The following is a 144,179-nucleotide window of genomic DNA, read 5'->3' on the forward strand; positions in this document are numbered from 1 at the left end:
CCAGCAATTGCACAATGCATATCGAGCAAGTACCAGCTGAGTCAATGTCATCACTCAGGTGCTTCACACCCAGCTGTAAACTGCGAAGAAGCATCTTAGTGTCAGGAGCATGTTGAGGAGGAATATGATCCTAATAGTTACCCACTTCTTGTTGGGCCCATGGAAAAGCCAGGATGTTACATGGGGGTGGCACTGTGCATCATTGTGATACCTTCTTTGTACTTTTGAGTCGGCATTTATTGATGAGATATAAAAATCCATTTGCAGTTCTCCTGCCCATGGATTACATTTCCCTGTGCTCAGCATATAGGGGCTGGTTTAGCTCACTCAGCTAAATCGCTGGCTTTTAAAGCAGACCAAGGCAGGCCAGCAGCACGGTTCGATTCCCGTACCAGCCTCCCTGGACAGGTGCCGGAATGTGGCGACTAGGGGCTTTTCACAGTAACTTCATTGAAGCCTACTCGTGACAATAAGCGATTTTCATTTCATTTTTTTTCATTTTCATATAAAGGCAAATCTGAAAATGCTGGAAAACAATCACACAAAAGCATATATTAATGAGAGAGCGGTCATTAAGATGTGTATCATAGAATTTACAGTGCAGAAGGAGGCAATTCGGCCCATCGAGTCTGCACCGGCCCCCGGAAAGGGCACCCTACCCAAGGTCCACACCTCCACCCCATCCCCACAACCCAGCAACCCCACCAAACACTAAGGGCAATTTATCACGGCCAATCCACCTAACCTGCACATCTTTGGACTGTGGGAGGAAGCCGGAGCACCCGGAGGAAACCCACACACACACGGGGAGGATGTGCAGACTCCGCACAGACAGTGACCCAAGCCGGCAATCGAACCTGGGACCCTGGAGCTGTGAAGCAACTGTGCTGACCACAAAGACCTTTAAAAATCTGGAACATTCTCTTGCAAAACACGGTAGCTGCTGGGTCAATTATCAGAACGCATCTTTGTCAGTTCAGTTTATTGAGTAATACAGAGCAAAGGCGTACAAGTGAAGTTAAGGGACTGATGAGCCATGATCTAGTAGAGCTGTGGTACAGGTTTGAGGGCCGGACGGCTTAGTTCAGTTCCTATGTTCCTACCTGTGACATGTGTTCCTCATCTGAAGTCGACACAAGCTAGTCTCTCCAGTTTAAGGTTCTGTTCCATAATAAGGAAACAGATTGGAGAATTTGGGGCAGATTTCCTTGGAGGAAGCTGAGACAGAGGGCTTCGAAATCACGAGCAGCCTGGACAAAGTAGGGCGGGAGAAACTGTTCTCGCCGGCAAAAAAAGGATTGAGAATCAGATGGCAGAGATTTTAAGGCAAATGGTAAAAGAAGCAAAACAAGAGATGAGAGAAAACTTTGTCACGGTGATTGGGGTCGAGAATGAACTGCCTGAGAGTGTGTTGGAGGGGGGTTCAATCCAGGCTTTCAAGAGGGAATTAGTTGATTATTTGAAAAGAAACAATCTGTTGGGTTACGGGGAGAATTATGGAGAAAGGCACTGGGTGAAATCCTCATTCGGAGGGCCGATGCAGACGCAATGGGCCGAATGGCCTCCTTCTACACTGTAACAATTTTGTGACTCATAATTAGAGCACATGACCCTAACAATTAGGAAATTCCCTTTGCCATCACCCCCCCCCCCCAAGGACCCCCCCCCCCCCCCCCCCCCCCCCCCCCCGCCGCCCCCCCCCCCCCCCCCCCCCCCCCCGCCCCAAACCCCTCTAGTGTCTGGTCAAAAACCAGCATGACCCAGGATTGTAATGATAAAAAATAGCATTGTGATGTGAACTAGGTACTGTTATCCTGCACACTTGAATTTTAAGCTTTTCCTTTCTCTCAAAGAAACTCACATCAATCTTCAGACAACATTGATGTCCTTACTTGGCTGGACAGGAAACCAAAAGTTTGCCTTCTGGCCCTCCTCCAGCTCTTCATGCCGAATTGGCCGTCTGATCCGTCAATTGTATCATTCATACTTTGAATAGCTGCAGTTCTAAAGCTACAGAGGCATGCAAAGATTTGCAGCCAGGAGAATTTCTGTTTCAATTTTTGCATGTGGTAACTCAAACGGAGTTTTGTCCTTCATTGCTAGAGGGATGGAGTTTAAGACTAGGGAGGTTATGCTGCAATTGTACAAGGTGTTAGTGAGGCCACACCTGGAGTATTGTGTTCAGTTTTGGTCTCCTTACCTGAGAAAGGACGTACTGGCGCTGGAGGGTGTGCAGAGGAGATTCACTAGGTTAATCCCAGCGCTGAAGGGGTTGGATTACGAGGAGAGGTTGAGTAGACTGGGACTGTACTCGTTGGAATTTAGAAGGATGAGGGGGGATCTTATAGAAACATATAAAATTATGAAGGGAATAGATAGGATAGATGCGGGCAGGTTGTTTCCACTGGCGGGTGAAAGCAGAACTAGGGGGCATAGCCTCAAAATAAGAGAAAGTAGATTTAGGACTGAGTTTATGAGGAACTTCTTCACCCAAAGGGTTGTGAATCTATGAAATTCCTTGCCCAGTGAAGCAGTTGAGGCTCCTTCATTAAATGTTTTTAAGGTAAAGATAGATAGTTTTTTGAAGAAAAAAGGGATTAAGGGTTATGGTGTTCGGGCCGGAAAGTGGAGCTGAGTCCACAAAAGATCAGCCATGATCTCATTGAATGGCGGAGCAGGCTCGAGGGGCCAGATGGCCTACTCCTGCTCCTAGTTCTTATGTTCTTAAGAGGGAAGTCCTATGGTCCTGTGGATCGCATTCCTGCCTGCCGCAGAACCAGGAGCTCAGGGGTTCGAGTCCCACTCCAGGATTGGTGGTCAAGGAAGGCGCGTTCATTTTAAAAAATATATTTTTTATTCTCCTCCTTTTTCACATTTTCTCCCAAATGTACACCTACCAACAATAAACAATAATCAGTAACAAATATGTCAATCCCCATATCAATAACAACGATCCCATCCTCCCACCAAACCCCAAACATTAGTCCGCATGTTCACACAAACAAATGACAAAAAGGAATTAGGGATCACCCATAGTCGTCATTAACAAACACAGCCCCTCTCCCCCCAACCCTCCCACCCACCCGCCCCAACTAATGTTCGATGTTATCCAGTTTTTGAAAGTGCATAATGAATAATGCCCATGAATTGTAGAACCCCTCCATCCTTCCCCTGAGTTCAAACTTAACCTTCTCAAGAGTCAAGAATTCCAACAGGTCCCTCCGCCACACCAGGGTACAGGGTGGAGAGGTTGCTCTCCATCCCAGCAGGATCCGCCTTGGGGCGATCAGCGAGGCGAAGGCTACAACATCTGCCTCCGCATCCGTTTCCAACCCCGGCTGGTCCAACACCCCGGATATGGCCTCCCGGGGGCTCGGGTCCAGTTTCACGTGCACCACTTTAGAAATTACCCTAAAAACCTCCTTCCAGTAATTCTCTAGCTTTGGACAGGACCAAAACATAGGAACATGAATAGCAGCTCCCCCCCCAAGCAACGTTCACACACATCTTCTACTCCTTCAAAGAATCGGCTCATCCTCGCCCTTGTGAGGTGTGCTCTGTATACCACCTTCAGCTGTACCAGCCCCAACCTCGCGCACGAGGTGGAGGCATTCACTCTCCGGAGCACCTCACGCCAGAGCCCCTCCTCCATATCCTCTCCCAACTCTTCCTCCCACTTTGCTTTGATCCCTTCCAGTGGTGCCTTATCCTCTTCCAAAATAGCTCCGTAAACCGCTGACACTACCCCCTTCTCCAGTCCCCCTGTCGTCAGCACCTCCTCCAGCAATGTGGAGGCCGGCTCCACCGGGAAGCTCTGTATCTCCTTTCTGGCAAAATCTCGAACCTGCATGTATCTAAACATTTCCCCCTGCTCCAACCCATACTTTGCTTCCAGTTCGTTCAATCTTGCAAACCGACCCCTAAGAAACAAATCTTTTAGTGTCTTTCTCCCCTTCTCCTCCCATTTCTGAAAATTTCCATCCCACTTCCCTGGCTCAAATCTGTGGTTCCCCCGAATCGGCATTTCCTTTGACCCTGCCGCCAACCCGAAGTGTTGGCGAAACTGCCTCCAAATTCTTAATGAAGTTATTGTTAATTCTCAATGAAGCTATTATTAAGGAAGGCGCGTTCATAACAGGGCGAAATAGGTCGAGTGTCTGGCACACGTCGACGGCCGGTGGTAAGTGCAGCAGAGGCTCCTGGTCAGAAGCTGATGGAAAGTTGACATCTTGACCATCACTCTGCATAGCTCCAGATTACAACATAGAAACACGCCTGTTGCCACAGCAACCTGCGCTCCCTGAGTGATCTGTAACATACCACCGACTTTGAAGAGAACTGTGGGTTCTGAGGTAAGTGGGTAGGACGGGCTTGGGGTGTTTAGATGGTCAGGGGTGTAGTTGTGGGGAGGGTATTCAGCGTGGAGGGGGTTGGGTGTAGTCGGAGGATGGGGAGGGTTGGTGGATGGGGTGGGGGTATCAGTCAGGGGGGTAATGGCAGTCAGGTGTCAAGGAGGGTTGAGCGTGGGGAGGTTGGGTGGTAAAAAAGGGGTCATGGGGTTGTGGGGGGTTCAGAGGGGGACCGTGAGGGGTCAGTACCATAGTTAAAAGTGGTTTTAATTCTTCTAACTTTTCCTGAGTAGCTGTCCTGCTCAGAGAGTCAGAACCATCCAAAGTCACGGACGGATGTTTCCGTTCCCATTTGCACCTGGCGGGGTTGGCAACGGGATCAGAAACTATTGTAAGGAGCCCAAAGTCACATTTTATAACAGTGTAACTGCGTGATGTCATTGCCCCCCCCCCCCCCCCCCCCCCCCCCGCCAGTGACGGGTACGACACCGGGATAATTTAATAAATTAACATCTCTTTTTTTAAATTATAAATTTAGAGTACCCAGCAATTCATTTTTTCCAATTAAAGGGCAATTTAGGGTGGCCAATCCATCTGCCCTGCACATCTTTGGGTTGTGGGGGCGAAACCCATGCAAACACGGGGAGAATGTGCAAACTCCACACGGACAATGACCCAGAGCCGGGATCGAACCTGGGACCTCGGCGCCATGAGGCAGCGGTGCTAACCACTGCGCCACCGTGCTGGCCCTAACATCTCATTTTTGGCCCGTACGCCTGAATCATCATTTCCCCACCACCAGTCAAAAAATCCAACCAATCGTGGCATGACAGCAAAACGGCATGAAACACGGCCGGCCTCTGCACCAGGCGAGCAGATCTCTCCACTGCAATGCTCTGGAGAGTGGGTCATGCCCAGGCACCCTCCTACCTCCCCCCCCCCAACCTCCCAAGGCAACAGCACAGCACAGTCCGGGTACCATTCGGGTACACTCCCCGCGGCACTGCCAGGGGACTGTGCTGGGGAAGGTTCCCCGGGGTGGGGGGCTCACTCTCCGCTGGGGCAGCCTTTAGCAATGGCCCCCCCCGAGCCTCACGCTTCAACGTTGATAATGGGGTCGACGAAGAAGAGGCTGCCCTGCTAGCGATACATCGTGGGACCCCAGCACATCTTTTAGGGTACTCAATTCCCCCCAAGAACGGAATACAACTCTTGCTTCACACGCAAAGGTGTGAAGCAAGAGCAAGTTAATGTTTCAGTTTGAGGAGCTTCGTTAAGAATTGAGGAAGGAATACTTCACAACAAAACAGGACAAAACCAGTGAGGAAAACAATAGGTAATGTTCAGAATATCAAAACTCTGTCCACCATGTTTGCCCAGTAGGCTGGTTGTGCACCCCCCCTCCTCCCAATAGGCTGGTAATCACAATGATAATAATCTCTGGCGCACAGTGGCACAGTGGTTAACACTGCTGCCTCACACGGCCAGGGACCAGAGTTTGATTCGGGCCTTGGATGACTGTCTGTGTGGAGTTTGCACGTTCTCCCCGTGTCTGCGTGGGTTTCCTCCGGGTGCTCCGGTTTCCTCCCACAGTCTAAAGATGTGCTGGTTAGGCGGATTGGCTAAGTTAAATTGCCCCTTAGTGTCCAATGGTGTAATGGTTAGGTGGGGTTACAGGGATAGTGAGAGGGAGTGGGCCTACATAGGGTATTCTTTCAGAGGGTCGGTACAAACTCGATGGGCCGAGTGGCTTCCTTCTGCACTGTAGGGATTCTATGGATTCTATGCTACCTGAGCCGTGAGCGAATTGACGTATATGTGTCACTGGTAAAATGCTGGAATCCATTTTTACATAGATAGCAGCAGGACATTTAGAAAATCATAATACAATCAGGCAGAGTCACCATGGTTTTGTGAAAGGGAAATCATGTTCGACAAATTTATTCGGGTTTTTTGGGAATACAATGAACAAGATGAATAAAAGGCAACCAGTTGATGTAGTGCATTTGGATTTTCAAAAATAATTTGATACAGTGCCACATAAAAGGTTGCTACCCAAGATAAGAGCTAATGTTGGTATGTGGGTCATTTTCAGGTTGGCAAATTGTTACTTGTGGGATCAGTGCTGTGGCCCTCCACTGTTTACAATCCATTTAATGATTACTTCCTCAGACGGTGTGTATTGTGGCCAGATTTGCTGATGACATAAGTGCAGGTAAGGAAGCAAGTTGTGAGAAGGACACCAAGAGCCTCTAACGGTTAGCTAAGCAGCCAAAAACCTGGCAGATGGGGTATAATGTGGGGTAATGTGAGGTTGTCCATTTTGGCGGGTGGAATAGAAAAATTGGACTACCGGAGCGAATGAGGCCCTGGGCTTAAGTGGTATGAATATTATTTGAAGTGGAGAGTAAATTACGGGGTGCAGAGGGAGTGGGTGTCCTAGTGCATGAATCACAAAAAGTTAGCAAGCAAGTACAGCAAGTGATTAGGGAAGGTAAATGGAAGGTTAGCCTTTATTGCAAGAGGGATGGAGTACAAAAGTAGAGATGCCTTGCCACACATGCAAATCGCATTGGTTAGGCCACCCTTAAGAGTATTACACACAGATTTGTTCCCCTCAATTAAGGAGGGAATTGCATTTGAGGCAGCTCAGAGTGGGTTCACTAAATTGATTCCTGGCACAAACGCGTCGCCTTGCAAGAAAAGGAATCTGGAACCAGGGGCACAGTTTAGCAATAAGCAGTCTCCCATTTAAGGTGGAAATTAGGAGGAATGTCAGAGGGTATTTGATGTTCTTTGTGTTCGGAATGGGTTAAGAGACATTCCAATTACATGTCAAATTGATGTTAAGTATCCAATAATTGACACTGATTATGTAAAGGGGTTGCAGGTGGCACCTGTGGCGTGGTGATAGAGTTTTGTATCAAGCGTGTTCAAGGAGAATAAAGGTGTTTGGGAAAGGAGCAGAACACTTGACTCTTTACTCAGCAGCAGCCAGAAGCTAACACCATGTTGTAGCCACAAAAAGAAAGACTCCGAGGTGGCGCACGCTGCGTTTTTATAGCATAGTGCCAGGGGTTTATTTACAAGATGTTGCTCAAACAAGGTACAATGGTGAACGCCACAAAATCCCACGAAACAGTCCACTGACATCACTGCGTAACACATGACATTACACCAGCCAATGGTGTTGCTCTGATACATAACAGTATCACAACCATTGCAATCCTCTACCCCAGGAAGCAGGGGTCATTGAATATAGACATAGAACAGTACAGTACAGAACAGGCCCTTCGGCCCTCGATGTTGTGCCGAGCAATGATCACCCTACTCAAACCCACATATCCACCCTATACCCGTAACCCAACAACCCCCCCTTAACCTTACTTTTTAGGACACTACGGGCAATTTAGCATGGCCAATCCACCTAACCCGCACATCTTTGGACTGTGGGAGAAAACCGGAGCACCTGGAGGAAACCCACGCACACAGGGGGAGGACGTGCAGACTCCACACAGACAGTGACCCAGCCGGGAACCGAACCTGGGACCCTGGAGCTGTGAAGCATTTATGCTAACCACCATGCTACCGTGCTGCCTATACTCAAGACTAATTTAAACAGACTATTGATCGACAAGGGAATCAATGGTATGGGGGGGAGGGGGTGCGGTAGGCAGGAAAGTGGAGTTGAGTCCACAATCATATCAGCCACGATCTGATTGAAGGCAGGGTAGGCTCGAGGGACAAAATGGCCAACTCTTGCTCCTATTTCTTACGAAACAGCGCATTCTCAAAACCAGGATTTTTGTTTTGAAATCATACCACTTAAGCCCAGGGCCTCATTCGCTCCGGTAGTCCAATTTACCTAAAGATGTACAGAGCAAACAATTGTATTGCTGACCATGGAGGGGCCAGTGCACAGAGATGATAACGTTGCCGCAGGAGTTGGAGACATGCTCGTCATGTAGCGGAAATCCTTATTCAAAATGCAATTATTCAAAATAAACAGGATTACTTGTTTCACTTCGAAGGCAGCTAGTTTGCTGTAAAAAAAAATCTTGTGGGAGAGGAAATGATGAAGCCAACTTCAGTCTTTCGAAACAAACATTTTATTACTGTTGGCACAAGTGTTTTCAGGAAGTTACACCCAGACTGCATGGTCCTGTTCCTAAATCCACATTTATTCCCATCCAGAGAAGGTGTTCTGGCACGTCTCCCCCATCGGCAGGAACTTATTCTCTGGTACTGCGATCAGCTAGCCATGGGGAAAACGCATATGCAGAGCATGTTAATCCTAAATAACAATGATGCACATGGAAATGCAGGCCGCAACGGAGAGTTCAAGGACATCTAAACATCCCATCTGAAAACCTAAACTATGCGAATCATGTAAATAAATAATAATGTAGCAAACTAACCATTTTGAATAATTTACATGCTCCGGTAATCCAAACAATTTAAACATGTTGAATAAACTGAAATCTTGCTAATCAGTACTATGAGCAAAGATTACAAGTAGTCCTTCCTAGATTCTGAAGCTCACACTGCAAGATCCATTTTTCACTGTTAATCCTCTTTGAGTTCCACCATGGCTGTGAAAACCTGGTTTAGCTCAGTTGGCTGGACAGCTGGTTCATGATGCACAACAAGGCCAATAGTGTAGGTTCAATTCCCGTACCGGCTGAGGTTATTCATGAAGGTCCCACCTTCTCAACCTTGCCCCTTACCTGAGATGTGGTGATCCTCAGGTTAAATTGCCACCAGTCTGCTCTCCCCCCCTCAAAGGGGAAAGTGTCATCTGGGACTAATAATAATCTTTATTGTCACAAGTAGGTTTCCATTAACACTGCAATGAAGTTACTGTGAAAAGCCCCCCGTCGCCACTCTCCGGTGCCTGTTCAGGTACGCTGAGGGAGAATTCAGAATGTCCAAATTACCTAATAAGCATGTTTTTCAGGACTTGTGGCGGAAACCGGAGCACCCGGAAGAAACCTATGCAGACACGGAGAATGTGCAGACTCCGCACAGACCGGGACCCGAGCCGGGAATCGAAACTGGGACCCCGGCACTGTGAAGCCAGAGTGCTAACCACTATGCTACGTGCTGCCCACATGGCGACTTTACTTTGATAACCTGGCCGAACACACCAGGAGCAGGCCATTCGGCCCTTCGAGCCCACCCTGACATTCAATAAGATATTGGTTTATCTAATTAATCCCACTTTTCTGCCTTTCCCGCCTCCCCCTGATAAGAAAGATCGAGCTGGCTCAGCCTGGCATGTAGTCCATGACCCAGCCTTCACTGCTCCCTGGAGAGGAGAATCCACAGACTAACCTGAGAAAAAAATTCTCCTCAGGATTCCGGGTCCTTTTTTCATTAATCTGGGAGAACTGTCCTCAGACCTTCCTCAGAATCAGCCGGATGGGAGCAAAGAACCATTGAAACTGTCTGCAAGAAAATCGAAGAGTCCCAGCACCTCATGAGCTTTCAGCTGAAGTGAAGAAGTAGAGGTTAAGCCAGTGGAAAAGGAGGGGTTAGCATCTGGTGTTGGGGGCAATATAAGGTGAGACATCAGGAAAGGGCAGGCCAGGATTGGCGGACAATATCAGCAGCTTGTCAGAGGAAGGAATAACAGCAACACGCAGAACTACAGAGGGAGATACCGACGGCCTCTCATGGACTATGGATGATTATGGGTGGATGGGAGAATTATTGATTTTGCAATCTTTCAACAAGGTCATTTTGGATAACGACATAGGGTGGTTAAGAGCAAAGCTTTCCAAAATTCAGGAGAAACTGTTCGTTGCTCCTTCCATGAGGGTGCTGAAGGCTGTCAATCAAACTCCACACAAATAGCCCTCATTCCTCAGCAACCTCCACAAAGTCCAGTTCTGTGACAACAACCACTGACCCATTTGAGACACGGAAGGACATGTTCGCAGCTGTGCTCAAAGCTTTGGTTTTGAGGAGGACCTTAAAGAAGGAGGAGAGACAGAATTATTTATGGGTGGGATTTCAGAGTGAGCGGGTTAAACAGCTGTAGGCACGGCTCCCAGGGGCATGGAGAAAGGAGGGTGGGCATTTAGGACGTCAGAGTCAGGTGAATGGATGGACCAGGGGAAGTGTTGTAGGGCTGGAGAAGGTGGCAGAGATAGGGAGTGGCAAGTCCCAAATGGATTGGCAAGTAGTGAGAATTTTAAGTTTGAGGGTGTGGTGAGACCGTGAGGCATTGTGGATCCACAAGGATAAGAGTGGTTGGTGAGCAGAAGGAGCTGCAGGATGGAATATACGTAATCCAGTTTTACAGCGGCTCAATTTAAGCAGTGTGGCCAGAGAGCATGAGTAACACCTGGAGGATGCAAAGGCATGGCTGAGGGTGTCAGAGGAGACGAGTGCAGAGTAACAGCATTGGAAGTAGGCCGTCTTTGTGATGCAGAGCCAGAAGCTGAGTACATGGTGAAATAAGAACATAAGAACTAGGAGCAGGAGTAGGCCATATGGCCCCTCGAGCCTGCTCCGCCATTCAATGAGATCATGGCTCACAGGGCAGAAGCGATGAGCAGACTGGTTAATACATATATAGATACATAGAAGATAGGAGCAGGAGGATGCCTTTTGGCCCTTCGAGCCTGCTCCGCCATTCATCACGATCATGGCTAATCATCCAACTCAATAGCCTAATCCTGCTTCCTCCTCATAGCCTTTGAACCCATTCTCCCCAAGTGCTATATCCAGCCGCTTCTTGAATATATTCAAAGTTTTAGCATCAACTACTTCCTGTGGCAATGAATTCCACAGGCCCACCACTCTTTGTGTGAGGAAATGTCTCCTGATCTCTGTCCGAAATGGTTTACCCTGAATCCTCAGGCTGTGACCCCTGGTTCTCGACACACCCATCATTGGTAACATCTTCCCTGCATCTACCCTGTCTCGTCCTGTTAGAATTTTATATATCTCTTTGAGATCCCCCCCTCATTCTTCTGAACTCCAGCAAGGACAATCCCAACCTAGACAATCTCTCCTCATATGACAGTCCCACCATCCCTGGAATCAGTCTGGTAAACCTAATAAAAACATAACAGAAGAGCAAAAGAAATGGAAGCAGGACAAGACCAGTCAAACCTACAACCTGATCAGGCTGGTCTTCTGCTTCAACTCCACTTTCCCGCCCATTCTCCTATCTCTTGATTCCCAGAGACACCAAACATCCGTCTACCCCAGTCTGAACTGTATTCACTGATAGAGAATCCACAAAGTCCTTGGCAAGTAGGAGTCAGGTGAATCCCTTTTTATTCATATGTAAAAAGCAAAAGGATGGCCAGGGAAAGGACTGGACCACTTAAGGACAGTGGGGAGAATCTATGTGTTGAGCCAGAGGAAATGGGTGAGGTACTAAATGAGTACTTTGCATCAGTGTTGACTAAAGAAAGGGACTTTGTGAAGATGATTCTTGGGTGGGGTGTGTGGACAATCTGGATCATGTTAACATCGAAAAGGAGGAGGTATTGGGTATTTTTTTAAAAAATTACAGCAGATAAGTCTCCTGGGCCAGATGGGATTTATCCCAGAATATCGAGGGAAGCAAGGGAGAAAATTGCTGTGGCGTTGACTGACATCTTTGCATCCTCATTGGCTACAGGTGAGATCTCGGAGGACTGGATAATAGCTAATGTGGCACCGCTGTTTAAGAAAGTTAGCAGGGATAATCCTGGAAACTATAGGCCGGTGAGCCTCACGTCGGTAGTAGGTAAATTATTGGAGAGAATTCTCAGGGACAGGATTTATACCCATTTGGAAACAACTGTCCTCATAAGTGATAGACAGCATGGATTTGTGAAGGGGAGGTCGTGCCTCACTAACTTAATCGTGTTTTTTGAGGAGGTGACGAAGATGACTGATGACTGATGAGGGGAGGGCGGTGGATGTTGTTTACATGGACTTCAGTAAAGCCTTTGACAAGGTGCCTCATGGCAGACTGGTACAAAAGGTGAAGTCACATGGGATCAGAGATGAGGTGGTAAAATGAATATAGAACTGGCTCGGTCACAGAAGGCAAAGGGTAGCAGTAGAAGGGTGTTTTTCTGAATGGAAGGTTCTGACTAGTGGTGTTCCACAGGGATCTGTGCTTGGGCCTCTGTTATTTGTAGTGTGCATAAATGATTTGGTTGTAAATATAGCCGGTCTGATTAGTAAGTTCGCGGATGACATCAAGGTTGGTGGAGTGGCAGATAGTGTTGAGGAATGTCAGAAGACACAGCAGGGCATCGATAGATTGGAGACTCAGGCAGATAAATGGCAAATGGAGTTTAATCCGGACAAATGTGAGGTAATGCATTTTGGTAGGTCTAACATAGAGGGGAAATATACCGTAAATGGCAAAACTCTTTGGAACATAGAAAGTCAGAGAGATCTGGGCGTGCAGGTCCACAGATCTTTGAAGGTGGCAAAGCAAGTAGACAAGGTAGTAAAGAAAGCATACGGAATCCTTGCCTTCATTGGATGAGGCATCGAGTATAAAAACTGGCAAGTCACGCTACAGTTGTATAAAACCTTGGTAAGGCCGCACTTGGAATATGGAACACAATTCTGGTCGCCACACTACCAGAAGGATATGAAGGCATTGGAGAGGGTGCAGAGGAGGTTTACCAGGATGTTGCCTAGTTGTTGTCCAGTTTTGACAGGCCTCCTTGATGCCAAACTCGGTTGAAAGTTGCCTTTATGTCAAGGGCAGTCACTCTCAACTCACTCTGGAATTCAGCTCCTTGATCCATGTTTGAACCAAGGTTGTAATGAGATCAGAAGCTAAGCGACCTTTGTGGGACCCAAATTGGAATTAGGTGAGCAGGTTATAGCTATGCAGAGAGGCTGAATAGACTCAGACTGTTTTCATTATAAAGATGGAGGTTGAGGGGTGACCTGATAGAGGTCTACAAGATTATGAGGGGCATGGATAGAGTGGATGGGCAGGCACTCTTTCCCAGGGTGGAGGGGTCAGTCACCAGGGGGCTTAGGTTTAAGGTCCATGGGGCAAAGTTTAGAGGAGATGTGCGAGGCAGGTTTTTTACGCAGAGGGTGGTGAGTGCCTGGAACGCGTTGCCAGGGGAGGTTGTGGAAGCAGATACATTAGCAGCGTTCAAAAGGCATCGTGACAAGCACATGGACAGGATGGATAGGTATAGAGGGATACGGCACAAGGAAGAGCTGAGGGTTTTGGCAAAGGTTGGTATCGTAACTGGTACAGGCTTGGAGGGCTGTAGGGCCTGTTCCTGTGCTGTTGTATTCTTTGTTCTTTGACCCTCAGGGTAGAGAATTGTAAAAACACACAACCCTTTGAGTGAAGAAATTTCGCTTCAATGTAGAAGATTATCCAGATATGACCTGCACACAAAAAGCAAGACAAATCCAACCCACCCCATCAGTCTATTCTCCATCATCAGAAAAATTATGGAAGCGGCTCTTACTCAGCAATAACCTGCTCACCTAATTCCAATTTGGGTTCCACAAAGGTCGCTTAGCTTCTGACCTCATTACAACCTTGGTTCAAACATGGACCAAAGAGCTGAATTCCAGAGTGAGATGAGAGTGACTGCCCTTGACATAAAGGCAACTTTCAACCGAGTTTGGCATCAAGGAGGCCTGTCAAAACTGGAGTCGATGGGAATTGTGGGAAAATCTTCCATTGGTGTGACAAAGGAAGACGGTTCTGGTAGTTGGAGGTCAATCATCTCAGCTCCACAACATCACTTGAGCAGTTCCTCAAGGTAGCGTCCTAGGTCCAAACATCTTAAGCAGCTTCATCAATGACTTTCCTTCCATCATAAGGTCAGAAGTGGGGATGTTTGCCGATGACTGCACAATGTTCAGCACCATTCGCGACTCCTCAGATAATGAAGCAGTCCATGTCCAAATGCAGCAAGACCTGGACAATATCCAGGATCGGGCTGGTAAGTAGCAAACAACATTCACACCACACAAACGTCTGGCATTGGCCATTTCAAACAAATTATAATCTGACCATTGCTCCTTGACATTACCATCGCTGAATCCCCCACGATCAACGTCCTGGGGGTTACCATTGACCAGAAACTGGACTGAACTAACCATGTTAATACTGTGGCTGCAAGAGCAGGTCAGAAGATGAAAATTCTGATGTGGTTAACCTCACACAGAAAAGAACAAAGAAAGGTAAAGCACAGGAACAGGCCCTTCGGCCCGACCAGCCTGTGCCACCATGCTGCCTGTCTAACCGAAAACTTTCTACACCTCCGGATCCCTCTATTCCCAGCCGATTCGAGGTATTTGTCAGGACAAATATCATCCCTGCTTCCACCATCTCCTCCAGCGGCGAGTTCCAGGCACCAACTACCCTCTGTAAAAAACCTCCCTCACACATCTCCTCTAAACTTTGCCCCTCGCACCTTAAACCTATGCCCCCTAGTAATTGATTCTTCCACCCTGGGGAAAAGCCTCTGACTATCCACTCTGTCTATGCCCCTCATAATTTTGTAACCTCTATCAGGTCGCCCCTCAACCTCCGTCGTTCCAGTGAGAACAAAGCTAGTTTATCCAACCTCTCCTCATAGCTAATACCCTCCATAGCAGGGAGCATCCTGGTAAATCTCTTCTGTACCTTCTCCAAAACCTCCACATCCTTCTGGTAGTGTGGTGAGCAGAATTGAACACTATATTCCTATATTCCAAATGCTGATGTCATCTCCCCCCCCCCCCCCCCCCCCCCCCCCCGCATGCGCAGGGGAGGGGGTCACTTCCGCCTCCACCATCGTGAAGGCCATGGCGAACGCGGAAGGAAAAGAGTTCCCCCACGGCACAGGCCCGCCTGCTGATCGGTGGGCCCCGACCGTGGGCCAGGCCACCGTGGGGGCACACCCCCCCGGGGCCAGATTGCCCCACGCCCCCCCCCCCCAGGACCCCAGAGCTGGCTGATCCCTGGTACAGGCATAATGCCAGCTTGGCACCTTGGCACTGCCCATCTGACAGCCTGGTGGTGCCACCTGGGAACCCTAGGAGTGCTAGGCTGGCACCCAGGTGGCACTGGCAGGGTGTGCAGGTGGCACTGCCAGGGTGTGCAGGTGGCACTGCCAGGGTGCCAAGGCAGGCAATACCAAGGTGCCCGGGTGTCACCCTGCATGGGGGCCGACCACCAGGGGGTTTCTCAGCAGGCTGTGAGGTTTCTTGTAATTGAATTTTGAGGAAGTTGGTTCTCAGGTGTTCTTGAAGTTGGAACAGGTCCCAGTTCCAGTTGGGACAGATCCCAGTTCCAGTTGGGACAGGTCCCAGTTCCAGTTGGGACAGGTCCCTTCTCTGTTGGGCTCTCCTGTTTTCCAGGTTTTGCTGTTTATTACCTTGGCTGCTTGGTGACTTGCAGCTAGTTCACCGTCTGCCTTTCTAACCACTGAACTGTTGATTCAATGGATTTGGTGGAACTGTCAGCAACCAGCTCCTAGCTGCATTTTAATGGCTGACAAAAAGATGGCTGCCTCACCATGTGACATTGCGCATGTTCTATTATCTTCCAAATAAAGGTGGTGTTTATATTGATTCCATACCCATGTGGTGGGTTAAGATCTCCAACAGCTGCACACTCAGCAGAGGACTGGTTATGCAAGGCTGGCCCCATTTAAAGCTAGCCTATATTCTTAAAGGGGAGGTACATACACTCTGGCTGCAGCAAGTGTTGGAGTGTCTGTGAAACTGCTTCTCACAAGGAAGAGCGAGAAGGAAGTGATGCGACCATCAATTCACACGAGACGGAGAGTTGAAGTCAGCAGTGGCTATAATCAGCTAGAACTGTGCCTGCCTGCGACTGCTCTGCACTGAGAGCCGCCTACAGGACAGCTGCTCTATATACCTCCCCCAAGGGGGTGGAGCCAGGGGCGGAGCCCACAAGGGCACCAACATGATACAGGCGGTGTAATACAATACAATGGTCCATGGGTGGAGCCCACAAGAGCAACAACATAGTACAATGCAATACAGTGGTGAATAGCTGCCATAATAGATTCACCACAGGAAGAGAGAGGAGCAATGGAGCAGCAGGCCAGAGAGAGGGTTTCCACACTCACTGATGTAGCACAGGAGGCCTAAGAGTAGGAGGGAGAAAGGAAGAAAGACAATGAACTGGTTAAAAGCTGGTTTCTCCATCGGCGGGATCCTCCGTTTTGCCGGCAGTGCACTCACGCCCATGGATTTACCAATGGGTGTGGGGGTGCCCACAATGAGAAAACCCATTGGCCGACTGCCTGTACGGAGAATCCCACTGCCAGTGGGGGGCGCCGTACCATAAAATGGGTGCGGCAGGGTGGAGAATCCCATCCAGTATGTTTCTCTAGGGAGCCTGGAAAATATATACACTTTTCAGGGATTGGGAGCAGATGGCTTCACAGTTCAATGTACGGAGGACTGTCCCCGCGGACTTGGCTGCAACACCGGAAGAAGTTCAATGGCCTCCCACAAGTGGTTACAGTCAGTGATAGCACAGCTAAAACTTCCCAAGATTGTGCCTCCTGCCTACTGCACCATCACGCTGGCCCAGTGCGCAAGTGCATCGCACCCCCATCAGCAATTTCAGGACTCACGCCTAATATTCGTTGGTGCTGGAGTGGTCCTTGCGGAGGCAAAGTTACATTTTCACGCTGAGGACGGCCTCCATCGCGTTTTGGGCACGACCACTGTCCTCACGGAACAGGCTCAGAGGTGAGGCAGCTGCTCAAAGCTGGGCATCCACGAGGAGCTGTGGGGCCAGCAGCACCAGGCAGTAACCTCATAGCCCAGCGTACCCCCTCCCTGCCCCGCCACTATTATCACCACACCGGGGGGAGCAACCCTGGTACAATGATGTCAGGGAGAAGAACCAGGTATACCTGGCAGTTAAGTGCATTAATAAAAGACTTAGGTGTGCACTTGAAGTTGGGTGACCCAAAAATTATAGACTGAGAGCGGGATACTGGGATTATGTTTTTCTTCAGCTAGTACAGACACAACAGGCTATTCACAGTTGCCAGTTACCTGTTCCTCTGATATTTCGAAAGTCATCGAAAGGTCTGTGGCGAAAAGTTTGGGATTTGAATTTGTCTCCAACCACTGCCACTGTTAAATGGAAACCACAAATTCTGTGGACAAAGGCTGCTGTGACCTTTGGGGGTTGGGGGGTTGGTGGGGGGGGGGGGGGGGGGGGGGGGGGATAACACAGACTTCCTTTCAGCAAGCTGTGATGTTACTGACAGCGGGAGCTCTTACTCATCAACACCCCTGGGACAGCGCCACACTCTCCCAGGAAAGCATCAAGAGAGGAAGAAGTTTCAAACTATTCTTCCGCAAACCAAACTAAACACTGACCAAAAGGAGTGACCTCTCTTTTGCGTTGGACAAGTTTTGCTATTTTTGTGCACTCGGAGGAGATATTGAACAATACTTCCGGCTATTTTGATTACCTTCATGAACTTCACCCAGACATCTATATTATTCCCTGTCTCCAAGTTCTCTCCGACAAATCTTTACATTTATTTTTATCTTGTCTCCAGGTTTACCTGCTGCAGTTTCTGGACTGAAACTTAATCGAAATTTCGGGTACCTCAGCATACCTCCGAGTGCATGAATAGGAACCTATAATAAGAAAATAAGTGGACATAAAATGCACATGTCTGCACATACAATATGGACATGCAGGCCTCGGCAGATACCCTGGGCAGCACGGTAGCACATGGTTAGCACAGTTGCTTCACAGCTCCAGGGTCCCAGGTTCGATTCCCGGTTTGGGTCACTGTCTGTGCAGAGTCTGCACGTTCTCCCCGTGTCTGTGTGGGTTTCCTCCGGGTGCTCCGGTTTCCTCCCACACGTCCCGAAAGATGTGCTGTTAGGTGAATTGGACATTCTGAATTCTCCCTCAGTGTACCCGAACAGGCGCCGGAATGTGGCGACTAGGGGATTTTCACAGTAACTTCATTGCAGTGTTAATGTAAGCCTACTTGTGACAAAAATTACTTTACTTCATATTGCTTCTCTTCTATACAAACCGAGAAGATGGAAGAAATGTAGAAGGAACAGAAACAACTCCTGTGAAGTTATTTCGAAATAAGTTTGAGTCATCTGTCCAGAGGTGAAGTGAAGCGAGTGTTCTTGATTAAGATACAAAGTCGTATTTTCCTCACTTAAATCATAAGGAGACCGTTTGCATTAACTTAGATTGTAATCCCTGGCGTATAGCAGATTGAGTGGTGATCTAATTCAGATGTTTAAGAATTCGATAGGACAAATCAATTTAAATTATGACCTCGGGTGGGGGAGTCCAAATCCAGGAGGCAGAATCTTAAAATTCAGGAGTGAAATCTCAAAGCACTTCTTCCAGCGAAGTGCAGTAGAAATCTCGAGTTCTCTCCCCCACAAAAAAATGCCATAGATGCTGGGCACTCCCAAGACTGAGATTGATCCGATTTTTGTCAGTTCAGGATATTAACGGATATGGATCAAAAAGGTGCGTCATTGGAGCTGGGGTACATGTGACATTATGTGAAATGTTCAAAATTCAAAGGGTTAATGTAACATCATAATTAACCACTAGATGGAGCTAGATGCAGAACTATATAAAGCACTGACTCACAGGCTTCTGGGAGAAGGCTGGAGAGAAGAGCATAGGAGAGGTTTAGAGAGGGCAGTTTTAGATAGAGTGTAGAGACTGGTGGTTAGTTGAGTGCAGATTGTTGATTACTAGACTATTGCTTGCTATAGGAGTAAGTGGTCAAGCTTTAATAAGTATTGTAATAAACATTGACTTTGTTAATGAACTTAGCTTTTGTGGTCTTTGTGAACACGACGACATCCATTCTGATAATAAGAATCACAAAGAACACCACAGTACAAATCGCTGGTGACCTGATTGAAGGGTGTAACATGCTCAATTGAGACTGAAGGACCAACTCTGTTATTGCTTGAAATATGGAGCCAGACTCTGGTTCAAGGCTTTGGTTTCTGCAAACCGGTTCAATGTTCATTTCAAATAGTATTTATGACATTCGGTTGATGAATTATTGTACCAGAAGCTGGGGTTCAAAGATATTGCAGTACCATCTTGATTGAATAGAAGCAATATACCAATGCAAATATCATAACTAACAGCATGAGTGAGTGAAAGAGGCAGACACACACACAAACACACAAACACTACTGTAGCCACTGATAAATATCGAGATATCTGTAAGTTTACAAAGGTCTCATGTCTGTCAAACTCCATAGTACCGCGCTTTGTTGCAAATAGAACTACTATCTATCATAAAAAAGTGACGGAAAGCCACATACTTCATCCCCCAGTCGGAAATTTACAAGCAATCTGTTTGACCTGAGAAATTTACAAGCAGCTATAACTACTTGGATTACAAGGGAAACTGCTCAAGCATTGGCTGTAAAAGAAAATGACTGACCACATCAGCTGTTAAATCCTGAACTGGCCTCTGAGCACAACTAACAGTCAGCAAACAGCCCAAAGAACAAGCAGAGGGAGCCCTTCTGAAGCAGCTCCGCATTCTGAATTGTTCTTTGGCCTTCCCCATGATTCTCAATAGTTTAGAATTGTTGCTAAATATTAACATTCTCACATTATTCCAGCCAAAATACAAGAATATTCACACAACACAATCATTAAATACATTTATAGTATGCACGTGTGTGTGTATGTGTATGTGTGAGTGTGTGTATGCGTGAGTGTGTGCGCGTGTGAGTGTGTATGTGTGTGAGTGTGTGTGAGTGAGTCCATGTGTGTGTGTGTGTGTGCATGTGCATCTGTGTGTGTGTGTGTGAGTGTGTGTATGCTTGAATGTGTGCGTGTGAGTGTGTATGTGTGTGAGTGTGTTTGTGAGTGTGTGTGAGTATATGTGTGTGAGTGCGTGTGTGTGAGTGTGTGTGAGTATATGTGTGTGTGTGAGTATATGCGTGAGTGTGTGTGAGTATATGTGTGAGTGTGAGTGTGTGTGCGTGTGAGTGTGTGTGTGTGTGTGTATATGTGTGAGTGTGTGTGAGTATATGTGTGAGTGTGAGTGTGTGTGTGTGTGTGTGTATATGTGTGAGTGTGTGTGAGTATATGTGTGAGTGTGAGTGTGTGTGCGTGTGAGTGAGTGTGTGTGTGTGAGTATATGTGTGAGTGTGTGTGAGTATATGTGTGAGTGTGAGTGTGTGTGAGTGTGTGTGTGTGAGTATATGTGTGAGTGTGAGTGTGTGTGTGTGTGAGTGTGTGAGTGTGTGTGTGAGTATATGTGTGAGTGTGAGTGTGTGTGTGAGTATATGTGTGTGCATGTTTGTGTGAGTCTCTGTGTGTGTGTGTGTGAGTGTGAGTGTGTGCGAGTGTGAGTGTGTGCATGTGTGTGTGAGTCTGTGTGTGTGTATGTATGTGTGTGAGTGAGTGTGTGTGAGAGTTTGTGTATGTGTGTGAGTGTGTGTGTGTGAGAGTGTGAGTGTGTGTGTGTGTGTGTTTGTGTGTTAGAAATGGTCTTTGTTCATCGCTCAACGTCACAGAAACAGACTACTTAGGCTTCACCACCTTTGCTGTTTCTGGGAGTTTACTGTGTGAAAATTGGCTGATATTTTTCTACGTGGCAGCAGTGACTGGACCAAAAAGACTCCATTGGCTACACGGTGCTGGGAATGGTGTGCTCTTCAATGGTGTAATATAAATGGAGGTCAGTGAGAAACGCGGTTTTGAACTCTCACAGGGAACTCAATACCCACCACTTGTGAAAACTGGCCATCATCCCCCACTTAGTGCAATTAGTGCTCCACCCACCTGACCCTCCAAGCATCTGATTGGCCCGACCCGGGGCTCAGCTGAGCCCTGCAATCACAGGGGAGCTGTATTTAAACGGTTCCTCGGCGCTCAAGGCCAGACAAGCCTGGGGGGTGGCCACTAGGAGAGCAGCACCACGATCTTTAGAAGGTGACCCAACAGGATGAGAGGCGATCCACCATCCACACGCATGTTGACAGGAGACCACCCCAGGTAGTGTTACCATCCTCACCTGGGGGGCGCTGGCAGCTGCACTCGGTGCCGGCAGTATAATAATAATAATCTTTATTATTGTCACAAGTAGGCTTACATTAACACCACAATGGAGTTACTGTGAAAATCCCCTAGTCGCCACATTCCGGCGCCTGTTCGGGTACACGGAGGGAGAATTCAGAATGTCCAATTCACCTAACAGCACGGGCGCGATTCTCCGCTGCCCACGACGGGTCAGAGAATAGCGGGAGGGCCTTCCCGACAATTTTCACGGCCTCCCGCTATTCTCTCCCCCCCCCCCCCCCCCCGGCCGCCCCCCGACACGAATCGCTGCTCGCCGTTTTTTGGGGGTGTACGACTGTACGTTACGGGAGGCTACCATTAGTGGGTTTGCGAGTTGCCTGGTCGCCGCAAGGCCGAGCGTACCCCTTTCTAATAGGCGCTGGCTGATGTACGCCGACCCCATGCCCGTAACAAAAGCGTCCCTGATTAAAAGCTCTGTATGTTCGACAGCCGAAACTGCCTGGCAGTCACAGTTCCTCGCCAGGATGTGCAGGGCACGCCAGAAATCGTTTAATGATTCACCGGGGAGTTGCTGCCGCGTGGACAGGAGGTGCCTGGCGTAGAGTTTGTTGATCGGCCGGATATAGTGTACTTTCAGAAGCTCCATAGCTTCAGGGTAAGTGGGTGCATCCCGGATAAGGGGAAAAATCTGTGAGCTCACCCGTGAGTACAGGGTCTGGAGCTTCTGTGCGTCCGAAGGTTGTTTGGTCGATGATCCGAGGTAGCTTTCGAAGCAAGCTAGCCAGTGGTCGAAGGCCGATATGGCGTTGGCTGCTTGAGGGTGCAGCTGTAGGCGATCTGGCTTGATGTGAAGAACCATCACTGTAATATCTCTGCTTAATAAATTGATGCACTATCAATTACGACGAGACAAGAATAGAGAGTAATCGAGGTTTTATTCAGCAGAGATGTGTGGCCTCCTGCAGCTGCTACCAGAATGGGAGCAGCTCGGTGTGCACACACATTTATACTCCGCCTATTGGGCGGAGCCAGCAGGCAGAGGTCTACCCCCGTACCAGCCTTACCGTATTACTTCTAATAACCACTATTATACAATCAGTGGTGACTACCACACAGTCCTTCTGAATCCCCCCTTTCTGATACTGGCGCATCACAGGAGCAACTTGCAGAACAGGGTGATGCGGCCGCACCAGTCACACCCAGAAGTCGGTCAGGTCCCTCCAGGTCCAGGCCCTCCAGAGGACGGATGCCAAGGGCATGCAGGCCAGAGGGAGCGGAAGGCAACAGGCCACTTCCACATCTGATTTTTTTTTTAAATGCATTTTATTCAAACTTGCATCAAAGTAGGTTACAGCAAATAAACACCTCGGGAAACATTCTTCCCAACAATCAACTATACAGTTTGTACAAATTTTTCTCCTATTTCACCCCCCCCCCCCCTCCAAACACCAAACCCCCCCCCCCCCCCCCGGTGTGACGAACAGCTCCTCAAACACGGTCACAAACATCCCCCACCTTTTCTCAAACTCCCCTACTGAGCCCCTTAACTCATACTTTATCTTCTCTAACCGCAGGAAGTCATACAGGTCACCCAACCATGCTGCTACCCCCGGTGGCGATGCCGACCGCCACTCCAGCAAAATTTGTCGACGTGCAATCAGAGAGGCGAAGGCCAAGACATCGGCCTTCCTCCCCTCCATGAGCTCCGGCTTCTCTGAAACCCCAAATATCGCCACCAAAGGGTCCAGGTCCACTCCCTCCTCCACTATCCTGGCTAAGACCGCGAACATTCCCGCCCAGAATCTTCCCAATTTTTCACAACCCCAAAACATGTGCACATGATTCGCTGGCCCCCGCCCACACCTCTCACACTCATCTGCTACCCCCTGAAAGAACCCACTCATTCTCGCCCGAGTCACATGCACCCTGTGCACCACCTTAAACTGTATCAAGGCTCAACCTTGCACAAGAGGAGGCTCCGTTTACCCTTCGCAGTGCCTCAATTGATCTCCATTCCCAACTCCGCTTCCCATTTTTCCTTGATCTTCATCACCCGCTCACCTCCCTCCTCCCCCAGCCACTTATATATATCCCCAATTCCTCCTTCCCCTTCCACAGCCGGAAGCAGCAGTCGCTCCAACAGGGTGTATCCCGGCAATATAGGGAACCCCTTCCAGACCGTTCATGCAAAGTCCCTAACCTGTAAACACCTGAACTCACTACCCCTCGGCAGTTCTACCCTCTCCCTTAGCTCCTCCAGACTGGCGAACCCTTCCTCCAAATACAAATCCCTCACCTTGACCGGCCCCACTTTCCTCCACTTCCTGTGTACACTATCCATCCCCCCGGCTGAAACTCATGATTCTCGCACAGCGGCGTTAGCACCGACAACCCTTCCACCCTAAAATGCCTCCTCAGTTGATTCCATATCTTCTCCATGGACTGCACCACTGGGCTCCCTGAATACCTACTCGGAGCCATTGGCAATGCTGCCATCACCATAGCCCTCAAACTAGACCCCTTACAATATTCCTCCTCCAACCTAACCCACTCTACCCCTTCTCCTTCCCACCACCGCACCTTGTCCACATTCGCCGCCCAATAACAATGAAGCAAGTTTGGCAACGCCAACCCCCCCCTGCTGCCTCTGCCTCTGTAGCAGGGCCCTTCCCACCCTCGGCACCTTCCCCGCCCATACAAAGTCAGAGATGATTGTGTCCACTTTCCGAAAAAAGGCCTTTGGTATAAAGATCGGGAGAGCCTGAAAGATAAACAAGAACCTCGGCAGAATATTCATTTTCACCACTTGGACCCTCCCTGCCAACGTTAAGTGCAGTGTATCCCACCTCTGAAGGTCCTCCCTGGCCTCCTCCACCAGCTTCGTTAAGTTCCACTTATGGAGCCCCGTCCATTCCCTTGCTACCTGAATCCCCAAGTATCAAAATCTATCCCTCGCTACCGTAAATGGCATCCCCCCTAAATTAGCCCGCTGTGCCAGCTCATTCACCCGGAATATCTCACTTTTCCTTACATTCAGCTTGTATCCCGAGAACTCTCCAAACCTCCCCAACAGGTCCATAATCCTTCCCATACTCTCCAACGGATCCGAAACATACAGCAAGAGGTCATCGGCATAGAGCGACACCCGATGCTCCCTCTGTCCCCTTATTATCCCCGGCCATTCTGCCGACCCCCTGAGAGCCATCGCCAACGGCTCTATGGCCAGCGTGAACAGCAGCGGCGACCCCGGGCATCCCTGCCCTGTACCCCTGTAAGTCAAAGCTTTGTGAGCTCATATCATCCGTCCTCACCCTCGCTCTTGGCGCCACATACAGCAACCGCACCCATGCCACAAATCTCGGCCCAAACCCAAACCTTCCCAAAACTTCGAACAAGTACCACCACTCCACCCGATCAAATGCTTTCTCTGCGTCCATGGACACCACCACCTCCGGTACCAGAGCTCTAGACGGATTCATCACCACATTCAAAAGCTGTCTTATATTACTCGCGAGCTACCTGCCCTTCACGAAGCCTGTTTGATCTTCTGCAACCACCCCCAGGACACAATCCACCATCCTCCCCACCAACAACTTAGCCAATACTTTCACATCCGTGTTCAATAGTGATATGGGTCTATACGACCCACATTCCCGTACCAGCCTCCCCAAACAGGCGCAGGAATGTGGGACTAGGGGCTTTTCACAGTAACTTCATTGAAGCCTGCTCGTGACAATAAGCGATTTTCATTCATTTCATTCCACCGGATCCTTCCCTTTTTTTGAGATTAGTGTGATTACTGCCTGCTTCACCATCACCGGCAACAGTGAGGTGCCGCACTGTCTCTTTGTTCAGCCAGAGTCTTCGGTAGCACATGGTGTCCGATAGTTCCAGGAACGACATGCAGTTCCTGTAAACCACAGGTCTCCTTCTCCGCGTCTCCTACCTGCCCTGCTCTTCAGACTGATGGACGGCCGGGTCTCAAGCCTGACCAGCGGCCTCCTGTTCCCCTGGCACAGACCCCGCCCTGAGCTGGGCTTCTTGGAGTTGGCATTGTCTGTTCGTCTCCAGCGTTGTAATTATAATTATTGCCAGTTCCATTGGCTCCACACCGAGGCAAATCGGTAATCTGGGAGGAAGAGACAGTCAGTTAGCGACACCCAACCCCCCCAACACCCCAAATGGTCTATCCTACATCGTTTCCGGAAACCAGCGCTACCTCAATTCTCTGCCATCCATCAGACTTCATCGCTTTACTGGCCATGGTCACATCCCACTCTCTTCAGAGTCGCCTCTGGGCTAGTCTCTGGTTGTCCCTCCCTTAATATCAGCAGCAGTGGGGTTCATCGTGTGTTGGGGCAAATGAACGCCCGTGTGAACCTTGAGGACCAGGCGGTCCGCCAGGACATTCGGGTGGTCGCAGTTGTGAGACCCGACACTGACCCTCCCGATGCCCTGCGCCCAACCATCCTCCCTTGACACTTCCGCCTTCAACATCTCGCCCTAACTGTGAGGCTGTGGGCAGCTGACATTGTTAAGGGTCAAATGATGATGGGCAATTAGTTGGATAAGCAAGACTTGTCATAATATACACCAGTATATCATGGTGCAGACACACACTGATGGACACACACAGCGACCAATCAACATGTACAAACACTGCAGCCAATCACCAGTTAGAATACACACACTATAAAGGCAGAGGGCACCACGGTTCCCGCTCATTCTGGGTGCTGCCTCTGAGTGTAATAAGAACTCATCCAGCCCAGTACAGACTCACACCGCGTGCTGAGAGAACCAACTGGTTCGGACAAGGCTTAGGTCTCTAGTTTAAGTTAGCATCATTTAGACCCACAGTCATCGTGTGTTAGTTAGTTAGAAGTTAGTTAATAAAATTGAGTTGAACCTTCATCAGTGTTGGAAGTGTCTGTTCATCTCTCAAGTCTACACTAGCCAACACTTCAAGACTCTCAGGACTTAGTCATCCCGTTTTCTAATTGCTGTCATGCCTTAAAACCTAACACTCCTGGGCAGCCACTGCATTATCTCTGAGTGAATGGGTAGCGGAATGGGGATTCTCGCCGCTGCAAATCCCACTTTTGGCCTTGCGGGATATTTTCCAACCTCTCCGGGATTTTCACCCACGGTTTACAGACCAGCCGTACCAGCCCCCTCGAACAGGTGGCGGAATGTGGCGACTAGGGGGTTTTCACAGTAACTTCATTGAAGCCTACTCGTGACAATAAGGGATTTTTCACAGACCTGCAAAACCACGCCCAGTTTCCCCAGCATGCATTAATGTCACTGTAGAGGATGGACTGTGTGCTAGAGTATGCCACCTCTTACTCACATTTTAAAATGTTTTGTTTGCAATCTACCTCTCTAATCATAAACAGTTGCAATACATGAATAGGAAATAGTAGCAGCAAGTAATGAAAAGAGTACCGGAATCCACATTTCCTTTTCGCCCTATCAAATTCTTAAACGCCTGAATCAGATCAACACTCACTCTGCTGGACTCAAGGAAACACAATCCAAGTTTGTTTTAAATAAATTTAGGGGATCCAAGTATTTTTCTTCCAGCTAAGGGGCAACATAGCGTGGCCAATCCACACACTCTGCACTTCTATTGGGTTGTGGAGGTGAGACCCACGCAGACACCGGGAGAACGTGCAAACTCCACATGGACAATGACCCGGGGCCGGGATCGAACCTGGGAACTCGGCGCCGTGAGGCAGCAGTGCTAACCACTGCACCACCGTGCCGCCCAACACAATCCAAATTAATGCAAACTGACTCCTAATAATTTACGTGAGGGAAATGCTACTTCATATATTTTCCAGGAACCAATCGTAAGCACTCATTTAACTCCTGTCTCTGGATAAGTCCAGGTTTATTTCCAAATCATTTCACAAGAGATGGAAGCTTCTACATTTCTTCCATCTTCTCAGCTTGTAAACAGCAGAAGCAACATCCACACATATCTGCATATCCACTATATGTGTAGACATTGGTATTTTTGTGCGTGCGCGTCCACTTCTTAATATGTGGTTCCTATTCTTGCAAGCTGTGAGCGAAGCTGAGGTATAAGAAATTTAGATCAAGTTTTTCAAAACCTACAGACGACTAAAATAAGATATCTACAAATTTGGGGACAATATAGAAATAAATGTAAAGATTTATGGTTTTGTAACTGTCGGAGAGAACTTGGAGACATGGAATAATATAGATGTCTGGGTGAAGTTCATGAAGGTAATCAAAATAGCCGGAAGTATTGTTCAATATCTCCTGCGAGTGCACAGAAATAGCAAAACCTTGTCCAACGCAAAAGAGCGGTCAGTCTTTTTGGTCAGTGCTTAGTTTTGTTTGCAGAAGAATACTGATGTGTTAGGCAGGCTGGGTCAATGTGGACTGCACTTGATGCAGTGTAGTGAGAGACAGACCTCCAACACTTGATAAGATGCAACACGATTTTATTTAACGTCTTAACTACTATACATGTTCAACTGTGGGTTAACACTATACTGACTTGACTGGAGACCTAGTACTAGCCTGACCAGACTTACTAGCTACCGCATGGTGTTTGCACTTGCTAGCTCGTGGACTCTGACTGTCTCAGTGGCTGGGTCCCGAGAGAGAGGGAAACCTGGTGCCCTCTGGCTTTATAGTGGTCATGCCCTGTCTGGTGATTGGCTGCTGTGTTCTGTGTGCTTACTGGTCATCCTGTGTGTCAATCACTGCCTGTCTGCACTCCATTATATACATAGATGTATATTACGACAAATACTACTTTGAAAACTGAAGATTTAGATTTCTAAATGGTTATTCAACAACTATGAGAATCTTTGGGTGAAGTTAGTTCAATCTTTCACTTTCCCAACCAATACAGCAGTGGTTTTAATTACAAAATAACATCAAGTGTACAAAATATAGAGGAAACAATATAAATAAGACCCCTGATTGGGTAAATACTGCTCTTCGCTGCTTGCAGATCCTGATTAAATCCAGGCACAATTGAACATTATGGTCACAGGTATTAGAGGTGATTTTTATAAACTTCAACATAATGGTATTCAAATAAGGAATATTTTTTAAAATAAATTTAGAATATCCAATTCATTTTTTTCAATTAAGGGGCAATTTAACGTGGACAATCCACCTAACCTGTACATCTTTGGGTTGTGGGGGCGAAACCCACGCAGACACGGGGAGAATGTGCAAGCTCCACACGGACAGTGACCCAGGGCCGGGATTCGAACCCGGGTCCTCAGCGCCATAGGCAGCAATGCTAACCACTGTGCCACCGTGCCGCCCAAATAAGGAATATGTGAATTAATTATCGTTTCTCCATTTCTCGACATTTTTGCGTCTTGTCATTACAATTTCAGGTAGTCCAAAGTATTATTTCTCAGTCACTAATTTGCCGTTGCTGTAGACTATCTCCTCTGATCTAGAAGCCAGGTATTTATCAATAACCTGCTCGATGCAGGTTTCATGACCTTGAAACTTAATGACCGCTATTTGCAGTTACCTTCTTAGTGGATTACCTATGATGTGGCTTTTCAGAATTGGTGAAATATTAATTTTGGACTGGAAATTTCACAGACAATGTTTACATTTAGGATAATAACACATTTGAATTCTGCCACACTGAACAACCTTAGCTACAATAAATAAAAAGCCATTAAAATTACCCAATTTGGTAACTTCTGTAAAAACTTATTTTGATGAAAAGAATCTTATGATGAGAAACTGCTGCCAAATTCATCTTCTTGGATCTTTGCAGTCTTGAAATGAAGTTGGATTTGTATCTAACGCTGCTTCAACTTTATAGGGTCCTTAATTCTCAGAGGTCTCGGAAAGACCAAGGAACTGATCATCGACTTCAGGAAGCGCAGCACGACACACACTCCCGTCTGCATTAATGGCTCCGAAGATCGGAGATGGTCGATAGCTTAAAGTTCCTGGGGGTCACCATCACCAACAGTCTGTCCTGGTCCACTCACGGTGATGCAATAGTTAAGAAAGCCCAACAACGTCTCTACTTCCTACAGAAGCAAGAGAAATTTGGCATGTTTGCATCGACTCTCACAAATTTCTACAAATGTGCGATAGAGAGCATCCTATCCGGCTGCATCACAGCCTGGTATGGCAACTGCTCGGCCCAAGATCGTAAGAAACTGCAGAATGTGGTGAACTCAGCCCAACGCATCACACAAGCTTGCCACCCCCACATTGATTCGTGTAGACCTCCCGCTGCCTCAGGAAGGGAGACAGCATTATCAGAGACCCCTCCCACCCAGGCATTGCCTTCTTCCAGATCCGTCCATCAGGCAGAAGGTACAGAAGTCTGAAGACCCGCACATTCAGACATAGGAACAGCTTTTTCCCCACAGCTACAAGACTCCTCAACGACTCCCCCTCGGACTGATCTGTTCCCTGTAAGAACACTATTCATGACGCCCTATGCTGCTCTTGCTCATGTATTTGCTTTGTTTGGCCCCCTTGTTCCGCACTATAACTCGTGAATGGTCACTATCATTGACAAGTTAAAGTCACGGAGATTAACTCAAATTTGCAACGCTTCTGTTGCGTTTTGCCAAGGTGAGCAGTGGATATTGAACATGCCTCAATTGAGCAACAAAATAAATTCAATAGAATACACATTTAGACAGAGCCTTCAGCATTGGAAAACACCCCAATGTCCAAGATGCGTCTAACCTTACAGTTTACTACCAGAATATCCAATCTACTGGTCTAGCATTAGTCAGCAGACACCCAATCAAAGTTTATGGATAATTGACTCAAAGCCAGCTCCAGATCTTCCGGCTGACGATTCAGAAACAGTGATTAATTTGTTCAGTTGGCATTCTCTTACCCTTCCTAATAAACCCATGGAATGCAATACTCCGTACTAGGTGCTTTTTCAGCATCATGTTGATGCTTTTGGACTTCCACATGTTGTTTATCCACTTGCCATGCCTCTTACTGTGGCTAATCGAATCTGGATTTCATTCTTGGCTACAACGTTGGTTATGTCCAATACAGTCATTACTGTGGAGTACTGCATTCTATGGATGTGAGAGTTGGACTCTGGGAATAGGGGTGAGAGGCGGTCCATTGTATTGTGCAGGAGGGCATGCCAGACGTAGCACCAGACATGTCATGGAATCATAGAATTTACAGTGCAGAAGGAGGACATTCGGCCCATTGAGTCTGCACCGGTCCTTGGTAAGAGCTCCCTACTTAAGCCCACACCTCCAACCTTTCCCCATAACCCAACCTAACCTTTTTGGACACTATGGACAATTTAGCATGACCAATCCACCTAACCTGCTCATCTCTGGACTGTGGGAGGAAACCGGAGCACCCGGAGGAAACCCACGCACACACGGGGAGAAAGTGCAAACTCCACACAGTCAGCCACCCGAGGCCGGTATCGAACTCGGGTCCCTGGCGCTGTGAGGCAGCAACGCCAACCACCGTGTCACCACGCCACCCCAAAGACATAGAAACCGCTGCATTTGCTGCCGCTGCAGCTGCAGGAGGCCGCACTTACACCAATGCAGTCACAGTGGCTGCAATTGCACTGCCTGCATCATTCCAGGTGCATAACCACGACGATGGCATCAGCAACACCGACTGCCTGTTTCAGCTGAGGTGGCAGGAGATGCAGTGCATTTGTAAAGTTACAGGACAAGTATGATACCTGTGCTAAACTAACTACACAGCTAAAAATGAGGTGTTAATTGGGTAAAGCTACAACACAGGACTATTTGTGTCCCAGAGAGGTTTAAGCAGCAAGTGATAGGCAGAGCTAAGCAATCCTACAACCAACAAATCGGATCTAAACTCTGCAGGCCTGCCACATCCAGCCAAGAATGGTGGTGGGCAATTGAACAACTCACTGGAGGAGGAGGCTCCACCAAATATCCCCATCCCCAGTGAGAGGGAAGCCCAGTACATTAGAGCAATTAAGGCTTAAGCATTTGCAACCATCTTCAGCCAGGAGTGAGGAGTGGGATGATCCATCTGTAACAATCTTTATTGTCACAAGTAGGCTTACATTAACACTGCAATGAAGTTACTGTGAAAATCCCCTCGTCGCCACATTCTGGCGCCTGTTCGGGTGCACAGAGGGAGAATTCAGAATGTCCAATTTACCTAACAAGCACGTCTTTTGGGACTCGTGGGAGGAAACCGGAGCACCCGGAGGAAACCCACGCAGATACAGGGAGAACGTGCGGACTCCACACAGAGAGTGTGACCCAAGTCAGAAATCAAACCCGGGTCTCTGGCGCTGTGAAGCAACAGTGCTAACCATTGTGCTTCACGGCCTCCTCCAGAGATCCCTGGCATCACAGGTGTGAGTCTTCGGCCAATTTGACCACACTATGTGATATCAAGAAATGGTTACGAAGGGCATGGGCCCTGATGATATCCCAGCAATAGTGCTGAAAACCTGAGCTGCAGAACTAACCTAGCCCCTTGGCCCCTAGCCAAGCTTTTCCAGTACAACTACAACATTGGCATCTACCCGGCAATGAGGGAAATTGCTAAGGTGTGTCCTGTCCACAAAAACAGGACAAATCCAAGAAATTCCTACCTCTACTCTCAGTCATTAGTAAAGTGCTGGAAGTGGTCATCAACAGTGCCGGCAAGCAGCACTTACTGAGCAATAACCTGCTCACTGACACTCAGCTCCTGACCTCATTACAGTCTTCGTCCAAACATGGTCAAAATAGTTGAACTCAGGAGGTGAAGTGAGGGTGACTGTCCTTGATATCAAGGCAGCATTTCACTAAGTGTGGCATCAAGGAGTCTGAGAAAACCTGGAGTCAATGAGAATCGGGGGTGGGGTGGGGGGGGGGGGGGGTGGGGGGGCGGGGGGAGAGTCTCTGCTGAATGGTGTCATACCGAGCACAAAGGAAGATGGTTGTGGTTGATTGATGTCATCAGGTTTCACTTTGAGATCAGACCTGCCCAGTATTAACATCAGTTGGGGTCATAATATTTATTTGGCTTGTTCAAACGTTGTGTTCTGCTAATAGATCTTGAGGACCATTTACTTGTTTACAGATAGCGAGCTAATGGAATATTGTTTGTTTGAAGGGCCTCTGGGTGTAGATAATTTATGAGGGCTATTGTGTTTGGTCCGGGCTAAACAAGTTAAGGGTCACCTTGTAAGAAAAGACAAAAGAATGCCTCATGCTTTGAGTACCGATAATTTGGTTAATGGGAGGAGCCAGGTCTGTCTGAAACGTCAGTTGGTCCTAGAACTCTCACCTAAATAGAGCTGTTTCAGTTTGGTCCTGAAAGGTTCTCTTCCCAAAGATTCTGCACAGAGAAAAGCAACTAGAAACCTGGTTGTTAAATTTATTCATGAGTGGTATATGAAATATATTGGAATATGGCGGCAGGTTTAAGAAGTAAGTTAAGATTTTCTCTGTTACTTAAGAACTGTTGTACTCCTTTGTTGCTGATGTGGTTAATTCTGTGTTCAAATTAAAGTTTGTTTTAACATAAAACATACTTATGGGTCAGTGTTATCACTCCTGTGGTACAATAACATTTCTTTGCAGTTTCACAAATTGCAAACAGTTGGGTTCTTGTCCGGGTTTCTAACATAATTGGGAACTCGTCCGAGATCCTAACAATAATCTTGGGTGTGTAGTCACTGCTGTAATGTAGGGACAGTTTTGAGCCGAGATTGTGCTGTGATAATGATGATGAAACTGTTAACATGCACCATCATTACTCCACTTGACAGCAATTGAAATTAACAGCAACATCTGGAGTCCAGACATGTGCAGAATGACATGCAAATCCAGAAGTTGCTGTCATAGTCTATGCTGCTCCCAAGTGTAATGTAGAGGTTCCCAAAGACCACTATCTCTCTTGAAATCATGAACTGGTATGAAGGGCAGCAAGGTGGCACAATGGTTAGCACTGCTGCATCACGGCGCCAAGGTCCCAGGTTCGATCCCGGCTCCGGGTCACTGTTTGTGTGGAGTTTGCACATTCTCCCCGTGTTAGCATGGGTTTCGCCCCCACCACCCAAAGATGTACAGATTGGTGGATTGGCCACGCTAAATTGCCCCTGAATTGAAAAAAATCAATTGGGTACTCTTAAAAAAAAAATGTTAATAAATTGGTATGAAATCCCATGCTGATGCAGTTAGTGACCCTGTACAAATCCTGGTAGCATGTAATTTAAGTGCATGGACTGCACAAATGTTTTTTAAAATTTCCTCTATTCCACCATCATCAAAACTGTATGAGCTATCAAATAAGAAAAACTCCAAGATCTCCATTTTCAGAGACTGTTCACTGCCAATGCCCCAGGTGTCTGCCCTGGGTGGGGCCTTAGCTCCTCAGCTCAGAATGCACCAGGTGTCTGCCCTGGGCGGGGCCTTAGCTCCTCAGCTCAGAATGCACCAGGTGTCTGCCCTGGGCGGGGCCTTAGCTCCTCAGCTCAGAATGCACCAGGTGTCTGCCCTGGGTGGGGCCTTAGCTCCTCAGCTCAGAATGCACCAGGTGTCTGCCCTGGGTGGGGCCTTAGCTCCTCAGCTCGGAATGCACCAGGCACGTTCAGGTTTGTCCTGTTCCCCCCTCTGTCCATGAGGCTTCTCAGACTCAAGATGCTGTTGATGAGTCTGACTATGTCCCAAATTCCCTTCCTGACTCTCCATCCACCCTCAGAAACTTTAAGCTGCCCTTGGTTCCTGCCCCATCGCTACTCACGAGTCCAGGCTTTGTCCTGGCTATTTCCTCGCCTCACAGGATCTGGCTCAGGTCCTCTTGTCAAGGACACTGCCCCCTGCATGGAGCAGCCCGCTGGGGGCTGACTGGCCTCCCTGCTCGGTGCTTTCTTCCATCATTGCCACCTGCTACCTGAGGCCCGACTACACACTGGACAAATCGCTCTCACTCCCACACACGTGTACCCCATCGCTCTCACTCCCACACACGTGTACCCCATCGCTCTCACTCCCACACACGTGTACCCCATCGCTCTCACTCCCACACACGTGCACCCCATCGCTCTCACTCCCACACACGTGCACCCCATCGCTCTCACTCCCACACACGTGTACCCCATCGCTCTCACTCCCACACACGTGTACCCCATCGCTCTCACTCCCACACACGAGTACCCCATCGCTCTCACTCCCACACATGTGCACCCCATCGCTCTCACTCCCACACACGTGTACCTCATCGCTCTCACTCCCACACACGTGTACCCCATCGCTCTCACTCCCACACACGTGCACCCCATCGCTCTCACTCCCACACACGTGTACCCCATCGCTCTCACTCCCACACACGTGCACCCCATCGCTCTCACTCCCACACACGTGCACCCCATCGCTCTCACTCCCACACACGTGTACCCCATCGCTCTCATTCCCACACACGTGTACCCCATCGCCCTCACTCCCACACACGTGCACCCCATCGCTCTCACTCCCACACACGTGTACCCCATTGCCCTCACCCCCACACACGTGCACCCCATCGCTCTCACTCCCACACACGTGCACCCCATCGTTCTCGCTCCCACACACGTGCATCCCATCGTTCTCACTCCCACACATGTGCACCCCATCATTCTCACTCCCACACACGTGCACCCCATCGCTCTCACTCCCACACACGTGCACCCCATCGCTCTCACTCCCACACACGTGCACCCCATCGTTCTCACTCCCACACACGTGTACCCCATCGCCCTCACTCCCACACACGTGCACCCCATCGCTCTCACTCCCACACACGTGCACCCCATCGTTCTCACTCCCACACACGTGCACCCCATCGCTCTCACTCCCACACACGTGCACCCCATCGTTCTCACTCCCACACACGTGCACCCCATCGCTCTCACTCCCACACACGTGCACCCCATCGTTCTCACTCCCACACGCAATTGAGGTCATGAAAGGACCACAATTCCCAGAAATCAAGTCATGATTTCCATCTCAGGGTTTGCTAATCGATGGAAATGTACATTGAGTGTGAGAGAAAGACCGATGCCCTCAATAATACAGAAAGGTGGCGAAAACATCCCAGTTTCATACAGAAAGCTGTGAGCAAATAGAAGAAACCTGTCTTGACTCAGACATAAGAAAGAAGCAAGAGAGGGCATCTTTAACTCAGTAACATAATCATTATGCTGCTGTGTCTGTGAACAAAGGGGAAAGGGAGCTTAAGGTAAATATTGGCTTCATGAAAGGCAAGAGGAACCTCTTGTTAATGAGGTGAGGTTTGGGGGGGTGGGGGCGATGGAGGGGTATTGTGTGCAAGATATAATGACCACTCAGGTAGATTTCAGTGAGCTAATAGCTTAAGTTGCTCTGTTGAACACTGATACGCCACATGTGAGTAAAATAACTTGCATTTACACTGCCTCTTTCACATCCTTGAAACATTCCAAATCTGTTTCACAGTCTTACTTTTTGACAGAAAGTCATTGTGATTGACAATAGCAATTAGCACATCGGGTTCCCCAAAAACTAATGAGAAAACGACCAGACAACAAAATTAACAGGAGATGGTGAAATAAAGTAAAATGTAACCAAAATACACAGTGTCAAAGTTCAGCAGTTGGTATAATTCTAATTGTTTTGTTGGAGTGATACGATTGTCAGAAATTTGCAGTTATTTTTAGCAAAGTATTTGCTTGCAATCTTATCAGATGTCTTCAAAAGGTCAGTTTTGGTTCAAAGGTTGATGGAGAATGAGTTTGAACAAAAGCTGTTTACAATATAAATCTAGTTTTTTTTGTCTATGAGTAAATTAAATAAGGAAATGTCTAATTGCTGCTTGAAGGTACACAGGAGATGATGTGGCAGTACTTAGCTCAAGCAGAATTGTTGAGAAGCAATTGGGCTCCAGCCCCAGTTCCATATACAGAAGAGGGAAATTGCTATTTTAAAAGTATCTCATAAACAGTGAACAAAAACATCAGTAAATAAACGCACTACATGATGTGATGAATTGCACAGACCAGGAATGTCCCACTTTCAGTGTCTCGTGTGTCTGCTGAATTAGCTGACTTCCCAACTTTCAGTTAACATTCCCCTTCACTTCTCCATGAATCTGTGAGATAATAATAATAATTTTTGTTATAATCTTTATTATTGTCACAAGTAGGCTTACATCAACACTGCAATGAAGTTACTGTGAAAAGCCCCTAGTCGCCACACTCCGGCGCCTGTTCGGGTACACGGAGGGAGAATTCAGAATGTCCAATTCACCTAACAAGCACGTCTTGCGGGACTTGTGGGAGGAAACCGGAGCACCCGGAGGAAACCCACACAGACACGGGGAGAACGTGCAGACTCCACACAGACAGTGACTCAATCCAGGAATCGAATCTGGGACCCTGGCGCTGTGAAGCAACAGTGCTAACCACTGTGCTATCCCGACGTGAGAAATTCAGAGATCTACCTGATACCCAAAATGTAATTTCCTTTGAACGAACTTTTAAAAATTAGAAAATGTGATGTGAGGGATAATTTTTTCACACAGCGAGTTGTTGGGGTCTGGATTGTACTCCCTTGAAGCATAGTGGAGGCAGGTTCCATTGAGGGATTCAAGAGGACATTAGATGATTATTTGAATAGAAACAATGTGCGGGGGTGGAGGGTGAATGAAAAAGGCAGGGGAATGGCACTAAGCCATCACTGTCGTTTGGAGCAGAAATGTTGGGCCAAATGACCACCTTCTGCTCTGTGACGAGCCCATGATTCTGTATTGTCAATGTTCCAACATTTCGCATTATTGTTGAGACCTGATTTCCCTCCACTTCAAATTTTGCTACCACCTTTAAAAAAAATTTTAAAATAAATTTAGAATACCCAATTGATTTTTTCCAATTAAGGGGCAATTTAGCGTGGCCAATCCACCTAGCTTGCACATTTTTGGGTTGTGGGGGCGAAACCCACGCAGACACGGGGAGAATGTGCAAACTCCACACGGACAGTGACCCAAAGCCGGGATCGAACCTGGGACCTCGGCGCCGTGAGGCAGCAGTGCTAACCCATTGACCCACCGTGCTGCCCTCTACACACCTTTCTTGATCTGGGGGATCCTCAATAGCAGCAAGCCAGTGTTCTTGTCAATGGAATGTTCAGCAAATTAATCCCAAATTTGCTTCATGTTTGGAATCTCCCATTCAGAAAAGCACCTCTGATATGGGCTTGAGGCTATTCATTCGATGTAGATGTCACAACAAATCTTTTGACCTTTACAATTGTTTCTAACTCCGTTTGCAAGTCAGATAACCAATGGTGGAATGACGAGTTATGCTTTAAAGATGTTTCTCTTCACGGCCCTGGTAAGCATTGCCCTCTGGGACTGAAATGGCAAGAATCTGTGATCTACAATTTGGCTGGGAAACCAACTTCTGCCAAGGCCAAATATCATTTTTATCTGCCTTCAACCTCATTAACAAACATAATAATAGGAACAGGAGTAGGCCTTACAGCCCCCCTACCACAACCCCACTTCCCTGCTCGATCTCACGTCCCTCGATTCTCCTAATGTCCTAAAATCTATCAATCTCAGTTTGAACGTGGTTTTGAACTATTGAGAAACCTCTCTGCCCCCAGCCAGGGTAGAAAATCGCAAAGTTTTCTAACCCACGAGTGAAACTTCTTCTCATTTCAGTCTGAAATGCCTGACCCCTTATCCTGAATCTATAACCCCTAGTTTTAGACTTCCCTGGCAGGAGAAACACCCTCATCTTTCGGCGGCAACCCTGTCATGCTGCCTAACAATGAGATACATTTCAATGAGAATTGGCCTCACGGTAGCATGGTGGTTAGCATCAATGCTTCACAGCTCCAGGGTCCCAGGTTCGATTCCCGGCTGGGTCACTGTCTGTGTGGAGTCTACACGTCCTCCCTGTGTGTGCGTGGGTTTCCTCCGGGTGCTCCGGTTTCCTCCCACAGTCCAAAGATGTGCGGGTTAGGTGGATTGGCCATGCTAAATTGCCCGTAGTGTAAGGTTAAGGGGGAAGTTGTTGGGTTACGGGTATAGGGTGGATACGTGGGTTTAAGTAGGGTGATCTTTGCTCGGCACAACATCGAGGGCCGAAGGGCCTGTTCTGTGCTGTACTGTTCTATGTTCTATGAGACCACCTCGCATTCTCTTAAATTCCAGAGAATTTGGATCCATTTGACTAAATCTCTCTATAGCCCCCTCATCTCAGGAATTAATCTGGTGAATTTCCTGTCACACTTCCAATCCAAATATATCCTTCCATAGGTAGGGAGACCCGCTCACTGGTCTCCACTAAAGATCTGTCTAATTCTTGCAAAACTTGATTTCTCTTGTATTCCAATTCCTCTGTAAGACTAGCTATCGTATAATTTGCCTTCCTAGTTTACTGTTGTACCTGCATGTTAATCGGGATGCATGCCAAGGTCCCTCTTAATATCAACACCTTCTCACCATTTCAAAAATATCCTGCTTTTTTTATTGCTTCCTATTTCCACACTGTAAGAAGTCTTACAACACCAGATTAAAGTCCAACAGGTTTGTTTCAAACACGAGCTTTTGGAGCATATTTCCACACTATACTCCATCTACCGTCCTACCAACTCACATAAACTGTTTATATCTCGATGAATTCCTGGCACAATTTTTCTGCCTTTCCCAACGGGGCTCTGTACCTTCCTCAAAGTTGGACGCATTGAACTCCTGTTACTCATGTGTGCCATTGATATAGATAGTAAATTGCTCACACTGGTCCTTGTTGCACCTGTTATGGACAGGAGAGGTAGTAATTTAAACGGATTTATTCACTCACCACCCTCTGTAAACAGAAAGGCATTTGGATTTGCTTCCATCTTTATAAGCAGTGGCATATTTTCCAACTCTTCGCTTTTGTTGTGGCCCATTTTCTATTAATAACTCCACAGCAACTCAAAATAACCTCAAAGGGACTGTCCGTGTGGAGTTTGCACATTCTCCCCGTGTCTGCGTGGGTTTCACCCCCACAACCCAAAAATGTGCACAGTAGGTGGATTGGCCACGCTAAATTGCCCCTTAATTGGAAAAAATAATTGGGTAATCTAAATTTATAAAAGAAAAAAAAAAAAAAAAATAACCTCAAAGGGTTAGTTTATTTGCACACACTTAAAACATAGAAACAAAGAAAATAGGAGCTGAAGGAGGCCATTCAGCCCTTCGAGCCGGCTCCACCATTCATTATGATCATGGCTGATCATCCAACTCAATAGCCTAATCCCGCTTTCCCCCCCCCCATATCTTTCGATCCCCTTCACTCTAACTGCTTCTTGAAAAATACAATGTTTTTACTTACTGTGGGAGTGAATTCCACAGGCTGACCATTCTCTGGGTGAAGACATTTCTTCTCATCTCTTCCCAAATGGTCTACCCCGCATCCTCAGACTGTGACCCCTGGTTCTGGACACACCCACCATCGGCAACATCCTTCCTGTCTAGTCCTGTTAGAATGTTATCGGTTTCTGGAGTTTTCTCATTCTTCTGAACTCCAATGAATACATTTTTAACCGATTCAATCTCTCCTCATACGTCAGTCGCGCCATCCCAGGAATCAGCCTGGTAAACCTTTGCTCCCTCTAGAGCAAGAACATCCTTCCTCAGATAAGGAGACCAAAACTGCACACAATATCCCAGGTGTGGCTTCACCAAGCCCTGTATAATTGCAGCAAGATATCCCTGCTCCAGTACTCCTGTACTCAAATTCTCTTGATGTGGAGATGCCGGCGTTGGACTGGGGTGAGCACAGTAAGAAGTCTTACAACACCAGGTTAAAGTCCAACAGGTTTGTTTCAAACACTATTCTCTTGCCATCTTTACTGCATGCTGTACCTGCATGCTTACCTTCAATGACTGATGTAGGGGGGAACCCAGATCTCGTTGCACATTTCCCTCTCCTAATTTATGGCCATTCAGATAACAGGCTGCCTTCTCATTTTTGCCACCAAAGTGGATGACCTCGCATTTATCCAAATTATACTGCATCTGAGATTCATTTGCCCACTCACTCAACTACTCCAAATCACACTGAAGGATCTCTGCATCCTCCTCACAGCTCACCCTCCCACCCAACTTGGTGTCTGCTGCAAATTTGGAGATATTATATTTTGTTCCCTCATCTAAATCATTAATATATATTGTGAATAGCTGGGGTCCTAGCACCAATCCCTGTGGTACCCCACTAGTCACTGCCTTCCAATTTGAAAAAGACCTGTTAATTCCTACTCTTTGTTTCTTGTCTGCCAATCAGTTTTCTATCCTTCTCAATACACTACCTCTAATCCCATGTGCTTTAATTTTACACACTAATCTCTTACGCTGGCATTTGGCAAAAGCCTTCTGAAAGTCCAAATTAACCACATCCACTGGCTCCCCCACGTTAAATCTACTAGTTACATACTCTAAGAATTCCAGTAGATTTATTAAGCATGATTTCCCCTTCATAAATCCATGCTGACTCTGTCCGATCCTGCCACTGTTATCTAAGTGCTCTGTTACCTTTGTAGGAAGTCTTACAACACCAGGTTAAAGTCCAACAGGTTTGTTTCAAATCACTAGCTTTCAGAGCATTGCTCCCTCCTCAGGTGAATGGAGCAGTACTCCGAAAGCTAGTGATTTGAAACACGCCTGTTGGACTTTAACCTGTTGTTGTAAGACTTCTTACTGTGCCCACCCCAGTCCAACGCCGACATCTCTACATCATAAAACCTTTGATAATGGATTCTAGAATTTCCCCCACTACTGACGTCAGACTGTCTGGTCTATAATTCTGTTTTCTCTCTCCCTGCCTTTTTAAATAGTGGAGTTACATTAGCTACCCTCCAATCCACAGGAGCTGTTCCAGAGTCTATAGAATCCTGGAAGAGGACAACCAATTCATCCACTATTTCTATAGCCAATTCTTTACGTACTCTAGGATTAAGATTATCAGGCCCTGGGGATTTATCAGCCTTCAATCACATCAATTTCCCCAATACTATTTCTCTACTAATAGTGATCTCCTTCAGTTCCTCCCTCTCATAAAACCCTGCGTTCCCTGACATTTCTGGTATCTGATGTGTGTCCTCATTTGTGAAGACAGAACCAAAGTATGTGTTTAATTGTTCAGCCATTTCTTTGTTCCCTATTATACATTCCCCTGTTTCTGGGCTGTAAAGGACCTCCATTTGTCTTCACAAATCTTTTTATCGTCATGTACATATAGAAACTTTTACAGTCAGTTTTTCTGTTCCCTGCCAGCTTAGTCTCGTACTCTATTTTCCCCTTCCTAATCAACCCATTGGTCCTTCTTTGCTGAATTCTAAACTACTCAGACCTATTGTTTTTCTTGACCAATCTGTATGCTTCTTCCTTGGAACTAATACTATCTCTAATTTCTCTTGTAAGCCATGGATTGGCCACCTTTCCTGTTTTACTTTTGTACCGACGGAAATAAAGAATTGTTGCAGTTTCCCCATGTGCTCCTTGAATGTTTGCCACTGCCTATCTACTGTAATCCCTTTAAGTAATGTTTCCCAATCTATCACAGCCAACTTGTGCTTCATGCCATCATAGTTTCCTTTAATAAGATTCATAACTTCAGTCTCAGAATCAACTACTTCTCTTTCCACCTTGATGAAAAAGTCTATCATATTATGGTCGCTCATCCCCAAGGGGTCTCTCTCACACAACTAGATGGCCAATTCCGTTCTGATTACACAGTACCCAATCTAGTTGGTTCCTCAAAGTATTGGTCCAGAAAACCATCCCGTATGCACTCCAGGAATTCCTCCTCTATGGTATTGTGGCTAATTTGATTTGCCCAATCTTTATGCAGATTAAAATCACCCATAATTACAGATGTTCCTTTATCGCATGCGTCTCGAATTTCCTGCTTAATGCTATTCCCAAAATTACCACTGCAGTTTTGGGGTCTATATATGATTCCCTTGGTGTTTCTCAGCTCTACCCATACAGATTCCACATTGTTGGAGCTAATATCCTTCCTCACTATTGTGTTAATTTCTTCTTTAACCACCACTGCAACTCCACCGCCTTTTCCTTCTGTCAGTTGTTCCTAAATACTGAATACCCTAGACAATCAGTTCCTATCCCTGGTCACCCTGCAGCCATGTCTCCATAATCCTGATTGTATCATTCCCATTTACGTTTATTTGGGTGATTAGTTCATCTGCGTTATTGTGAATGCTCTGCGTGTTAAGGCACAAAATCTTTAAGCTTGTCTTTTTAACATTAATTGTCTCGTTCCCAGTATTTTTCACTGTGGCGCTGATTGAATCTGGCCCTTGGTTTCTCTGCCTATCATTTTTCTTATTCCCCTTTCTTCTTTTGTTTTTGTCCTTGTTTCCTCCTCCCCTGACTCCTTGCCTAGGTTCCCATCCCCTTGCCATTTTAGTGGGAGGAGGGTCACAATGTTGCCTTCTTGTGTAGTATAGTAAAAGAGTGATAGAGAAAGGAAAGATTTACAATGCAGAGACCACAGAAAAATAGTTTCATGTGGGTCCCAGAGTCCAACGAGGTATTCCTTCATGGCGGTTGACAAACTGAAACCCAGTGCATAGAATTTACAGTGCAGAAGGAGGCCATTCAGCCCATCGAGTCTGCACGGGCTCCTAGAAAGAGCACCCTACCCAATGTTAACACCTCCACCCTATCCCCATAACCCAGTAACCCCACCCAACACTAAAGGCAATTTTGGACACTAAGGGCAATTTATCATGGCCAATCTACCTAACCTGCACATCTCTGGACTGTGGGAGGAAACCGGAGCACCCGGAGGAAACCCACGCACACACGGGGAGGATGTGCAGATTCCACACAGACAGTGGCCCAAGCCGGAATTGAACCTGGGACCCTGGAGCTGTGAAGCGATTGTGCTATCCACAATGCTACCGTGCTGCCCAGTGCTGGTCAATCCACTTTTGCGGTGGTGTTGACTTCACACAATGAGATAGGCATGCAGGGATTAATAAGTCCTTTTGGCCTTAGTACAGACCTTCCAGTAACAATGCAGGTAGGGTTAGGTGTCCAAACTGGCCCAGAGCTTCTTGACTGCAATGCCGCTAGTTAGCTGGTAAAATGACAGATTGACTTTGTAGTACAGCAAGATATTACTGGTTCCACAAATCAGAGCTCCACATCACATGACTCTTATCTCTCCACGTTGTCTTTGACAAAGAATGTGTCTCCCTCGTCTGGGTCTCAAGGATTGTTAAATGTCTCAACCATCAAGAATTGACAGGAAGGTTGCGAGGCCCTTTGTCCTATCAAATGAGCAGACTCCAGTTGGCCAGACCAGGTTATGAAATTTTGTATCACTCTCTATATTTGGTCTGTGCAGCCAACAGGGAGATGGTTGGCGTCTCTTCAGAGGTAACAAGGTTAGAACTTCTCCGATACTGCCAGGTAGCTACTTTTTGTGGCCGTTTGATTCCATTTTGGAAATAGCAATGAGCATATCTTTTCTTTTCAAATATACTGGTGAGGTCTTGGTCCCCTCACACACCAGCCAAGTTACAATCTGCAAACCTGAAAATGGCCCATTTAATCCTCCTTCCCTTTTTCTGTTAACTGATGTTGGATTCAAGCTAACATATTACCCTGAATCCTAATTTAATTTTAACAACCTTTATTGGCACCTTATCAAATGCCTTCTGAAAATATCCAACCACTAGTCATCTTTATGCTATTTACACTCTCTAATATCAAGCGTGACTTCCCTTTCATAAAATCATTGAGTTTGCCTAATCATATTGCCATTTAAGTGCTCTGTTAACATCGCCCCTAAAAAAGATTCTAGCATGTTCCCAATGACCAATGTGAGGCCAACTGACCCAGTTTCCTTTTTCTCTCTCTTTTAAATAGCAGGGTTCAAATCCAGAGATTGTTCTAGAATCCAGGAAATTCTGGAAGTTCAAAACTAATGCAGGCATCCCTTTCAAAGCCCTTGGGTGTAGGCCATCAGATCCAGGGAAGTGTCAGCTGTTAAGTCACATCAATTTCTTCAGTACCTTTTCTTTATTCATATTAATTAAGTTCCTAACTTCCAGCAGATCCTTAGTTCTCTATTAATTCTGGTATTTTTTTGTGCCTCCTATTTGAAGACAAATCCAAAGTATTTGCTTAGTGCCTTTGTCATTTTATTTTTCTCCATTTATAATTTTTCCCGTTTCGACCTCTAAGGAACTCGTGTTTACTGTTGCTGATCTTTTCCTTTTTACATACATGTTCCAATGTTTTTATATTGTTTACTAGTTTACTCTTATTCTATTTTCTCCCTCTTTCAATGTATTGGCTATGCTTTGATTTCTAAAACCCTCACAATCTTCAGGCTTACTACTCATTTATGTCATCTTTTAATATAACACTACCCTGAACTTTAGTTAACTTTAGCCATGGTTGGATCATTTTCCCATGGCATTCTTAATTCCTTAAAGGGATGCACGTTCATTGGGAATGGTGATTTATGGGCAGCACAGTGGCTGGAACTGCTGCCTCATGGCACCACGGTCCCAGGTTCAATCCCAGCTCTGGGTCACTGTCGGTGTAGATGTGCAGGGTAGGTGGATTGGCCACGTTAAATTGCCCCTTAATTGGAAAAAATAAATTGGGTACTCTAAAAGGAATGGTGATTTATTTATTTGAATGTTCACCACTGATCATCTCCTGTCATATGTTTTAATATAATTTCCCATATATTTTAGCCAATTCACTCCTCAGACTTACAACTTTGTTTAAATTAATGACCACAGTTTCGGACTTCACTTCACTCTCAAACTCACTATGAAATTTTATCATATTAAGCTGGTTTAGCTCACTAGGCTAAATCGCTGGCTTTTAAAGCAGACCAAGCAGGCCAGCAGCACGGTTCGATTCCCGTACCAGCCTGCCCGGACAGGTGCTGGAATGTGGCGACTAGGGGCTTTTCACAGTAACTTCATTGAAGCCTACTCGTGACAATAAGCGATTTTCATTTCATATTATTATCAGTCTTGCCTGATGGATTATCTGCACTTGGGTTACTATTTAACTCTGTCTCGTTACACTATGCTAGATTTTGAATAGCCTGTTTCTTCCTTGGTTTACAACTTGTGGTTCCAATAAACTGCCCCAAATGCATTCTTCAAACTCATCGTCCAAACTACTCTGCCATTATTGTAAAGTCACAGTTTCCACTGACATGAACTGACGATATGTGACTGCTCCATAGCACAACTGATTTAGTTCATCTCAACAGCTGGCTGATTGAAAGGAACACTCAAAGCTACATTTCATATTCGGTGGCATTGTTTAATGAAAATGGGAGAAAAAGACGCTCTGATGGTAGGGGAGCATGAAACCATTTTTTAATCAAATATAAACGTAGGGTGAAAAAGTGTGATCCTGACATGACTTCCAGAAGAAAAGGTACAAGAATGAAAATTTAAATAATGGAATGCAATAACGCAGTCAGTAAAAAAAGAAAAGTCATCTTGCTTTCCTCCGTGCTGTTCCAACAATAAGATTGTCCTTTGGTCTGAAAGCCACATTTGAATGTGTTCCATACAAATAAGTGGATTTTGGCTTCTCTTTTATCTTGCATGCTCCTTTTTTAGTGGCATCTTCTGAGCGTGGAATAGGGATGGGCTTCCATGGAATTGGATTGTAGTAACTTGGAGTGGGATATGAACTTCCATCGTAGTACCCTGCAGTAATATAACAGACAAATATTGTTTCGAAAGGTATGACTCAAAATAGTCGATTCTGGGCTACTCAGCTCAAATACAAATACACATGAAGCAGTGGGTTGATTAACGTTCAGGACAGAAGCAGCTGCAATGCAGTACTATAATCAAATAAAGGGCAAGAAATAATAAGTATAGAATTTTAATTTCTTTCTTCAAAAGTACCACATCAATAGTTAACAGTTCACAGAAAATTGCTGGATAAAAAGTTCTGTTTCCTTTCAGAAGTGAAAAGAGTTGGAGTTGATGCTTTGTTGTGCTCCCATGGAGCGTTAGTCTTGTACCCTTCATAGTCCTCCATAAGTTTTCAATTTCAGTAAGTTGTCAAGGAGAGATGTAGAGTGGAGGTTGAGGTGCTTCAAAACAGGAAAGGAAAAAGCCATTTAAAATAGAAAGGGCCTATTCTACATAAACACGAGTATTTCTTTCACATAGGCTTGAAATCAAAAGAAAAATCTCCCACCATATATGGTAAAAACTAGAATGCCCTCTGGTCTTCACACTGGAGGGAAATGTAAAATACAAAATGAAGTCAACCGGCAAGGGAAACCTAAACCTTCTGCATATCTTCACAAATGTTGATGGAAGCTGGAATGCATTTGTCAAACTGGAGTGCGATAAACAAGAGATGGTTCTGGTTGTTATCAACCAAACAAGGAATGACAGCACTCGGCAACACCAAAGCACGGCTATAGGGCAGGCTTACCTCCACAAAGCACAACAGCAAACAGTGTGTGCAATCAAAACCAGCTGTGAAACAAAGGCTACTGATAAGACATCATCGGGAGGATAACATGCAGATAGAACAAACTCTAAAATCTCTGCAATGTTTTTATGGAAGCTATTTGCACACATCTTGGTGCCCTCCAGGCAGCTGTCTGAAATTTGATATGCTGGAGAAACACAAAATTAAAGGAAGGTCAAAAGAATGGAAGGTGATTTTTTATTTTTATCCTGCGAGAGTAGCGATGGAGCTTTGCAGCGGACTCCCCAGAAAGTATTCTTTTCTTCACTCGATTAAAGTGGTGGTTAGTGCTGAGATCACATCAATCGCAATATGGAGCACTTTTAGAAATAAATATCAAGAAACAATGTCTGACCACGCTTTGATCAACAGTTTCAACTCGCCCAACTAATCTCAAGCTCTATTTTTATTGAATATGTTCATAAAATCCCATTGCCAGCAAAACTGAAAAATAATAAACATGTTCTTAAAGAATAAACAATATAAAATACATGGAATTCCTTTCCAGACACAAATCAAATAACTTCCAATTTTACCTCTGGCTGAATTCGGACAAGCAGGATCCAACTGGCTGTTTTAGCCAGTCATGAGACTCCCATAAGAATAATCACACAAGAAAGTAATAAGTGACTATAATTCCACATATTATGCAGATAACACACATGGAAGTGTGTTGCAAGGCAGTAACATATCTCAAGGTTGAAACCTTCAAGCTTCATTAAGTTCACTCGCATGTCCAGCAAGTCATCTCAATCTTTCAACATGAAACAATCTTGTAGCATATTCCAGACTCTGAACTGTCCTATTTAATTTGCAACATTGTCAAAAGAGTGAAAATTTTAAGATAGCAACAGCTTTTTGGAATAATAAACGGAATAAAACAGTTTACATTTTGTATCTTGCTGCAGTGCCAAAATGTTTAATGCATAGTTTAACTTGAATTTTCTAAACGCAATCCATGGTTTCAATGAGGAAATGTTTAGGCAGTAACATTTAATTTAATGAGATATAGAAAAGCGACACAAACCTGTGAGTTTACCATTAACGTAGCCAAAGCTGCTTGGAACAGTCCGAGGCCTGGTTTTGACCTTTTCTAACCACTCTTGGTAAATCTTGTCTGCCTTTTCCTTCCTCTCATGTGTTTCAGCTGTTCTCTTTTCTTCTTCATTCTGAAGATAAAGGATAAAGTCAATATTATTTGCAGCATCACATACATATTCAAATCAGATCCAACAAGACATGCAAATACTCTCCTACCTGAAGTGTCCTGATAATAATACAAGTGGAGGCTAATAACTATTTCATTCAAGATACGGAGTTAGAACAGTGCAGTTTGATAGCTTAGTACATATGATGACCAGAAACTTGATACCATTATTCAAGAAGGGAAGAAGGGATAAACCAGGAAACTACAGGCCAGTAGGTCTAACCTCAGTGGTGGGGAAACTATTGGAAGCAATTCTGAGAGACCGAATTAATCTGCATTTGGAGAGGCAGGGTTTAATCAAGAACAGCCAGCTTGGTTTTGTTAAGGGACGGTCATGTCTGACCAACTAGATTGAATTTTTAAGAATAATCTTTATCATTGTCACAAGTAGGCTTAGATTAACACTGCAATGAAGTTACTGTGAAAAGCCCCTCGTCATCACATTCCGGCGCCTGTTCAGGTACGCAGAGGGAGAATTTAGACTGTCTAATTCACCTAACAGCATGTCTTTCAGGACTTGTGGGAGGAAACCGGAGCATTTGGAGGAAATCCACGCAGACACGGGGAGAACATGCAGACGTCACACAGACAGTGACCCAAGGCGGAAATTGAACCCGGTTCTCTGGTGCTGTGAAGCAACAGTGCTAACTACTGTGCTACGGTGCGGTGCCAAGAAGTGGCCAGGTGTGCAGATGAGGGAAATACATTTGACATAGTCTACTTGGACTTCAGTAAGGCTTTGAATAAGATCCCACATGGGAGACTGATGGCGACAATAAGAGTCCATGGGATCCAAGAAAATTTGGCAAATCAGATGCAGAATTGGCCGAGTGGCAGGAAGCGGGGGTGATGGTCGAGGGGTGTTTTTCTGACTGGAAGACTGTCCAGTGGGGTCCTGAAGGGATCACTGTCGGGCCCTTGCTGTTTGTGCTTTATATAAACCGTTTAGACATGAATGTAAGAGCGTTGATCAGCAAGTTCACGAATGATATGAAAATTGCTGGGGTGGTAAATAGCGAGGAGGATATATACAGGCTGGTCAGATGGAATTAAATCCGGATAAGCGTGAGGTGATGCACTTGGACAGGACACACAAGGCAAGGAAATACATGATAATCGCCAGGAACCTGGGAAGCACCGAGGATCAGAGGGACCTTAGTGTGCATGTACACCAGTCCCTTAAGGGAGCAGAGGAGGTGGATACAGTGGGTAAGAAGGCATATGGCTTACTTGCCTTTATTAGCTGGAGCATAGAGTTTAAGAGAAGGGAGGTTATGCTGGAACTGTATAAAACTTTGGTTAGGCCACAGCTAGAGTATTGTGTGCAGTTCCGGAATCCACATTATAGAAGGAATGTGATAGCACTGGAAAGGGTGTAGAGGAGGTTTATCAGAATTTTGCCTGGGCTGGAGAGTTTTAGCTATAAGGAGACATTGGATCGACTGAGGTTGTTTTCCTTAGAGCAGAGGAGACTGAGGGGGGACATGATTGAAATGTATAATCGCTTCTCGGCCCTTTGGCTAAGATGAGCATGAGGTCAGGTGTAATGCCTGGATCTTGTATGTCTCTCTTGTGGGGACCGTAAATTGGATTCAATTTGAATTGATTTTTGGAGTAGGCAAGGAGCTAGCTTAGAGGTTTGCCCCTGTCCACACGCTGAGCTCTGGCTTTGTAACTCTGATAAAGTAATAAAAACAAAATAAAAAAAGATTGAAATGTTTAAAATTATGAGGGGCATAGATAGAGTAGACAGGAAGAAACCGTTCCTCTTGGTTGAGGGGTCAATGACCAGGGGCATAGATTTACTGTAAGGTGCAGGAGATTTGAAGAGATGCCAGGGAAAAAATTTCACCCAGAGGATGGTGGGAGTCTGGAACTTTCTGCCTGAAAGGGTGGTGGAGGCAGAGACCCTCATAGCATTTAAATGTGCACTTGCAATGCCGTAGCATACAAGGCTATGGGCGAAGAGCTGGAAAATGGGGTTAGTTAGGTGGTTGTTTTTGACCGACCCATAGACGAGATGGCTGAAGAGCCTTTCGTTTGCGCTGTAGACCTCAATGATTCTCTGCAATTGCCTTTTTTTGCTGGTTTTGAATTGTTGATTGCACATAGGAAGAGTAGTAACCATAATTAATCGTGCTGGAAAAACCGAGGACATCACATCTAACACTAGATGTGACTCCGGGATTGGACAGCACTTGCTGAGCAATTGTGAGTGCAGCAAGAGCATATGGGCAGTGTAAGTTTCTGGAAGTGTTACGATCCGCAGCAACGATCCCACAAGTAACAGTTTGCCAACCTGAAAATTATCCATATATACTGACTCCTCTTTCCTCTTAGTCAATCCTCGACACAACACAAATATATTACCCCAACATGAGCTCTTATCTTGGGCAGCAACCTTTTATATGGTACTTCACCAAATTATTTTTGAAAATCCAAATGCTCTACATCTACTGGCTGCCCTTTATTCACCTTGTTCATTATATTTAGGGCAGAACGGTAGCACAGTGGTTAGCACAGTTGCTTCACAGCTCCAGGGTCCCAGTTTCAATTCCCGGCTGGGTCACTGTCTGTGCAGCGTCTGCACGTTCTCCCTGTGTCTGCGTGGCTTTCCTCCGGGTGCTCCGGTTTCCTCCCACATTCCAAAGATGTGCAGGTTAGGTGGATTGGCCACGCTAGATTGCCCTTAAATGTCCAAAAAGGTTGGGTGGGGTTACTGCGATATTGTGAGTGTGTGGGCTTAGGTAGGGTGCTCTTTCCAAAAGAGCCAGTGCAGACTCGATGGGCTGAATGGCCTCCTTCTGCGCTGTAAATTCTATGTCAATGTCGATTCCAGTAGGTTTTACAACTGGACAGGAAGATCCCAGAAAGGAGCCTGGCTCAAAATACAGTAACTTTTATTTATTTTCAGAAAACGTGAAGGAACAGAGTCACAGGATCACTAATTAGCTTTTTTTATATAAATGTTTTTTATTGGGTTTTTGGACAAAGTATATTTACTGTCATGTACACAGAATATATAGAAGAGAAGGGCACACACAAATATACAAAAAAAAGTTATAATAAATAAAATAATAAAGTAACTGGTAAGGTATTATGCACCAGCTCAACAGCAGCAACTCTGTACAATTGGCAATATTATTTACAACACCTAGGTAAGCATCTGTTTGTGAGGGTTGGGGGGTGAGAGGTGGGGGGGAGGAGAGAGAGAGAGAGAGATCGAGAGAGAGATCGATCGATCGAATGGGCCTGGTGTTGGTGTTGTCACTTTCCCCTGATTCTTGGCTACCTGGCTATTCTTCTGCTTGTTCGTTGGCCACAAACAAGTCCTGGAACAATTGGGTGAATGGCTCCCACCTGTGGAAGCCATCGTCTGACCCTCGAATGGCGCATTTGATTTTCTCCATTTGGAGGGATTCTGGGAGGTTGGACAGCCTGTCTGCAGCTTTGGGTAGTGCTGCTGACCGCCAGCCGAACAGGATTCTATGGAGGGTGATCAGGGAGGCAAAGGCAAGGGCGTCCGTTGACCCTATGCAGTGCTTTGCTCCAGAGTCTCCACCCTATTTCAATCCTCAGGTCCTCCTCCCATTTCTTTCTTGTTGCGTCCAGTACGGTGTCGGCCCTTGCTGCCAGTCGGTCATACATGTCGCTACAGTTTCCTTTATCTAGTATGTCAGCATCCTGTAACTCTTCCAGTAATGTCTGTCGTGGCACTTGTGGGTACATCCTTGTCTCCTTTCGTAGGAAGTTTTTGAGTTGCAGATACCGTAGCTTGTTCCCCCTGGCTGGCTGGAATTTCTCTGTCAGTTCGTCCAGTGTTGCGATCCTGCTGTCCGTGTATAGGTCCCTGACTGTCAGTGTCCCTCCATCCGTCCCCACTTTTTGAAGGTGTCGTCAGTCAGCGCTGGTGTGGACCTATGGTTGTTGCAGATAGGAGCTTTTTTGGTCAGGCCAAATTGCTGGCGTAGTTGGTTATAGGACTGGAGATGGGCTATCACCAGCGGGCTGCTGGAGTGTTTTTTGGGTGGGGAAGGGAGTGCCGCCGTGGCTAGGGTCCGGAGGGAGGTTCCCATGCAGGAGGCCTCTTCCACGCGTACTCACTCGGCTTCTGGCTGCTTGATCCATACCCTTAGTGGCTCGGCCGTCGCCGCCACATGGTAGAATTGTAGGTTTGGGAGGGCTAGCCCCCCCCCAGATTTTGTAGGACCGTCTTTGGGATCCTAGCATTCTTCCCCCCCCCCCCCCCCCCCCCCCCCCCCCCGCCATACGAACGCCATGATTTGGGGCAGCACGGTAGCATTATGGATAGTACAATTGCTTCACAGCTCCAGGTCCCAGGTTCGATTCCGGCTTGGATCACTGTCTGTGCGGAGTCTGCACGTTCTCCCTGTGTGTGCGTGGGTTTCCTCCGGGTGCTCCGGTTTCCTCCCACAGTCCAAAGATGTGCAGGTTAGGTGGATTGGTCATGATAAATTGCCCTTAGTGTCCAAAATTGCCCTTAGTGTTCAAAATTGCCCTTAGTGTTGGGTGGGGTTACTGGGTTATGGGGATAGGGTGGAGGTGTTGACCTTGGGTACGGTGCTCTTTCCAAGAGCCTGTGCAGACTCGATGGGCCGAATGGCCTCCTTCTGCACTGTAAATTCTATGATAATTCTAATTCTATGATTAGTTTGTCTAGTGCTTTGAAAAAGGCCTTGGGGGTGTAGATCGGAATGGCTCTAAGTAGGAAGAGGTACCTTGGCAGTATGTTCATTTTGATCATCTGGACTCTCCCCTCGAGGGACAGTGGGAGTGTGTTCCATCTTTGCAGGTCCTTTTTTACTTCCTCTGTCAGACTGGTGAGGTTCCATTTGTGGATCCCTGTCCAGACATGGGCTATTTGGATCCCCAGGTAGCGGAATTTGTTGCGGGCTTGTTTAAATGGCAGTCCCTTTAGTGCTGCCCCCCCCCCCACACAAACTTGTGGGTGTACCGGGAAGATCTCGCTTTCGCTCATGTTGAGGTTGTAGCCCAAGAAGGCGCCAAACACTTTCAGGAGCGCGATAATTCCGTCCATGCTGCTTTGTGGGTCCGAAATGTAGAGGAGCAGGTCATCTGCATAGAGTGAGACTCTGTGCTCTCTGCCTCCCCTTCGGATCCCCCTCCTGCTTTTTGCTGCTCTGAGCTAATTGCTAATGGCTCGATTGCTAGCGAACAGCAGCGGGGACAGTGGGCATCCTTGTCTGGTGCCCCTGTGCAGCTGGAAGTATTGGGAGTTGGTGTTGTTGGTCCGTACGCTCGCCATGGGAGCGTTGTATAGGAGTTTTACCCAGGAGGTGAACCCTGTTCTAAGCCCGAATCGCTCCAGTACCTCTATGAGGTATTTCCATTCGACCCTGTCGAAGGCCTTTTCTGCGTCTAGGGAGACGATCACCTCTGGTATTCACTCCCCGGAGGGGGTCATTATCACATTCAGTAGGCACCTGATGTTCGAGGTAAGCTGTCTACCCGTCTGGTCCTCTGTGACCAGCTCTGGCACACAGTCTTCTAGCCTTTTGGCTAGGATTCTGGTCAGTATTTTGGCATCTGCGTTCAGCAGTGAGATTGGTCTGTATGACCCACATTCCGTTGGGTCTTTATCTTTCTTAGGTATCAGCAAGATTGAGGCCTGTGCTAGCGTGGGTGGCAGTGTTCCCCTAACTAGCGAGTCTGTGAACATCTCCCGCAAGTGCGGGGCCAGTGCTGATGTGCTAATTAGTTTTAACAAGAATTGTTTTTTTTTTAAACAAGAGAAGTTGAATTATGCTATAATACTCGTTTACTCCCTCCTTAGCTTAATAAATACACACAGATTTTAAAGTTAACAAAGATTACAAAGCACATCTTAACCTCAATGGTCTCAATAACACAAAGTCCCTTTAAACACACAAGTCAACACGAGTCAAAAACACCCACTCTGCTCTGAGCCCAAGTTAGTGTCTGTGGATTTCTCCTCAGAATCCCCCCAGGCTATTACCACGTGAGTTTCCAAACTCCACTCCCAGAAACAGGTTTTAAAATCATCTTTCACAATACAGCTTTCCATTAGAGGTTTGCATTCTGAAATGGAGTTCAGGCTTTCCAAATGACTCTCAAAGCTTCTGCTCCACTTTTAACAGCAAGTATCCAGGTTTTACACCACCTCCTTTAGGATTTCTCCGTCTTGACTGCTGTTCAGATTGTTCACGATTGCTTTAACTCTCCACTCCAGACTCTAGCATCAAACTTTTGATTTATCTCTGAAGTCTGCTTTCCCACTTTGAATCTGGTTACTGCAATTGTCTCTTTAACTCAGAACACTTCATTTACTCGTCCTTGAATTCTTCTGAACAATACCTTGGTCTCTGCTATCAAGTTCTCAATACATTCGTTCTAACCCAATTTAGGTCTACAAAATTATGAGGGTCATAGACAGAGTGGATAGTCAGAGGCCTTTTTCCCAGGGTAGAGGGGTCAATTAATAAGGGACATAGGTTTACGGTGCGAGGGGCAAGGTTTAGAGGCAGGTTGGTTTTTTTTTTTACACAGAGAGTAGTGAGTGCCTGGAACTCGCTGCTGGAGGAGGTGGTGGAAGCAGGGACAATAGTGACATTTAAGGGGCATCTTGACAAATACATGAATAGGATGGGAATAGAGGGATACGGACCCAGGAAGTTTCGAATATTTTGTTTAGACGGGCAGCATGGTCGGCACAGGGTTGGAGGGCCGAAGGGCCTGTTCCTGTGCTGTACTTTTCTTTGTTCTTTGTTCAATTCCCTGGTTATCTGGACAGTAACTAGTTCTTTGAAAAGCCTACCTCTTTGCAGCTCCCGTCCTGTCCAATCTTTCTCCTGGATGAGTTGAGAGATGTTCACTTCCTGGTGTCTTTCTTTAACTGCAATTGTCCCAACTATAACTAAAACTTAAACACTTTTCTAACTTACAAAGCCCCCAGTTGCTAAGCAACCACTGCTTGTTTATTTACTCTTTACATTGTAACCTCCTCCAAGCACAACAGAATCACAGTTGGAACTTAACCAACCCCCACACATACAAACACCTTTGTCCAGCAGGAATCTAACTATAGGTTTTACCTTTCCTTCCACGGAAATATTAAATTAAAGCCACTTGAAACTGTACGTTATTTCTAATGTTTACTCATACAAATATAAACCCCTTAAAACTACCTTTGTTTTCATAACAGAAGCTATATTTTACCTGCAGGAACTTGTCCTCTGCAGGCAACAGAATACGCAGTTTTTGCACATTTTTTGAATTAAACAAAAGTGTGGGGGACAATAGCTCCCTGTGCATTCACCATGACAATGCCTCGACCAATCAGAGCTGAATTGAGAGCTAATCATCACTCTTTCCTTGTGCAGTATAAATTTGTTCCCCGTGAAATTTGGTACTTTTGCGAATCTGTCCTGATGAGTGCTAGACAAAAAGCTTTGACAACATGTCTCTATTTTCAGCAGTATGTAGGTTCTGTACAACCAAGCGACTATTTACAAAATCCCATTATTAGGATCCAGCAAAAGTTGCATTCAAATTTGAATTACGGTATTTAAAGATATGAAATGTCATGGCCATAATCTGATATAATTTCACAAATTAACACTGTTTAACCACATTATTGGCAACACCATCAGAATTAAACTACTAAAAAATAATCTTAAAGCTAATCCTACCTTTTCAATCTTTTTTGTCTCCATTTTTTGCAGCTTCTTTTTCTTAAGCCAGTCCTGAAATTTTTCACTTGCTCTTTCGGCTGCAAGTCCTCTTGCTCGTTCCTTGGCTTTTTCTTCTTCCTGCAACTTGTGAAGTTTGATTTCTTTCTCCATTTTGTCCTGTATCCAATAAATTGTCCATGCAATCAGCAGATGAACAAGTTGACATAAACTTTCTATACCTGCATCAGACAGTGGTTAGCACTGCTGCCTCAGGATGCCGATAACCTGTGTTCGATCTCAGCTACGGGTCACTGTCCGTGTGAGTTTGCACATTTTCCATAACTGCATGGGTCTCACCCCCCACAACCCAAAGAATGTATCCGCGATAGTTTCCTAGAACAGTATGTAATGGAACCTACGAGGGAACAAGCGGTCCTAGATCTTGTCCTGTGTAATGAGACAGGATTGATTCATGATCTCATAGTTAGGGATCCTCTCGGAAGGAGCGATCACAATATGGTGGAATTTAAAATACAGATGGAGGGTGAGAAGGTAAAATCAAATACTAGTTTTTTGTGTTTAAACAAAGGAGATTACAATGGGATGAGAGAAGAACTAGCTACGGTAGACTGGGAGCAAAGATTTTATGGAGGAACAGTTGAAGAAAGTGGAGAACCTTCCAAGCAATTTTTCACATTGCTCAGCAAAGGTTTATACCCACAAAAAGGAAGGACGGTAAAAAGAGGGAAAATCGACCGTGGATATCTAAGGAAATAAGGGAGAGTATCAAATTGAAGGAAAGAGCATACAAAGTGGCAAAGATTGGTGGGAGACTAGAGGACTGGGAAATATTTAAGGGGCAACAGAAAGCTACTAAAAAAGCAATAAAGAAGAGTAAGATAGAGTATGAGAGTAAACTTGCTCAGAATATAAAAACAGACAGCAAAGGTTTTTACAAATATATAAAGCAAGAAAGATTGGCTAAGGTAAATATTGGTCCTTTAGAGGATGAGAAGGGAGTTTTAATAATGGGAGATGAGGAAATGGCTGAGGAACTGAACAGGTTTTTTGGGTCGGTCTTCACAGTGGAAGACACAAATAACATGCCAGTGACTGATAGAAATGAGGTTATGACAGGTGATGACCGTGAGAGGATTGTTATCACTAAGGATGGACAAGCTAATGGGGCTAAAGGTAGACAAGTCTCCTGGCCCTGATGGAATGCATCCCAGAGTGCTAAAAGAGATGGCTAGGGAAATTGCAGATGCACTCGTGATGATTTACCAAAATTCACTAGACTCTGGGGTGGTCCCGGTGGATTGGAAATTAGCAAATGTGACACCACTGTTTAAAAAAGGAGGTAGGCAGAGAGCAGGAAATTATAGGCCAGTGAGCTTAACGTCGGTAGTAGGGAAGATGCTGGAATCTATCATCAAGGAAGAAATAGCGAGGCATCTGGATAGAAATTGTCCCATTGGGCAGACGCAGCATGGGTTCATAAAGGGCAGGTCGTGCCTAACTAATTTAGTGGAATTTTTTGAGAACATTACCAGTGCAGTGGATAACGGGGAGCCAATGGATGTGGTACATCTGGATTTCCAGAAAGCTTTTGACAAGGTGCCACACAAAAGGCTGCTGCATAAGATAAAGATGCATGGCATAAAGGGTAAAGTAGTAGCATGGGTAGAGGATTGGTTAATTAATAGAAAGCAAAGAGTGGGGATTAATGGGTGCTTCTCTGGTTGGCGATCAGTAGCTAGTGGTGTCCCTCAGGGATCCGTGTTGGGCCCACAATAGTTCACAATCTACATAGATGATTTGGAGTTGGGGACCAAGGGCAATGTGTCCAAGTTTGCAGATGACACTAAGATGAGTGGTAAAGCGAAAAGTGCAGAGGATACTAGAAGTCTGCAGAGGGATTTGGATAGGTTAAGTGAATGGGCTAGGGTCTGGCAAATGGAATACAATGTTGACAAATGTGAGGTTATCCATTTTGGTAGGAATAACAGCAAACAGGATTATTATTTAAAAGATAAAATATTAAAGCATGCTGCTGTGCAGAGAGACCTGGGTGTGCTAGTGCATGAGTCACAGAAAGTTGGTTTACAGGTGCAACAGGTGATTAAGGAGGCAAATGGAATTCTGTCCTTCATTGCTTGAGGGATGGAGTTTAAGACTAGGGAGGTTATGCTGCAATTGTATAAGGTGTTAGTGAGGCCACACCTGGAGTATTGTGTTCAGTTTTGGTCTCCTTACTTGAGAAAGGACGTACTGGCACTGGAGGGTGTGCAGAGGAGATTCACGAGGTTAATCCCAGAGCTGAAGGGGTTGGATTACGAGGAGAGGTTGAGTAGACGGGGACTGTACTCGTTGGAATTTAGAAGGATGAGGGGGGATCTTATAGAAACATTTAAAATTATGAAGGGAATAGATAGGATAGATGCGGGGAGGTTGTTTCCACTGGCGGGTGAAAGCAGAACTAGGGGGCATAACCTCAAAATAAGGGGAAGTAGATTTAGGACTGAGTTTAGAAGAAACTTCTTCACCCAAAGGGTTGTGAATCTATGAAATTCCTTGCCCTGTGAAGCAGTTGAGGTTCCTTCATTAAATGTTTTTAAGGTAAAGATAGATAATTTTTTGAAGAAAAAAGGGATTAAGGGTTATGGTGTTCGGGCCGGAAAGTGGAGCTGAGTCCACAAAAGATCAGCCATGATCTCACTGAATGGCGGAGCAGGCTCGAGGGGCCAGATGGCCTACTCCTGCTCCTAGTTCTTATGTTCTTATGTGCAGGGTAGGTGGATTGGCCGTGCTAAATTGCCCCTTTGTTGGAGAAAAATAATTTCTAAATGTTTTTTAAAAGTTAGAGTTTGGAAAGGAATACTATTATCTTTCAATTCTAGATTCAAACTAAAGCCTCAAGTAATCCTGTAATATACTAAATCAGTGACTTACACAGTTCCTCCAAGTTCCTTAGATTGGTATACTTCCTCTTATAGCACTAATTTCACGTCTACATCTTGATAACTCTCGGGCAGCACCAGAGTTTTCAGCCAACTCTACATTATTTTTGGGAAGATCAGAATGCAAATGTTCGAATGGTCCAAAACTCCCCCCACAAACACCTACTCTGCAATATGGCCCATTCATCCAACAACCCTGGCCTCAATGATGGCCAGTGGTTACCCAAACCCTATTGATTTCAGAATCTTCGTCGTCAGTTTTCAAGTGCCCTTATGGACTCATTTACACTACCTCTGTAACCTCCCGATTATAGCAAAGTCTCTGCCTATAAGGACCCTGCAATCTGAAATCACCTTCCTAAACCTCTTCACTTTGTGGCATTCCACATATTTAACTGGTTTTGATTGTTATTAATTGGCAATATCTCATTTCCCGAAATACAAGTAATGGTAAATTGTCCTTTGCTAGAAGCCGTCATACATTGGTTCATTGGTAGCAATCTCGCTTAAAAGTTAGGAAGATGTGGGTTCAAGTCCAAGCCTCAAGATTTGAGCACATAGTCCAGGCTGACACTTTAGTGTAGTAGAGACAGGACTACACAGTCAAAGGTCCTGTCCGTCTTCTCAGGCAGACAAACAAAAATCCGCTCCACTGTTTGAAGAAGAGCTGGACAGTTCACTTAATGTCCTGCCTAACGTTCATCCTTCAACCAACATTACACACACACAAATTATCCGGCCGTTTTCTCAATATTTTGGTAGAATCATGGTGCATGCAAACTGGCTTCTAACTTACCCAATGTTACAATGGTGACGATGCTTCTTAGATTTTTAATCAAGTGTGAAGGCAGGAAAAGGGGATGGCAGAGGAAATATCTAAAGGAGAGTTTAATAGGGTGGAAGATAGGAGTGATGAAAATGAGGCAAAGGGAGATGTTAATAGGACAAGATTCTTCACCATGAAACTTGTTGAAAAGGTGCCAGTCGGAAAGAGGACAATCACATAGCTGCACTGTGTAACATTTTGACCTTCCCTAGAACGCATTTGTATAATATTTCAATATTATTCCATCCAGCAGGCCAGCTGAGAAACAGCAGAAACACGTTCCCAGCATTGGAAAATGGATTTAAGTGACAATAAAACTTGCATTATAACTAATTGGCTGAGGGGTGATCAGTGGCTGCCTGGGCATTTTTAAACACGATACCCTAAATTAAATTTTTATTTGGTCACAGTACGAAGAGTAATCATTGCCAAAAAAATTAAAATAGACTACGCCGAAATGAGTTACTTTTTTCTGGAAAAGGAAAACAATTTAAGTATGATTTACTTTATTTCCAAAGGTCCTTTTCTCAGTTGCTGTTGGCACACAATACAGATGACCACACAACACAGATGGAATGTGAAGTCTAAGAGGCAGAACACAATTAGGCTAAAGCTCGGGAACACCGCAATCAAGTTCTTTAAATGTAATTACAAGGAAGTACGATTATACATAATATGGACAAACGGCTGCCGTGGCTCAGTGAAGCTATTGTTGACAACTGATAATTACCAGGAAATTGTGACAAGCTTAACAATTCTTAATGTTTCGCCCATTTAATTTAAAGTTACTTATAAACTTGTTGATTGCTATGGTGTTGCACATGAAAAGTCAGACAATGTGAAAGTTTCACAAGGACAGTTAAGAGGTTTTTGAGAATTTGGTATCCGTAAGTACAGCTAGTGGTATGAGGTCAAAGTAGGAAGAGTTCGGGCTGTTACTATGAAGAAAATATAGTGAGGAAAACACGTAGCAGAGTTTAAAAAGCCACAGATAATTTATTAGAATTGGAGCCATGAGTCTTGGGAGAGGCTATGCCTTCAGCGACCAACATCCTAAGGTCTGGAATTCTCTCCCTAATCCTCGTTATCTTTCAACTCTCTTTTGAGATGCCTCTTGAAAGCTACCTCTGACCAAGATATTAGTCAGCTGCCTTAATATCTGCTGAGGTGACTCAGTGTCACATTTCTGATTGATAACCCTCCTGTGAGGCACCTCGAGGCATTTTACCTTGTCAAAGACTCCATTTACTGCAAGTTGCTGTTGACTGGTAGAGCAGAGGGTAAGTATTCCAGCAAAGCCTGGAAATACGGTGCATTAAAACAAAATCGCAGTACCTGTACAAATAAATGCCACAACTCTGACTGAAGCTAAGAGAATCAGCAATTGTGAGAATGTGACTTAAAATGAAACAGTAGAGATCTGATTAAAAATAGAAAGACTCAAAAGTAACACTAAAGTAAAAAAACAAAAATACATGGAGCAGATAACAGCTAGATTGCCAGATATCAAACATGACTAGTGCCGTAGGGCTGACATATTGACCCCACTGCCCATCACAACGGAAGAATAAACGACAAGAAAGAGCCCACGGTCAGTGCAAAATTACCGAACCCTGGGGCCAAATTTTAAAAATACATTTCCGATGGAGTTGTGTTGGTCTTGCTTGTCGCTGCGACAAGGAGGGCCAATTTGCTTTTCCTCGCAATGACAATTTCTATTTGACTCAGAGCAAATCAAGCAACTGGCTTACAAAAAGTTGTAAGAACCTACAGCTCCTCACCCGAAACAGGTTTTGAAAGGTCCGTGAGGGAGCTGCCTTCTATTCCGGATGCTTAATGACTCCATCCCCATCCCCCCCCCCCAGCAGAAACAAAGCACTCATTTTCATTTAGACAAAACTGTTTTATCTGCAAGTCTGAGAACCTGCACTCTAGCTGCTGCTGTACAACGAACATCCACAAAAGGGGAGAGTGCCTGGCCTCTGTTAATCATCTCCTCCCGTATAACATGTTGCAATTTGGGAAATCGGTGGCGCATTCCAAAATTAATATTCTACCCTGAAGGTGCAGTACAATTTGCTACAGATCGTTTTTCAATGACAGTTCAAACATTCAACCAACAACATAGCAAATAATTATTCTGGTTATTTGAACAACGGTGGTTACAACATTAGAATAAAAGCCTCACAAGCAGATGCAATGAACCGCAGGGCTGTGCTGCAAAACTTCTATGATTCTGTTCTACAGTTTAAATATCAAGGGAAAAGGGAAAATTCGAAACACCACACCAGCTAATGAAGCGTAAGTCACATATCTACTAACATTTCTCAAAGATCCAGTCTTTTAAGGGGCGGCATGTGGAGCAGTGGTTAGCACTGGGACTGCGGCGCTGAGGACCCACGTTCAAATCTCGGCACTGGGTCACTGTCCGTATGGAGTTTGCACATTCTCCCCATGTCTGTGTGGGTTTCTCTAAAAAGATCCAGTCCTTTACAATAGATGGAAATTGAACATATTCCATAGGATCCCGTGTGGGGAACTTGCAGACAACTTTAAACCAGAGTGGCAAGTGCAAAAACACTTAGAAGAAGCACACCAAAGTATTTAACACTGATACTGAAAGCTTTGGCTAATATCTGGCTTTAATGGAGGGTTGCGCTGCATCACGGAGCCAAAGAAGCTGTGCAGAGGTGACAGAGAGAGAGGAAAGAGAAGAGTGCAAAGTGCAATAGGTAAACAGGCTTCATTATCTGTTCCTGTGACTTATGCCTGCACCATCTGTAGAACGAACTGCCTCTCAAGAACTGGGTTCTTTAGCCCCTCAATGTTGTAGCAGCATGGTGAAGTAACTGAGCTGCTTTGGAATTTCCAACATTATCATTCGAGGACATAAAAAAATAGAAAATAGAAGGAGGAGGCCATTCGGCCCTGCTGCGGCATTAATTAGGACCATGGCTGATCAACCAATTCAATAGTCTTTCACCCCAGGTCCTTTGATCCCTTTCGCTATATCTCACTGCTTCTTGCAAACATACAATGTTTTGGCCTCAACTATTTCCTGTGGTAACAAATTTCACAGGCTCACCATTCTCTGGGTGAAGAAATTTCTCCTCATCTCTGTCCTAAATGGTCTACCCCGTATCCTCAGGCTGTGACCCCTGGTTCTGGACACACCTGCCATCGGGAACATCCATCCTGCATCTACCCTGTCCAGTCCTGCTAGAATCATATAGGTTTCTAGGAGATCCCCTCTCATTCTTCTGAACTCCAGCGAGTACATCCAAACCCATTCAATCTCTCCTCATTATTCAGTCCCACCACCCCAGGAATCAGTCTGGTAAACCTTTGCTGCATTTCTCCAAATTATGCTACATCTGCCATTAATTTGCCCACTCACTCAACTTGTCCAAATCACACTGAAGGATCTCTGCATCCTCCTCACAGCTCACCCTCCCACCCAACTTGGTGTCATCTGAAAATGTGGAGATATAACATTTTGTTCTCTCATCTAAATCATTAATATATATTGTGACTAGCTGGGGTCCTAGCACTGATCCCTGGGGTACCCCACTAGTCACTACCTGCCAGTTTGAAATAGACTCTTTAACCTGCTCTTTGTTCCCTGTCTGCCAAGCAGTTTTCTATCCATCTCAGTAAAATACCTCTAATCCCATGCACTTCAATTTTACACACTAATCTCTTACGCGGGATTTTGTCAAAAGCCTTCTGAAAATCTAAATTAACCACATCCACTGGCTCTCCCTCATCAACTTGACTAGTTACATCCTCGAAGAGTTCCAGTGGATTAATTAAGCATGATTTCCCCTTCATAAATCCATGCTGATTCTGTCCAATCCTGCCACTGTTTTTTAAGTGCTCTGCCATAAAACCTTTGATGATGGTCTCTAGAATCTTTCCCACTACCGACGTCAGGCTGACTGGTGTATAATTCAGTTTTCTCTCTACCTCCCTTTCAAATAGTGGAGTTATATTAGCTACTCTCTAATCTGCAGGAACTGTTCCAGAGTCTATGAAATCTTTGAAAGTGACCGCCAATGCATTGCTATTTCTAGAACTACTTCCTCAAGTACTCTGGGATGTAGATTATCAGGCCCTGGGGATTTATCAGCCTTCAATGGCATCAATTTCCTCAACATTATTTTGCTACTAATATTGACCTCCTACAGTTGCTCCCTCTCCCTAAACCCTACATTCCTGGTAACTTATTGGTGTCATTTGTGAAGATAGAACCAAAGAATGTATTTATTTGCTCAGCCATTTCTTTGTCCTCTATTATACTGTCCCCTGTTTCTGACTGTAAAGGACCTACATTTATCTTAACCAATCTTTTTCTCTTCATGTACCTATAGAAACTTTTACAGTCAGGTTTTTATGTTCCCTGCCAGCTTACTCTCGTACTCTATTTTCCCCTTCTTAATCAATCCATTGGTCCTTCTAGCTGAATTCTAAACTGCTCCCAATCCTCAGACCAATTTGCATGCCTCTTCCTTGGATTGAATACTATCTCCAATTTCCCTTGTAAGCTATGGATTGGCCACCTTTCCTGCTTTACTTTTGTGACAGACAAGAATAAACAATTGTTGCAGTTCCTACATGCGCTTCTTGAATGTTTGCTATTGCCTACCCACTGTCATCCTTTTAAATAATGTTCGCCAATCAATCATAGACAACCCGGTGGCACGGTGGTTATCACTGTTGCCTCACTATGTCGAGGACTCAGGTTCGATCCCGGACCAGGGTCACTGTCCGTGTGGAGTTTGTACATTCTCCATGTGTCTACGTGGGTCTCAACCCCACAACTCAATGATGTGCAGGGTAGGTGGATTGGCCACACTTAACAGGAAAAAAAAGAATTGGGTGATTTGAATTTACAAAATCATAGCCAACTCATGTCTCATATCATCGTGGTTCCCTTTATTAAGATTCAGGACCCTAGGCTCAGAATCAACTACTTCACTCCATCTTGATGAAAAATTCTATCATATTATGGTTGCTCATCCCCAAGGGGTCTCGCACAACTGGACTGCCAGTGGACTGTTATCTAGTTGGTTCATCAAGGTATTGGTCCAGAAAACCATCCCGTCCGTAGACACTCCAGGAATTCCTCCTCCATGGTATTGTGGTTATTTTGATTTGCCCAATCTATATGCAGATTAAAATCACTCATAATTACAGATGTTCCTTCATCGCATGTGTGTCTACTTTCCTGTTTAATGCCATCCCCAACATCACCACTGCAATTTAGGGGTCTATATACAACAGCCACTAACGTTTTTTTGTCCCTTGGTATTTCTCAGCTCTACCCATACAAATTCCACATTGTCGGAGATAATATCCTTCCTTACCATTGCGTTAATTTCTTCTTAAACCAGCAATGCAACCCACCCCCTTTTCCTTTTTGTCTGTCCTTCTTGAATACTGAATACCCCGAACATTCAGTTCCCATCCCTGGTCACCGTGCAGCCATGTCTCCGTAATCCCAATTATATCATACCCGTTTACAACTATTTGTATGATTAGTTAATCCGCTTTATTGAGAATGCTCCGCGTGTTTGTCTTTTTGACATTGCTTGTCCCGCTCAAAATATTTTTCGCTGTGGCCCTGTTTGAATCTGGCCCTTGGTTTCTCCCCCGATCACTTTTCTTATTCCCCTTTTTGTCATTTGTGCTTATCCTTGTTTCCTCCTCCTCCTCCTCTGACTCCTTGCATAGGTTCCCATTCCCCCTGCCTTTTTAGATTAAACCCTTCCCAGCCACTCTGGAAAATACTTCCCCTCAGTTCCGTTCCTGCCTAGGTGCAACCCTTCCAGGTTGTACTGGCCCACCTCCCCCAGAACCGATCCCAATGCCCCTGGAATCTGCAACCCTCCCCCTCACACCATCTCTTCAGCCATATATTCAGCCGATATAGCCTGCTATTTATACTCTGACTGGCACATGGCACTGGTAGTAATCCTGAGATTTCGACTTTTGAGGCCACTAAGAACAACTGCCACAAGTATATGGCAATCCACTCGGGCTACAGTTAAGAACTATGATGGGGGCAGCACGGTGGCCTAGTGGTTAGCACAACCGCCTCACGGCGCTGAGGTCCCAGGTTCGATCCCGGCTCTGGGTCACTGTCTGTGTGGAGTTTGCACATTCTCCCCGTGTCTGCGTGGGTTTCGCCCCCACAACCCAAAAATGAGCAGAGCAGGTGGATTGGCCACGCTAAATTGCCCCTTAATTGGAAAAAATAATTGGGTAATCTAAAATTTTTTAAAAAAGAACTATGATGGAGCAGGGCTTGGAAAGATCTGGTTGTACAATGTCTCTCTGCCAGTGATTTTAATCTGTCGCAATATTCAAGACATTCGAGTTGCATTTAGAAACCTTTGCAAAGACAGAAAGCATCTCCACAAAGCTACAACTATGACACTAGTAGATAGGAGTTCTCATTGGCTCAGTGTACCAGCACCTAACTACAGCGAGGCGCATCACCATATCCCTGCTCATAGCCCAGCAAATCCTTCGAGCCTCAGCTTGGCATGGATCTTCTCCCCACTAGTATAGAACTCCCTGTTCCTAATGCATGAGTGCAGCAAGTCCATAATCTTGTTCAGCCCTATGGCCACCACAGACTGCTGCAGCAAGGTATCACGCAGCTATAAGTCAACTTCACTCAAGTATACAGGGCAAGATCTGGGGGTAATTTTTTTTTAAATCTCAGAGACGCAAATGTACTTTTTTTAAAAACTGCTTCCCACAAGCTTGGCTGGCTGACACTGAGGCAAGGTAAGCTCAAGTGTATATTGTTTTGATCCAGAGCTCTCAGCAGAGTGAATGACATATCTGTTACTAATATAAAGAAGCCATTGGGGAGATATAAATTAGGGCTGGAAAAAAAGTTAGTCAGTAAAATACCTCCAATTGAATACAGGCCTTATCCTGCAGTGTCTAAAAACACCAAAACCCAATCTTCAGTAGAGGATTTCAGCCACATCCTCAAACCTTCTTCTCCTGAGCACAAGAATGCCAATATAATTGCCATACTCTAATAGCCTTAGTTGCGACAAGCAAACTAGAACTCAAACCTGGAACTTGCAGAGGCCTATGGATCACACACAGAACAGCCTTTGCGTATCAAAGCATTGGAGGAAGTTTGAATATTTACTTCATTGCCAGCAATTAAGCCAAAACAGATATGGAACTGTCTTAATAGTTACACATCAATCCCAAAATTTAGACTTGCATTTTAATCTAACAGATTGTTTATTTTGCAAGTTTACTTTAAAAATTGAACTTGAATTACATATGAATATTTTACTAATTTTCCACTGCAGTTTACAATCGTAGAATCATACAGCTGTGGATGATTTTTTTTCCCCCTCATCAACCTCTGGTTCTTTTTTTGCCACCTTCAACCGGTGCTCTCATTACTGACCCACTAACCAGTTGAAATAGTTCCTTCAGACTTGCTCTTGCAAAAATTGCTCAAACTTCAGCATCTTAAATTAAATCACCCTTTTTCTAATCTGTTTAAGAACAATCTCAGATTCTCTACCCTCTAAACATAACTAGACTGCTATGCCTGGCAACATTCCAGATAATCTATCTGAAGTGGGATAAATCAAGGCAGGGGATCAAATTTATATCTTTTTACCTTTTCGTTTTTTCTCAGCACCCAACGTTTGTGCTCATCCTCTGCGAGAATTTTCTTTTTTTCAAGTTCTTCGCTTTCTTTTAATTTAGTTTGTTTTAATGTCACCTCCTGTAACAAAACGTATTTTTTTTTATGCATTCAAAACTTCTGGAGTGCTGCAGAATGTATTTATGGGAAACATTGACGTTTTAGATTTTCTAGCGGCACCGAGGCATATGTAGGCAGATCAGAAAATAGTTACAGGCAAGAAAAGCTTAAGTGAAACATCTAGAAAAATCCTAAAGTCTTTCATCATCTAATTTCTCTTGAAAAGAGTCCCGTCTCCAACTGGAGAATGGCACCATTTTTTGATATATTAGATTTGCAACATCTCACAAGTAACCTCTTTTATATAGGAACATGGGAGAAGGCCACTCTACTGAGAATGGTTGACCATCTGTCTTAAAGCCATTTTCAAGCACCATCCCCATGCCACAGAATCACAGAATTGTACAGCGCAGAAGGAGGCCATTTGGCCCATTGTGTCTGCACTGAATCTCCAAACTATCATTGTGAATTAGTGCCATTCTCCTGCCTTTTCCCCTGCACATTGTTTCTATTCAATTACTCTTGAATGCCTTGATTGAATGTGCCACCACCACACTGCCAGGCAGCACATTCCAGACCCCAACAACTCGCTGCGAGAAAGGTTTTTTTCACATTATATTTGCTTCTTTTGAAAATCACTTTAAATCCGTGTCCTCTCATTCTTCATCCTTTTACAAGGGGAAACAGTTTCTTGCGATCAACTCTGTCCAGCCCCATCATGAGTTTGAGCATCTCTACCAAATCTCTTTTTGACCTTTTCTTTGAGTAGAACGGTCTCAACCTCTGCAATTTATCCTTACAACTGAAGTTTCTCATCCCTGAAACTATTTTTATAAACCTCTTCTGCACACTCGCCAATGTTCAAGAGCCTTCATGTGGTGTGGCGCACAGAACCGTACACAATGAGCGGGATTTACCAACTGTTCACGCCAGCGGGATACTCCAGTCCCACCAGCGGCGTGAGGGTTTTCCGACGACGAGGGGTGCAGTCAACTGGAAATCCCGTTGACGACAGGATCAGAAAATCCTGTTGGTGGGCCGCCTCCACCGCCAAAAAACACACGGCGGGTTGCATGGCAAATCCCGCCCAATATTTCAACTGAGGTCTAACTAGTGTTTTGTATACGTTCAGCATACTCTCCTTGCTCTTGTACTCTATGCCGCTATTAATAAAGCCCAGAATACTATAGGCTTTATTAACTGTTCTCTCCAATTGTTCTGTCACTTTCAATGATCTGGGCACATATATACCCAGTTCTCTCTGCTCATGCATCCCTTTAAGAGTTTTGTCCCTTATTTTGTATTGTCCCTTGATATCATTAGCATCTAGAAATCTACGGATCTCTGTCTTTAACATACTGAATTACTGTGCTTCAATTACACCCTGGAGTATAGAATCGCAAAGATTCACCAACAATGAACAAATTCCTCCTCATCTCAGTGCTGTCCCGTATTCTGAGGCTGTGTCCCCTGGTTCAAGATCACCCCCCCTTCTCATGACCAAGTGAAACATCCTTTCTTCCTCCACCCTGATCAGTCCCTGACGAATTTGGTGTTTTTCAATAAGATCACTTCCCATTCTTCTAAACTCTCTAGAATCATGGAGTCATAGAATCCCCCCCCCCCCCCCCCCCTCCCCCCACCCAGTGCAGAGGAGGCAATTCGGCCCGTTGAGTTTGCATCAACCCTTTGCACATTTGCACTCCCCCATCCACCCCGTCCTAGCTCTGTAACCCCATAACCTAACCTGCACATCTCTGGACACTAAGGGGCAATTTAGTATGGCCAATCCACCTAGGCCGCATATCTTTGGACTATTGGAGAAAACCGGAGCACCCAGAGGAAAACCACGCAGACACGATGAGAACGTACAATCTCCACATAGACAGTGACCCAAGACCGGAAATGAACCTGGATCCCTGGCACTGTGAGGCAGCAGTGCTAACCACTGTGCCACCCTGCTGGTCTATTTAAAAATACTTGGAATAACACTGACCTAATATTCTTTCATTTAGCATCCCCATATCAATACCCAGCACAGATCAAACTCCCAACAAAAGGGAAATCGTTTTTGGCGAATCGGAGAGTTAATTTACATTTTGCGAGAAATTAATTCTCTATCACTACCCTGCACCCACTTCCTCGGCAAGCCCAACCCCAGTCCAGTGCAACAGTCCTACAGCTTAGTTCATTCCGCGAGATAAGTATGTGTGTATAGTGCTTGGTGCATTGCTACAATGTCACGGCTTGTTGGATAATTATTAGCTACAGCGGAGTTTCAAATGACATAAGGCAAGCAACTCGATTGCTACAATATTGTTTAATGGTTTAAATTACTATTGTCACTAGAATTTCCCAAATCAGTTCAAATGCCTTGAAGCTCCCAAGACTGGTTATACCAGGTAAATAAAGAAGGCAGGCTTCACTCCACTATGAAAAGCTTCCACATTTGCCCAGAAAAACACTTGAGATTGAATTTTACAATAACTTAATAAAACTTTGTAGAGACTTGTAGTGGATAAACAAATTGTCAAAATACCGTCACTGGTATAAGGGGCAGCATGGTAGCACAAGTGGATAGCACTGTGACTTCACAGCGCCAGGGTCCCAGGTTTGATTTCCTGCTGGGTCACTGTCTGTGTAGAGTCTGCACGTTCTCCTCGTGTCTGCGTGGGTTTCCTCCAGGTGCTCCAGTTTCCTCCCATAGTCCAAAGACGAGCAGGTTAGGTGGATTGGCCATACTAAATTGCCCCTTATTGTCCCAAAAATTTAGGAGGGGTTATTGGGTTACGGGGATAGGGTGGAAGTAAGAGCTTTAGAGGATCGGTGCAGACTCGATGGGCCAAATGGCCTCCTTCTGCACTGTATGTTCTATGAAAAATACAAATTGAAGAATGCTTGCTGTAAATCTAACTTGATTGGACTGTATAATTTATACCAATTACATCGGAGAAATCAATCCAAAATTATTTCCAGCTAACAGAAAAATTGATGTTCAATGGCTGCCAATTTGGGAGGGGATTTTTCACAGCAACCAAAATAATAATAATTTTTATTGTCACAAGTAGGCTTACATTAACACTGCAATGAGGTTACTGTGAAAAGCCTCTGTTCGCCACACTCCGGCGCCTGTCCGGGGGGAGAATTCGGAATCTCCAATTCACCAAACAAGCATGTCTTTTGGGACTTGTGGGAGGAAACCGGAGCACCCGGAGGAAACCCACGCAGTCACGGGGAGAACGTGTAGACTCGCACAGACAGTGACCCAATCCGGGAATCGAACCTGGGACGCTGGAGCTGTGAAGCAACATGCTACCATGCCGCCCATAGTCTACACTGAAGCTAATTTAAATAATGCTCACACTTAAATCTTTCATTGTTCTTTGGGTCTCAAGAATATCTCAGTGTATCAGATTTGACGTGCTATGGATTGTTCCCAAAGTTATATTCATTATTTTTATATTCCTCACAAGAGAGTAACAAAAGAGCAGCCAGTAAATTGTGCAAAACAAGCATTTTGTTGGAATTTCATTATGATCTCCTAATCTATTATAGAATCAAAAACATTATTCACAGCACTTATTTAATACTTTTATTCGATAAACTTCTCTGGGTCACTGTCTGTGTGGAGTCTGCACGTCCTCCCCCTGTGTGCGTGGGTTTCCTCCGGGTGCTCCGGTTTCCTCCCACAGTCCAAAGATGTGCGGGTTAGGTGGATTGGCCATGCTAAATTGCCCGTAGTGTCCTAATAAAAGTAAGGTTAAGGAGGAGGGGGGGGGGGGGGGGGGGGGGGGGGGGGGGTTGTTGGGTTACGGGTATAGGGTGGATACGTGGGTTTGAGTAGGGTGATCATGGCTCGGCACAACATTGAGGGCCGAAGGGCCTGTTCTGTGCTGTACTGTTCTATGTTCTATGTTCTCCCATGCTTTTGTTGTTGAGGGTACTGAACCGAACCCAAAGACCAATAGGACAAAGTACTTCAAATCCATTGGCAACAATCTGTATCATTCAACCTTTCTATTTAACGAAAGACACGCTATCCAAAACACTTGCCTGTTGAGATTTGTTTTGTATTTTAACACGTTCTTCCTTTGCTTTCTTGATCAACCATTTCTCCCAGGCAGTAAGTTCAACTTCCTTAAAGCGTTGCTCCTCCTCTTCACTTCGTTGTGCCTTTCTTAATGAAGTTTTAAATCTTTGGAACAAATTAATGACTTCATTACAGATTCTATATAGTACATTGCTTGATGCAGACGTCAAGTGCATAAGTACTCGAAAATATAAGCACAAGAACAATGTAAGGATCAGAAACATCTTAATTTTATGGGTCCTTGATAACCTGCACAGAAGGTAAAGGGCAAAGTGATTTTCAAACTAAATGATTTCAAGCAATGATATTGAACACAATCCAAGGGCATCAAACATGAATGGATAAGAAACCAACAGAGTCCCATAGTTACAGAGGCACCAGGCAGTCAAATAAATGGACCTCGGGAATCTTCTCTCATACGCTGCCAAACTTTGGGGAGCTCTGCTCGCTGGAACTCGCCATTGTCGTGAGAGATCCTGCCCAAAAGGCATGCAGCTGGAGGTCTCCAATCTCTTTGGAGACCCCAACGAGTGCCGCTCGTCTGGTCCCCGTTTGTGGGGACCAGTGCTGAACGGTGCTCACCCGAGGTGAAGGGATTGAATCTCAAGCCTCAGGTACCTTGGAAATTTGCACATTAGAGTAAGGCTTACTGCCTTGCTCTAATGTGCAGGTTTGCCAAAACGTGGTCCTGCCCATTGTGGACGGGATCTTCTTGCAAGGTCTTGCGAGATACCGGTGAATCCCATGAGGCATTGCGAGTCGGGTGAATGCTGGGAGCGGGGTCTCCCGGCTTACTGACCACGCTGCGCTGCAGCGAGATGCTTTTCCGGCGCAGCGTGGCCGGAAGAACGCGCCCTTTCTCTATTCATTATTAACAGAAATGTTTTACAATTCTGACATGGATGTGTGATTCACTGGTATCGCCACCATTTATTGCCCATCCCGAATTGCCCTTCGGAATGTGGTAGTGGTGAGCTGCCTTTCCTGAACCAGTGCAGTCCATGTGATGTTGATAACTGTACAGTGCAGTTCCTTACACAAATTGGATACAATCGAGTGGCTTTCTCGGCTATTTCAGAGTGCAGGTAGTGAGTTAACCACTGGAGTTACAGACCGGGTAATGCCAGCAGAGATGTCATTCCCTAAAGGGCATCCGTGAACCATGTAGGTTTTTACAACAATTTGACAAGATTCATGATCACCAACACTGATAATGTTTTATTCTAGATTTATTTAATTAACTGTATTTAAATTCCCGCCTGGATTTGAACGATATCTCCAAATCAATAGGCCATTCCTCCAGATTACCAGTGCAGTAAAATAATCAATGGGCCACTGTAAGATAGAGTATGAGAGTAAACTTGCTCAGAATATAAAAACAGACAATAAAAGTTTTTACAAATATATAAAACAAAAAAGTGTGGCTAAGGTAAATATTGGTCCTTTAGAGGATGAGAAGGGAGTTTTAATAATGGGGGATGAGGAAATGGCTGAGGAACCGAACAGGTTTTTTGGGTCGGTCTTCACAGTGGAAGACACAAATAACATGCCAGTGACTGATAGAAATGAGGCTATGACAGGTGAGGACCTTAAGAGGATTGTTATCACTAAGGAGGTAGTGATGGGCAAGCTAATGTGGCTAAAGGTAGACAAGTCTCCTGGCCCTGATGGAGTGCACCCCAGAGTGCTAAAAGAGATGGCTAGGGAAATTCCAGATGCACTAGTGATAATTTACCAAAATTCACTAGACTCTGGGGTGGTCCCGGTGGATTGGAAATTAGCAAACGTGACACCACTGTTTAAAAAAGGAGGTAGGCAGAGAGCGGGAAATTATAGGCTTGTGAGCTTAACTTCGGTAGTAGGGAAGATGCTGGAATCTATCATCAAGGAAGAAATAGCGAGGCATCTGGATAGAAATTGTCCCATTAGGCAGACGCAGCATGGGCTCATAAAGGGCAGGTCGTGCCTAACTAATTTAGTGGAATTTTTTGAGGACATTACCAGTGCAGTAGATAACGGGGAGCCAATGGATGTGGTATATCTGGATTTCCAGAAAGCCTTTGACAAGCTGCCACACAAAAGGTCGCTGCATAAGGTAAAGATGCATGGCATTAAGGGTAAAGTAGTAGCATGGATAGAAGATTGGTTAATTAATAGAAAGCAAAGAGTGGGGATTAATGGGTGTTTCTCTGGTTGGCAATCAGTAACTAGTGGTGTCCCTCAGGGATCTGTGTTGGGCCCACAATTGTTCACAATTTACATAGATTATTTGGAGTTAAGGACCAAGGGCAATGTGTCCCAGTTTGCAGATGACACTAAGATGAGTGGTAAAGCAAAAAGTGCAGAGGATACTGGAAGTCTGCAGAGGGATTTGGATAGGCTAAGTGAATGGGCTAGGGTCTGGCAGACGGAATACAATGTTGACAAATGTGAGGTTATCCATTTTGGTAGAAATAACAGCAAATGGGATTATTATTTAAATGATAAAATATTAAAGCATGCTGCTGTGCAGAGAGACCTGGGTGTACTAGTGCATGAGTCACAGAAAGTTGGTTTACAGGTGCAACAGGTGATTAAGAAGGCAAATGGAATTTTGTCCTTCATTGCTAGAGGGATGGAGTTTAAGACTAGGGAGGTTATGCTGAAATTGTATAAGGTGTTAGTGAGGCCACATCTGGCGTATTGTGTTCAGTTTTGGTCTCCTTACTTGAGAAAGGACGTACTGGCACTGGAGGGTGTGCAGAGGAGATTCACTAGGTTAATCCCAGAGCTGAAGGGGTTGGATTACGAGGAGAGGTTGAGTAGACTGGGACTGTACTCGTTGGAATTTAGAAGGATGAGGGGGGATCTTATAGAAACATTTAAAATTATGAAGGGAATAGATAGGATAAATGCGGGCAGGTTGTTTCCACTGGCGGGTGAAAGCAGAACTAGGGGGCATAGTCTCAAAATAAGGGGAAGTAGATTTAGGACTGAGTTTAGGAAGAACTTCTTCACCCAAAGGGTTGTGAATCTATGGAATTCCTTGCCCAGTGAAGCAGTTGAGGCTCCTTCATTAAATGTTTTTAAGGTAAAGATAGATAGTTCGGGCCGGAAAGTGGAGCTGAGTCCACAAAAGATCAGCCATGATCTCATTGAATGGTGGAGCAGGCTCGAGGGGCCAGATGGCCTACTCCTGCTCCTAGTTCTTATGTTCTTATGTATCCTTGCTTTGCAGGGACAGGAAAATGAGAGTATAAAGGCACTGTGGTAATTTTTGCGACAGAATTTGACCATGTAAAAATGATGGAATGCCCAAAACAAATTAATTCAGTGCTCTGCCGTTTGACACCCATTGATAGATGTATGTAATGAAAATGATCAGTTCTAGTCAGATAAATCAATTACTACAGGATTGTGCTTTCATCAGTCTCTCAGATTATAGATGGTTCTTTGCGATTCAGTGTATTCTGAACCAGTAGAATTTAAAACCACGGGAATAGGTTATGTAATAATGATAGGTAGATTCCGTATCAGCAGTTTGTATCATTTTAAGGCAGCAACTTATAAACAGCTTCTATCTAAAACTGTTAATCCAAAGCAGAAGTGCCAACTTTTAAGACTATAAATGAATTTTTTACTGGCTGAGCCACAGATGCATTAATTACTCTTTGTATCCGACATGGAGAATTGATATCTGAACAACCACACCTCATAAATTCTCTTTGACCCCTTCACAATTCTCCAAGCTTTTCTTGCCAATTTTCTCCTGTTCACTCCTGAAAGTACAGTTGAACTCAAAATGCAATTTAGAAAATTTGTACCATAATGTATTAATAACCCGTAGTAGAACCGACAGCTGCACAGCTGAATGAACTACCTGGATGTTTTTGGTCTGACAGCACTTTTCTGTCTAATTGCAGTTGGTGTCACCTCTCCACTTGCAGGTGTCATGGGGGCCTCGATCTCCCCCTCACTTTCATAGCTGTCATGGTAAATAGGAGAGAGCAAGGAAGTGGTGGAACCTCTTGAAATCTCCAGATCACAACTCTTGTGCAGGTTTTCTCTTTTCAACCAATTGTTTTGTCTATATGGAAGCAGAATTAGTAATTAGATTTTTACAGACTTTATTTGGAAGAAGCTTAGGCACAAGATAATGCATTGCTTTGCAACCTTAAGTTGTGCAACGATCTATGACAACAGGATTCTTCGGTGCCATGAAATAACTGTCATACCTGAACATTATGTCTTGTGAATGGCAGTGTCACTGGCACTACACCTGATTGATACAACTTTATTCACTACCTTTTAAATCATTATAAACACACTTATGCTGCACTGGGGAATTCAGTCTATGATTAAGCAGAATAAGCCTGCAAATCAAATTCCAAGCCGATACTTAAACTACGTGTTGTAATCTACTGAGCTTTAACTACAAAAGCGAATTGTTAATAAGGAAATTACAGACTAAATGAAGAAATTAGCCCCACTTCTGAATAAGAGAACAGTCCGTTTTAGCTTAGTTAGCAACTTAAAAGTTCAACTTGAATGGAGTTTGCAAAAATCAATGTCAGCAGCCAATCAGAATGCTGATTGAAAGGAGTGTGTGAATACTAATTACAGTAAGATATAGAGACAAAGAACTAGTTCAATAATTATTTTACCACGAGTCAGAAATGAGTTTTATAGGTAAAATAGAAATGCTACATCCCAGGGTGTGTGTGTATATATTAAGGTTTTCCAGTTTTTCTAGTTAAAAATAAACAGAGCAAAACTACTGGGCTAAGGGACGACTATACTGTAGATATAATGTAAATTAGAACTGCAGGTTTTGAAATTTAAATAGAGTGACTGGAGATGGCTCTTTCAGTTGCAAAAATGTTCCTGGGCGTGGAAGCCTTTACTCAAGATGGTTTGCAAAGGGAGACTAAAGCAAAACCTACAAGTTTGGCAGAGAAGCTGCAGTTCCCCTCATCAAAAGGGGAAGAGATAATACAAACCATAGCTCAATATTTAAATTTGCCAGAGACAGCCTGAATCATTAGAATTCAATTACAAATAGGAATGAAGAAATTGAAAATAGAAGCAAAGGAAATGGAGAGATTGGCAATGGCAGAAGTAAAGGAAAAGGAGAGGTTGGTAAAGGCAGAAGCAAAGAGAAAAGAAGACAGAAAATGAAAAAGAGAGACGGGAAAAGGAGCAGGCTTTTCAAAAGGAAATGGAAAGGAGGGTGAGGTAAAAATGGAAATATTAACAAAGATAGCAAAAAATGGGAAAAGAGAGAATTTGAACTTCAGAAGTTGGCACTGCAAGAGGAACATCAACTTCGAAGATTGGAGTTAAAGGCAGATGCTGAGGAAAGTGTGGAGGAATAAGAAATGCTTCCTGAAATGAAAATGAAATGAAATGAAAATCGCTTATTGTCACGAGTAGGCTTCAAATGAAGTTACTGTGGAAAACCCCTAGTCGCCACATTCCGGCGCCTGTTCGGGGAGGCTGTTACGGGAATCGAACCGTGCTGCTGGCCTGCTTTCAAAGCCAGTGATTTAGCCATGTGCTAGGGATATGTTTAAATATATTCAAGCATTGCCAATATTTGATGATAAATGTGTGGAAGCCTTTTTCATCTAAATTAAAATGGGTGAACGATTGAATTGGCCAAAGACCATATGGGTAGTGTTGGTTCAAACAAAGTTGGTAAGTGGAGCTAGTGAAGTATTTGCATTACTAACAGAGGAGGCATCTAGAGATTATGATGAGGTGAGGAAAACCATAAAATCCATATGAAGTAGTACCAGAAGCCTAGAGACAAAACTTTAGAAATCTAAGGAAAGAACCAGGTTAGACATGTGTAAAATTTGAAGAAATAAGCAAAATAATTTTGATAGATGAATAAGAGCATTAAAAATAGACCAAGCTGCTGACGTTCTTAGGGAAATATTATTTTGGAGAGATTTAAAGATTCACTTCCGCAGTAGTGAGAATTCATGTGGAAGAGCAAAGGATTAAAACTGCGAGACTTGCGCAGAAATGGCTGATGATATTGAATTGGTTCATAAAGCAAAGTTGGTTTCAGACATCAATTTCAATCTGTGAAGGATAGAAACTGGGGAAATGAGAAACTCACAGGTGGTCAATGCAAAGGAGATTTAGTTGATGGTGTTAAGGAGAGCATGTCTCAAAGAATAAGGTGGTGATGGTGGTAGAGAGATAAGAAAACTCAAGTGTTTCATTGTAATAATAAAAAATGAAAATCGCTTATTGTCACGAGTAGGCTTCAATGAAGTTACTGTGAAAAGCCCCTAGTCGCCACATTCCGGCACCTGTCCGGGAAAGCTGGTAGGGGAATCGAACCGTGCTGCTGGCCTGCTTGGTCTGCTTTAAAAGCCAGCAATTTAGCCCAGTGAGCTAAATCAGCCACTAATAAAGTTGGACTTGTGAAGTCGCAGTTTTGGTGGCTTAAGAAAAATACTGGGAAGACAAAATTGGTAAAACAGAATCAACCTGCGGAGTTTATTAAAGTGGGAGAAAGACCATTCGGCCAGTGGAAAAGGAACAACAGAGTGTACAGCCTGTTCTGAGGTTAGTGGATAAGCAGGTACCAGAACTTTTTAAGGATTTTATTTGTGAGGATAATGTTTACTAGTGTGAACAAGGTGGAGTAGGTAAGGAGATTAAAAGCTTAAGGGATACAGGAGCAAGGCAATCTTTGATGGTGAGAAATAAGGATATATGGTTTGGAAGGAGTATCGCCAGAAAACATGATAATATGTAGAATTAGTAGTGAGCCACTATGTAAGGTAAGGTCAGAGAGTCCAATGAGAATGGTGCAGTGCTAGTCGGAGTAATAGAAAAATGACCTTTTCAGGGGTACAATCTATCCTAGGTAATGATATAGCTGGATCACAGGTGGGAGTGCAGCCTACTGTGGTTGAAATGCCAGCGGAAAGTCAAACTGAAGAAGCATATCCAGATGTGTTTCCTGGTTGTGTGATAACCAGATCACAAAATCACAATTTGAGCCAGGAGGAAGAGAACTTGAGGAGTGCCAATAGGGAGGCTGAGGTTCAGTTGTCAGAAACAACGTTTGATCAGATGGTTAGTAAAGAACAAGAGCAGGTGGTAGATGAAGTGGATATCTTAAGTTGGTTGAATTACAGCAGAAAGATTCAGAGATAAAGCAGTTATATCAGAAAGCGTATACGGAAATGGAATCTGAGTGTATACCAGAGCGTTATTACATAAGAAGTAATTAATTAATGAAAAACTGGAGACCTTTACATATTCCAGCAGATGAGAAACGGGCAGAAGTTTAAAGGATGTTGACAAGTACCTTTATCAAACAGGGCGAAGGAAGTTTCGGCTTTTGTGACGTCAAATATCAATTTAAGGTCATGCCATTTGAAATGAAGAATGCGCCAGCAACATTCCAAACATTAACCAACAAGGTCATCTCGGGTCCAAACAATTGTGCAGTATACATAGACGATTTGGTGGCGTTCAGTGAAACATGGATGGGGCACCTGGAACATTTCTTAAAATCATCGATCTATTAAAGGAAGCTGGATTGGTGATAAATTTGGCTCAGAGTGAATTTGCAAAAGCTCAGGTCACCTTCTTAGGCCATATCATTGGACATAGTCAGAGGGCTCCATGGAATGTGCTAGTGGAGAATTTACAATACCATCGATGCGGAGAGAAGTACTGAGATTTCTGGGCATGAGTGGTTTCTACCAGAAATTTGTGACACATTTCAGCAGCATGGTTGCTCCACCGACTGATCTTCCAGAAAAACAAAATTTCAGTGGATGGAAGATTGTCAGGAGGCATTTGATAATCTGAAGACTGTGTAAATCACCACACCAGTGTTCATGACACCCAATTATGCCAAGCCATCGAAGGTGGAAATTGATGCAAGTAATGTGGGTGTTCGTGCTATACTGCTGCAGGAAGACTAAAATGGACTATATTCATGTTGATTGTTGCTTTTTTTTAAATGTTAAATTATATAGCTATAGAGTATAAATTGTATTTAATCTTAAGAATTTTTTTACATTAAAAACCATCAGTTTACATCGCTGGTTGATTTTTTTTAAGTGGGGAGGTGCGATGAATGGAGGATTTTAGGAATATTGGCTTCTAAATATTGAGACACCTTAAAGGTTAAAAGTCCAGGGTTATGGTGTGTTTGACTGCAGTGGTCATGTTTTTTTAAAATCATAGAACTTGGAGTAGGAGGCCAGTCGGCCCACCGAGTCTACACCAGCCCCTGGAAGAGCACCCTACCCAAGCCCACACCTCCACCCTATCCCCGTAACCCAGCAACCGCACCTAACCTTTGGACACTACAGAGCAATGTTTAGTGTGACCAATCCACCTAACCCGCACATCCTTGGACTGTGGGAGGAAACCGGAGCACCCGGTGGAAACCTATGCAGACACAGGGAGAACATGCAGACTCCGTACAGACAGTGATGAAGCCAGGAATCGAACCCGGGTCCCCGGCGCTGTGAAACAACAGTGCTAACCACTGTGCTACCGTGCCGCCCTAAAAAAAATTTGTTTTGTAAAGGCCTGTGAGCTGCAAAGAGCCAGAAGGTGAAATTGACCAAAGGAATGTGGTTTTACAGTCTGGGCTAATGCACCATGGTTTGACTGGGAAAAGTCCCTGGGGAGTTAATGCACTTTCAGTCTGTAGAGTTCATTTGTTTTTCAGCTTGGGGAGATGATGTCATTGCTGGATGGAGCCAGGCAATGCACGGAGTCAGTTGCAGTCTGGTCTGGGATTGTAATAGGAGGAATGGGGGTGGGGATGAGAACAGGAGTACTGAAAATATTACTCACACAGTTGAGGATTCTGTCAACCACTGTTGGGAGGAAAACTTTCATTGAAAATGAAGAACATTTAACTTTTGGTTGGCTAGAATGCAAGGTATACCTGGATTCTTTTTGTCCACGTGGAGTAGAAACTACTGGCTCTTTTGAAGCATTATCTTTCCAGCTCCATGACATATACTTTGATTCGCTACTTGAAAGTCTGTTTGTCTGCTTGTTGGGGGATTCGTTTTCCTCATCTTCACTTTCATAACTTTCATGATTAATGTGAGAGAGCAGAGACGAAGTGGAATCGGCTGAAGAGGAGAAGTCACAACTCTTAGATTGGATTTCAATTTCAGACTTCCTGTTCCGCTCAAATGGATCTGAATAAGAATCTTGTGCTTTCAAATCTTTTTCACTTAACGTTGAAGACATTCTTCACACAAACTCTTCTGGTCAAAATAAAGACAATGTCAGATCATTAGGGCTTCAGAAACATGATGCCAACCTTTATTAGAGATTTTCAAAAACTATTTTACAAATATAGTATTTTTATAAGTTATTTCGTGGGATGTGGGCTTCGCTGGCGACGCCGGCATTTATTGCGCATCCTTAGTTCCCCTTGGGGTGGTGGCGGTGAACCGCCTTCTGAAACCGCGGCGGTGTATGAGGTGTAGGTGCACCCACAGCACCGTAAGGGAGTAAGTTCTGGGATTTTAGATCCAGCGACAGTGAAGGGAATGACAATATATTCCAAGTCAGGATGTAATACGGCTTGGACAGGAACTTGAAAGTGCTGGTGTTCCCATGTCTCTGCTACCCATGTCCTTCTAGGTGGCAGAAATCGTGAGATTAAAAAAGTTGCTGTTGAAGGAGGCTTAGCTAGTTGCCGCAAGGCGTCTCATGGATGGTGGACACTGCTGCCACTGTACATTGGTGGAGGGAGTGGATGTTGAAGGTAGTGGATTTGGTGGCAATCAAAAGAGCTGCATTCTCGTGGATGGTGTTGAGCTGGAGTGTTGTTGGAGCTGCACTCATCAAGGCAAGTGAAGAGTATTTCATCACACTCCTGACTTGTGCCTTGTACATTGTGAACAGACTTTGGGGAGATACTCACTTCAGGATTCCCAGTCTCTCACCTGCTCTTGAAGCCACAGTATTCATTGGGCTAGTTCAGTTCAGTTTCTGATCAACGGAAACCAGGATATTGATAGTGGGAGAATTCAGTGATGGCAATGAATGTCATGGGGCAATGGTTCAATTCGCTATTGTTGGAGATGATCATTGCCTGGCACTTGTGTGACAAGAATGTTACTAGTCACTTATCAGCTGAAGCTTGAATGTTGTACAGGTCTTGCTGCACATGGGCGCAGACTGCTTCATATCTGACGAGTTGAGAATAGTGCTGAGCATGGTGGATTAATAGCAAATATTAGAGGGAAGGTCATTGATGAAGCAGTTCAAGATGGTTGGGCCTTACACACTGTCCTGAGAAACCCCTGCAGTGATGTCCTGGGACTGAGATGACTTATTTCCAGCAACCACACCCATTTTCCATTGTATGATTTCAACCAGTGGAGCACTTTCCCCCTTATTCTCATAGACTCCAATTTCATTGGGGCTTCTTGATGCCGTACGCTGCCCTGATCTCAACAGCAATCACTCTCTCCCCATTTCTTGGGTTGTGGGGGCGAAACCCACGCAAACATGAGGAGAATGTGCAAACTCCACACGGACAGTGACCCAGAGCCGGAATCGAACCTGGGATCTCGGCGGCGTGAGGCAACAGGGCTAACCCACTGCGCCACCGTGCTGCCCGAGAATGATAGCACTGTTCGATGATCGAGAGCAGATTGATAGGTGCAGTAATTGGTCGAGATCGACTTGTCCTACTTTCTGTGTACATTGCATAGCAGCCAATTTTCACACTGCCAGGTCGATACCAGAATTTTATCTGTACTGGAACAGCTTGGCCAGGGATGAGCTAGTTCTTTAGCACAGGTTTTCCATACTACTGCCGGAATGTTATCAGGGCCCAAAGCATTTGCAGCATCCAGCGCCATCAGCTGTTTCTTGACATCCCGTGGAGTGAATAGAGAGGCTTAAGACAGGCACCTGTGATGCCAGGGATCACAAGAGGCCAAGATGGGGCATCCACTCAGTACTTCTGGCTGAAGATGGTTTATTTGTTGCACTGATGTGTTGGTTTCCCCCATCGTTGAGGATGGGGATATTTGTGAAGCCTCCTACTCCAATGAGTTGTTTACTTGTCCACTATCATTCCTAGCTGATGTGGCAGGATTGCAGAGGTTAGATCTGATCCGTTGAACAAAGAACAAAGAAAATTACAGCACAGGAACAGGCCCTTCGGCCCTCCCAGCCGGCGCCGATCCAGATCCTTTATCTAAACCCGTTGCCTATTTTCCAAGGTCTACTTCTCTCTGTTCCCCGCTCGTTCATATATCTGTCCAGATGCATCTTAAATGATGCTATTGTGCCCGCCTCTACCACCTCCGCTGGCAAAGCATTCCAGGCACCCACCACACTCTGCATAAAAATCTTTCCACGCACATCTCCCTTAAACTTTTCCCCTCTCACCTTGAAATCGTGACCCCTTGTAATTGACACCCCCACTCTTGGAAAAAGCTTGTTGCTATCCACCCTGTCCATACCTCTCATAATTTTGTAGACCCCAATCAGGTCTCCCCTCAACCTCCGTCTTTCCAATGAAACCAATCCTAATCTACTCAACCTTTCCTCATAGCTAGCACCCTCCATACCAGGCAACATCCTGGTGAACCTCCTCTGCACCCTCTCCAAGGCATCCACATCCTTCTGGTAATGTGGTGACCAGAACTGCACACAGTATTCCAAATGTGGCCGAACCAAAGTCCGATACAACTGTAACATGACCTGCCGACTCTTGTACTCAATACCCCGTTCGATGAAGGCAAGCATGCTGTATGCCTTCTTAACCACTCTATCGACCTGCGTTGCCACCTTCAGGGTACAATGGACCTGAACTCCCAGATCTCTCTGTACATCAGTTTTCCCCAAGACTCTTCCATTGACCATATAGTCTGCTCTTGAATTAGATCTTCCAAAATGCATCACCTCGCATTTGCCTGGATTGAACTCCATCTGCCATTTCTCTGCCCAACTCTCCAATCTATCTATATTTTGCTGTATTCTCTGACAGTCTGCCTCGCTATCTGCAACTCCACCAATCTTAGTATCATCTGCAAACTTGCTCATCAGACCACTTATACCTTCGTCCAGATCATTTATGTATATCACAAACAGTGGCCCGAGCACGGATCCCTGTGGAACACCACTAGTCACCTTTCTCCATTTTGAGACACTCCCTTCCACCACTACTCTCTGTCTCCTGTTGCCCAGCCAGTTCTTTATCCATCTAGCTACTACACCCTGAACCCCATACGACTTCACTTTTTCCATCAACCTGCCATGGGAAACTTTATCAAATGCTTTACTGAAGTCCATGTATATGACATCTACAGCACTTCCCACATCAATTAACTTTGTCACTTCCTCAAAGAATTCTATTAGGTTTGTAAGACATGACCTTCCCTGCACAAAGCCATGCTGCCTATCACTGATAAGTCTATCCAATTGTGAATAGATCCTATCCCTCAGTATCTTCTCCAACAGTTTGCCTACAACTGACGTCAAGCTCACAGGTCTATAATTCCCTGGATTATCCCTGCTACCCTTCTTAAACAAAGGGACAACATTAGCAATTCTCCAGTCCTCCGGGACCTCACCCGTGCTTAAGAATGCTGCAAAGATATCTGTTAAGACCCTAGCTATTTCGTCCTCTCGCTTCTCTCAGTAACCTGGGATAGATCCCATCCAGTCCTGGGGACTTGTCCACCTTAATGCCTATTAGAATACCCAAAACCTCCCCCTTCCTTATGCCGATATGACCTAGAGTATTTAAACATCCATCCTTAGCCTCAACATCCATCATGTCCCTCTCCTTGGTGAATACCGATGCAAAGTACTCATTTTTTTTTTTTTTTTTTTTTTTTTTTTTTTTTAATTTTTTTTATTGGAATTTTTTGCAGAAAATATAACAAAAAGTATAGCAAAAAGCAGTAATATGCAACTAACAGCCCCATAACACCCACAATTCCCCCCATACCGTAACATCACATGTATCACATTCCCCCCCCCCCCCCCCCAAACAAGAGAACTTAACCATAAATTAAAATGAGATAAATCAAATTTAAATAAAATAAGCTAACATAATCAACGCCCCCCCCCCCCCCCCCCCCCCCCCCCCCCACCACCCACCCACCCACCCACCCCCCCCCCCCCCCCCCCCCCCGGGTTGCTGCTGCTACTGTCCCAGTACCCTATCGTTGAGCCAGAAAGTCGAGGAAAGGTTGCCACCGTTTAAAGAACCCTTGCACCGATCCTCTCAGGGCGAATTTAACCTTCTCAAGCTTAATAAAGCCCGCCATGTCATTGATCCAGGTCTCCACGCTTGGGGGCCTCGCGTCCTTCCACTGTAGCAAAATCCTTCGCCGGGCTACTAGGGACGCAAAGGCCAGCACACCGGCCTCTTTCGCCTCCTGCACTCCCGGCTCTACCCCAACCCCAAAGATCGCGAGTCCCCATCCTGGCTTGACCCTGGATCCCACCACCCTTGACACCGTCCTCGCCACCCCCTTCCAGAACTCCTCCAATGCCGGGCATGCCCAGAACATATGGGCATGGTTCGCTGGACTCCCCGAGCACCTGGCACACCTATCTTCACCCCCAAAGAACCTATTCATCCTCGTCCCAGTCATGTGGGCCCTATGCAGCACCTTGAATTGGATGAGGCTAAGCCGCGCACACGAGGAGGAAGAATTTACCCTCTCCAGGGCATCAGCCCATGTCCCGTCTTCGATCTGTTCCCCCAGTTCCCCCTCCCACTTCGTTTTCAGCTCCTCTACTGACGCCTCTTCCTTCTCCTGCATAAGCTTGTAGATATCGGATATCTTCCCCTCCCCGACCCAGACCCCCGAGAGCACCCTGTCACTCACCCCCTTCGCGGGGAGCGCAGGGAATCCCTCCACCTGCCGTCTAGCAAATGCCTTTACCTGCAGATATCTAAACATGTTTCCCGGCGGGAGCCCAAATTTCTCTTCCAACTCCCCCAGGCTCGCAAACCTTCCGTCGATAAACAGGTCCTTCAGCTGTCTAATGCCCGCTCTATACCATCCCCGAAATCCCCCATCCATGTTCCCCGGGACAAACCTATGGTTCCCCCTTAACGGAGCCTCCATCGAGCCCCCCACTTCTCCCCTATGTCGCCTCCACTGCCCCCAAATCTTGAGGGTAGCCGCCACCACCGGACTCGTGGTATACCTCGTGGGAGGGAGCGGCCACGGCGCCGTTACCAGGGCCCCCAGGCTTGTATCCCCACAGGACGCTCTCTCCATCCGTTTCCATGCTGCCCCCTCCCCCTCCATCACCCACTTACGCACCATCGACACGTTGGCCGCCCAGTAATACCCCGAGAGGTTGGGCAACGCCAGCCCCCCCCCATCCCTACTCCGCTCCAAGAAGACCCTCTTCACCCTTGGGGTGCCATGCGCCCAAACAAATCCCATGATGCTGCTGGTCACTCTTTTAAAAAAGGCCCTAGGGATAAAGATGGGCAAGCACTGGAAGAGGAACAAGAACCTCGGGAGAACCGTCATTTTGACGGATTGCACTCTGCCCGCCAGCGATAGCGGCACCATGTCCCACCTTTTAAATTCCTCCTCCATCTGTTCCACTAGTCTGGTGAAGTTAAGCTTATGAAGAGCCCCCCAACTCCTGGCCACCTGCACCCCCAGGTACCTGAAACTCTTCACTGCCCTCCTGAAGGGGAGCCTCCCAATTCCCTCCTCCTGATCTCCCGGGTGCACTACAAATACCTCGCTCTTTCCTAAGTTCAGCTTATAGCCCGAGAAGCCCCCAAATTCCGCTAACAGTTCCATCACCCCCGGCATTCCCCCCTCTGGGTCCGCCACATATAACAGCAGGTCGTCTGCATACAGCGATACCCGGTGCTCCTCCCCCCCCCGCACCAGACCCCTCCACTTCCCTGACTCCCTCAACGCCATGGCCAGCGGTTCAATCGCCAGTGCAAAGAGCAGGGGGGACAGGGGACACCCCTGCCTGGTCCCACGATAAAGCCTAAAATACTCCGATCTCCTTCCATTTGTGACTACACTCGCCATCGGCGCCGCGTAAAGCAGCCTCACCCATTTGATGAATCCCTCCCCAAATCCAAACCTCTCCAGCACCTCCCATAGGTACCCCCATTCAACTCTATCAAACGCCTTCTCTGCATCCAGCGCCACCACTATCTCCGCCTCCCCCTCCACTGCCGGCATCATGATAACATTGAGCAGTCTCCGCACATTCGTGTTGAGCTGCCGCCCCTTGACAAACCCTGTCTGATCTTCATGAATTACCTCTGGCACACAATCCTCTATCCTGGTAGCCAGGATCTTCGCCAGCAACTTAGCGTCTACGTTAAGGAGTGAAATAGGCCTATATGATCCGCACTGCAAGGGGTCCTTATCCCGTTTTAGGATCAAAGAGATCAGTGCCCGCGACATCGTCGGGGGCAAAGCCCCCCCCTCCCACGCCTCATTGAAAGTTCGCACCAGCAGGGGACCCACCAGGTCCGCATATTTTTTGTAAAATTCTGCCGGGAACCCGTCCGGCCCCGGGGCCTTACCTGACTGCATTTGCCCGATCCCCCTGACTAGCAAAGTACTCATTAAGAAGCTCACTCATTTCCTCTGACTCCATGCATAAATTCCCTCTTTTGTCTTTGAGTGGGCCAATCCTTTCTCTAGTTACCCTCTTGCTCCTTATATACGAATAAAAGGCTTTGGGATTTTCCTTAACCCTGTTAGCCAAAGATATTTCATGACCCCTTTTAGCCCTCTTTATTGCGCGTTTGAGATTTGTCCTACTTTCCCGATATTCCTCCAAAGCTTCATCAGTTTTGAGTCGCCTCGATCTTATGTATGCTTCCTTTTTCATTTTAGCTAGTCTCACAATTCCACCCGTCATCCATGGTTCCCTAATCTTGCCATTTCTATCTCTCATTTTCACAGGAACATGTCTGTCCTGCACTCTAATCAACCTTTCCTTAAAAGACTCCCACATTTCAAATGTGGATTTACTCTTAAACAGCTGCTCCCAATCCACATTCCCAAGCTCCTGCCGAATTTTGTTATATTTGGCCTTTCCCCAATTTAGCACTCTTCCTTTAGGACCACTCTCATCTTTGTCCATGAGTATTCTAAAACTTATGGAATTGTGATCGCTATTCCCAAAGTAATCGCCGACTGAAATGTCAACCACCTGGCCGGGATCATTCCCCAATACCAGATCCAGTATGGCCCCTTCCCGAGTTTGACTATTTACATACTGCTCTCAAAAACTCTCCTGCATGCTCCTTACAAATTCTGCTCCAACTACACCTCCAACACTACATGAGTCCCATTCAATGTTGGGGAAGTTAAAATCTCCCATCACAACCACCCTATTGCTCCTACATTGTTCTATAATCTGTCTACATATTTGTAGCTCTACTTCACGCTCGCTTTTGGGAGGCCTATAGTAAAGTCCCAACAATGTTACTGCACCCTTCCTATTTCTTAGCTCTATCCATATTGCCTCAGTGCTCGAATCCTCCATCGTGCCCTCCTTAATCACAGCTGTGATATCATCTCTGACCAGTAATGCAACTCCTCCACCCCTTTTACCTCCCTCTCTATCCCTCCTGAAGCATCTATACCCTGGGATATTTAGTTGCCAGTCTTGCCCATTCCTCAACCAAGTCTCAGTAATACCAATAACATCATATTCCCAGGTACTAATCCAAGCCCTAAATTCATCTGCCTTACCTGCTACACTTCTCGCATTAAAACAAATGCACCTCAGACCACCTGTCCCTTTGCGATCATCATCTCTGGTTGGTTGTGGAACTACTTAGCTCTGTATGTCGCATGCTGCTTTCGCTCTTTGACATGCAAGCAGTCCTGTGTTGTAGCTTCACCAAGCTGACATTTCATTTTTAAGTATGCCAGGTTCTGCCCCAGCATACTCTCCTGCACTCTTCATTCAACCAGGGTTGATCCCCTGACTGGATGCAAGGGTGAATTGAGGGACATGCTGGACTTTGAGATTATAGATTGCGGTTCTTTTTATGACCACTGTACTTACTTTAACATTGAGAGTGGAGAGGGGGATCAGCAATCCCCGATGTACCTCGGAGTTTTGGCGCATGCAGATCTGCATTTTTATGTTCTTTGGGCCCTGCACGCCGGTGTAGAAGAAAAAATGTGAAAACCTGGGAGAAGTTCTCTTCTGGACTGACCTGATTAATACTACACTCCTGTGTGCTTCACCCGATGCCGGTGTCTATGTATTTACATTGTGCATCTTGTGTTGCCCTATTATATATTTTCTTTTCTTTCCATGTATTAAATGATCTGTGAGCTGCTCGCAGAAAAATACTTTTCACTGTACCTCAGTACACGTGACAATAAACAAATCCAATCCAATGGAAGACTTGTGTCTCAAAAGAAGATTCCTAGAGAGGGAACAGGGACAGAAAAAGGTCTCAGTTCAATCAAGAGAGGAGCAGAGAAACAGGTCCCAAACAGGAAAAGGGCTGTTGGTGACTCGATCCTGCGGGCACTGGGGAAAAGGAACTTCTTTGGAGTTCTGCTCAACGTGGCCAAAACTCTGAAGTTATGCTTGCGAGTTGGTGCTGGTGTGTGTACCCGGGATTGCAGGGGAACGGAATTTCAGGAGGTGAGTTTGAAACCCTGTGAGGTGGACTGTATTTGAAGTCGTTCCAGTTCCACAAGTCTGTTCCAGTTAGCACAGCGGCAGTGCCACAACACTATGGGGTTATCCTCAATGAGAAGACGAGACTTTGTCCCCGCAAGGTCAGTGCAGTGGTCACTCTTAATATTTTCATGGAGAGATAGATCAGGGACAGGTAGACTGGTGATGATGATATCAAGCATGTTTTTCCTCTTGGTGGTTCCCTCACCACCTGCTGAAGACCCAATCTTGCCCTTTAGGACTCGCCAGCTCAGTCAGTTGCAGTACTACCGAGCCAGTCTTGCTGATGAACACTGAAGTCCCCACCTACAGTACTTTCTGTGCCCTTGCCACTCAGTGCTTCTTCCAAATGGTGCCCAACATGGAGGACTGATTAATCCGTGGAGGGGAGATGGTAACCAGCAGCAGGATTCCTTGGCACGTCTGACCTGATGCCATGAGACTTCATGGGGTCCGGAGTCAATGTTGAGGACTCCCAGTGCAACTCCCTCCCTACTGTACATCATTGTGCCACCACCTCTGGTAGATCTGTTCTGTCTTTGGAAAAGGACATTTCCAGGGATTGTGATGGTGGTGTCTGGGACATAGTATGATTCCATGATTATGACTACATCAGGCTGTTGCTGGACTAGTCTGTGGGACAGCTGTCCAGATTTTGGCACATGGCCCCAGATGTTAGTAAGACGGACTTTGGAGGGTCAACAGAGCTGGGTTTGCAGTGGTCATTCCCATTTCCTCGATCAATGTCAGGGAAGGGAATGGGGGGGCGGGAGGGGCGCGACGCTACGGGAGGGGCGCGACGCGACGGGAGGGGCACGACGCAACGAGACGAGACAGGAGGGGCGCGACGAGAAGGGAGGGGCGCGACGCGACCAGACGGGAGGGACGCGCCGCGACGGAAGGGGCGCGACGCAACGAGACGGGAGGGGCTTGACGCTACGAGAGGGGCGTGACGAGACGGGAGGGGCGCGACGCGACGAGACAGCAGGGGCGCAACGAGACGGGAGGGGCGCGACGCTACGAGAGGGGCGTGATGAGACGGGAGGGGCGCGACGCAACGAGACGGGAGGGGCTTGACGCTACGAGAGGGGCGTGATGAGACGGGAGGGGCGCGACGCGACGAGACAGGAGGGGTGCGACGAGACGGGAGGTGCGCGGCACGACGAGACAGGAGGGGCACGACGCGACGGGAGGGGCGCGATGAGACGGGAGGGGCGTGACGCGACAAGACGGGAGGGGCTTGACGCTACGAGAGGGGCGTGACGAGACGGGAGGGGCGCGACGCGACGAGACAGGAGGGGCACGACGCGACGGGAGGGGCGCGATGAGACGGGAGGGGCGTGACGCGACGAGACGGGAGGGGCGCGACGCGATGGGAGGGGCGCGCCGCAACAAGACGAGACGGGAGGGGCGCGACGAGACGGGAGGGGCGCGACACGACGAGACGGGAGGGGCGCAACACGACGGGAGGGGCGCGACACGACGGGAGGGGCGCGACACGACGGGCGCGACACGACGGGAGGGGCGCGACACGACGGGCGCGACAAGACGGGCTCGACGAGACGGGAGGGGTGAGGGGGTATGGGGGAGGGGGAGGGGAGGGGGGTATGAGGGGGAGGGGGTATGAGGGGGAGGGGAGGGGGTATGAGGGGGAGGGGAGGGGGGTATGGGGGGAGGGGAGGGGGGTATGGGGGGAGGGGAGGGGGGTATGGGGGAGGGGAGGGGGTGTGGGGGAGGGGAATGGGTGGGGAGTATGGGGGAGGGGGGTATGGGGGGGGGGGAGGGAGGTATGGGGGAGGGAGGGGGGTATGGGGGAGGGGAGTATGGGGGAGGGGGGTATGGGGGAGGGGAGGGGTATGGGGGGAGGGGGGTATGGGGGAGGGGAGGGGGTGTGGGGGAGGGGAGGGGGTGTGGGGGAGGGGAGGGGGTGTGGGGGAGGGGAGGGGGTGTGGGGGAGGGGAATGGGTGGGGAGTATGGGGGAGGGGGGTATGGGGGAGGGGAGGGGGGTATGGGGGAGGGGAGGGGGGTATGGGGGAGGGGAGGGGTATGGGGGGAGGGGAGGAGGTATTGGGGGGGTGAGGGTCGTTGCCAGCAGCAGCTGCACTGGGCTCTGACCCTCCTGACTTCTCGGAGCACAAACAGTAAAGCGGGCTGTCTGACAGCCGCTCCCGGCCAGACTCACCTCCCGCTCCCCGGTTCCGGCTCCCCGGACTCGGCGCTCCCGCTCCCGTTCCCGGCCCCGGCTCTCTCCCCGCTCCCCGGGCTCCTCTTTCTCCACCAATGAGAGCGCACGCTGTGGCCCGTGCGTGAACGCGGTGACGCCGTCTCCATGGCAACGCGTCGGGCCTAGCGGCCTGGAGAAGCCTTTGGCCCGTTTGCTCAACTGGACCCCTCATTCCACACTGAAACATACAGCCAACTTCTCATTCCTCTCTTTACTTAATGCTTTTAAATATTTCTTTTAATCTTTGCTCAAAAATCTAATTTCAAAACATATTTGTAAACTACACAAATAAATCACCTCTAAAAGCACAAATAATTTTTCTCTGAAATTTCCTATTGTGATAGTGTTGTGATTTTCACCGCTTCTCTTTAATTCCTCATTGCCTCCTCTGTGACAACCCATACTGGGTATCATTGGATCTCTACAGTGCACGAGGAGGCCATTTGGCCCATCGAGTCTGCAGCGACCCTCGAAAAGAGCACCTCCCCAGCCCCCTCAAAGCCCACCTAAGCAGCAATTTAGCAAACCCAACTTTAACATCTTTGGACTGTGGTAGGACAAGGAAATGGCAGAACAGTTAAATAAATATCTTGTCACAGTCTTTGTGGTCGAAGATACATCGAAAATCCCATTAATACTAAAGAATATGGGTGGAGCAATTAAATACCATCACCATCACTAGATAAGTAGTATTAGACAAAGTAATCGGGCCAATAGGTCCCCTGGCCCTGATGGCTTGTTTCCTCGGATCCTTAAAAAAAAGTACCCAGGCCTCCCTGGCTTTCCTCTATTTCCCTATCGCTTCTCTCTCTTCTTCCCCCCGGTTGCTGGCTACCTGGCTATTCTTCTCCTTGTTTGTTGGCCACAAACAAATCCCAGAACAATCGGGGGAATGGCTCCCACGTTCTGTGGAAGCCGTCGTCTGACCCTCGGATGGCGAATTTAATTTTCTCCATTTGTGGGGATTCCAAGAGGTCGGACAGCCAGTCTGCAGCTTTAGGCGGTGCTGCTGACCACCAGCCGAACAGGATTCTACGGCGGGCGATCAGGGAGGCAAAGGCAAGGGCTTCAGACCAGCCAGATCTATTTCTGGAACCAATTATTAAGGAAGTAATTAAGCAGCACATTTGGAAAATCATAACCTAGTCAAGCAGAGTCAGCATGGCTTCATGAAAGGGAAATAGTGTCCGATTAATTTATGAGAGTTTTTCGAGGAAGTCTCAACCAGAGTGGATCGAGGGGAACCAGTAGATGTGTTGTATTTGGACTTCCAGAAGGCATTTGACAAGTTACCTCACAAAATGTTATGCCATAAGATAAAAGCCCATGGTGTTGGAGGTAGTAAATTTGCATGGATAGAGAATTAGCTAGTGGTCAGGAAACAGCGAGTGGGGATAAGGGATTATTTTTCAGGTCGGTGATCTGTAACCAGTGGGGATTCCAGAGGATTCAGTGCCGGGACTGCAACTGTTTACAATATATATGAATAACTTAGAGGCTGAAGCAAATGTACTGTAGTCACATTTGCAGCCAACACAAAAACAGGTGGAAAGTTAAGTTGCAAGAGGAATACAAACAGTTTACAAAGACAATTCCTATTTGGCGCTAGAGTAGAAAGGTAACTGTGGCTAAACCGTGGTTTACAAGGGAAATTAGAGCTAGTATTAGATTCAAAAAAGAAGCATACAAATTAGCAGGATAAAGCAATAGACCTGAGGATTGGGAACTGTTTAAAATTCAGCAAAGGTGGATTAAGGGATTGATTAAGAAGGGGAAAATACAATTTGAAAGTAAACTAGCGGGGAACATAAAGCCTGACTGTAAAATTTCTATACGTATTTAAAGAGAAAAAGATTGATAAAACTAATGTAGGCCCTTTCAGCCAGTAACAGGGGAATTCATCAGGGAAACAAAGAAATGGCTGAGGAACTAAATTTGTACTTTGCTTCTGTCTTCACAAAGGAAGACATGAATAATGAGAAACACAAGTTTTAATGAGGAGCTGAAGGAATTCAGTATTAGTGGAGAAATGGTTTTGGGAAAATTAATGGGATTGAAGACAGATAAATCTCCAGGGCCTAATAATCTTCATTCTGAAAGAAGTGCTGTTAGGTAATTTGGACATTCTGAATTCTCCCTCAGTGTACCCGAACAGGCGCCGGAATGTGGCGACTGGGGGCTTTTCACAGTAACTTCATCGCAGTGTTAATGTAAGCCGACTTGTGACAATAAAGATTATTGTTATTTATGGAAGTGGCCCTAGAAATAGTAGAACCATTGGTGGCCATTTTGCTAAATTCTTTGGATTCTGGAATGGTTCCTACAGATTTACCATAGATAGAATTAGATAGATAGATTGGAGGGTAGCTACTATAAATCCGTTATTCAAAAAGGGAGGGAGAGAGAAAACAGGGAACTATAGACCAGTGAGCCTAATGTCAGTGTTGGGAAGTTGCTGGAGTTCATTATCAAAGATTCCATAGCACAGCATTTGGAAAGCAGTGGTATAATCAGACAAAGTCAGCATGGATTTGCAAAAGGGAAATTATGCTTGACAAATCTCCTGGAATTCTTTGAAGATGTAACTTGTAGAGTTGACCAGGGAGAACTGGTGGACGTCGTGTATTTAGACTTACAGAAGGCTTCGACAAGGTATCACATAGCAGATTAATATGTAAAGTTAAAGTGCATGGGATTGTGGGTAGTGTCTTGAGATGGATAGAAAGCTGGTTAGCAGACAGGAACCAAGAGTTGGAATAAATGGTTCTCTTTCCTGATTGGCAGGCAGTGACTGGTAAGTTACTGCAGTGATCTGTGCTAGGACCCCAACTTTTCACATTATATATTAATGATTTGGTGAGGGAACTAAACGTATTATCTCCAGATTTGCAGATGATACAAAGTTGGGTAGGAGGGTAAACTGTGAGGAGGATGCAGAGATGCTTCAGCGGGGTTTGGACAGGCTGAGTGAGTGGGCACATGCATGTCAGATACACTCAGTAGCAAAAATAGGAAGACAGATTATTATTTGAATGGGTGTAAACTGAGAGAGGTGGATACTCAGTCAGACTTTGGTGTCCTCGTGCACAGTCGCTAAAGTAAGCGCACAGGTCGAGCAGGCAGTAAAGAAGGCAAATGGTATGTTGGCCTTCAGTGAGAGGAATTGAGCAAAGGGATACTTAATGTTTTACTACAATTATGTAGGGGCTGGTTTAGCACAGGGCTAAAGAGCTGGCTTTTAAAGCGGACCAAGGCAGGCCCAGCAGCACTCTTCAATTCCTCTACCAGCCTCACCGAACAGGTGCTGGAATGTGGCGACTAGGAGCTTTTCACAGTAACTTCATGTGAAGCCTACTTGTGATAATAAGCGATTTTCATTTCATTTCATTGGTGAGGCCACACCTGGAGTAGTGTGTGCAGTTTTGGTGTCCTTATCTGAAGAAGGATGTTCTTGCTAGTGCACAAAGGTTTACCAGGCTGATTCCTGGGATGGCGGGGCTGTCAAATGAGGAGAGACCAAGTCAGTTAGAATTATATTGGCTGGCACGGTAGCACAGTGGTTAGCACTGTTGCTTCACAGTGCCAGGGACTCGGGTTCGATTCCTGGCTTGGGACACTGTCTGTGCGGAGTCTGCACGTTCTCCCCATGTCTGTGTGAGTTTCCTCTGAGTGCTCCGGTTTCCTCCCACAAGTCCCAAAAGACTTGTTAGGTGAATTGGACATTTTGAATTCTCTCTCTGTATACTTGAACAGGCACTAGAATGTGATGACTTGGGGCTTTTCACAGTAACTTCTTTGCAGTGTTAATGTAAGCCGAATTGTGACACTAATACGGAAAGACCAAGGAACTGATCATCGACTTCAGGAAGCGTAGCACGACACACGTCTGCATCAATGGCTCCGAAGTGGAGATGAAAATGAAAATCGCTTATTGTCACGAGTAGGCTTCAATGAAGTTACTGTGAAAAGCCCCTAGTCGCCACATTCCGGCGCCTGTCTGGGGAGGCTGGTACGGGAAGTTCCTGGGGGTCACCGTCACCAACAGTCTGTCCAGGTCTACTCACGTTGATGCGACAGTCAAGAAAGACCAACAACATCTCTACTTCCTATGGAAGCTAAAGAAATTGGGCATGTCTGTATCGAAAACTTCTACAGATGTGCGATAGAGAGCATCCTATCCGGCTCCATCTCAGCCTGGTATGGCAACTGCTCGGTCCAAAATCACAGGAAACTGCAGAATGTGGTGAACTCAGCCCAACACATCACACAAGCTTGCCACCTCCACATTGATTCTGTATACACCTCCCTCACGAAGGCAGACAGCATTATCAGAGGCCCCATCCCACCCAGGCATTGCCTTCTTCCAGACCCTTCCATCAGGCAAAAGCTTCTTCCCCACAGCTACAAGACTCCTCAACGACTCCCCCTCGGACTGATCTGTTCCCTGTAAGAACACTATTCATGACGCCCTATGCTGCTCTTGCTCATGTATTTGCTTTGTTTGGCCCCTTGTTCCCCACTGTAACCAATCACTGTTTGTCAATGTACCATTTGTCAATATACTCTGTTAATTAATCTTTTTGTCTACTATGTACCTACTGTGTATGTTCCCTCAGCCACAGAAAAATACTTTTCACTGTACTTCGGTACATGTGACAATAAATCAAATCAAATCAAATCTAATTATTATTATTCATTGGAGTTTAGAAGAGTGAGGGGGGGATCTCATAGAAACTTATAAAATTCGAACAGGAGCGGGCCAGGTAGATTCAGAAAGAATGTTCCCAATGATGGGGGGAGTCCAGAACTAGGGGTCATACATTGATGATAAGGGGTAACCCTTTTAGGACTGAGGTGAGGAGAAATTTCTTCATCCAGAGAATGGTGAATCTGTGGAATTCAATACCACTGAAAGTAGTTGAGGCCAAAACGCTGTGTAATTTCAAGAAGGAATTGGATATAGCTCTTGAGGCTAAAGGGGTCAAGGGATAAGTGGGGAAGGCAGGATCAGGGTATTGAAATTGATTATCAGCCATGATCATAATGAATGGTGGAGCAGGCTCGAAGGGCCGAATGGCCTCCTCCTGCCTCTATTTTCTCTGTATGTTTCTATATAAAATGATAAGTTAAATATATGAGAAAAAAGTTGGCAAGTGGAGTAGAATGTGGGAAAATGGGAAGTTGTCCAGTTTGGAAGGGAGGACAAAAGAACAGAGAATAGAGAAAAATTGCCAAAAGCTGCAACATGGGGACTTGGGGCTCCTTGGGCACTCAACCCAGAAAACTACCACACAGCTGCAGCAGGTAATCAGGAAGGCTAATGGAATGTTGGCCCTTATTTCAAAGAGTTGGAGTATAAGTGTCGGGACGTCTTGCTGCAACTGGACAAAGTACTGCTGTGGCCACATCTGGAGCACTGAGAGCAGTTTTGGTCCCCCTTATTTAAGAAAAGATATTTATTTCTCTGGAGGCGGTTCAGAGAAGGTTCACGTTTGATTCCCCAGTTTGGAGGAATTGCCTCCTGAGCAAATGAACACGGCCGGCACAGCGACACAGTGGTTAGCACTGTTGCTTCACAGTGCCAGGGATCCGGATTCGATTCCCAGCTTGGGTCAATGCCTGTGCGGAGTCTGCACATTCTCCCTGTGTCTGTGTGGGTTTCCTCCGGGCGCTAGGGTTTCCTCCCACAAGTCCCGAAAGGTGTGCTGTTCAACGAATTGGACATTCTGAATTCTCCCAAAGTGTTTCGGAACAGGTGCCGGAGTGTGGCGATGGGGGACGTTTCACAGTAACTTCATTCCAGTGTTAATGCAAGCCTACTTGTGACACCAATAAAGATTATATTATTAAACAGATCGAGTCTCTACACATTAGAATTTTAGAAGAACGAGAGGTGTTCTCACTGAAACATCTAGGATCCTCAAAGTATTTAACAGGGTAAATGCAAAGAGGATGTTCCCCCTCATGAAGAGTTTAGGACCAGAGGACATAGTCTCAGAATAAAGGGGGGACAATTTAAGACTGAGATGAGAAGGAAGTTCTTCACTCAGAGGGTTTGAGTCTTTAGAACTCCTTGCCACCGAGAGCTGAGGGGGCAGAGTATAAGTGCGTATTTAAGACAAAGATTGATAAATTATTGATCAGTAAGGGAATTACGGGTTATGGGGAAAGGGCAGGAAAGTGGACATGAAGATTGTCAGATCAGCCATGATCCGATTGAATGGCGAAGCAGGCCTGACGGGCTGAACGGTCTATGCATGTTCCTATTTCTTATGGTCTTATTTTATCAACTCACCTCTTGTCTCTAACTGCTGTTGCCCTCGAGTAACAAGACTTCTATAGTTTGGAAATGGAAGTGTTCAAAGAAATTGAGAAAAATGCACAATTTTGTTTTCAGGGTTCCTATTAATTTCTTTCCCCCAGGGCTTAGATTCAGGAGCAGTGCTCCGAAAGCTAGTGATTCGAAACAAACCTGTTGGACTTTAGCCTGGTGTTGTAAGTCTTCTTACTGTACTATAATTATAGCACAGCTGCCACAATAATGTTCTGTTCAGGGCAGTAGCGACCTGGCTTTGATGATAAAGAAGTCTCCACAAATAAAATGTTGTCTAGAGCAAAAAGGCTCACTTTGATTCACCAATCTGAAGCAGGTAGTCTTCATCTCTGCCTTCCCAGGAGGCCGGTTAGCTCAGATGGTTAGAGCGTGGTGCTACCACGCTAAGGTTAATGCCAAGGTCGTGGGTTCAAAACCCGTAGTGGCCAACAAATCAACCATCTCTGCCTTCTGTGATAGTATTTCCTAGGTTAAAAGTTAAGTAATATCAATTGTTTGCTTTGGAACTACAGGGGTACGCTCGCCGTTGTTTTGCACATTTGTGATTCAACCCTGTAGTTTATCATTCTTTCTCTGGCTGTACACGTCAGACTCTAACACTTCCTGGTCTTCTACAGGCTCCACTTCTCCTCCAGCTTGGTCTGTTTCTTGATGTCAAGTTCTTCCCGATCGGACCTTAAAGCAGCCAACTAACCCAACCTCTATCTACTTCAGCAGGCAGCTACAGTATTTGCCCAATCCGACATTGAATCCAGTAGATTACAGACATCGATCAGCATAATATTACATGCCAACGTTCCCTTGGCAATGGAGGCCGGAAAATTCTTGGTGCCACCCCATGAGCCGAGTAGCTCGATGGCTGCTCTTCATCGTCACAGACAAGGAGATGAGGTGAATTCTGGTTGCTTCAAGAAGCCCTAAAAAGCCCCTGTTTTAAAACTGCCAGTTATGAAAAGGATGTTTGTTGACCCACACGAGACTGTATCGATCGAGCAGTGCTCCTGACCCAGCACACATTGATGTCAATTAGCCACTTGCGCAGAAGCAGAGAAGGACAATCATCCCTTGGACCACAATAAAACAATAACTTTCTGCGAGGTTACCTACCTGTTTAATGAGCTCCAGCCGGTTCCTCTGCAATTTGCATTAAAAAAATGAAAGTCGATTATTTATTTTCAAACAACACCATTTTGAATTAGAAAACTAAAAGAAAAATGTACAGATGGGCAAGAATACAAAATGTAAACATAGGAAAACATCTGAAAGATCTAGGGTTTAGGTTTAACGAAAAAAAAAGTCTGGTTTTGGGCGTGAGTAGTTGGGTGTTTCTCGGAGCCTGCAGCGCTGACAATGACCCCGCGATCAAATGGGACTTTGCTTATTTCTGGGACCCTGCCTCGGGCGCACTTACGTTCTCGAACCCCCTTCCCGGCCTTCGGATCACCCACACCCCAATTTACCAATTAGTGGTCCTCAAGCCCCCCCTCACCCCACCTCATAAGGGCAGGGCATCCCTGGGCCCGATCCTCGGCATGGGCAACTTGGCACCTGGGCTCTGCCAGCCTGGCAGTGCCACCTGGGCACCTGGCAGTGCCAGGGCAGCATCACCAGGGCACCCGGGTGGCAGTACCAGAGTGCCCTGGTGGCATTGGGGGTGCCAGAGTACCACCCTGCCCAAAGCCCAACCACCCGGGGGCTGCCTGGGAGACCCTCCCTCCCCCCACCCCCAAGTGGCGTTATGCCTGGTCCACATTTGTGGTGATAAACTCCACAGGCTTGGGCGTTCGATCCCAGGCCTTGGGATACTTCGCCGCAGACTTATTTCAGTGAAGCTAACTGCTCACATAATTATGCAAATCCGGATCCAGCCCAATGAGGACAAGATCCCAATCGTGGTTTACAGATGCAGATTAAGGCGGCAAATGGAGTTTTGTCCTTCATTGCTGGAGGGATGGAGTTTAAGACTCGGGAGGTTATGCTGCAATTGTACAAGGTGTTAATGAGGCCACACCTGGAGTATTGTGTTCAGTTTTGGTCTCCTTACCTGAGAAAGGACGTACTGGCGCTGGAGGGTGTGCAGAGGAGATTCACTAGGTTAATCCCAGAGCTGAAGGGGTTGGATTAGGAGGAGAGGTTGAGTAGACTGGGACTGTACTCGTTGGAATTTAGAAGGATGAGGGGGGATCTTATAGAAACATTTAAAATTATGAAGGGAATAGATAGGATAGATGCGGGCAGGTTGTTTCCACTGGCGGGTGACAGCAGAACTAGGGGACATAGCCTCAAAATAAGGGGAAGTAGATTTAGGACTGAGTTGAGGAGGAACTTCTTCACCCAAAGGGTTGTGAATCTATGGAATTCCTTGCCCAGTGAAGCAGTTGAGGCTCCTTCTTTAAATGTTTTTAAGATAAAGATAGATAGTTTTTTGAATAATAAAGGGATTAAGGGTTATGGTGTTCAGGCCGGAAAGTGGAGCTGAGTCCACAAAAGATCAGCCGTGATCTCATTGAATGGCAGAGCAGGCTCGAGGGGCCAGATGGCCTACTCCTGCTCCTAGTTCTTACGTTCTTATGTGACGTCGTATGAGATCTCACGAAGAGTCCCGAGGAGGCCTCTCGCGGGATTTTGCGGCCTCGTCACGTCACCGGGTTGGCCGTTCAATCGGGCCCATACCTTTTAATACGGTCACACAGAGATAGAGAAAGAAACTCAAACACTCAAAACATTGCAAAATAACTTTAAATATCAGAATGAAGTTTTCATCGTTGTAAATATCACCTTAAAGTGTATTTAGATGTGTCAGCTGTGAGTATTTCTGGTGGAAAGCAGGAAAGCACAATTAATAGCAAACTGCAGCCATCCCCTAATCACAATCCAACATTAAATTGTCATAACCGCAGATGCTATGACCAAACAGACAATAGTGGTCAGCTTGAACTGTAATAATTGATGCAAAGTAAAGGAGGTACTTGCACAAAGTGAATGATGACTGGCTCAAGGGAGATTGTGTTTAGCAATCTGAATAATGGATATAAATCTGATTTTATGGCTCTGGTTGCAAACATATGCCAAGCTAAGCAAAAACATACTACATACCTGCAAACATATGAAATATGTTTATGAATTATATATATGAATTATGTATATGAATGGCTGATCGGATTATAACATCACCTCATATTCCTGTCTACCCCTGATAACCTCTCACCCCCTTGTTAATCAATAATATATCTACCTTAAAAATATTCTGAAACTCTGCTTCCACTACCATTTGAGGAAGGTCCAAAGACTCACGACCCTGAGCGAAAAGAATTCTTCTCATCTCTTTTTTCAATAAATTTAAAGTACCCAATTATTTTCTTTTCCAATGAAGGGGCAATTTAGCGTGGCCAGTCGATCTACCCCGCACATCTTTGGGCTGTGGGTGTGAGGCCCACGCAGACACGGGGAGAATGTGCCCACTCGATACGGACAGTGACCTGGGGCTGGGATCGAACCCGGGTCCTCGGCGCCGTGAGGCAGCAGTGCTAACCACTGTGCCACCGTGTCGCCCATCTCTGCCTTATTTTTAAACAGTGAGCCCCAGTTCTAGATTCTCCCACAAGAGGAAACTTCACAACCACTCAGGATCATAAAGGTTCCAACCAAGTGATCTTTTACTCTTCTAAACTCAAAGTGGATACAAGCCTAACCTGTCCAAACTTTCCTCACAAGACAACCCACCCATTCCTGGTATTGGCTTCAAGTGAATTTACATTTTTCTCATATAAGGAGACCAATACTGTAACCCTGTACTCCAGATGTGAGCCTATTCGTGTTGACACTATTGCATTAGTGGAAGAGGTTGGGTGGGTAGATTCCTTTGCTCTCTTTCAAGGTATACCTTGGTGGCATTGTCTTGCCGCTGATCCCTCAGCTTTTCAGATGATCTTCCACATGGAATCTCTCATGGTGTTTCTTTTTAAAGCAAGTATAAACGCGGTCACCTTAACCGCGTGACCTGTACAAGTCCCAAGCCCTTTTCCAAATAAGGTAGTGGACTGGGCCAATACACATCCCGTGTTGTGGCTTTTCACATTTTGAGTTGAGCGACCATCACAATACAATGAAAGGTCGATGAAGTTCATTTCATATTCGTCTGACACTCATTGAGTTTTGATGTCTCTATTGTCCACGGTGAGACAGGAAGATGAATCGGTCTCAGTCCTGTTTCTGCTTAATAAAAGGACGAGAGTCTCACAAGCGGCTGGGATTGTTCATATTTCATCAAAGTATTTGTGATTGTTTGAAATTTAGCAATCTAGCATTTGTCCTGGTGATTGCAGAATGGAAAGACCTGGTAACATGTGTATGATTTCACACGACTATTTTGAAGACTATAGAGGACAGAGAGTTCATACAATTAACGTAAGTACAGCATCAATAACTAGGAAATTAAAGGAACTAAAGAGTTACAAATCCCCAGGACCTGATGATTTCCAGGGTGTTAAAGGAAGTAGAGGAGGACACTACAGATGCCCAAACTAGAATCTTTCAGTGCTCCCTAGATTCAGGAATAGTCATTCGTGATTGGAAAACTGCACATGTCACTCCACTTTTTAAGAAGGGGGAAACCAGGAAATTACAGACCAGTTAGCCCATCATTTGTGGTGGGGAAATTGCTGGAGTCTATAATCAGGGATGGGGGTAACTGAACACCTCAAAACATTTTGGTCGATCAGGGATAACCAGCATGGATTCATGAAGGTGTGGTGAAATGAGCTGGCACAGCGGGCTAATTTAGGGGGGATGCCATTTACGGTAGCGAGGTATAGGTTTAGGTACTTGGGGATTCAGGTAGTGAGGGAATGGACGGGGCTCCATAAGTGGAACTTAACGAAGCTGGTGGAGGAGGCCAGGGAGGATCTGCAGAGGTGGGATACACTGCACTTAACGTTGGCGGGGAGGGTCCAAGTGGTGAAAATGAATATTCTGCCGAGGTTTTTGTTTATCTTTCAGGCTCTCCCGATCTTTATACCAAAGGCCTTTTTTCGGAAAGTGGACACAATCATCTCTGACTTTGTATGGGCGGGGAAGGTGCCAAGGGTGGGGAGGACCCTGCTACAGAGGCAGCAGGGGGGGGTTGGCGTTGCCAAACATGCTTCATTGTTATTGGGCGGCGAATGTGGACAAGGTGCGGCGGTGGTGGGAAGGAGAAGGGGTAGAGTGGGTTAGGATGGAGGAGGAATCTTGTAAGGGGTCTAGTTTGAGGGCTATGGTGACGGCAGCATTGCCAATGGCTCCGAGTAGGTATTCAGGGAGCCCAGTGGTGCAGTCCACGGTGGAGATATGGAATCAGCTGAGGAGGCATTTTAGGGTGGAAGGGATGTCGGTGCTAACGCTGCTGTGCGAGAATCATGGGTTGAGCCTGGGGGATGGATAGTGTAGACAGGAGGTGGAGGGAAGTGGGGCCGGTCAAGGTGAGGGATTTGTATTTGGAGGAAGGGTTCGCCAGTCTGGAGGAGCTAAGGGAGTGGGTAGAACTGCCGAGGGGTAGTGAGTTCAGGTGTCTACAGGTTAGGGACTTTGCACGAAAGGTCTGGAAGGGGATCCCTATATTGCCGGGATACACCCTGCTGGAGCGACTGCTGCTTCCGGATGTGAAAGGGGAGGGAAGAATTGGGGATATATATAAGTGGCTGGGGGAGCAGGGAGGCGCGCAGGTGGTGAAGATCAAGGAGAAATGGGAAGCGGAGTTGGGAGGGGAGATCAATTGGGGAGTATGGAGTGAGGCACTGCGAAGGGTAAACGGGACCTCCTCTTGTGCAAGGATGAGCCTGATACAGTTTAAGGTGGTGCACAGGGTGCATATGACTCGGGCGAGAATGACTGGGTTCTTTCAGGGGGGTAGCAGATGAGTGTGAGAGGTGTGGGCGGGGGCCAGTGAATCATGTGCACATGTTTTGGGGTTGTGAAAAATTGGGAAGATTCTGGGCGGGATGTTCGTGGTCTTAGCCAGGATAGTGGAGGAGAGAGTGGACCCGGACCCTTTGGTGGCGATATTTGGGGTTTCAGAAAAGCTGGAGCTCATGGAGAGGAGGAAGGCCGATGTCTTGGCCGTCGCCTCTCTGATTGCACGCCGGCGGATTTTACTGGATTGGTGGTCGGCATCGCCACCGGGGGTAGCAGCATGGTTGGGTGACCTGTCTGACTTCCTGCAGTGAGAGAAGATAAAGTATGAGTTAAGGGGCTCAGTAGGGGAGTTTGAGAAAAGGTGGGGGATGTTTGTGACCGTGTTTGAGGAGCTGTTCTTCGCAGGGGGGGGGGGTGATAGGGCGGGAGGGTGAAAAAGGAGAAAAATCTGTACAAACTGCATCGTAGATTGTTGGAAGAATGTTTCCCGGGGTGTTTATTTGCTGTAACCTACTTTGATACAAGTTTGAATAAAATAAAAAAAAACTGGCACCACATTGCTGAGCCGGCCTCGTCCATCACCCATCCGGAGATAATCGGCTCCATTCATGTGGGTTGATTTGTTTTGGGTGCCCAAATCGAGCCAGACTTTCTGGTATCCAGAGGTCCCGCCGTTATCTTATACGGCAACAGGTTACGTGCGAACAACACCACCGGGGATGGACACCTAGGAGCGGGTCCTTGGTGTCCCACTGAGTGATCATCACCAAGTCCATTGGGTATTGTGGCCCCTCGTCCCGAGACCTCATTGGCCGAGGGTCAGTCAAGTTTCTGGAAAGGTGCAAAGGGAATGAAGGTAGACCCGCTCCAGGACACACCCTAGAGAAGATTCGGCGTGGAGGTGACCATAAAGATTTGGAAGGTGGACCAGACGGAAGGTAGCATCGAGCAAGACTCACCTTCGCGACTAAGATCCTGAGGAACGTGACTCAAAATTGGACCTGTGGCGTGACTGAGTCCATCGGCTTGGGTGGTGTTAGGAATCTTGGGATCTTTTAGTGAATGCTTTGGGAATAATTTAAGGGTAATTGTTACTGTGTGAAATAAATTTGGTTGAATTCTATACTGGTGTTGTCCTTTGTTTGCCGCGTCAAAGGAGACATCTGGGTAAAACGTTTGAGCAATAAACTGGTCAAAGTGTCTGAAGTTTTATAGACAACAAAGGGAAGGTCATGCCTGACTAATGTTATTGATTTTTTTTGAAGATGTAACTATGGCAGTGGACAGGGGAATGTCTATGGATGTTATTTATATGGACTTCCAGTAGACACGTGACAAAGTCCGACATAAAATACTTTTTAAAATAAAATGTTTTTATTCTCCATTTTCACATTTTCCTTCACAATTTACACCCCACCCAAAGACAGTAAACGGTAACAAATACAAAATCAATCCCCTTAACAATAACAACGATCCCATCCTCCCACCACCCCAAACAACGGCCCCACCTGTCAATTTATGCATCCAATAAAACAAACCCTCCCACGTTGGAAACAAAAAACAAAGGAGAAAAAGAAAAAGGAGTCCGGGACCGGCCATGGTCACCATTAACCTATAGAGTCCACCCCCCCCCCCCCCCCCCCCACCCAATGCCATCCAACCTCTGAAAGTGTACTGTACATGATACCAAGAGATGGAAACACCGCCCCCCTCTCCAACTCCTCCCTTCCACTCCCTCTTGTAAAACTCCTCCCCCCCAATCTCGGTTCCTTCCCCCCAACTTTCCACCCCAGCTAGACCACTCGGACCCTGTTCTGCCAGGCTCCGATGGCTGCAGCCCCTACCCCCATCTCACTCCCGTTCACTGACCGGCTTAAACCGGCCAGCGTGGAGGCCCCCACCCGGGTCCGTTTCCTCCTTGCCCGGCCCTAGGAACAGAAATCCCCTTTTAGCACACACACCCCGCATATCCACCTACACCCCAAAGAGCCCTCACTTCGAGTGAAAGTCCCATCACTTCCCTTGTCCAAATATATACAACATCGGCTCCTTTAGCCCATACACCCGCACGCAGTGAAACAAAAAAAATAAGAAAATACAGTCATGAGGTTACATTGGCACATGGCCATTTCTCAATTTCTCAGTTCTGCCACAGTCCTTCTGCCTTCGCAAACTCCTCCGCTGCTTCCGCCGTTCCAAAATAAAAGTCCTTGAGCTTGTAAGTCACCCTCAGCTTCGCTGGATATACAATGCCGCACTGCACCTTGCCAATGTACAGTGAGCTCTTCACCCGGTTGAAGGCAGCCCACCTCCCTGCCAGCTCCACCGTAATGTCCTGGTATACACGTATACCAGCTCCAGCCCACTGCACCACCCGCTTCTGCTTGGCCCAGCACAGGACCTTCTCCTTCACACTGTACCTACGGAAGCACAGAGTCACTACCCTTGGCAGCTCACTCGCCTTTGGTACAGGCCTCCACAACCGATGAGCCCGGTCCAGTTCATATTGGGAGGGATCCTCCCCCTCCCCCAATAGTTTCGCCAGCATTGTGGCAAAATACTCAGTCGGCCTCGGCCCTTCAACTCCTTCAGGCAGCCCCACAATCCTCAAATTCTGTCACCTGGATCTGTTTTCCAGGTCTTCCATTTTTCCTGGCAGATCCTTGTTAATCTCTAGCACCTTCCGCATCTCCTTCCCATTCGAGGTAAGTTGATCACCGTGCTGCAATAATGTCTCCTCCACTTCCTTCAGCGCCTCCCCTTGCACCTGCACCTCCGCCACTGCACTCGCCACCGCCGTCGTCACCGGGGAAATCGCCTCCTCCACCAGCACATTCAAAACCTCCCTCATCCCCTTCCTCAATGTCTCCATGTATTTTGTAAACTGCCTTTCGAATTCCGCAGCTATCACTTTAGTTATTTCTTCAGCCGTAAGCAACGCGGCCTCCCCCGGTGCTCCAGCCTCCATTTTCCTTGGTGACCCCGCGGTGACCTTTCCACTCCCCCGACGGACCTTCAGCTGTTTTTTTTACGGCTGTTTTTTTGCTTATCCTCGACATTTTCCTTTACTGTGCCTTCCCCCTGCTTTTGCCGCCTCCGTGGACCATGGGACAGGGCTTAAAGCCCCGAAAATGTCGTTCCCGAACCGGAGCCCTCCATTGTGCGGCTGCCTCCTGCCCGCCGTCTCCGGAAGTAGACATAAAGGACTGTTAACGAAGGTGGAAGCCTACGGAGTTGAGGGCAAATTGTTAACATGGCTAAGAAATTGGTTGAGTGGCGGGTGACAGAGAGTGGGATAATGGGTAATTACTCTAATTGGCAGGAAGCGACCAGTGGTGTACCACAAGGATTTTTGTTGGGTCCTCAATTATTCACACTGTTCATCAATGACTTGGATGATTGCTATAGAAAGTCATATATCCAAATTTGCTGATGATCCAAAGTTAGGTTGCGTTGCGGAAAGCCTTGCATTGCAAGGAGATATCGACAGACCAGGTGAGTGGGCAAAATTGTGGCAGATAGAATTCAATAGGAGGTCACCCTTTGGACCAAAAAAAATAGAGCATTTGGAAGTGGAAAGAGGTTAGGTACAGTGGATGTCCACTGGAATGGGGGTTCAGGTGCATAGACCCTTCAAATGGCTGGAACAAGCAGAAAATAATCAAAATAATGGAATGTTAGTCGTTTTACAAGTATTGGAGTGTAAGGCACAGGGGTTATGTTGCAGTTGTACAAAACCCTGGTTAGATCCCACTGGAAGTCACTGTGAGCAGATCTCTGAGCACCACACCGCAGGAAGGATATTTTGGCCTTGGAGGGAGCGCAACGTAGGTTTACAAAAATGATACCTGGACTACAGGGGTTTAGTTACGAGGAGAGAATTTAGAAGGTCAATGGCAGTCTGATCGAAGTATTCAAGATAATATTAACAGGGAAAGACAGGGTAGAGAACGATAAACTATTTCCACTGGTTGGAGATTCTAAAACTAGGGGGAACAGTCCAAAAAGTAGGGGCTAAACCATTCAGGAGATGTCAGTAAGTACCTCTTCACTCAGAGGGCGGTACAGGTTTGGAACTTTCTCCCACAAACAGCAATTGAAGCTGGAACAGTTAATTTTAAACCTGAGACAGATAGATTTTTGTTAAGCAAAGATATTAAGGGATATGGGCCCAAGGCAGGTATATGGAGTTGGGTCACAGATCAGCCATGATCTCATTGAATGGGGGGGGGGGGACAGGCTCGATGGGCTGAATGGTCTGATCCTGTTCCTATGTTCTCCTATGTCAATTACAATAGCAAGAGTTGGTAATTTTTGATGGAGGTGGGATTCGGGAAAAGGAGAAGACAAGGTTGAAAAATTAAAATATAAAAATGTGCTTATTGTTCAAATCAAAAAGTTGCATAATTCACAGTGTTCCTTTGAGTAAAAGGACATGATAGTAAATGCAAACATCAGGCTCCATAAACAGAGGTTTAACAGATGAATACCTTCCAATGCATCATCCAAAACATATCATAATTCAGATAAATTCATTTCCATGAAGTTTAATTCCATTGCTATAAAATATGACATGCAGTTGCTTAAGGTACAAGGTAGAAGCAGATCAAGGGCTTTATAAAGTATTTTCATGCTTTTACACGTTTGAAACTGTTAGGACGAATTAGTAGAGCTACCATAATTATATTAAATATGCTCAGTGATGCAATTACATCAGTAATCCCTTGCATTATGGCCATTGCAGAATCAGATTCAATTGATTAATTTTCAAAAGCATCCACACACCAAATAATGGATTCAGCAGTTGTGGCTCAACTCTATGCCCATCACTGTTGCATTGATCGGAAAGGCTGATGCTACTCTCTCCCCAAGATCCTGGCTTGGGTGTCTGTCTGTGCGGAGTCTGCACGTTCTCCCCTTGTCTGTGCGGGTTTCCTCCAGGTGGCTCCATTTCCTCCCATAGCCCAAAGATGTGCGGGTTGGGTGGATTGGCTATGCTAAATTGTCCCTTAATTGGAAAAAAATAATTGCGTTTTCTAAATTTAAAAAATGATCCTCAACCTCATGATAATGTTTCACGAGCTGTTCAGACACCATACTGCATCATGTCCTCCAACTAACTGCTTAAGTACTTCCAAATATAGATACTATAATATCAAATTCCCAACCAATTTATACACAGCAAGGCTCCACGGGAAACAAGATAACGAGCAGATATTCTTTATTTTTATAAGGATGTTGGCCAAGTGTTTTGTAACCTTTTTTATTTGACCCAGAAACATTTGTAATTTCTAAAATTTCTGTGGAATCTGTAATTGTTCTGAATGTTCTTAAAAGATATAAATAATTTGCATCAATTGTATCTTTTGTTGGATAATAAAAAATACTGGTCACTTGGAAACAGCACCAATAGGGGCTGGTTTAGCTCACTTGGCTAAATCGCTGGCTTTTAAAGCAGACCAAGCAGGCCAGCAGCATGGTTCGATTCCCGTACCAGCCTCCCCGGACAGGCGCCGGAATGTGGCGACTAGGGGCTTTTCACAGTAACTTCATTGAAGCCTACTCGTGACAATAAGCGATTTACATTACAATAGGAAGTTAACATACGAAAGTCCTGTGGCTTATAGACACTACTGCTGTAAAGAATAAAGGTGAGATGCAGCAGAGGGGAGAACAGAGAAGGCACACTTAAAGTGGTGTATAGTTATACAGTTAAACAGGACTGTAGAGATTGTGATTGGGCAATTTTACAGCTCTGCTTCAATTTTGCCAGAGCCAACCTAGAGGGCTTTAGTAAAGGAGTCAGATTGGGCAGCACGGTGGCGCAGTGGTTAGCACTGGGACTACACCGCTGAGGACCCGGGTTCGAATCCTGGCCCTGGGTCACTGTCCTTGCGGAGTTTGCACGTTCTCCCCATTTCTGCGTCGGTTTCACCCCCACAACCTAAAGATGTGCAGGTTAGGTGGATTGGCCAGGCTAAATTGCCCCATAATTGGAAAAAATGAATTGGGTGCTCTAAATTTATAAAAAGTGTGCAGCTTGGGTTACAATTATCTCCCACAGGCAAAGATGGAATGATGCTTCCATTGCAGGTGAATGGAGGACAAAATCAATCAAGTGAAAAAAAGTGAGCTCTCCGATGTTCTGGAGGCAGAGTTGGGAAAAGAGAGACTGCCTGTTGTACCACATTGGAGTGGGGAGTGATCTGAACGTTTGTAATCTTGAGAGGTAGGTCAGAGCTTTCTGGCTTCTCAGGCCGGCAGGATCGTCTGGTCCCGCAGACGATGCTCCCATGCCGTGGGTTTCCCGGTAGCAAGGTGTGCATTCAACGGGAAGCCCCGTTGACAACAGCAGGACCTGCCAATGGCAGGCTGCCTGCTGCAGGAGTGGCAAAACACACAATAGGATGCTCGGTAAATCCCACCCATAGCCTTTGTTATATCTCCTTTTCCTGGTGTAGTTCGTATTGACTAATTTGCCTGTTAATTCCTGTATTAAAGTAAAAATCAAATCTTGCTGGTAACTTCATTTGAGGGTCATCAAGTTGATTTGATTATTTTAGTCTAGTTTCTCCACAGTGATCAAGATACCAGAAGAACGGTCCTGCATTTCTTTGAACGGTAAATAAGAACACAAATAGGAGCAGGAATAGGCCATTGGGCCCTTGAAGCCTCCTCCACCAATCAATAAAATTATGACCGTTCGGTTTGTGGTTTTAACTCCACTTCCATGCATACCTCATAACCCTTGATTGACTCCCTTATAGACCAAAAATCTGTCTAACCCAGCCCTGAATATATTCATCGACCAAGCCTCCAAAGCTCTTGCAGTAGAGAATTCGAAAGATTAATAATTTATCAAAGGTTGACATTCAATGACATTACCATTGCTGAATTCCTCCACTGTCAACATCCTGATCAGCCAGAGAAATATTTTGGCAAGAGCAGATCAGAGGTTAGAATTGTAACTCACCTCTCGACTTCCTACAGTCTGTCCACCACTTACAAAGCACAAGTCAGGAGTGTGACGTAATACTTGCCTGGAGGAGTTCAAACAACACTCAAGCAGCTCAACACCATCCAGGACAAAGCAATTTGCTCGATCAGTACCCAGTTCATCATCACAAATAATCACAGTCTCCACCGCTGTCACACAATAGCATCAGTTTGTAACATCTACTGAAGATGCACTGTAGTAATTCAACCAAGACTCCTTCAACAGCATCTTCCACACTCTCAATCTCTGCCACCTAGGACAAGGGCAACACACGCATGGGAACATTACCACCTGCTAGTTCTCAGTCACTTACCACCCTGACTTGGAACCATAGAATTGACAATGAAGGGGCCATTCGGCCCATCAAGTCCTGCTTTCATTGTCCTGCTTTCACTGTTGCTGTGTTTAAAACCTGGAACTCCCTTCCTTACAGCAGTGAGAGTGAATCTATACCACATGGACTACAGAAGTTCAAGGCAGCAGTTCACCAATTCTGCTGAAGCAATAAACGCACAAGTGGCATCTTGAGCAAATAAAAACTCATGCAAGACATTGATAACGTGATAAACTGCTCCATCAATACAAGAATGCTTTCTTTAATCACTTCCATAAATATATGATGCCTATTTAGTAAACATAGATATTACATTCAAATGCCTTTGTTTAGGATTTTAAATGCACTGACATTTCTTTTAACTTGGATATTTGAAACCTTATTGAATTTTTCTGAAAGATTTGATATCCACATTTTTAAGCTGCGTGTCTGCTTCTCATCAAATGAGTTTGTTTTGTAAATTGTGTTGGGACTGTTGCACTTTCATGCTTTTTGTGATCCAGCAAAACATTATCCTTTTGTGCTGTCACTGTGGCCTGACTCATTCTGAAGAAAGCAATGAATCCTTTGGATTTTTTGCTCTAAATTTAATTATATTTGAAGGATAATTTTTACAAGAGTATTATAGTTTTATGATTCCTGCCAAAAGAATTACTGAAATATAATATTCAGAGATCACAATAGATTCTTTTCTCTATCTCTGCAAAGAAAGTAGACAATTTTGGACTTGATCTACCAGCCGTGTTGTGGCTGAAAAGCAGAGCGGAGGGTAGATCCCACTTCTGGCACACCACACCTCGTGAGATCCAATACGCTCTTACGAGACGCTGCGATGTGAATTGTGCCCTTTGTGGGCGGGATCATTTTCTAGCAAATCTGCATATTAAGAGTGAGACAGCTAGTCTCACTCTAATATGCGCTCCCGAGATCCAAAGCGTGAGATTCAACTTCCTCACCTTGGGAGGTCGTGGGCATGCACCATTCAGTACTGGTCTTCTCTGCTGGAAGGTCATCAACTCGGTGAAAGACGCTCTTTGGTCTGCCCGAAACTTGCTGATCTTCCAGTGCAAAGAATTGTCCTCGACCGAGTGTTGCAGACTGGCACATTCCAAGGTCCAGGACTACGTGCTGAGGGATGCACCCAAGCTTGGGGCAGCTGTCGCCAAGGCGCAATGGGGAAAGGCCACTGTGTAATGTCTTCCAGCAAATGTACACCGAGGGGCTGGTAACCGTGTAAAACCCCTCGGTCTGGGTCATTAACACTCCAATATATAGAAGAAACATGACGATGTAAATATTTAAGAATTGGAACGTAAAGAGGGATATGTGTGTAATGTCATCCCAATTGAATGGAAGAAAGTCAAGTGAATGTGTAACTTTGATGGAAATGTACAGTCACGATAATTCAAATGTTCTGTAATGTTTTAGAGATTTTATGAATAAAGTATATTTTTTGAAAAAAAAAATGGGAAGATGGAATGGCACTCGTGGAGGCCCCCAGTTATTTGCCCTCTGGGCAAGTTGGCATCCTGGCACTACTGGTCCCTCCCAGGCACCATCAGCGTGGCACCCTGGCAGTGCCACCCGACTGCCAGCTTGGCACTGCCAAGGTGGCAGGCACTGCCATGATGGCATTTTTCACAGCAGAGTTTGGGCTGGGGTGCCTTGTGCAGGTGTCCGAGGGGGGGGGGGGCAGAGAATCCCCTTATACATGGTTGGGGCTTGAGGAGGGCGCAGCGCAAGAGGTCTCTTCCTGCACTGAGGAGTTCTGGTGAGTGGAGCTCCTCGGTTCGGGAATGGGGCTGAGTGCGGCCTCAGGCGTTCGATGTTGGTTTATCGCGGCCATCGTGTCTATAGCATTTAAAGGAAGTGCCTCAAAAACAAACCAATTAGCAGGAAAGAATAACACAATCTGGCAATGTGGAGCATACTAGTTTATAGTAACATAACCAAGATTTCTAATGTTCTAGAATGCATCCACCTTTACTGCATTGCAAATTAATAAACTCCACTTTTGGAATAACAATCTCCAATATTAGAGTTAGAGTGTTTGGTTTGATAATTTGAGTGCTTTTTCAAAACTCATCATCTGAGAGAACAGATCCACAAAAAATAGTATTTTTTGATAATACTGTGCACCTCAATGTACTTTCACAAGCCAAAGTCATACAAATTCTGTTTTGTTGTCATCCCCAGCATTCAGTTGCGTGGGAGTATCAATAATAAGATTGGTTAGTTTAAGGAGCGGTAGGTTAATTTGGTGGGCGGTGCGTGGTGTACATGGAGGCCCGTTGGGCCCGTGGAGGATTGGAGTGCGTGATGCACAGGTGGCTGCCAATGGATGGTGGCGGCAGTGGTGGGATTAACTAAAACCATGGCAGGTAAGGGGAGTCCGATAACAAAATGGTCCTGGCTCAATAGATCTCATCTCTGTGAGGTTGGATAGGGATTGATGAGACGGGGATTGCAAAAGCAGATGGGTACGGCAAGGAAGGAGTGGCTGAGATGATGGAATTGTTTAAGTGTGGCAAAATAGGGATTATTATTTGATACAACTTGTTCAAAACTACTCTTTGTGCTAAAGTGAAGATTCACTAAATTGGAATGAAATTTAAGAAAAGCTTACAGGTGAATTAAAAGATTACATCAGGTTTCTTTCAATAGACAAAGATTAACAATAACAGTCTATACCCTCCAAAGATTCCACAGTCTAATGCCAAAAGGCATATCATCACGCAAATTTAGATTCAAGGCAAGAGAAGTTAGTGTTGCTCTGAAAGTTGCATCCTAAACAAGAACTTTGTCATGGAACAATATGGACAGTTGGGAAACTTTACTTCAATGATAAGACGCTGAAATTATAAAAGGCAGATTTCAAGGCTAAATACTTATTCCTCGAATAATATTGATCCATCAGACGTAAACCAGGTTTCTGGTAGCACAGTCGTTAGCACTGTTGCTTCACAGCTTCAGGTTTGATTCCTGGCTTGGGACACTGTCTGTGTGGAGTCTGCACGTTCTCACCGTGTCTGCATGAATTTCCTCCGGGTGCTCCGGTTTGCTCCCACAAGTTCTGAAAGACGTACTGTTAAGGCATTCTGAATTCTGTGTACCCAAACTGGCGCCAGAATGTGGCGACTAGGAGCTTTTCACAGTAACTTCATTGCAATGTTAATGTAAGCCCACTTGTGACAATAAAGATTACTATTAACTCAGGAGAAAACAGTTCAAAATGACTGTCCTATTCTGTGACTATAAACAAGTCTCTTGACATTAAGGGATGTGGGCCAAAGGCAGATATATGAACTTAATAATCTATTAGTGTCACAAGTAGACTTACATTATCACTGCAATGAAGTTACTGTGAAAAGCCCCTAGTCGCCACACTCGAATGCCTGTTCGGGTACACTGAGGGAGAATTCAGAATGTGCAATTCACCTAACAGCACGTCCTGTGGGAGGAAACCGAAGCACCTGGAGGAAACTCCCGCAGACACGGGAAGAATGTGCAGATTTCGCACAGTGACCCAGGCCGGGAATGGAACCCGGGACCCTGACGCAGTAAAGCAACATTAGGCCACAGATCAGCCATGATCTCATTAAATGGCAGGACAAGCTCGAGGGGCTGAATGGCCTGATCCTGTTCCTATGTGCATTCAAAAAGTGAGATGTTTCGAATAGGTCTGTAATAAAAGAATTACTAGAAATCCTGTATTTAAATAGCACTGGGCAATATTGATATTAATTCAACTGCAATGTTTGTGGGTCTAGTGATAGTTATGAACAAATCAAGGCTTTGACTTTTAGGTGTACATTTATCATGTGATTATTTTCACACCTTGTAGAATGTTAAATATCCTCTGGGAACATACAGAACTGAAAAGAGACCGCACTTAATAGCAATATAATCCTTCAGTTTCCAATACCAGATCAAGTAGATATAATAAACGAGTCTTTAAATCAAGAATTTGTTGGGAGTATTTAGGTGAAAGTCAGCAAACCTAGAGAATTCCCTCTACATCACATGACACTGAGGTTGTGGTCCACAAGCAATCTTGAACTGGAACTCACCTTATAAGCAACTTACTGTCGTAAAAGGGACTGTATGCTGCACTGTTTGACACACAATTAGAACTTTAGACAAACGGCTTTCTAAAATATAACCCCAAATTGCATTTCATCTTGGCTTTCTCTGCTCATGACAATGGCCCATGCGTTTCTGATTCCTACCATTGCTTTTAAGGGGTACCCCAATGATATGGTGGGGAATCCCACTAGGTAGTTTCCATGTAAGGGTATACCCGGCAATTGCCTAGAGGTACTAACTTCCTCTGGGCAACTGCACTGGTCTGGAAACCATCGACAAAAGCAATTTAAATTACTAACTTTAGATAGTTCTGCCATTTTTTCCGATGTTACTCTGAGTTAAAGTAAAAAAAACCTTCCAGCTCCAGTGTAACTAAACACCCCAGACCTAGTCTCGTACGGGACATCCCACACACACGTGACTCCCCAGGGGACCCACTGCACTACCACCCCCACCCCTTCCCAGTGCAACCCACTGCGACCCCATCTCGTTTGAATCACTTACCATTGAAACTTACCGTCTCACTTTTAATGGTCCCTTTAAACACCTCCTTTATGGCAACTAGTGCCGTAAAATGGGTAGTTTCTTATCTCTCTGCTCCCCAGTTACTCCACATCAATGTAGCCAGCGTGCAATTCTGAGCTCCTGTCTCACCCAGCCTGAGTGAGGAAGGTTGGGCGAGACAGGGGCTTTGCAATTATAGCATGGGTAAGTCCGACAAGAGTGTCAATTCGACGGAGATTACCACTCTAAGGAAGTTGCAAGTCTTCATCTTCAACTCTCCCACAACTATAATTCCCAACACTATCATCCTGGATTGCATTCCCCTCCTTTATTCCTGTCTTCTATGCCCAAATATAAATCCCAAAATGGCGCTGGCCGTTTTTTCTTTAGCATGCACACGTCTGGAGAAATAAACACTTTTGATGCATACAGTTATTTCACAACTTTTTTTCTCTCAGGTTTCCATCCTAAATTGTATTTACTCACATTTATATCATAACCATGTCTCTGCATGTTATAGAATGTCATCCCATGTCCTTGACAATAGTCCACTTCAATTATCCAAAACCTCCAATTTTGGGCTCTCACCCACTACTCCTTCCTTTACTACATCATTTCCAAACCTTCTCAACAATTCAATTCAAGCAGTATCCGTTTATTCATCCCTTTGTTTCCCGTCTATTAATCTACATCCTCCCTGTGCTTGGGCAAGCTGCATGACGTAGGCGACAGTTTCCAAGTGAAAACACAAACAGTGAGGAGAGGTCAACAGAACTTTAGCCACTCATGCTACGCTTAGTCAGCATCACTTAATGCTTCTGCTGGTAAAAGGGCCCTGGGGTAGTTGCCATCAGCAGAACAAGAAACTCCAGAAAGTGGTATTTAGAAAATGACTGCTGTGACAGCTAAAATAAGTGCAGTGTTGTAAGACATGTTCAAACTCCTCAATTCCACCAGCATTCAAGACAATCAATATCTTGTTGGAAATTACCTTAAATTTGATGTCATTGCAGATGTTGACTCTGGGTTAATATGTGTTTTTGGTTACAACAGTACTTTAGTTTTAACTGATTTGTATTATTGACTACATACAGATAACTACACTTAAGCTAATCTCTGAATTATTATTGCGATCATAAATTACACAAAATTGAAGACAGAAGAATTTTAATTTTTTTTTTTTTACTTGTGAATATTTTGGCTTAAAATTACAATATTAATAATCCATTCCACATAGTAAAAACTACAAAAGTTACATTTTAATATTGATTTACAAAGATTCTGCTTTATTTTTATAACATGGGGATAATGTACATCCAAAGTTATTTACAAGACAAGATCTGTTAAAACCATGTACTGTATATAGACCACAATCGGATAAACAGCTACTGGTGGTCAACTTAATTCAAGAGGTAGTTACCATTACTTAAAATGAGTACATAAAATAATACCCCTTTATATTTTAATCCAATAATTTACAATACAAATTTGAAAATGTGTCATATGCACAGTATCTACAACCCATTCCTGAAATTTCAGTTTTGGAAGTAATTTTTGGCATCTCCTAACCTCCTGAGGAACTACAAGTGATGAATCCATAATCTGGTATTCACATTTGTTTATGCTAAGTGTGTGGAGCTTCTGTTTATTCTTCAGAGCAGGCAAGTGTTAAGTTACTCAGCAGGGAATATGCTGTGAAGAAACAGCAATACAATCTGGCAGTGATTTTTTCCAGAAAAATTACATTTAACTGCAAATATAAGCAAACAGCTACTTGAAGGACAAAAACATACAGCGAAATCAGATGACTATGAGGCAGAATGCACCATAAAAATAGTTGCTATTTTAAAAAATAAATCTTTCTCGTCAACAAGTTTACAAACACCGTTGTAAGATTCTGTAGTTATATAGTGGACACACACACACACACAATTAGTCTGTTTGGGTAATTCTCTTTTTGTAAGAACAGATGGCTCAAAAAAAAACTTATTGACTGTGATTCCCTTTTCTTTTGACAACTGTCAGATTGAAGAAAAAGTGCTTCCCAGAATAAAAGTTCACACAAGGAAAAGTTAGATTGTTTCTAAGTGTTCATACATGTACCTTGCTGGCATTTTAAGTCTTCTGCAGTTAGTCTTTGATCCTTGGAATATTATACGCATAGTGAACCAAAGGAAATCCCCGACTTTGATAGAAGCAGGCCCTCCCACAGGCCTGGACTTGGTCGGAACTATCTGAAACAAAGGAGTCTCCCTCGTCAGCATATTCTGAATGAGCAGACTGAGTCCCAGAGTCTGACCAGTAGCCGTTGGGCCGCTGGCAAGGCACCACAGCCAGGGCTGGGCAGCTATGTGACTTCACTAAGTGTTTGCACGTTGAAGGTTTTGTCAGTAACAATGATTCACAACAGTCACATACAGAGAGATTGCCCTGTAGGTGGGTATACATTCCACAGTCACAGAAGAATTCAGGTGTCACACAGCTGCTTTGAGCGTTCACTGTAACTGCAACCGATTTGTCTTTTTGCTTTGGGCGCCATTTCAACATATTCCAGTCGTCTTTGAATCGCGGATTGAAGAAAACATAGAGAACAGGGTTCAGGCAAGCAGGCAGCGGAAGGAAGATTAGTGTTACGGACTTCATTATTTCAGGGCTGATGGAGATTGCACTGATAAGAGGTGCAAATGAGAAAAAAGCAACAGGACAGAAGAAAATGCAGTTGGTGAAAATTAACCAGGCAACATGCTTAATCATACTTGACTGAGAATTTTCTGCAAGATCCTCTTTTTCCAAGTTGCAGTAGAGCTTTATGTAGACAACTGCCATTAGCAGGAAAGCTATTGAGTTTAGCAACACCAGAGTTACTGTATAACCCAAGGAAGGAGATTCACCAGTGGGGAAGGGCAAACAGAGCGGAGATGCTGAAAATTCTCCTATATGAAACCATGGAAGGCAAGCTATCACTGCAGCAACCAAGACAGCAAAGGCAGCAGCTATCTGAAAGTGTATCAGCCGATGACTTTTCCCTTTTTTGATCAGGTCACGTGTGGTCATAGTCCGTTCAAAAGATGCCAAGGTGAGGAAGAAGATGGATGCTTCAGAAGAGATCATGGCGAGGAATCCAGCAACTTTGCAGCCACTTCCCGTCTCCCACCAGGCACCAAATCGAGCAAAATCTCCCCAAGAGACTGAATCTAGAATAGTCAGGGTACCAATATATACTCCCATTAAGAGATTGGCTGCCGCAATTAGACCCACAAACAGCTTTGCAGAAGACAACGGTGCACACGATGCAAATGTTGTTACGACAACAAGAATATTGAAAATCAGCGCCACTAGGAAGATGAACCATACAGTCAGGCGAATCATCCAGCTGCCCAGCAAATGTTGGCATGGTTTGAATGCACCTAGTGGAGAGAAAATCAAACTCATTACTAAAAGATCATTGGTTTACTAAAGTACGTTTGTTGACATATATACTTCTCAAACAGAAAAGTTGCTCTCTCTCTGTCTAAGAATAAAACAATAAGCTCTGTCCTGAAGTACCAGCAGATTGTTTTTATGGAGAGATTACAATGCTCAGTGTTTAACATCCACATGATATGGATGGCGAAAAGGTCGCTAGGCTCCCTCAAATGTCCTCAATCACGCAGCTGAGGTGACGCTTGCATAGTCTGTTTCTTTTGTTGATTTTGATGCCTCCGGCAGGTAATTATTCTTTCAGCAGCCTGATAGAACTATCTATTGTTTTGATTAAACTACTGTATTGCATTCTTTTATTATGCTTAGACGCACTGTGTGAACTTACCGGCTCAATTGTGCAATTAGTTTTAGAAAAATAAGGATTTTAATGGCTCGTTAATTAAAATGAATGCACTGCAGCAGACAATATAATGCATCATAATAGTTGATATTACTTTATTTGCCCCGTCCCCATCTTTATGCATTATTGAAGTTTTAAAAATGGATGTCCACCTGCGGACTGGCAGCGACAAACATTCTTTAAGGGAAACGTACCACTTTTATTGACAACAATTTGCAATTATATTTTAAAAATGCCCCAAAATGCATGATCAATACAAGGGTGAAACTGAAATCGTGGTCAAAAAGATGGATCTTCTGAAGGCTTTTAGAGATGGTAGACATGGAGAGGTAGAGGGAGATCCAGAGAGTGAGGTTAACACAGCTGATGGCTCGTCCATCAACGTTGGATTAAAGGGGCGTGCACAGCAAGCAAATTAAAAACTCAGTACTATTGGTTGTCCTGAGATTAATAAATGCAAATGGATAACTAAATGGGTGCTGTCTGATAGATTGATTATACTTTGATAACTATTCTGGAGGACAGCAGTGTTTTTGCAATTTAGATTGTAGACATACTCGGTGGAAACCTCAAGATCTACTGCTCCCAAGTAAGCTCTGAACAAATGCAGGAATAGAAGCATAACTGACTTCAGTGGCTCCAGACTCCCTCACATTCGACTAAATTAAATAAATGGATCACTTGCATGTGACAACAATTGTGTTGTGCTATAAAACAGCATAAATGTTCTAATACTCTCTCTGCTGTACTAAGGTAATAACGCCTGCTGCTCTATGGAGACATGCGAGAATTAATGAAACAGTGTTCCTTATTGTCACAAGTAGGCTTCAAATGAAGTTACTGTGAAAAGCCCCTAGTCGCCACATTCCGGCGCCTGTTTGGGGAGGCTGGTACGGGAATTGAACCCCCGCTGCTGCCTTATTCCTTATTTGGCAGCACGGTAGCATTGTGGATAGCACAATCGCTTCACAGCTCCAGGGTCCCAGGTTCGATTCCAGCTTGGGTCACTGTCTGTGCAGCTTCTGCACATCCTCCCAGTGTGTGCGTGGGTTTCCTCCGGGTGCTCTGGTTTCCTCCCACAGTCCAAAGATGTGCAGGTTAGGTGGATTGGCCATGATAAATTGCCTTTAGTGTCCAAAATTGCCCTTAGTGTTGGGTGGGGTTACTGAGTTATGGGGATAGGGTGGAGGTGTAGACCTTGGGTAGGGGGTAGGGTGCTCTTTCCAAGAGCCGGTGCAGACTCGATGGGCCGAATGGCCTCCTTCTGGACTGTAAATTCTGTATTACAAGGCAGCGATTTAGCCCTCTGTGCTAAACCAGCCCCATTTGGTTCCTTTTCAGTATCTGCTTATTGAGAGTCCATTTCCAACGAGTTGGTTTAAAAATGCTCCTTATGGCACACCAGACCTTCAACTATTTCAGTTTGAGAGCACCTAAGGAACAAATCAGCTTTAGAAAGAAAGAAATCAGAAAGAGGAAACCAGCATTAAGCAACGTGTTTGCAAGTATTCATCTACCAACACATGCAAAGTGACTTAAACATGGAATTTTGTGAGTAGTACCTGAAGATGGAGTACAGTGCACTGTGGGCTGAATCTTTGCTTCGTCATTTTTAATCTCATCTTCGACACTTTGGCCTAAAGAAAAGACCACAGAACGTTTGCTGACTCATCACTTTAATACCGTGCCACAAAACACTGAAAAACGTCATCACAAGTCACTTATTTTGCAGAATTGAACATGCTAGCATGGTATTGTTTTCCAAAACTTGCAATTCATTCAGACTTGTGCCACTCATGCCTACAATTAGAGCAGCTCAAGAATTCCAGGGTCAACCAGGGCAGAACTTTGCAGCAGCTGGAAAGGATTCTGTAATGGGAGGGAAAGTGGCTAGACATTTTGATTCATGTGAAAACCAATGATGTAGCCAAGAGGATTTGGAAGTTAGGTCAAAGGCTTAAGAAAAACAGCCTTCCTCCCCCATCCTGTATTATGCACTGTACCAGTTCTGGAGAAGCAGTCTAACATGGGACTTGAGACATGGTGCAAGAACATTCGTTACACAACCTTGGGGAACTAATGCTGACAAAATGGAACGCTACCTAGACCGGAAAACTTTCACTTGATCTGAAGTGACAAATAAGCTAAATGGGGTGGTGAGGAAGGTTTTACACTAATACCGTGCAAGAATGAGGGTGAATACAGAAGCCAATGAAGTACGGTAGTCTAAAATTTGTGGAGGATGACCCGGTTGCGTTTATATGAACAGACGGAGTACAAGAGATAGATGAGCTGGAAGTAAGGTTAATCGGGTGGCATGGTATCACAGTGGTTAGCACTGTTGCTTCACGGTCCCAGGGTCGATTCCTGGCCTGGGTCACTGTCTGTGCAGAGTCTACACTGTCTCCCTGTGTCTGCATGGGTTTCCTCCGGGTGCTCCGGTTGCAAAGAACAAAGAACAAAGAAAATTACAGCACAGGAACAGGCCCTTTGGCCCTCCCAGCCTGCGCCGATCCAGATCCTTTATCTAAACCTGTCTCCTATTTTCCAAGGTCTACTTCCCTCTGTTGCCGCCCGTTCATATACCTGTCTAGATGCCTCTTAAAAGATGCTATCGTGCCCGCCTCTACCACCTCCGCTGGTAAAGCGTTCCAGGCACCCACCACCCTCTGCGTAAAAAACTTTCCACGCACATCTCCCATAATCCTCCCATATCCTCCCACAATTCCCGAAAGACATGCTTGTTGGGTGAATTGGACATTCTGAATTCCCCCTCAGTGTACCCGAACAGGTGCCAGAGTGTGACGACGCGGGGATTTTACAATAACTTCATTGCAATGTTCATGTAAGCCTACTTGTGACAATAATAAAGATCAATATTATTAGTAGGAAACAAGTAAAACATCACAGCAGTAAGTGAAACTTGGATTGAGAAGGAAGATGAAGACAGACCAACAGGATGGTGCACTTTACAAAGAACAAAGCAGAAAGTAAATTAATTGGCGGAAAATGGCTCATCAGGGCAGCATTCTGCAAAACTGAGAAAAAGGATATGGTTTACTCCTAATAATTTTATTGAGGTACAAAAATGTAATTTATTCAGCAATCTAAATTTAATGTCTAAGTAAAAATCAAATCATTTGAAGTGACTCGAAGTAGGAGATGAGACTGCATTGGAAACAAAGCTGAATCCCTTTTCAAAAAGTCAGTGAAATGAGGAAACAACTCAAAGGAAGTAGTTGTACTGCAATGGGAGGCCATAAAGCAGAGGAATTGTTAGTTTTTCAGTGGATATCATGAGTCACCTCAATTAGCCCAACACCGACTTAGCTGTACATTTGGGATAGCCTGTTCGGTGTAGATTTGATAGTAACCAATGATGAGGGGGTAAACAAAGGAACAACTGGGGGAGAGTGATCATAACATGGTTACTTTCACAGCGATTGTGTACCTTGTGTTGCCCTATTATGTATTTTCTTTTCATGTACCAAATGATCTGCTGAGCTGCTCGCAGAAAAATACTTTTCACTGTACCTCGGTACATGTGACAATAAACAAATCCAGTCCCTCCCAATGGGGGAAGAGCATAAAAGGAAGCATATTAAACAAACATTTAGGAAAAGTTGACTGGGGGAATTATTGACAGTATTGAAATAGGCAAAAATATCAAGATAAAAGATGGAGAAAATAGAAAATGATTGTTTTAAAATAACACGGTGTAGCCACCTGGGTTGGCCACTTCCCGACTTTAAAATGGAGATCCGCTAAGAATGCAGGGAGAAATGGACAGGCACAGGAAAGCAAGCAGATGCAAAGCTTCCTGTGTATTAGAACTTGCAGAAACCCAGCCAGCACTGAAACTAACAACCATCTACATATTGATGAGCGATCCCCCTGAACAATTGGAAAATTTAAGATAATCGAGGCCAAGCCAGACTCCTCGGCGCCAGCGGGAGCCAAGACAAAGGAAGGCCAACGGACACTTAGGAACCGCCCAGCGATCAGGGAACAGCCCCAGTATTGGGGAAATCAAATCAATTGATTGGAACATGGTCCAATCAATTGGAACCTGGTACAGGGTCCGCCCAAAAAGGCGCGAAGCCCCTGGGGACTATAAAATAGAGTCCCCAAGTTCAGTTCGATCTTTTTGGCAACTCTCAAAAAACTCGACCGTGACTCTCAACTCGGAGAGACTTGCCTAGCAGCTGCACCAACCAAGTAAGTGTCCAGTCAATGGGCTCTACGATATAGGCGCTCCTAACCCTTAGTCCATACCAGCTGGAAGCCTGCAGACTCAGAAGCGAACGAAAGGCCATTTGTTCCCCTGACCTGGTGGGCCAGTTTCCAAAGCTAAGTATTGGCCTTTTAGTGTTAGAAATAGTCTAGTGAGTAGTATTTTATGCACGAGTAGCGATTGATTGTGTATATAATAAATGTGTTTTGATTTGAACCTTACTAACTGGTGTATTGAGTTATTGATCAGCACTTGAACTTGTACCTCGTGGTGGTATCATAAAGATACCTGGCGACTCTAGAGCAAGGTGATTAAACAGAGCAATTAAGTGTAAAGCACACTTAGCATAACGAGCAACAACTGCAACTTAGCCTTGAAATTAGTCAAAGTCAACAGTTATTGGAGAAACAGAGGGAGGAAGCATACTAAATTCTAAAAGGTTTAAGAATAGAATAGGAAATAGACATACATAAAGACATGCTGGGAAACAGAAAATCCAAGATGCGAGAAAGTGAACAAAATATAATTAAGCAAGGCTTAAAAGAGATGGGAAGGGGCTACTAAGAGATCAAATAGGGAGATGGCAGCTGTATTTAGGGAAGTTGCTGCAGCAGAAATCCACTGATTTGCAACAGCATTCACTTCTAAAATAATAGGAGATGAAACAATTAATAGTATGTGCTAAGTGGGAGACTTTAAATTTGCAAGGGTATATACAAGCGGATTTGAGTACACAAATAAAGTCTTACGACAATTGTACAGGAATTTGGCAAGCCAAGACCTGGAGTAGTGGACACAGTTTTGGTCTCCATATCCAAGAAAATATATACTTTCCTTGGAGACAGTACAGCGAAGATTCAATAGTTTGGTTTCTGGGATGAGAGAGAGTTGTTCCTCGTTAAGTAATTTAGGCCCAATACTCTGGAGAGGTTATCACACTGAAACATACAAGGTTCTGAAGGTGCACAGTCTGCAGAATCTAGAGCATGCGGGGCCAATCTCAGGATAAGGGAGTGATCATTTAGGTCTGAGATGAGTAGAAATTTCTTCATTCAAAAAGACTTGGGATCCTTTGAAAATCTCTGCCCGACAGGGCCAGGGTGTTCCATTACCGAGTACATTAAAATCTGCGATGGACAAGATTTTTGGTCACTCAGGGAATCAAGGGAAGCGAGGAGAAGGTGGGAAAGTGGAGTTGAGGATCAGCTATAGTCATGGGGCTGGTTTAGCACAGTGGGCTAAACAGCTGGCTTGTAATGCAGAACAAGGCCAGCAGCGCAGGTTCAATACCCGTACCGGCCTCCCCGAACAGGCGCCGGAATGTGGCGACTAGGGGCTTGTCACAGTAACTTCATTGAAGCCTACTTGTGACAATAAGCAATTTTCATTTCAAAGTTACCTACTTATCCCAAGCATGATACAATTGCTATGTGCCATGTCTCTATTCACTCATAAATTGCATCACAAAATATAATCTGAAATCCTAATATTAATGGTGGAATAAATGTGACTCCTCAACCGCACAACATACTGAGGACCTGGGTTCAAATCCCGGCCCTGGGTCACTGTCCGTGTGGAGTTTGCACATTCTTCCCATGTCTGCGTGGATTTCACCCCCACAACCCAGAGATGTGCAGGTAGGTGGATTGGCCACACAAATTTGCCCTTGATTTGAAAAAACAAAATAATTTAGTATTCCAAATTTATTTTTTTTAAAAACACACACAACATGCATAAATTTTAGCCAGGTCATAAGATTGAATAGTTTCCAGCAATCTTAAAAGGGGAAAGGTATAGAATTGACAACCCCCACCCATAGCACAACATCGGTGGTAATGGGGCAGACACCCAAACTCTTGGCTCTCCATCCTTTCAGTGACGCGGCACGGTGGCACAGTGGTTAGCACTGCTGCCTCAGCACCAGGGGCTCTGGTTCAATTAAGCCCCAGGGTGACTATGTGGAGTTTGCACATTCTCCCTGTATTTGCATGCGTTTCCTCCAGGTGCTCCGGTTTCCTCCCCAAGTCCAAAGATGTGCAGGTTAGGTAGGGTTACCGGGGATAGGGCAGTGGAGTGGGTCTAGGTAGGGTTCTCTTCCAGAGTCAGCGCAGACTTGATGGGCTGAATGGCCTCCTTCTGCACTGTAAGGATTCTATGAGGATGACAGCAGTGGATAATTTGAGCAAATTTAAAAAATACACAAAACACTGGAAGCTTGGAGGAAATAGAGTAACCATAGGTTTAAAAGTCTACCTAAATCGGTCTATCAAACACCCTCAACAATCCACTTAACAAAGGTTGAGGACCCTGTTTCACCTCCATAACTAGTCAACATTTTCTGTTTGGCTACTTAGCAGTGCTTTTGCAATGGAGCACGTCAGCTCCTTTGTATTCATATGGTTTTGTCATTGTGGACCATCTGAAATTGGTCATTTACCATCTAGACGTAGGCTATGTAAATGTTCGACAACTTGTGAATTGAGCTTACCAGTCTTCTTTTCTGATGGAGGAATGCTTGCTTCCTGATTTTTGAGGCCTTCAGTATTTACAACTTGATAAGATTCAGAGTTACTAAATGCACAGCACTGATAGGCATATGGAACCATCAATGTCCTGTAAAGAATACAGCAGTACAAGATTGTTTCAATGCAAAACATTTGCATATTTTATTCTTTAGTATTGGATACAAAATCTGGCGAGTATGCAGTGCCAAAGAATCATTTACTTCTCTAAACTTCAGGCACAGCATTTCTTAATCTTCTAAATAATTAGGTAATACTTGTGATTAAGCAAGTTGGGTTGCTATGACATTCTTGAAGAATTATAAGCAAGAATTATAGGTAAGACTGATCAGGCAGGGAAGAATGCTATGGGTCACTGATACTTAGTCATTGAATTATGTTCTCTTTTAAAGAAACACTAAGTAGATTGTCCTTCATGTGATTTTCGCTGCGACAGTAGTACAATGTAAGACAAATGCGCATTGGTACAAAGGCATTAATCTGCCAGCAACAATTAATAAGATATTTTGTTGTTCTGATCTTGCAATTAGGCATTCAATTTTGCATTGCAAGCTACATTTAGACATGCAGTTTGATATTAAAACATTAAAAAAAACCTTTGCAATAAAGCACATGAAAGATTTCAAGTTAACTTAGGTATGGACAATAAATGTTAACTGAACTATTGCATACTTTGTACTTCACGCATGGTATAGTACAGAAGCTATGCAGAAATGGGGACAAAGGGAAATCTGTAACAAAAACAACAGTGCCCACAGGATTATCAAGTAACCAATTCAGGGGCACTGGCCAATGCCACTGTCTAGATGGTTAATGCAGGCAGCAAAAGTTAACAAATAACCATGGATTAGAAAACATTTGGCCCTGCGACTGGGCCGGGCCGGAGAATCCCCACGAACAGCCACGCCGCCCTGACGCCGGCACGCGATTCTCCACAGAGCGGAGAATTGCCGCCGGCGTGGTTGCTGCGGTGCTGGTCGCAGGCCGCTCTACGCGGCCGGTCCGCTGATTCTCTGGTCCGGATCGGCCGAGCAGCCGTAAGAAAAGAGCCGAGTCCCACCGCCGCTGTTTTAACCTGCTCTGGGCCGGCAGGACGTCGGCGTGTAAGGGTTGGGTGCCGGCCTTTGAGGGGGGGGCCCTCTGATATGGCCTGGCCCGCAATCGGGGCCCACCGATCGGCGGATCGGCCTCTGTGGGTGGGGGCATCCTTTCCTGCATGCCAGCCCCTGTAGTCCTGCGCATGTTGCGCGGGGTCAGTGCATTGAAATGTGAAATAAAATGAAATGAAAAGAAAATGGAATTAAATGAAAATCGCTTATTGTCACAAGTAGGCTTCAAATGAAGTTACGTGAAAAGCCCCTAGTCGCCACATTCCGGCGTCTGTTCGGGGAGGCTGGTATGAGAATTCAACCATGCTGCTGGCCTGCCTTGGTCTGCTTTAAAAGCCAGCTATTTAGCCCCATGCTAAACCAGCCCCTTGAAGGAGGCCACTGCGCATGCGCGCGTTGGCGCTGGCGTCACTGCGCATGCTGGCGTCACTGCGCATGCACGGATCCCGCTGTGCAGTTCGCGCCGGGATCTGCAGCTGCAGCGGAGCGACGCGAACCGCTCCAGCGCCATGCTGGCCCCCTGTACGGGCCAGAATTAGTCGTGGAAACAGCCTGTTCATGCCGTCGTAAAACGCGATGGCGTTTACGACAGTGTGGACACTCTGCCGCGGGACTGGAGAATCCCGCCCTAGGTCTTCAACTGGGGCCAACTATTTTAGTCTTATTTCCCTGTATCCTTTTATATTATTTTTCAAATGCATAATTAATTTCTTCAAAAATTAAAGTGTGTGCCTGAATAGCTACACATCCTTTGTTCTAATAAATTTTTTTAACCAGAAAAAAACCCATTTTTTTTCACGGCCAGTGACCCACTTGGGACCTCGGCGGTGTGACAGGCAGCTGTGCTAACCACTGCGCCACCTTGCTGCCCTTCCATCGCAAAACTTTATATCATCTTAAATCACAAATAATCCAGCTGAAATCAAAAGTCACATGGGAATGCGATATAAAAATCTCTTACTTTCCTGCACAGCAGCATTTTGATTTAACATTGAATGGCTTTGAAAAACTTATAACACAGCAAAGTTACAGCAACGCAAAATCTGGTGCAATGGTCACATCAGAGAAAGAAAATTGAACTAATATTTAAACTTCGCTGTTCTCATACCGACGAAAACAAATGAAGATGTCGGCGAGAATTAAAAACTCGCATGACTTTTGGAAGGGACATGAGAGCAGGAACAGACCTCTCGAGTCTACTCCATCATTCAAATTACATAATGGTGGATCTGTGTCGTAACACCATTTGCCTGCCTTTGTTCCATATTCTTTAATATGCTTTTGAGTCTCACCTCCACAACCAAAAAAGATGTACAGGGTAGGTGGATTAGCCACAGTAAATCCCCCCTTAATTTGAAAAGAAAAATTAGGTACTCGAAATTTATTTAAAAAAATAAAAAAAGAATTACATGGGATTCAAGGCACAGGAACAGGCCATTCAGCAGGTCCAGTTCATGCCAGTATAAAGCATAAGCTTCAATTTTCGAAAGTTGAGAAAATACAAGCCATTTCTATGCACTTAACCCTCACAATTTAAGCTCTGATATTATTCTGTTGAATCGAAACTGCACCTACTCATACCTTTGAGTGTTGTTGGAGTTGCACTCATCCAGGCAAGGGGAGAGTATTCCATCACACTCCTCACATGTGCCTTGTAGATGTTGCACTGGTTTTGGGGAGTCAGGAATTCAGCTACTCGCCACAGGATTCCTAGCTTCTTACCTATTCTTGTAAGCACAGTATTTACATGGCTCGTCCACTCATTTCTGTTCAATGCTACCCACCCCACCCCGGATGCTGATAATGCAGGACACAGCGATTGCAATGCCATTGAATATTAAGAGGTGCTGGTTAGATTTGCTTCTTTCGGTAAGGTCATTTCCTGGCACTTTTGTGGTGTGAATGTTAGTTGCCACTTGTCAGCTCAAGCCTGGATATTATTTGAGTCTTGCTACCTTTGGACGTGGACTGCTTCAGTATCCGAGTTGTGAATGACGCTGAAGACTGCACAGTCTTCAGCGAACATCCCCACTTCTGACCTTCTGTTGGAAAGAAGGCCATTGATGAAGCAGCTGAAGATGATTGGTCCCAGGACACTAACCTGAGGAACTCCTGCAGCAATAATGATTGTTCCCCAACCACCACCCTTTGTGCTAGGTAAGACTCCAACCAACAGAGGGTTCCCCCCGATTCCAATTGATTCTAGCTTTGCTGGTGCTCTTTGATGCAACACAGATGAAGCAATTTTAGAAACAAACATGCATTGCATTATTAGCATTTTTCTTCTGCATCGAAATTAGCAAACGTGACACCACTGTTTAAAAAAGGAGGTAGGCAGAGAGCAGGAAATTATAGGCCAGTGAGCTTAACTTCGGTAATAGGGAAGATGCTGGAATCTATCAAGAAATAAATAGCGAGGCATCTGGATAGAAATTGTCCCATTGGGCAGACGCAGCATGGGTTCACAAAGGGCAGGTCGTGCGTAACTAATTTAGTGGAATTTTTTGAGGACATTACCAGTGCAGTAGATAACGGGGAGCCAATGGATGTGGTATATCTGGATTTGACAAGGTGCCACACAAAAGGTTGCTGCATAAGATAAAGATGCATGGCATTAAGGGTAAAGTAGTAGCATGGATAGAGGATTGGTTAATTAATAGAAAGCAAAGAGTGGGGATTAATGGGTGTTTCTCTGGTTGGCAATCAGTAGCTAGTGGTGTCCCTCAGGGATCCGTGTTGGACCCACAATTGTTCACAATTTACATAGATGATTTGGAGTTGGGGACCAAGGACAATGTGTCCAAGTTTGCAGATGACACTAAGATGAGTGGTAAAGCGAAAAGTGCAGAGGATACTAGAAGTCTGCAGAGGGATTTGGATAGGTTAAGTGAATGGGCTAGGGTCTGGCAGATGGAATACAATGTTGACAAATGTGAGGTTATCCATTTTGGTAGAAATAACAGCAAACGGGATTATTATTTAAACAATAAAATATTAAAGCATGCTGCTGTGCAGAGAGACCTGGGTATGCTAGTGCATGAGTCACAGAAAGTTGGTTTACAGGTGCAAGAGGTGATTAAGGCAAATGGAATTTTGTCCTTCATTGCTAGAGGGATGGAGTTTAAGACTAGGGAGGTTATGCTGCAATTGTATAAGGTGTTAGTGAGGCCACACCTGGAGTATTGTGTTCAGTTTTGGTCTCCTTACTTGAGAAAGGACGTACTGGCACTGGAGGGTGTGCAGAAGAGATTCACTAGGTTAATCCCAGAGCTGAAGGGGTTGGATTACGAGGAGAGGTTGAGTAGACTGGGACTGTACTCGTTGGAATTTAGAAGGATGAGGGGGGATCTTATAGAAACATTTAAAATTATGAAGGGAATAGATAGGATAGATGCGGGCAGGTTGTTTCCACTGGCGGGTGAAAGCAGAACTAGGGGACGTAGCCTCAAAATAAGGGGAAGTAGATTTAGGACTGAGTTTAGGAGGAACTTCTTCACCCAAAGGGTTGTGAATCTATGGAATTCCTTGCCCAGTGAAGCAGTAGAGGCTCCTTCATTAAATGTTTTTAAGGTAAAGATAGTTAGTTTTTTGAAGAATAAAGGGATTAAGGGTTATGGTGTTCGGGCCGGAAAGTGGAGCCGAGTCTACAAAAAATCAGCCGTGATCTCATTGAATGGCGGAGCAGGCTCGAGGGGCCAGATGGCCTACTCCTGCTCCTAGTTCTTATCATAATTAAGCAAGTTTTACAACACTGAAATGTCATTAAAATAAACTTAAGAAGTGACCAGAGAACACAAATAGCAAACCTGAGCTTTGGGAGGTCCTCTGCTATCAGCAGTTCCTCAAGGCCAGCATTCCCAGAAAGTTTAAGTTGATTTAGACCTTTTAGCCCAGCTGTTGGGAAATTGCTCAACTGATTTGAACTCAAGTCTCTGAAACGAGAACAAAACATTCTAGCTGATAAACCTGGTATAATGCGCCACTCTAAAAAAAAAACTCCCAAATAATTCAGTTCTAGATTAATAAATTTATTAAAATGCTAAAATTGCAGTTTGTTTGTTGCTTTGCATATTAGGTGCCAATTATGAAAAAAAAAACATTAATTAGAGATGATCAAACTTATGTTGGGAAGAAAATTAAAAGTATAACTAACATTTATCAATCATTTAGTATAAAATTCAACATTTAACCCAATGATCAGGATGCAAAAATCAATCTGAATGAAATGCTCAAAATAACCTGAGTAACTTACAAGTTAGTCAATTCAGTCAAAGAAATAAATGCGTTCTTGTGAATTGCAGAGATCTGGTTTTTACTTAGGTCACTGCAAAAGAAAGGGAAAAAGATTATGTGTGTAATATTACAAGAGTAGTAACTGGTTTTTACACTGACCTCATTAAATCTAACAGCAGGTTATTACTTTTACAAGTCAGTGACAATTATAGAACATAGAAAAATACAGCACAGAACAGGCCCTTCGGCCCACGATGTGCCGAACTTTTGTCCTAGATTAAGAACAAATTAATGTACACCCCATCATTCTACGAGTAATCCATGTACCTATCCAATAGCCGCTTGAAGGTCCCTAATGTTTCCAACTCAACTACTTCCACAGGCAGTGCATTCCATGCCCCCACTACTCTCTGGGTAAAGAACCTACCTCTGACAACCCCCCTATATCTTCCACCATTCACCTTAAATTTACGTCCCCTTGTAATGGTTTGTTCCACCCGGGGAAAAAGTCTCTGACTATACTCTATCTATTCCCCTGATTATCTTATAAACCTCTATCAAGTCGCCCCTCATACTTCTCCGTTCTAATGAGAAAAGGCCGAGCACCCTCAACCTTTCCTCGTAAGACCGACTCTCAATTCCAGGCAACATCCTGGTAAATCTCCTTTGCACCTTTTCCAAAGCTTCCACATCCTTCCTAAGATGAGGCGACCAGACCTGCACACAGTAAACGTGGCCTTACCAAGGTTATGTACAGCTGCATCATCACCTCATGGCTCTTAAATTCAATCCCTCTGCTAATGAACACCAGCACACCATAGGCGTTCTTCACAGCTCTATCCACTTGAGTGGCAACTTTCAAAGATCTATGAAGATATCTCTGCACCTCCACATTGCCAAGAACCCTGCCGTTAACCCTGTATTCCGCATTCATATTTGTCCTTCCAAAATGGGCAACCTCACACTTTTCTGGGTTAAACTCCATCTGCCACTTCTCAGCCCAGCTCTGCATTTTATCTATGTCTCTTTGCAGCCGACAACAGCCCTCCTCACTATCCACAACTCCACCAATCTTCGTATCATCTGCAAATTTACTGACCCACCCTTCAACTCCCTCATCCAAGTCATTAATGAAAATCACAAACAGCAGAGGACCCAGAATTGATCCCTGCGGTATGCCACTGGTAACTGGGCTCCATGCTGAATATTTGCCAAGCACCACCACTCTGACTTCTATTGGTTAGCCAGTTCGTTATCCAACTGGCCAAATTTCCCACTACCCCATGCCTCCTTACTTTCTGCATAAGCCTACCATGGGGAACCTTATCAAATGCCTTACTAAAATCCATGTACACCACATCCACTGCTTTACCTTCATCCACGTGCTTGGTCACCTCCTCAAAGAATTCAATAAGACGTGTAAGGCAAGACCTACCCCTCACAAATCCGTGCTGACTATGCCTAATCAAGCAGTGTCTTTCCAGATGGTCAGAAATCCTATCCCTCAGTCCCCTTCCCATTACTTTGCCTACCACCGAAGAAAGACTAACTGGCCTGTAATTCCCAGGGTTATCCCTATTCCCTTTTTTGAACAGGGGCACGACATTGGCCACTCTCCAATCCCCTGGTACCTCCCCTGTTGACAGTGAGGACGAAAAGATCATTGCCAACGGCTCTGAAATTTCATCTCTTGCTTCCCATAGAATCCTTGGATATATCCTGTCAGGCCCGGGGGACATGTCTATCCTCAAGTTTTTCAGAATGCCCAACACATCTTCCTTCCTAACAAGTATCTCCTCAAGCTTACCAGTCTGTTTCACACTGTCCTCGCCAACAATATGGCCCCTCTCATGCGTAAATACTGAAGAAAAGTACTCGTTTAAGACCTCTCCTATCTCTTCAGACTCAATATACAATCTCCCGCTACTGTCCTTGATTGGACCCACCCTCGCTCAAGTCATTCTCGGATTTCTCACATATGTGTAAAAGGCCTTGGGGTTTTCCTTGATTCTATCCGCCAAAGATTTTTCATGCCCTCTTAGCTCTCCTAATCCCTTTCTTCAGTTCCCTCCTGGCTATCTTGTATCCCTCAAGCGCCTTGTCTGACCCTGGTTTCCTCAGCCTTACATATATATCCTTCTTCCTCTTAACAAGACATTCAACCTCTCTAGTCAACCATGGTTCCCTCACTCGACCATCTTTTCCCTGCCTGACAGGGACATACACATCAAGGACACATAGTATCTGTTCCTTGAACAAGTCCCACATTTCAATTGTGTCTTTCCCTGACAGCTTATGTTCCCAACTTATGCACTTCAGTTCTTGTCTGACAGCATCGTATTTACCTTTCCCCCAATTGTAAACCTTGCCCTGTTGCACGCACCTATCCCTCTCCATTATTAAAGTGAAAGTCACAGAATTGTGGTCATTATCTCCAAAATGCTCCCCCACTAACAAATCTATCACCTGCCCTGGTTCATTACCAAGTACCAAATCCAATATGGCCTCCCCTCTGGTCGGACAATGTACATACTGTGTTAGAAAAGCTTCCTGGACACACTGCACAAACACCACCTCATCCAAACTATTTGATCTAAACAGCTTCCACTCAATGTTTGGGAAGTTGAAGTCGCCCATGACAAAATCTGTTTCCCAATCTGTTCCTCCACATCTCTGCTGCTATTGGGGGGCCTATAGAAAACTCCCAACAAGGTGACTGCTCCTTTCCTATTTCTGACTTCAACCCATACTACCTCAGTAGGCAGATCCTCCTCGAACTGCCTTCCTGCAGCTGTTATACTATCTCTAATTAATAATGCAACCCCCCCCCCCCCACCTCTTTTACCACCCTCCCTAATCTTTTTGAAACTCTATAACCAGGAATCTCCAACAACCATTTCTGCCCTCTTCTATCCAAGTTTCTGTGATGGCCACCACATCGTAGTCCCAAGTACCGATCCATGCCTCAAGTTCACCCACCTTATTCCTGATGCTTCTTGCGTTGAAGTATACACACTTCAACCCATCTCCGTGCCTGAAAGTACTCTCCTTTGTCAGTGTTACCTTCCCTACCGCCTCACTACACGCTTTGACGTCCTGAACATCGGCTACCTTAGTTGCTGGACTACAAGTCCACTTCCCATTCCCCTGCCAAATTAGTTTAAATCCTCCCAAAGAGTACTAAATAACCTCCCTCCCAGGATATTGGTGCCCTTCTGGTTCGGATGCAACCCATCCTGCTTGTAAAGGTCCCACCTTCCCCAGAATGTGCTCCAATTATCCAAATACCTGAAGTCCTCCCTCCTACACCATTCCTGCAGCCACGTGTTCAACTGCACTCTCTCCCTAATCCTAGCCTCGCTATCACGTAGCACCGGCAATAGACCAGAGATGATAACTCTGTCTGTCCTGGCTTTTAACTTCCAGCCTAACTCCCTAAACTCATTTATTACATCCACACCCCTTTTCCGACCTACGTTGTTGGTACCAATGTGCACCACGACTTCTGGCTGCTCCCCCTCCCCCTTAAGGATCCTGAAGACACGATCCGAGACATCCCTGGCCCTGGCATCCGGGAGGCAACATACCTTCCGGGAGTCTCACTCATGACCACAGAATCTCTCATCTATTCCCCTAACCATCGAGTCTCCTATCACTATTGCTTTACTTTTTAAAAATAAATTTAGAGTACCCAATTATTTATTCCAATTAAGGGGCAATTTAACGTGGCCAATCCACCTAACCTGCACATCTTTGGGTTGTGGGGGCGAAACCTACGCAGACATGGGGAGAATGTGCAAACTCCTCACAGACAGTGACCCAGGGCCGGGATTCGAACCGAGGTCCTCAGCGCAGTAGGCAGCAATGCTAACCACTGTGCCACCGTGCTGCCCCACTATTGCTTTTCTATTCTCCCCCCTTCCCTTCCGAGCCCCAGAGCCAGACTCCGTGCCAGAGACCTGGCCGCTAGGGCCTTCCCCCGGTAGGTCATCCCCCCAACAGCATCCAAAATGGTATACTTGTTTTGAAGGGGAACTGCCACGAGGGATCCCTGCACTGTCTGCCCATTCGTTTTCTTTCCCCTGACTGTAACCCAGCTACTCTTGTCCTGTATCTTGGGTGTGGCTGTAACTCTCCTCTATTACCCGCTCTGCCTCCCGGATGATCCAACGTTCATCGAGCTCCAGTTCCCTAACACGGTCTCTGAGGAGCTGGAGTTGGGTGCACTTCCCGCAGGTATAGTCAGCGGGGACACAGGTGGTATCCCTCACCACCCACATCCTCCAGGAGGAGCATGCAACTGCCCTAGCCTCCATCCCCTCTTACCTTACAGAATACAGCTGCACTGTGGACCAACTGGAACTCCGCCCTCCGACTCTGCTCCCAGTCAGCTGCACTCTGTAAACTCCTGGCTCCCTTCACGCTCTTTGAGGAAATGTAGGAAATGAAAGGAGCTCCTTACTCCCTCCTCACCCAACTCCGTCAGTCACCAAACTCTCACTCTAGCACTCAAATGCACCCAAATTCAGCACTCAGTGCAAACAAAGTCTGCACTGTAGCTAGCTCAGATTTATACTGTGACTCTAGCCTCTGAAAACTGGCCTAATCCAATTAACTAATTAACAAGCTCCAGCTGCAAGTGGTTACAAGTAAAACCTTTGTTTAAAGCTGATTGAAAATTCACCTTCTCAACCAAACAGCAACTTTTAAGTTAATTAAATAAAAGAAAACCTCTACTTTAGATTCAAATAAAAAAAAAAAACCCTTAATATCCCTCAGTCACCAAATCCTCACTACAGCACTCAAATTCAACACTCAGTGCAATTATGGCAAGTTCTCCCTAATACCCCTACACTTTAAAAAAAATTGTACCCAATTTATTTTTTCCAATTAAGGGGCAATTTAGCGTGGCCGATCCATCTAGCTTGCACATCTTTGGGTTGTGGGGGCGAAATCCACACAAACACGGGTAAAATGTGCAAACTCCATACGGACAGTGACCCAGAGCCGGGATCGAACCTGGGACCTCAGCGCTGTGATACTACCCCTACACTTGGACCGGAGTCACTTCTAATAATTAGTTATAAAAATGCACCAAAAATAATTTTCTTAAATTCCACCGCCAGAATAATTCTTCTTTATCTCAGCAGAAAGCACTTAACTGCTTTTGATGTGGTCGTGATCTGCCAATCATAGCTAGATGTTTATACACATTGTGGTTAGTTTCATACAGGCTACTAGAGATCCATTAAAGTGTGAAAGGAAATTTTAAAAATTAATCCAGGCATCTGGCTGTCTGGAATGTTTTCTCAACATCTGTCGAGTGTATAAAGTGTGATTTTCCACCTGGACTAGTCTTTAGCTTCCAGGCCCCGGGGTGGGTGGGGTGTTCTCTTCTGTGGAGGGAGGAGGGGGAGGGGATTCTCTGCTATGGAGGGGGAGGGGATTCTCTGCTATGGAGGGGGAGGGGATTCTCTGCTATGGAGGGAGGGGAGATTCTCTGCTATGGAGGGGGAGGGGATTCTCTGCTATGGAGGGGGAGGGGATTCTCTGCTATGGAGGGGGAGGGGATTCTCTGCTATGGAGGGGGAGGGGATTCTCTGCTATGGAGGGGGAAGGGATTCTCTGCTATGGACGGGAGGGGGGAATTCTCTGCTCTGTTGGGGGAGGGGGAATTCTCTGCTCTGTTGGGGGAGGGGGGAATTCTCTGCTCTGTTGGGGGAGGGGGAATTCTCTGCTCTGTTGGGGGAGGGGGAATTCTCTGCTCTGTTGGGGAGGGGGAAATTCTCTGCTCTGTTGAGGGAAATTCTCTGCTCTGTTGGGGGAGGGGGAAATTCTCTGCTCTGTTGGGGGAGGGGGAATTCTCTGCTCTGTTGGGGGAGGGGGAATTCTCTGCTCTGTTGGGGGAGGGGGAATTCTCTGCTCTGTTGGGGGAGGGGGGGAATTCGCTGCTATGGTGGGGAGGGGGGAATTCGCTGCTATGGTGGGGGAGGGGGGAATTCGCTGCTATGGTGGGGGAGGAGGGAATTCTGTGCTATGGGTGGGAGGGGAATTCGCTGCTATGGTGGTGGGGTGGTGGATTCTCAGGCGGGTGGGGGGAGAGGAGGGGTGAATGTGTCCCTGGACCGCTGCTATGGTTTGGGGGCATCTTTGGAGAACAGGTGGGGCATCTCTCATTTGCTGCTATGGTTTGGGTGTTGGGGGTGGGGAATGGAAATGAAATACCTCTAAAATGGGGCCGGTTTAGCACAGAGGGCTAAACAGCCGGCTTGCAATGCAGAACAGTGCCAACAGCGCGGGTTCAATTCCTGTACCGGACTCCCCGAACAGGTGCCGGAATGTGGCGACTAGGGGTATTTTACAGTAACTTCATTGAAGCCTACTTGTGACAATAAGCGATTATTATTATGTTTAAACTGTCACAAATAATCAAAGTCTGGAACAGTCTTTCACAAAACAAACTGAAAAATTGGGGGAAATGCAAAATGTGTACTTACAGCAAATGCAGAGACACCAGTCCCTGGAACGTGTCTGCTTTTATTTGTTTGATTTCATTGTGCTTCAAGGAACTGCGAAGATAATTTTTTTTAAAATACAGTAAAGAAGAGAATTCACTTTGCCTTTTTGTTAAATAGATGTAGAGGATAGAATTGCTTTTGCAGAACTGCTGCTGGAGAACCGGATGACTGAATATGTCCCAGCTTGTCTCCAATTTCAGCAAAGAGATTTAATAGCGTATAAGGCTGTACACTTGTACTAGCCTAAAGCAAGTAAAGTTATCTTGCCAGAGAAGGTAGCCATTTTGTCTCCCTCCCACCTCAAGTTCACAACAGTACAAATAAGGATTGATGATGCCTAGACAAAACTGAATGCATAGGTGCTTAGATTGTATGGGAACCAGGTAAAATTTTTAAGTAGACAAAAAAATGTGTAATGATTTAAGTCCTATGCTAAGACAATATCTATTACATTGCCACATTAACCTCATTGTTACATTAATATAAACAGATATCCACGAGCAAAGCCAGCCCAGCTCCGGGCTATTTTAAAAATCTCAACATCCCCACTGGCATTTATCCTCTTTGTATGCACTCCTTACACCTGCTTTAAGAGTGGAGTCTGGATGAAAGCTGAAACCAGCAGCTCTTTGTAAATCAATAACATTTCTTAATCTCTACAGAAAGTCAACACGTAAGCTATAAACCACAACAAAAACCAAAAGAAAATCTACAAGTGAATGCCAAAAAGCACATTGCATGACTATTCATAAAAACCCAAACTATACATAAAAATATTCTCTCTACAACCCACATCAGGAAATAATTAAAGGTTATATGCAAAGCAGCTTAACCTGGCAGCTCCAAAATGGTGGTTGGTATGGACATTAAGTGGACACGACAGGTTTCACTGCATTATTAATCCATCTTTTTATAAGATGTGGAGATGCCGGCGTTGGACTGGAGTGGGCACAGTAATAAGTCTCATTCTTCTAAACTCCAATGGATACAGGCCCAACCTGACTAGCCTTTCTTCGTAAGACAGCCTCTTAATTGCAGCGATCAGTCGAACAAACCTTCTGTGAACTGCTTCTAATGTAATTACATTGTTTCTGAAGTACAGAGACCAAAACTGCACAGTACTCCAGATGTGGTCTCACCAATACCCTGCAAAACTACAACAAAACCTCCTTACTATTAGATTCCATTCCCCTTGCAATAAATGAAAACATTCCATTTGCCTTCCTAATCCTGATCACTTGCTTGACCTTGTTATGACTAGGTGAGAAGAGGGGACTGGCTCCACTATTCAACCTCCTCCGCTGGTAACAACAAAAGTTTAAGCTTCTTTTTATGAGGATGTGTCTTTTTCAAACAGCATGTATTTAACTATTAAAACTGTGAACAATAGGAGCTAAACAAACAAGGTTTTGTTGAGTCAAAGGAAGAGCAAATTTATTAACCACTAAACTGAGAAAAATAATAAAAATGCAACATCAAGTATTCATCCCTCTTATAATCATTAGGGCTCATACAAGATATCAGAAATAAGGGGAGTTAGAGTCGAATACAAAAGGTAAGCAAATACACGATTAAGTGTTTTTTATGTCATAAGCAAATTTAGCAACCACAAGTTCAAGTCATTGATAGAGTTATTAATACAGATGGTAAATAGTTGAGGACCCAGCACTAATCCATGTGACACTTCACTGATTCCAGCTTGCCAACCCAAAAATGACCTATTTATTCCTACTCTCTGCTTCTTGTTAGCTACCCAAACCTCTATCCATGCTAATGTGTTAACTCTCAACCCCAAGGGCTCTTATTTTGTGCAGTAGCCTTTGATGTGGCACATTACCAAATGTCACATACCCGACACCTTTTGGAAATCTAAGTACAGCTTGTAATTCCTTGTTTTCTCCCTCACTCTGTTTTTAGCGGAGTTACATTTGTCCCCTTCCAGAATTTGGGAAGATGGCATCCAATGCATCCACTATTTTCATGGATCCTTTAGATTATCAGGCGCTGGGGATTTATTGGCTTTCAGTCCCATCAATTTCTCCAGCACTATTTTTTTTAGTAATATTAATTTATTTCAATTCCTTCTTCTCACTAGACCCTATGTAAGCATTTTGGGGTAGTTATTTGTGTATTCTTTTGTGGAGACAGAACTAAGTAGTTGTTTAATTGCTCTCCCATTTCCTTGTTCTCAATTATAAATTCACTCCTTTAGGACTGTAAGGGACCCAAATTTGTCTGCACTAATCTTTTTCCTTTTAAATACTTATGAAACCTTTTACAGTCTGCTTCTATGTTCCTTGCAAGTTCACTCCCATACTCTATTCTTCCCCCTCTTAATCAAAATTCACCAATGTCTTTGTCCTCTTTTACTGAATTCTAAACTGCTCCCAATCCTCAGGCTTGCTACTTTTTCTAGCAACTTCATATGATTCCTCTTTGGATCTAATCCTATCCTTAATTTATTTTATCAGCCACGGTTGGGCTGCTTTTTCTATTGTGTTTTTGCGTCAGAAAGGAATGTATACCCGTCACAATGCATACATTCGTTCCTTAAATATTAGTCATTGCCCATCCACCATCATGCCTTTTTAAAAAATAAATTTTGAGTACCCAATTATATATTCTTTCCAATTAAGGGGCAATTTGGCGTGGCCAATCCACCTACTCTGCACTACTTTGGGTTGTGGGGGTGAGACACAGGCAGACATGGGGAGAATGTGCAAACTCCACACGGACAGTGACCCAGGGCCAGGATCGAACCCGGGTCCTCAGTGCCATGAGGCAGCAGTGCTAACCACTGCACCACCATGCTGTAATGCCCTTTAACAAAGTTCCTTAATCTAAGCCATCTTCTACCTCATACCTTTGTAGTTTTCTTTGTTTATATTTAGGACCATGGTTTCAGATTGGACTACTTCACTTTCCATCCATTTCCATCCTAATGAAGAATCCTATCATGTTATGATCCCTGTTCCCCTCAGAACCCAGCACAAGATTATTAATTAACCCCTTCTCATTGCACAATACTAAATCTAATATAGCCTGTGCCTCATTTGTTTCCTCGACTTACAAGGCTAAAAAAAAACATCTTTTACACACTCCCAAGAATTTATTCAACACAGTCTTATTGCTAATTTAGTTTGTCCAGTCTATTTTAGATTAAAGTCGCCCATGATTACGGAAGCAGCCTTGTTACATGCATCTCTATTTCCTGTTTAAGGCCATGCCCTACAGTACCACTGCTGTTTGGAGGCCTATAGACAACTCCCGCTAATGTTTTATGCCGTTTGTTGCTTCTTAGCTCCACCCAGACTGATTCCACATCTAGATTTTCTGGATCAATATCCCCTCTCACCTTAACTAACAACACCACCCCATCTCCTTTGCCTGTCCTCCCTAAATAGAGTTTCCTTGGATATTCAGCTCCCAGCCTGGTCTCCGCAATTACAATCATATCGTACCCGTTTACATTTATTTGTTCATTCATCTACCTTATTGTGAATGTTCAGTGCATTTAGATACAGGGCCTTCAGACTTGTGTACACATGGTTAAAGGACAACTGATTTTGTATTATGACCCTATTTGCTGTGAGCCCGTGTTTTCTCTGCCTTCCAATTTTGATTTCTACTCTTCTGTCTTTCGTTTCCCCCTCGTGTCTCCCACTCCAATTACCCTCCCATTGCCACTTGAATTTAAACCCTCTCCCTTGGTACTAGCGACTAGCTAAGGATATTGATACCGGTCCTGCTGCGGTGCAACTCTTCCAGCTTGCATAGCTCCAATCTTCCCCAGAATCGGTGCCAATGCATCAGGAATCTAAATGTCACCCTTCTACACCTCAGTTTCTGCAGAATTACAAGCTTCTGACCTGGTCTTGTAACCCCAGTATTTATATGGTTGGTCCAGTCAAGTCAATGATGACCAGCAACAACAGGTCCAGGCAACCTTTGGAGCCGGAGACTTTACTCAATGGAAAGATATTTGTGGCAGTGCCCATTACTGTTCAAGGCTTGCCCATTCGCTTATCCCTTTTGGCCGTTATTTCCTACATTTGTTGCCAGCAACCAGGAACGGAGGTGAAGGCTACCTACTACAGCCACGTCCACCTCAGACAGTGGGACTGATGATCCTCTCGCGCTGGAGAGGATCCGGATTGCATTCCAGCCGTGGGAGCCTATTCGCTAATCTGTAAACCATAATTAGCTGGTTAAAATAATCTAGAACAAAGCATCTCCCATCGAATTAAAGGGCTTAATTAGTTACATTCAGCAACATAGACAAGTTCATTTTGTGAAAAACATAGGATCAGAGAGTGATAAATCTGTTTGCAACATTTTCTGTTTGCCAATGGTTTGGTACTGTAGCACTGGTACAAAGTTTATTTTATTTCAGAAAAAACTTCAGATGTATTATTTCAATATCCAGTTCTGTCATAGAATAGAGTATGATTAAAAACACAAATGCATTTGGTAATTCATACATTCTTCCAACTATGCTTCTGTCATTACTTAGTTTGAACTGTTGCACACGTATTAATTTTTCTCTTGCGGTTGATCTTGTATGTGATCTGGTTTGGCTGAAAGAAGACTTGTTAAACTGCAATCCTAAAACCTACTCAACAGAATATATTACAAATATAGAAATGTATTCCCCATTTAAAATTACAAGTAAAATTTTGGATGCACACATTACTTCAGTTTGATGACACTGCCTAGGCAGCGCCAAAGAAGCTCGCTGTCTCAGAATAAGGACCCATTCTCAAAACATTTCTTAATGATCCAAAAATAAAAAGCAGCATCCTCAAAGAAAGTACAATGTTTCTTTAAAATTGTTTTAAATATCTTTTTTACATCTCGAGCATTAACAGGGTTTGTGGGTACAGTAACTACAGGCTGTGGTACTGCCACCAACAACCTAGACTCTAGGTTACGTTTGAATTCTACTATGTCCAGCTGTGCTACTGAATTTAATAAATTGTGGGCTAGCTCCAGATAAAGTAACCATAGAAGTGGCCATATTTTATGAAAGCCAAAGTAATGTCCTTCAGAGTAGTGACTTGCACGCGTACCTGGGTCTTGTTCACATATGACGCGAGCTACAACTATTTGACTGACTCGCAATTCCCTCAGGGAAATTGCAAATGTGTAATAAATACTACCCTGTCCCCGTCACATCTCAAGAGCAAAAACAAAAAAAAAATAAAAACTGGTTATTCCTCTGCAATGTTTTAATTACTTCAATCATGGGTTTGAAAAGATAAAACTTGGCATTGTCAAATTAACAGAGAAACATAACATGAATTTTGAATTTAAAAAATCCGAACATACATTTCTTCCAATGCTGAACAACCCTGGAAACTCGGTAGCTCCTCTATCTGATTATACGACAGGTCCCTGTGAAGAAAAACGCATTTTGTAATAAAATAAATTTGCAAAAAAATACATGCATTCCCCCCAAAATTATTGAAAGGCAAAAAACAATTTGGAAGTAAAATATAAAATGTGATCAGAACCTTTCTAGAAAGTTCCAATGCTCGTTCGTAGTTCAAGAAAACTGAGATCAAGTTCTCAATTCATAACTGAAAAAAAGTGCTGGAAATGCTCAACAGCTTAGACAGTATCGATAGACAGCGAGAGTGTGTTATCATTTCAAATTGACCTTTCATCAGAACTGAAATGTTCTACATTTATCTCTATCTTTGTCTGTCTGCAGACCCAGACTGACTTGCTCAACATTTCCCTCATTTTCTGTTTTTTGATAGATTTCAAGCATCTGCAGTGGTTGTTTTTTGTTTCAGTTCATAAATGTTGGAGCTGGCCTTGCTCTAAAAATATCATTTCCAAATGTTCATGCAAACATCAACTAATAGTATTGAGTTATTGAACACAAAGGTTGCTAATGTGGGTGGTTTATCTATTTGATAGCTCATTACCAAACTGAGGTTATGAAAGGCATTTCAGTTCTGGGTGGTGACTTATCTGCCTTCAATTCTATTCTACACAGTATCACATTCCATATCATTTACAGTACTCCGTGTCTCAAAGTGACAAATAACTCAGCTCCTCCTTGACAAAGGGCGTGACTAAAACCTCAACACTCTTCCCTGTGACCACAGCAATTACGAGACCATCTTGGCTTTCAGTGCTACAACTAACTCAAGGCATTCAAAACCCTCCTTACCTTTTGTCACAAACACTCATAATATTGACAAGAGTTTTACAGTTTCGGAATTAGTATAAAAAATAAAAATGGACATTTTAAACTGGTTTGACTTTATACATTGATAACTTGCTTTTAAGTGATGATAGAA

The 144,179-nt window shown here is 45.2% G+C and overlaps 2 protein-coding genes and 1 non-coding gene across 7 annotated transcripts in view; 1 reads left to right on the forward strand and 2 right to left on the reverse strand.

Annotated features, from left to right (window-relative positions):
- Positions 1–45,686: 45,686 nt before the first annotated feature.
- Positions 45,687–91,308, reverse strand: LOC119971948 (coiled-coil domain-containing protein 34-like). 5 transcript variants are annotated; one of them, XM_038808299.1, is made up of 8 exons: positions 91,241–91,308; positions 80,305–80,632; positions 75,247–75,453; positions 71,351–71,492; positions 67,211–67,318; positions 55,780–55,938; positions 47,909–48,050; positions 45,687–46,097 (listed from the first exon to the last, which is right to left on the reverse strand). In XM_038808299.1, the coding sequence occupies exons 2-8, from the start codon at positions 80,616–80,618 to the stop codon at positions 45,880–45,882; spliced, it is 1,290 nt and encodes a 429-aa protein (XP_038664227.1). In that variant the 5' UTR covers positions 80,619–80,632; positions 91,241–91,308; the 3' UTR covers positions 45,687–45,879. The 5 variants fall into 5 exon arrangements, with proteins under 5 accessions (XP_038664227.1, XP_038664228.1, XP_038664226.1 ...); XM_038808300.1 differs by having other exon boundaries at positions 47,921–48,050; positions 80,305–80,635; positions 91,241–91,306; XM_038808298.1 differs by having other exon boundaries at positions 80,305–80,635; positions 91,241–91,306.
- Positions 91,309–97,959: 6,651 nt separating this feature from the next.
- Positions 97,960–98,044, forward strand: trnag-acc. Its single transcript is given in 2 exon segments — positions 97,960–97,997; positions 98,009–98,044. It is a non-coding gene; the product is annotated as a tRNA-Gly (tRNA).
- A 19,515-nt stretch (positions 98,045–117,559) lies between these two features.
- lgr4 (leucine-rich repeat containing G protein-coupled receptor 4) overlaps positions 117,560–144,179 on the reverse strand; it is a 129,562-nt gene continuing 102,942 nt past the window's right edge. Inside the window, exons 10-16 of the mRNA XM_038808305.1 lie at positions 143,197–143,262; positions 137,848–137,919; positions 131,370–131,441; positions 130,924–131,049; positions 125,975–126,099; positions 120,815–120,889; positions 117,560–118,836 (exon numbers count right to left, since the gene is read on the reverse strand). Of these exons, the coding sequence (XP_038664233.1) occupies positions 117,560–118,836; positions 120,815–120,889; positions 125,975–126,099; positions 130,924–131,049; positions 131,370–131,441; positions 137,848–137,919; positions 143,197–143,262 (1,813 nt within the window). The remainder of the gene's footprint in view (positions 118,837–120,814; positions 120,890–125,974; positions 126,100–130,923; positions 131,050–131,369; positions 131,442–137,847; positions 137,920–143,196; positions 143,263–144,179) is intronic.

This window comes from Scyliorhinus canicula, chromosome 9, assembly GCF_902713615.1.
Source record: "Scyliorhinus canicula chromosome 9, sScyCan1.1, whole genome shotgun sequence".
NCBI classification, from domain to species: domain Eukaryota; kingdom Metazoa; phylum Chordata; class Chondrichthyes; order Carcharhiniformes; family Scyliorhinidae; genus Scyliorhinus; species Scyliorhinus canicula.

Excerpts from the sequence above, each read along its gene's own strand:
- LOC119971948 (XM_038808299.1), bottom strand. The coding sequence starts at position 80,618 with ATGTCTTCAACGTTAAGTGAAAAAGATTTGAAAGCACAAGATTCTTAT. Across the intron at positions 48,051-55,779 it reads AGACAAAAAAGATTGAAAAG|AATGAAGAAGAAAAGAGAAC; the intron begins GTAGGATTAGCT and ends CTTTATCTTCAG. Across the intron at positions 46,098-47,908 it reads CGTTAATGGTAAACTCACAG|GGTACTACGATGGAAGTTCA; the intron begins GTTTGTGTCGCT and ends ATATTACTGCAG.